Below are 140883 nucleotides of genomic sequence, written 5' to 3'. Positions count from 1 at the left end.
GAGGCCCGGAACAAGTAGCCTCATCAACAGGCCTTCCCTCTGGTAAAAGGACGTGAGGCCTAGCACCTTCAGTCGCCCAGTTCAACCTGGGTCACCTTCCAGGACCTCCCAGAGGAGCTCTGACCGCTGCCTCCCTCATGCATGGCCTGGGGACACAAGGCACACTGGCCTCACTGTCTTCATCCCACCCAAGCTCCGTGCCTGACCTGGAGTCTCTGCTGCAATTGAAACACGCCTACGCCTACTTCCTGGGTTACACATTGACCTTGGCCAGCTTGGCTAATGTGGTCTCCCTCTAAGGAGCTGCCTTCAGCATGCTCACAGATCTGGTACCCCCGGCGTGTGGGGGGGCAGCAGGAGGGTGGGGTGGGGAGGAAAACTTGTGGGAAACCAGAATTCCTGGACAACACACAGGCCGGGCAGCCGTCCGCCACGTGGCCACAGTGACAGGAGGGAGCAGATTCTGCCTTGAGAAGGCAACTGCTGTCCCAGGGATAGATGACACGCAAGGAATGGGTCCTCTGTCCTCCGCACAGGAAATGGTCAAGGATCCACTCCTCTAAGGAACACCTGTCCACCCACACCACACCAGTCTGAATATTCAGGAAGGAAGGGGTTCCCCAAAACTGAGGCTTCTGCCTAGCAAAGCAGGGGGCTTAGCAACCTGGGGTCAGGTCATTCAAGGGCCACACCACAGGCAAGCAGTCTCGCCAGCAGACACAGATCTCATGTAACAGCCACACAGTGGTCTGGCTTTCCCAACAGGGACAGGGCAGGGCAGGGCAGGGCAGGGCTTCCTTTCTTGACGCGATTCAGACACCTTAGCATGTGAGAGTGATGTACAAACGTGAAGTCTGGAGATAAATGGGGCAAATATTACATTTATATTATTATAGTCATATATTCATACAGAATGTTAGATATAGAACTATATATACTATATTTCTATATTTCTATTCTATGTGATCTAACAAAACATAACCTGCGACACCTGTGAAAAGATCCAGCTATAGCACAGGAAACAATTAAACACGTGTGCCTTTTGACCTATTCTGCCCCTAAAAATTTTGAAGACATTTTCAAGGTTCACAAAGAAACAGGTCATCTGAGCATTACTTGTGGTGAAAATCACACCCTGGAAACAGGTGAGCTTGGTGCACCACACAGAAGAATGCTCCACAGCTCCTGACAAAAGGTAGGGCCTGCTCTGTACGGACATGAAAAGCTGCGCAAGCAGGGCTGTGGGGCAACAAATGTGAGCTGCACAGGCCATGCGTGTCACTCACACCTGCATGAGCACACGGTGCTGTGGACCGACCCCTAGTCACAGAGGTTGCTTCTGAGGCCAGGGACCGGGGGTCCCTCTTTCCTGCAGGTGATGGGCACCTTGCCCCGGCACCTGTGTTCCAGGGAGCCCAGCCCTCCTTGCAGGGTACAGCAAGGTGCGCCAACTGGCACGCAACACACAGTAGGCAAGACGTGAGGTCTTGCTGTTTTCAATTATTACTATAAACACTTTCCTACCACCAGCTTGAACAACAAACTAATATAAGAATCAATGACATTTTGCCAAATGTTCTCACAGTATATTCACTTGGACCTGTATCTTAACCACAGGAACTGCGATTGGTATCCTATTGATTGATTGATTTTCCATTTAAGATACACAAACCAGCAAACAGAAAATAAGAAAGTGCTCAACTAGCTCACTCCCAAGATGACCGGAACAAAGCTAGAATCTGGGAACTCGGTGCAGGTCTCCTACACAGACGGCAGGAACCCAACCAATTAGCCCATCACCTCCGCCTCAACCCATCTGCATCAGCTTGAAGCGGGACCGGAACTAAACCTGAGCTCAAACCTGGGCACTGGGATGTGGGACATAGACATCTTACCCACCAGGCCAAACCACCTCCAGCAAGCCCTTTGTGTGAGACACTCCCAGCGTGGACACCCTGGGCAGCCCTCTGGCACTGGACAGGGATGCCCACAGGACAGCTGAGCAGCTCCTCTCTCCCACTGAACTTCATCCCTCTTCCTCTTTATTGCAACCATCTGATTCTCCTGTGACTGAGGGGCTAACCCTGTCTCCAGTCTCCCCTGATTTGACCAAGCCAGGCCACAATGTTCTCTGTCTCTTCATCTCATCTCTGCCACAGCCCAGAGTTGCCACTGGAGGGCTTTCTATGCCACGTAGAATGGGCACACAATAACTGCCCATGCATGTGGGGTAGTGTGCAGTTTCAGCTCATGTGCACATTGAGCAGTGGTCAAGCCAGGGTTCTTAGCACATCCATCACCACCTACCTGCATCACTTCTCGGTGGTGACAACATTCAAGCACCAGAAGGAAGAATATGTTCTGCTTCCATCATATCATTGGGAGACCACAATGAATAGTAAGTTAGCATTTGTTTCATAGGGTTTTTGTGGTCATAATCACTTTGGTGTTTTTAGGCTTTTTTAAGTAGGGATCATCAGGAACAATTTTTTCATTGGAAAAACGAGAATATGAACATTTGTTTTTAAATCAAATTCCAAAAAATGAAAACTGTGTTGACATCCCTGGAGAAACAAGCGTTTTGGAGGTCTCAAAAAGAAATGAAACTTGGCCCTCTCAGTGGCCCCTTCCAGAAATCCACACCTAAGCTGGGTTTCAACCAAAATTCTCCTAACCGAGAAGAATGGGGCTCATGGCCGAAGGAGCATTCAGATGTGGGGATGGCATACCAGCAAGCTGACAGTCGAGCCCTTTTGGCTTCTAAGCTATGTCCCCTAGCTGGACAAGCCTTTCCTGTGGTGTCGAGAGAGACGTGGGAACCGTCCCTTGCTGTGTGGTTTTACACAGATCCTTGGGTCCAGTTTTCTGTTCAGCTGCAGCGAGTGTACAGGGCCCTGCAACCCAGAAGGTTTCACTGAGCTTTTCCACTGGCCCTGGTCTGTTTCACACTGCCTGGCTCTTGTATGTCTCTGGTTCCGTTTTGCATTGTTAAGTGTCCATGCTTTCCAGCAACCGTTCCCAATCATGCACCTTCAGCTTAGTCACTAAACACTATCTGCCTGTCCCACTTTCTTGCACCTGTGCAGGTACACGGGGTGCACCACACTCTGGATGCAGCCAGTCTTGCCAACATTTGGGGGGTTCTTACTACATTTCAGAGGGTCAAGAGTAGGTGGGCCTTCACTTCCTCGTCCCGATGGATGGGGAATGGGGCCATCCAGAAGAACACAGCCAGAACACACCAGGTCCTTGCCACTGGATGGACGAAGGAGGAGGCAGGAGCGAGAGGACATTGAATGAAGGCTGGAAACTCATCCGCTCAATGGCAGGCGCAGACGTCTGGCCTGGTGGCCAGGATTCGGCCTCTTTCTGTGGAGGAGCACCCTGTCTCCTGGGGCCTGAGGCTGCATGCAGCAGCAGCCACCTGTTGATGAGGGATGGAAATCTACCCTGGAAAAGGTCTCTATACTCTAACGGCTCCCTCAATGCTCTGCCTGCCCAACAGACACGCCACACTGAAAGCTTCAACGTGTTACTGAAGGAATATACTATTGTGATAATATAGGGGAAATTGGTACGGGGGGGGGGGGGAAGATCAGAAAAGGGGAGGGAAAATCCCTGAGCCTACTGAACTGTATCATAAAAAATTGTTCAATGAAAAACAAATTAAAAATTTTTTAAAGGAAAGAAAACTTCACCATGGCAGAGACATCATCATCGTAACAGGGAAGGCAACACTAGCACTAACAGCAGGTCCTTGACAGAAGCCACAGTGCTTCCAAATGGCTGCTGCTCCCATGCGCATCCCCGATGGCCCTGGGCATGCCCAGATTATCACCACTGTGGTGCGTCTGAAAGTTCCCGTGCTTGTAAATCAAGGTTCGAGGGTCAGGGGAAAGAAAAGGCACAGAAGATTGGAATAATTTATTTTTTGAGCCATTCTAGGAAAAATGAACACCTGCCTTTGTAGCAAGGACCTGGATGCTGGGGTGGTGGTCAGGCCACCCACTCCCTGTTATCCACAGCTGCAGGAGCTTCTCAGCAAACATCCTGGCAACCGTCAGCATTACAAGATGGTCCAGGCTCAGGAGGGCCTTTCAATTGTCATGCCACTCTCATTCCTTTTCCCTTCTTACTGGCTCTTTAATCAGTCTGAGCATCGGTTAATGATTCTTTCTGATCCATTTGATTAAAACACACAGTCAGTGAGGCAGAAGCAAATTGGATTTTTTCCCCTGGCCTTTAATGCATTGCAGTAATGAAATCCATGCCTCCCAACCTGTGCCAGCAAAGAGTCGGCACGTACGGGGGGAACGCCAGGAAACCTCATCCGTCATGCAGCTGATTTCCCTTGCCAAGGAGGCCCTCCAGGAGCTGTGTGTCCGCACAAAGCACTTGCGCTGCCAGCAGAGGACAGACCTCCACCCAGTATTATTCTCGCAGTGGCAGAGAAATCGTTCATGATACAACTTCATTTCTTTAAGAGCAGCTGCAGCTTTTATTACTTGGGTGAAATCACATCCCACACACTAATTTAATAATCCCTTTTAAGCTTAGACAGAGTCCCTGGCCTGGGGAAGGATGAGTCTGTGTGCCACAGGCCAGAGCACTGAATAATTCTCATCTATAACCCCAGGGAGAGCGAGTCAGGAAGCTTCAAACAAGGCAGAGCCAGCCACCCAGACTGACATTCTGATCACACTTTGTGGAGACCACTGGCCACACAACTTCATTGTAAGAACGACACATCAGTCAATGCAGGAAGCAGCCCTACCCCCTGGGTTAGGCCTCTCTGGCAAAACTCTCTCAGCCCTTGCTTCATTGTCTCAGGTCCCAAGACGGCCAACCCTGGGAAAGGCCTGTCTGCTTGGAGCTGCGCATCAGATCTGCTAGCAGAGGTGCTTTAGAGTAACTGCCCTCAGGGAGGCAGAGCCTGTTGCCCCCCTTCCCACCGAAGCAAGGAGGCAGGCGACCAATGTCTGCAAAGCCACAAACAGGCATAGTCAACTTCTCATGATCAATGAGCTTAGAACACTTACTGCTGACACGCTCAGAGAATGCTGTGAGCTCATACACCTGAATCAGTATTTGTTCATTCAACAAAAATGCACTGCCGTCTGCCATGTATCAGATGCTGGAGCTACACGCACAAACATAAAAGACAAGAGCTTATCTCTCCAAAGGCTTTGTATTGTACAATGAAACTATGCCCCATGCTCTCAAAACCGAGCCAGCAGTAGTTTCATTACGTGTGTGCAACAGACCCCACCATATCCTTGAGGCCCATCCAGCTTCAGCACCACAGTGGCGGACAGTTCCACAAAGCCATAAATGTGCTGCTGCTGCACAGGGCCTGCCTGTGCTCTGCCCCATTCAGTGAGCACAGAACTCACCTCCCCGTTGTTACTAGGTGCCCTTTCCATGCTTGTACAATGATGAAGAGGTCGTCATCTAGGAAGTGGAGGCCGGGAATGTCTATGGTGCTAGACCTTAAAAACCTTGAGCAGAAACAGTATCTCTCTGCCCATTATTAAATGACTCCTGTGTCTTCAACTACAACATGCTTACAGACCAGCCAACCTTCTGTCTGGGACTCTCTGCCTCATGCTCATGCAGAGCTGATGTGTATATGTCTCTGAGCCAGAAGTGTTGTGTCTTTCACCATCATCCATAACATCATAAGGTTGTATTTAGGGGAACACTCCGTCCTTGGGACACAGTCTGTCGGAGTCCACAGCCTAAGATGCTTAGAGGTGCAAAGGCACTGATGGCAGTCACAGGGCACTGGCAGGATCATCACGACTCAGGTTTATGCCGTCTGCCTTCCACTCACTTCACATCTGCGATGACCCGGATGGTATGAGGGCTCTGGGGGCCAGGTCCAGTCCCTGTTGCAGGAAGAGATTCTTGTACTGCTCACCCCAAAGCTACTAAAACAGCAAATAAAGTTGGAGCTGGGGCTGCCATGTGTGATGACACCAGTCTCTGGAATCCATCAACTCAATAACTCAATGTCACATCCCCCAATCACAATCCTTCTTTCCAGCAGGCATCTGTTCCTATTTGCATTGGATGAGGCAAGCTATCCCTGGATCCTGCGTCGACCACAAGCCAGAAAGCTGCAGCCTTGGGGAGGGTGCTGCAGCCTTGGGAAGGGTGCTGCAGAGGGAGGAGGAGAAGGAAAGAAGGCAGGGAGGCATGCGAGAAAGGGAACAAAACGCTGCAGCTGAAGAAGCTGAGAAGTCAAAAGCAGCAACTCCCTCGAGTCAACCGAAGCCCACGTGTCATCTCTAGTGACCCCCAACGGCAGGGTGCTCAGCAGTTCTCCAGTGGGCCACCACTGCCAGATGACCCTAACTGTTGGCATAATGCTGTCAACCCCTGCTCTCTATCTGATAGAATACAAATCAAGCTCTACAAAGTAGAACTGGATGACAGGAAGATGATGGTGTTCAAGTGATCGAAGGGGACCCATGAAACATTTCAGATCAGGGATGGGCAATCTGTGACCTAAGGGGAAAATGCGGAGTTGCTATGTACTTGCCTCTTGCATCTGAGACTGCCCTCCCTGCTGTGGTAGCCAAGCTGAGAGGCTGTGATGGAGATTACATAGCAGAAAAACTGGGAACGTTTTCTGTGTGTGTGGGAGAGGCATGGACAAGCACAGAGATGCTGATAATGCTGGTAGCTTCTTCGTGTTGTCAGGGAGCAACTGTTAGAACAAGCTTTGTCTGCAGAGCACAGGGAAGAAAATGCCTGATGAAGGGGCAGGTGAAAAGACATATCCCTGAGGTTAGGATCTTCCCAGAGAAAGAGAAGCCCTCAGGAGAATGGGATAAGCACTCAAGCTGGAGTGGAAGAGGAGAAAGCAGGCACCCCCAAGAGCAAGTCCAGGAAGCTGCCAGAGCCAGTGCGCCACCCCCTCAGCTGGGTCGTGCAGGCCCATGTGTTTCCATCAGCACAGGCAGTGGCCTGCTTGTCAGAGCCCCATTATGAAGCAACAAAGGCAGAGAAGCAAGCGAATGCATGCCTGTACCTTGTCGTGGGATCTGCCCTTCTGCAGATTTCAAACTGTTTCTCAAAGTAGGCTTTTTCCTTCCACCTCTGGGGAAGTTTTGTTAAAATGGTTTACCTTTATTGAGAACTCGTGAACGCAGAATTTTTTCTGAAAAGAGTAAAACCCTTGGAGGAAGGTGCTTTCTTTCACATTCACAAGCCTGCCTTCCCCTCAACTGGAAGCAATGATTCTCACCAAGTTCTCCCATATTTAGGTCAACTCTGAAGAACAACAATAAATCCAACCGCTTGTCTTTGAGAAGGCTTAGTTGCAGGAGGAACAAGGAGCCAAGGGCCCCATTTCACCAACTGCATGTCTAATTCCATCTTCACAATGGTGAAGTGATGTGATTCCTCTACAGAGCCTGAGGTTGGGGCCTGCATTGTGGCATAGTAGGCTGAGTCACTGTCTGGGATGTCAATATCTCATCTGGCCACAGGTTCAAGTCCAGGCTACTCCAGTTCTGACCGCGTTTCCTGTGTGGGACAGCATGGGAGACGGTCCAGGTGCTTGGTCCCTGCACTCAATGGATGCAATCTTGGGCTCCTGATTTCAACCTGGCTCAGTCCTAGTCGTTGCGGCCACTGGAGGAAAGGAGTGGGCATGTGGCAGATTCTCTCCCCTCTGCCTGAGATCCCAACTCTGAAACGTCTCTGACCTCTTCACTCAGGTGAGCTTCGTTCCAGCAATGAAACACCTGCCAACAACTGTAGGTTCCTCAGTTCTGCCTTGTAACACTTACACATCTGCTCCACCTGTCTAGGGCACAACAAATTTCATCAAAACCTAGTGATTTAAAACAACATGTGTTTCTGGGCTCGGCAGCGTGGCCTAGTGGCTAAGGTCCTCGCCTTGATCCCATATGGCCGGTGGTTCTAATCCCGGCAGCTCCACTTCCTCTCTATCTCTCCTCCTCTCAGTATATCTGACTTTGTAATAAAAATAAAATAAATATTTAAAAAAAAAAAAAAACATGTGTTTCTTTTGTTTTGCATTTGGACTGGAAGCATGTCTTGGCTCTTCAGGGTGACGACTGAGATGGCTAACTCTGTTCTGTCTACTCGTCTCCTCTGTGCAGGCCTCTCCACAAGGCAGCTCAAACTTCTCACACAATGCTGGCTGGGATCCCAGACTAAGCGCCTCAGGAGACAGGAAGTCAAGGCCACCAATGTCTTGAAGGCCAGATCAAGACACTGGACAGCCATTCCCACTGTGTTCTTCTGACAGAGGACTCCAGGGCACAGAGAGCCACAGGTTTATCCCTGCATGAAGTACTGTCACAGAACCTTGTGCAAACAGGCCTGGGCACTGCCACGGCTGTGAACACCACTTATTCACTTGCCACATTTCTTATTTCTTCAATTATTATTTAAAAGCTGCATTGAGTACACTTAAAATCTCACTCTTGGCAGATAAAACACTTGGAACATATTTCAATGTAAGCAAGTGCAGCGCAGAGAGTCCTGCACCACAAGACTGATGCAAACTCTCTCCAGCAGCTCATGGTGGCCACTGAGGAAGCTTTTCAGCCTACTGGCCAACTTGGCAAGCGGATGCTGCATTAGCAGTTGCTCTCCGACAGCTCCAAGTTGTCACACACAGTTGAGCACCTTCATCAAATCTGAAAAGTGTTGGAATTACGTACATGGGGACTGGCCTTGCACCCCCATTCCAGGCTGCATACATCTCACAAACCTTCAATGACTGTGTCTCGCAACCTCAACACCTACCAACAAGCAGGTGTCACTCTCACAGGATCTCAGAATTAGTGTGCACATCTCAGCTGGAGAAGCCCTCAAAGCCTCAGAAGCACCTGACACCATTCCCCTCAGAAGGGCATCTGCTTGCTGTTGCTTTAACGGATTGCCTGAGCAGGGTGGGCACAGCCTCATGGAAAGCCACTAGTCAGGATGTCCACATGCCATGGCGGTGCCCACCTCCTGCACTGGCAACCCGTAAGAGGCAGTAGTGATGGCGAAAGTGGCTGAAACCCTGCTGTCCACACTGCAGATGTGGGTGGCATTCCAGATCTGCACCTCCAGCACAGGCAACCGGGGAGTTGGCTAGAGGCTTGACTTTCAGAGAGGTTTATTTTGGCTCCCAGCTCTGAAGTCAGGGAAACCCAAGAACACAACACTGATGCCTGCTTGGATTCTGGAGACGGTCTTAGCTGGTTTGAACTTAGAGCAGAGAGCAGAGGAGCAGGTGAGCCAGACTCCGACCAGTTGACCCAGTCTCTTAAGAAAAGCATGGGCAGGCCCAGCGCACTAGCTTACTGGCTAAGGTCCTCACCTTGCAAGCACCAGGCTCCCACACGGGTGCCGGTTCTAATCCCAGTGGCCCTGCTTCCCATCCAGTTCCCTGCTTGGGGCCTGGGAAAGCAGTCGAAGACAGCCCAAAGCCTTGGGACCCTGCACCTGCATGGGAGACCTGGAAGAAGTTTCTGGCTCCTGGCTTCGGACTGGCTCAGCTCCGGCCATTGCAGCCACTTGGGGAGTGAATCAGCGGACGGATCTTCCTCTCTGTCTCTTCTCTTCTCTGTATATCTGACTTCCCAATAAAAGTAAAATAAACTTTTTAAAAAGAAAAGCATGGGCACTTTGCTCTGTGAACCAAACAGGCTGCCCCTCCCAGCACCACTGCACTGAAGAGCTTAGCTTCAGAGCAAGTTTCCCTGGGACAAATCACACTGAAACCATATCAAACAGAACCATCCTCTTCCTCCTGCATGGAAATCCCTTGACTGCTCCACCACTCATTTGCTTCATCAGCTAAGGAAAAAGCATGAGTGTTTTCTAAGTCTATACACGTGTATATCCATGCCTGCATGCACACTTGGAGCTGATCTCATTGGAGCCTTGGGACCTAATAGCCATGGGCCCACAAGGTACAATCCTCGCTTCTCCATGGCGGTGGGTCCCTGGAAACCACAGAGGTCCGGAAGCTGTCACATCCCACAGGAAGAAGAGAGGGCACCATGCGAGTGGAGCGGAGAGAACAAGGAAGTGTCTGTGAAGGTGTTCCATGGTGCTCCCCAACCCAGACCTCCCTGCTCAGCACGCGGCAGCCCAGCCTGAGGGCACAGTGCATGTTGCACTCAAAGCCAGACGCACCTGCTCCCTTGGAAGCACCTCAGCAAGCAAGGTCTGACCGGACTATGCGATGGGCTCTGGGGGCCTCAGCGTGACTGCAGCAGGTTGTGGGCTTCCAACGCCTGCCCCAGTGCAGGGTGGGCTGTAAGGAATTCAGTGGCTCGTGATGCATGCATGGTGTGGATCCATCAGCCAGGGCCAGAGCAGAGCTCCACCAGGCAGTTCCGTCCTCTTATCAGTACTTGTAGTTCTACCTGAGACGGCAACTCAGCTGTTGCTTCAGTCGTTCTGCCCTCTTGCCAAGTTGATAGCATCTCAACCACCCCTTCCTACACACCAGCGCCCCAACCTGCCCTGAGTGCTGTGGTCTGGCCCTCCCACGGTCCTTCATCCACCCTCAGACTTGACTGTGCTGCAGGCAGGCACTTGGTAAAATGTAACAGTGTAACTTGATAAAGAAGAACAGGATAGACCCTGTATGGAATCTTGAGTTCACAGACTGTTGGTGTCGGAGATCAAGGTCCAATTCTGCAGGAAACGGTCTGTGAGTGGGCAAAAGCCCAAGACCAAGGTCAAGGCCTGTGGACAAGGGCCCATAGCTGGGCAATGGTCCGAGGCCAGAGAACTGTTTAAGATATCCTTGATACAGTCACGTACTGACCTCCGATCGTCAAGCCTTAGCTGGGTGACATCAATATGGGACGGAGCTATCAACATATGTGCCACATCAGCTCCTGTAATTTGACTCAACAAGCAGTTCGATGAAAGACTGAGACAGTGAGCCTTCTAGGTTGACCTCCTTCCTCAGAAAAGCGGGCTTCCCTCTGGCCACCTGCATCTGCAGTCTTTATCTTGCGTCTGTCTCATTTCTTATTTTCTCAATTGTACATTGCCCCCTCTCCGAGCCTGGTCATGCCGCTGCAGCTCCTCCACCAGCCTTCTGTTTTCATGTCACAGAGACACCAGAGCGCACGTGTGTCCACAGACCACACAGCAGAGCACACATACATGCAGGCGCACACACACTCCTACTTCTGCACGTTGAGCCTCATCTCTGTGCACGTCACAGACATGTCCTTGTCTCACTCCTACAAGAGATCCACCTGTGAACACAGCTATGCCCCAGGACAGTGCTCCTCCCGAGCTGGGCAGACTGCCGAGGCAGCTGTGCTGAGCGCCTTCTCTTGATGCTCTTGATGCTCCCAAACCCTTTCTGTGAGCGCTGGGGGCCGTGGTGGGTGTCCAGCAGAGGACACGTCCAGAGGTGTTGCAACAGGCCTGCCAGGTACTGGAAAGGCAGAGTTCTGGGGCAGCCAAGGCCGACTACAAGCCTTAGAGCTGGCAGCCACGGTCCTGGGGCAGACCATGTCCTTCAGCTCTTCCCTTCCTGATACTCGCAGCCTCTGGGGTCCCAGCAGGACTCCTCGTCCGATGTGCGACGCTGCCTGGAGATGCACACAGTACATACACCACGGAGACTCGGGGGCGCTGGGACCCACATTTCCATGCAGCCCTGGGGGTGCCACTTCCCACACTGCACCCCCAGTGCCATCCCTGTGACACTTAACACCACTCCTCCAGGCTGATCCCCCCCGAAATGGGGGGAATGTAGAGGGAGTGGCAGGGAGTGGTGTGGATGGGACAATAGGGTCGGCAGTGGCCAAGGCCATGGTCACTGCTCTTCACACACACACAGATCTGTCGCGGTGTGTATGGCTTCCAGCTGTAGTAGACATATGCACACACATGCGGGGATGGGGGCGAGAAAGCAGGAGGGAGAAAGGAGAGCACATGGAAAAGAGGGCGTTAGTGAGAGAACCACCAAAGCTCCAGGAGCGGGCAGCACGAAGGCTGGTGAGTAATCGTTCCCCCTGCGGTGATATTGTCAGACTCTGTCGGAGTGTCCGTTGTGCGCCCCTGACGCCACCGGCAAGAAAGCGAGTCGCTGTATACATTAAGCATCAAGGCCGACAGGGATGCGAGTGACGGGATCAGCCATCACACCAGCCCCAAGTTCAGCCAAGAGTTTTTCTTAAGCCAGCGGCCCAGTGAGGACAGCAAGTGGTTTTTATCCAATGAGGTTTCTGTGCTTTTCATACTGTGTCTATTCTCTTCTAATGACCATTATCCTAAGTTGCTCACAAAAAAAAAAAAAAAAAGCTTTGCAATTAGATAGGAAACATCTTGCATGCTTTTTCTGAAATTCAGATCAGATGTGAGCAAGTCAAAAGGCGGCTTGCAAGCCTCAAACCCTCTCTTGGAGCACAGATGGGGCTGACCGCACTGGGAGGCGTCCAGCAGGGCCCCAGTCCAGAAAGGCAGCCCTGTAGTGTCTTCATGCGGGGCAGCTCCGCAGGGGAAGCTGGGATGGAGGCAGGGACAGCCTCCGTCAAACTCAGCACTGAGTCGGCCCCTCAAGTCGCCCAGCAGTGGGCTCCAGGGAGGGGCTGTGGTCTCGGAGCCCAGGGACTTGCAGGGAATCAGGGTTCGAGACAGCTCCTCCTGCAGGGCAAGCCTCGGACATCTCTGCAGGAGGCTCAGGAGGGTGCCCTGCCTGCTGGCCCTGCAGCCTGCCTCAGGGACTCTGCTGGCCTCTCCTGATCTGTTTGGGTGCCACGAGGTCAAGAAATGCTCTCCTGTTTGGGACTAACAGAGAGAGAACATGCGCCCTCCTCAGCAACTCCCTTTCCTCGCCAGCAACTAGGAAGATCAAAGTCTAGAGAACTGCACAGGAGGCCACTGACCTCCCACTGACCTGAACTTGAATGCCAACCAAGCCCTTCGTGCTCAGGGACCCCACAGTCCCCTCAAGTTAATCCAGGCAAAACCAAGGGAAGCGGGGACTGCCTGTGACCTGGTGCCCAGGGACAGGGGACAGGAAGACTGGGGGAGCTGGGGGCAGAGAGATCAGCACTGGGCTGTGTGCAGGGCAATGGCCAACAGAGGCCACACCAAATAGCCCTCTGCGAATACCTCGAACCCAGCCCACAACATAACGCATCTTTTATCCCCAGGGAAGTCTTGGCCCACTTTATCACTGCCCCAACCTTCTTCCCAAGCACAGTCTCCTCAAGGTGCCTCTTCAAGCCCCTCCCAAGTCCAATACAATCCCTCCCAAAGGTACACCTGCCACTCTGCTCACTCTGTTCTGTAAACACCCCCTTCTGCTCCTCCAGGCGCTTCTCTGTCCCCGGTCCCACCAAGAGCCATGGTGTCAGCTCTCTGAGCAATGTACCAATGTGACTCATGCCCACCCTCCCCCCAGAACCAAGAGCCCACATGTAGGGCAGGGCTCAAGAGGCGACAGTGTTACTCCTTCATCCACACTGATCTGAGGGGCAGCCTATCCAAGCTGCAAACTCCACGCACCTTCCAGAACAAATCCTACAGGCCCGGCAGAGCACCATGGTTCCCAGAGCAGGGGCCGGGAAGACTCATGAGGTTTTTTGTGCTCTGTGAGCATGTTTATGGAGCAGAGACCCTCACAAAGCATTGTTACCTGCCAGGCAAAAAGACTTCACAGGCGTCCCCTACCAGGTGACCCCTTTGGCACAAGTGTGACAGATACGCCCATTTCACAGATGGCAGAGCCCAACGGTACATGGAAGGAGGAGCTGGGATCTCAGCCCATCCCACTGGCCCCAGAGCCTGTGCCCAGGAACAGCAGGTGGCAATGGCCACAGCTGAGCCAATCCAAAGCTGGGAGCCAGAAGCTTCTTCCAGGTCTCCCATGTGGGTGCAGGGTCCCAAGGACTTAGGCTACCCTCTGCTGCTCCCTTAAGCAGGGGGGTGGGTCAGCAGTGGAGTAGCTGGGACAAGAATCAGTGCCTATGTGGGATGTTGGCACCACAGGGCTGAAGATTAGCTCACTGTGCTGCCATACCAGTCCTATGAGTTTATTTTTTGTTACTCACTTACATATCATCTAAATTGTTTTTCTAAGTTTTATCTATTTATGTTCATTTTACTTACAGGCAGAGAGACAGAGTTAGAGATCTTTCCAGCCACTGGTTCACTGCCCAAATGCTGGCAGCAGTCAGGGCTGGGCTCAGCCAAACCCAGGAGCCCAGGAACTGAACTCACGTCCCCTATGGTGGCCGGCGGGGACCCAAGTCCCTGAGCCATAACTGCTGCTTCCTGAGGTATGCACGGGAAGGAGGATCAGAGGCTGAGCAGCCACGACTGATGAGACGCTGGCATCCCAAGAATCAGTGTGGTGCCACCTGCTCGCCCCTCTCCAAAACGCTTCACGTCAAGCACACAGCTTTTCTATGTAACAATGGCAAAGATCTCTCATTCCAGAAAAGGAAAGCATCCTGATGCAACTGCATTTCAACAAGCAGGATTGAGGAAAGCATCCTGAATAAGACTCTGGTCCACTGGAGAATGAAGACTCTGGCTTCACCCGTTTTACAGCCCAGCAAAGCTCCTGACGCTTCACAATGCTTACTGCTGCTTATGATACTTCAATACCAATGCAGTATTAATATTTTATGTTTTTCTATGGTTTCTCTGTTCATAGATTTCCATGCCCTGAATAAACAAGGCACAGACAAGAGACATAAAAGCACACAGGTAAATTCTCATTTTCTCTTAATGTCAGCATCTCAGAGGCCTTCAGAAAGAATGGCTCGGGACTGAGGCACGCCCCACCCCAGCCCTGTCTTCACAGTCAAAGGATGTTGTAGATGTTACGCAGAAACACATCATATTGCTGGGGGCGGAAAGCGCTCAGCGGCCACTGACGCTCGCTCTGTGTCTTGGCTGGAAAGCCGCCAGTCTATGTCAGAGGACACACAGACTTAGTCCATCTGGGCTCCCATGGGTGCTAGCGTGAAGATACCACTGGGAGTGGCTGTGGCAAGGTGTCTCCTGAGCTCCATGCAAGCACGGTAAAGGGAAAGGTCTTCTTGCCCTTGATCTCTGCTTGCCTCCATGCCCTACCCCGCACCCCAACTCTCCTTCAGCAAAAAGCTTGAGCAAACAAGACCAGCTCAGTGCTGTGCTGGCTGATCTGGCCTCTGGATCCCAGCTGAACGGTCTTCCCTGGGCACCTCCCAGTACTGCCCACCTCCACGCAGCGTGAAAGAAACTAAAAGGTTACCGAAAGCTTCCAGGGGGAACTGCTGACTTTCACTGTCATTTGAGTCAAAATCTCCAAATTTAGCCCAGCTCCCTCTCCAAACGCTGATTCACCAAGCTCTAACTCTCAGTGCTGCCAACAAGGCTGGCTGGCTGGCAGGCATGGGAGTTGGAGCAGAAGCTCCAACCTTGCCAGTTTCCGCCTCCTTAGGAGCCTTGAAACATCCTGGAGTTTTGCTTATAAAGGACAAGGAAGTGCTACTACTGGACAGAGACCATCTCTGCTTTGTGGCAGCATCTCCAAGATCAGTGTCACAATCACAACACACAGGTGGTGTATGTCCGCCAGTCAGCTGTGACTTCCAGCCCTCTCAGACTGTGGCTGGCTCCTGAACGGCTACTTTTAAAAAGAAACTTCCTTTAAAGCCGATTCCAAGAAACTATCTTGTATTTTGGACCTTCACACTTAAAAGTCAGAACCTTCTAGAGCTCTTCTGTAACTCACTCTCTGTAACATGAACATTCAAAGAGGTTTATGAATAAAAGTTCTGGACATAACCTTCTTCTGCAGCATGGTCATGTCCCCAGGCCACGAGGGAGACATGTCAGCGATCACCAGACGAAGGTCAAGGGAGGTACTAGGTACCCAGAGCTCACGGCAGATGTGCATTTGTAGCCACTATGGCAAGAATCACAGGGAGCTCTTCCAATGAGGCTGAAGCCAAGCCCCAGTGCGTGATAGAAGAAACACTTCGGGAGAATGGAAGCAGGTAGCCATGAGGCCAGCTACTTCAGGACCCTGGTCAGCAGCAACTCCATAGCTCATTGTCTATCCCAATCTGGTAAGCTCCAATTTCAGGATTGCAGAATGGAGCCAAGAGTATGTGAAATGAATCTTGGTTTTGCAGCGTTTCCTCACTGGAGAGACCCAGCTCCTGAGAACTAATAAAAAACATGTATAAGACGAACATTAAAGTTGGCATTAAGAGAGTAAGATGAGAGTAACAAGAGGATGCTTATGCAATAGAAAGCAACTGTGCTAAGAGCTCTGCTGGGCTCAGAAGCAGAGCAAAAGGAGAGCAGACAGAAGCCGCGTGGTTCTCCTGGAAGCCAGCCAGCGTTGGCTTCCAAACCACATGCAGAGCTCAGAGCTAAGGTCCTGGGTTCTCTCTGACCCACTCAAAGCCAACTGCAGCACTCAGGCTATTGTCTGGGTAATTGCCTTTTCTTAAACTTCCACCAGATAAAGCCACATAATTGAGGACCCCAAAAAGTATTATTTTCTTTTTAAATTATCTATGAAATCCCCTTAATTTGCCACTTCATTTTGCATATAAAACCATCTATTCACTCCCTCCCTTTGCAGTCAGCAGGCAGCAAGTTTGCCTTCATAATCCGGATCCAGTGACATATTATCATATACTTAAGGCATGGTGATTGCTACGAGAAGAATCTGTGAACAATGACCAGAAACAAGCATGCACCAGCATCCGGCCTCTGTGAGCTCGAAGCCTGTTCTTACAAGAAGAAAACCCATGGGACTGGCATGGTGGTTCAACTGGCTAATGCTCTGCCTTGCAGTGTCAGCATCCCATTCGGGCACCAGTTCATGTCCCAGCTGCTCCACTTCCCATCCAACTCCACTTGTAGCCTAGGAAGACAGAGAAGGACGGCACACTTAGGACTCTGCACACACATGGGAGACTGGGAGCAGGCTCCTCGTTCCTGGGTTTGGGTTGCCTCAGCTCTAGCTGTTGCAGCCATTTGGAGTGAGAACCAGCGGATGGAAGATCTTTCTGTCTCTCCTCTCTGTAAATCTGTCTTTTAAATAAAAATAAACAAATTAAAGAAAACTCACAAGATAAGGCAGAACAAAGCACGCAGGGCTGAGGGTGGGGAGCAGTGCTAGATGGAGGAAGGAGACAGGAGGAGGGAACACGGTGCAGAGATCAGAGGCGGAAGTGTTGTGCGGCATGGGTCCTGCAAGGCCTTGCTGCTGGCAGAGTAAGTCAGTGGGACACACTGGTGGCCCCACAGCATCAAAGCACCTGGCTTCCACCGGCACTCTCCCACGCAGGCAAGCTGTTCCGCCTGTCTGGGCTCAGCTTCTTGCTCATTACACTAAGATAATAGGAACTGTTCTTGTTGGATGAAATGGGTCACAGCCTGCAAACTGTTTCCCAAGTGCCAGCACACCCTGGAACTGGAAACATTCGTCCTTAGATCACAGAAGCTGGGAAGGCCCAGGGTTTCTCAGCAGGGTGCGGTGTGGCCTTTTGCCACCTACCCACTCCCTGCTGTCGTGCAGAACACAGAGAAGCCAGGAGTGATAGCCAGCCAGGTGGCAACAGGGTAGCACTGCACAGCCCTACCCAGCACCAGAGCCTGTGGAGTCCCAAAGTCACTAGCAGCTACAGTATTTGAGGTAAACCAGACGATACCTGCTTTAAAAGATGTCTTTCTTTATTTGAAATTCAGAGTTATAGATGGGGGAGGTGGGACACAAGGAGAGAAAGGGGACTCTTGCACCTGCTGACTCACTCCCCCAGCAACAGCCCGGACTGGGCCAGGCCAAAGCCAGGAGCTGGGAGCTTGATCTAGGTTTCCCCTGCCTACTGCAGAGGCCGAAGCACTTGAGCCAATTTCCTTTGCTGTTTCTAGGTCATTATCAGGGAGCTGGAGGGGACATAGAACAGCCAGGTTTCAAACCAGTGCCTGTGTGCAGTGTGCCACAGACAATGGCTTTATCCACTACATCACAAGGCGTACATCAGAGAACACTCATCTTAAAGCATAGCACGCATGCAACAGCCTTTCGAACTTCTCTTGATCCACTGCACTTTCCCTGTGGGCAGCAGGGCTGGGGGAGGAGCAGCAACCACATCCGCCCTCGTGCTTGTCCCACCTAACGGCCCCAATCCCATCAGCCGCCATCCTCCTCAGGCTTTACTCCTGCCAACTCCAGAGTCAGTAGTAAATGAGCTATCTTGGGCTCATACACCTTTGAAATAACACAAAGGATGAGGAAGCTTCCTCCTTCTTCCTCTCCATCCCAGGGGGGTTTGTACACCAAGGTGGCCAAAGGTGACCACACAATGCCTCTTCCAGGCTCGCTCTGTGCTCATCCATCACAAGATGGTAGCACATCTTCAGCATGTACTTAATGCCTCCACCAGGTTCCTGTCTTTCTCAATCATCCCGAGATAGAGTGACACATCTTCAGCACAGCCCTGCACAGTGATAGTCCTAGGGCAGATTTCACGCTCAACGTCCTAAGCCTGCCGCCAAAACCAGCATCTAACAAAGTTCCCCACCTAGCCCTAACCTGCATTCCCACCAGTACCACCCTCAAACCCACATCCTCAACACCCAGAGGAGCGGTTTCCCCACGTTGCCTGGGAGTGAAGTCAGCGCACAGGGGCAGTGGCCCAAAAGCACTGTGTGTTTCTAGTGAGGGTCTAAATGTTGCAAAGCCAAGATCCATATTTGGTGTTCTTGGCCCAGTTCCTTGAACCCAGGGCTAGAGCGTAGAGGACCATTATAGGCGTGAGCCACTGTCCAGGGTCCTGAACATGTCTCGTCTTCAACATGCTCTTTCACAGGGCTGGATGGGGAAAGTGCTCAAAGCCAGTGCACAACACATGTGCGGTATCATTATTGCTTATAAAATAAGTGGGTGAAGGAGCCAACCCAAGCTCCACAACCAGAAGGTAGAAACCCAGGGATAACGTCATGCATACTCAGAAAATATGGAAATCAGACCAAAAATAATACCTTCAAAGTGTGGGAAAATGCATTCTGCTCGCTTCACTAATTTCAGCAGATGCCTCCTCCCAGGCTAGAGAAACCACCTCAGAACATATGCTCAAAACACGGGAAATTCCACCCAGAACATGAATTGCAACTCGACCAGCCAAGTCATGAGGAATATCTGCATTAGTACTGAGGTAGGTCCTAACAGCCATCACCAAAGCGTTCAGTTCTAATGGAAGAGCTACCACAACAGGCATATTTCTCGCCATTTCTAAGACTGCTGGCATTACTATGAGCACTGTTGACATGTACTTTCCAGATGGTGGATGGAATGCTTTGGGGTCTTTAAAACATTTTCAGCAACTTTCATGTTGGCATGAGTGTGAGGCGCCAATTTGTCTGTCCATCGCATTACAGCAAGAGTGTCTTCCAGAAACAATGTTAAGCAAAAAGGTTGTCGATTTAGCTTGATGAGACTCAAATTTCTAACACCATGCATGCTATGGGGTAGCCCATGTTCCTGCTGGCTTGAGGCTGCACAGCCAAGCTCATAAATGTTCAGCCGCAGCCAGGCAGGGGGAGATGCTTTCTGAAACATCAAGGGGCAACAGTGGGCAGCAAGGCTCAGCTGTCCGTGTCCAGGGCTGTGCTGAAGGCAGGGACACCTTCAGAGAACAAGACAGGGGTGGTGGGAAAATGACCCATGGTCTAGCAAGCCAGAAAGCAGCAGCTCTGATAGAGACACACAGCAGAGACCTGACCAGCAGGGGACAAGGGGGGACAGTGGAAGCTGAGGGAAGGACGTATGACAGCTCTAGGTCATCCTGAGACTGCAGCAGGAGAGGGAAGAGTGGAAAGGCCACGTGGCAAGGATGATGAACACAGCACACTCAGCACCCAGCCAGGCATCTACTGCAGTCACGGCATAAAGACAGTGCCCGGGTACCCAGGAGCAGTGTCTAAAGGACGTGGCTTTATTCTTCCAGGGTTACAGCAACAAACCATTCAGACCGGGTGGCCTGAAACAGCACACGTTTGTTCCTTCACAGTTCTGAAGGCTCAAGTCCAACAGCAAGGTGTGGGCCAGAGGGACACATTGTTATCTGCAGCCGGAAGGGAAGGTCTGTGCCAGCCTCTGCAGCTTCTAAGGGAAGGGAAGCACTTTGGTGAGGAACTAGCCAATCTCACATCCCTCATCCAGGTACCTACAGACAAGTCAAGGAGTTACAAGTGCTAGGAAAACGTTCACAGCTAATTTCAGCAGCTTTAAAGTACAGACAACGCATTATTAGTGACTGGGATCATGACATGGGACAGGTCACCAAGAGTTCTCGCCAACCTAGAGGAAGCTCAGGGGGTAGACATGCTAATTAACTAGATTGAGGTTTTCTATAAGATACAGGCACGGCTGAAAACCCCACACTGTGGACATACACAACTACCAGCTGTCAATCAAACATGTATAAAGAAAAAGTGCTCAGAAAACGAGTGCTTTCTCTCTGACACATTCAGCGTTTATGGAAGGGATGTGGTTAATCTGGGTAGCTTCAAAACGACTGCACTTGTTAAGACTGGTCAGTGAAATGGCCAGCACCGTGGTATGGTTCATTAAGCGTCCACCTGAGGTGCCAGTTCAGTCCCAGCCGCTCCACTTCTCAATCCCATTCCCTGTTAAGGCCTGGGAAGCGGAAGAGGTCAGGCCCAAGTGCTTGGGCTCCTGCACCCACATGGCAGACCACAGGAGGCTCCTGGCTTCAGACTGGCTCAGCTCTGGCCACTGAGGTCGTCTGGAGAGAGAATCAGGGAAAGGAGGCTCACTTGCTTTGTCTCTCCTTCTCTCTGTAACTCTGCCCTTCATGTAAAGATAAATAAACCCCTTTTTAAACGAAAAAAGTGGATCAACTACTAAAGCGGAATACACTTTCCCAGCTTAAAAGGAGTGTGCAACCTGCGTGACTGTGTGGTCTCACCCAGCTCAGAGCACACAGCTCCTCTCCAACAGGTGACTATCGCACTGCATGAGCGATGTCCTTCAGCCAGGGGCCTGTTGCCCTTTAACTCAACAGCTTCCTTCTGGAGCTGGGATTCCAACACGACCTCAGCAACGGGCCAGCAGACGGCACCGAGGGAGCAGTGCAGAGACTCACAAGGGGCTCGCTCTGAGCTGCTGTGCCATCACCGGCGCTCACATCCGCTGCTGTGGCTGCCGGTGTCGCTGTGGTTGCTACCCCTGCCATGGCGCTTGCTGCCACCGCTGCCATCATCGCTGCTGGTCACACCTGCTCTGCGGCTCTTCCGTCCATGCCTCCTGTGCAAGATGACGCAGGGTGTCCCTCGGCAAAGCCTGCGGGGGGGGAGATTCCTAGCAGGGATGCTCGGGTTTAGCAAACACACTATAGGACAAGTCACGTCGGCCTCTCCGGCCTGCGCCATCTCCTCCCAGGACGACTAGCAGGCATTCCCAGAGCTGCTGGCAGATGGCGGATGGGGCAGCAAGGTCCTCCCCTGCAGCTGTGGGAGTGGGGCAAGCTCTGCCGACAGCTGCACTTGAGCGCCTGGCCCCAGACGGGTCAGAGAGTGAGTGTCCACTGTTCCAAGCCCCTGTGTTTGTGGTAAGTTGTCACAGCAACGACAAGAATCTCCTAAAACTTCAACGAAATGGAATCTGATGAGCAAAATCCAGGGAGCTTGGGAGGGAGACAGCTGGGGGAGGGCCTGCACCTCAGTCTCTGATGCCCGCCGGCTGCAGAAGCTTCACTGAGACCAAGAACCAGGGAGCGAAACTCTGCCTCTAAATCCCCAGCACCAGGCCCTGGGGAGGGACCAGCAGACCTGGACGGGCGGCCCAGCCAGGCTTCCAGAGACAGAGCAACCACGAATTTCTACAGACAAACAGAAGCCTGGGGGTGTGCTTCCCTCTCGCCACATTCACTCAGGGCAGATGGATGGGTTTAATCAGAGCTGGGATGTCGCCAAGCGAATTAGAAAAGAAAGGCACGAACATGAGGGAAATGAGACTGCTTAAAGCAGCGAGCGCGAGAGGAACTGCAGAGAAAAGGAAAGCAGGGAGTGGGACGAGCGGTCAGAGGAGGGACTCAGGCAGGGGGCATCGGGCGCGGGAGATGGCAGCCGACTGCCAGGAGCCATGGGGGCCACTGGAGGAGATGGCCAAGGTGGACTAGGCAGAAGTGGCATCCGCCAAGAGCCTGAGAATGCGAAAGTGGCACCAGCAAGGGAAATAGCACAGAGCACTGTGGTCAGGCGCCCACGTCAGATGGGGCATGGATGCTTCCGGGAGAGGTCAGAGCAAATGTGTCCTTCTCCTGGAGTATCTTCTAGGTCCCTGTGTTCTGAAACCAGGACACCTGAGTATCCATGATACGACACTCATCAAGGAGACAACGGGTGCCCAGCTCCTGTGAAGCCCCCGGCTCGCCCATGGCCAGCCCCTCTGCCAGGACTGGGTGCACAGGCTCAGCCCATTCTGCGGCCCTCTTGGGTCCCCAGTGCTGCAGCAGGCAGTCCTCCAGCCCAGGCACCCACCGGTGGCCTCTTACGCTCCTGACAAAGCCATGAGGATTTGGGCCAGGGCTGCAGCCTTCACCCTCAACTCATCTCCGAACACCTACTCAAGAGCACATTTCTGCCCTCTTCGTGGGGGTGTGCACACACTCCTGCCTCTGTGCAGGGCCCAGATCAACTCCAAAGCCCAGCAGGCTACAGGAGCTGATTCTCGTGCCTGGGGCGGTGTGAGACCCAGGGGAGCCAGCCCGCCTCAGGTACAACGGCCAAGGCTCCATGGCAGATGTCCTCGTGCCCAACAGCTTCCCCCTCCCTCTCTTCTCCTTAAGGCACCTGCAAGGCAGACACAATGCCAGAGCTGCAGCAGCCATCCAGGAATGTGAAGCCAAAGCCCTTGGCGCACAACAAAGGCCACCGAGACAGGTGGGCTTGCGTCCTGACTGATGGACGCAAGCAGCCACAGCCTTGATTTGCTGCCCAGGGACAGAAATTCACCCCCGTCATTTTAAGTCATTGTTAGCTGAGTTGTCCCTAATTTGCAGTCCACAAAACCTACAAACAACACTGAAGGACAAATGGCTGGAACAAATCATGCATGCGCACACGCACAATGGACACGTAACTAAATGTACATGCAAGGTGCTAAGTGAGTTACGTGAAAGTGTGCTTAAATGTTAGGGCATTCATTATATCCTACATAACACTGTTTGTCCCAGAAACTGTTAAAACCTCCAAGAAAGGGGACCGCTGCCCACAGGAGCACAGAGCAGAACAGGGCACGAGGAAGCAAAGGTGGAGGACCCAAGACGCCCTGGGCTCCAGCAGCGCCCTGGCAGCCACGGGAACGCTAGGGCCAAACCCAGCTGTAGCCTGCTGTAGCCTGCTGCCTCATTCCAAGCCAGACGATGATATCTACACAGCCAGCAATGAACATCCCGTCGGTGCAGCCTTGCTCCCTCTGCATGTTCAGCTGCTCTCATCGCCCTGGTGACGGCTCTTCCTGTGCAAGGGGCAGCGTCATCGCCCTTGTCCGCCTGGTTGGTCTGCACCTGTAGCAGGGCCACTGCTAATCTGCCTCCTTCCTGGCCTGGTTTGCATTTGGGTAAGGAAGTTTTACAGGAAATAAGGAAATGGCTGCAGCGTTACCTGCAGTACCCTGCGGCAGGGCAGCTCTCCCCCGTAACATCCAGGGAATCACTGTGTTTTGGGGGCCCGAGGAGGCTCCCTGCGTTACCCTCCTTCTCACATTCCCGGGCTCAGTGAGCACTGACCAGCTGCAGACGTGCGAAAGGCAAGGCGTGCACAAGACTAGCACTGAAGCTCAGTCAACCTCCAAAGCGACCACAGATTGTTTCCTGTGTCCCCATCAGCCCTCGGAGGTACAGCCCTATGCAGCAGAAAATGCCCCAGCTAAGCCCGAGCCCCAGGCCACACTTGGGAGCCACTCTGACAGCCCCTGTACTCCAAGCATGGGGTGTCCCTCAGCAGACAGGTCGGGGAGCTAGCGAAGCCTGACCAGGCCTCGGGACCCCCCAGGTCACAGGGCCCCCAGGGGGGGACATCTATGCACCAAGCATCTTCCTTCGTTTCTTCCAAGTTGATGATTTTCTAAACTTATGTTAGTCTTTTTGTGCCTTTTTCTTTTAAGATTTATTTATTTTTATTGGAAGGACAGGTTAACAGAGAAGAGAAAAAGTCTGCTGTTTCACTCCACAAATGACCACAACAGCCAGAGTTGAGCCAACCCAAACCTAGGAACTTCTCCTGGGTCTCCCATGGGTCCCAAGGCTTTGGGCCGTCCTCCACTGCTTTCCCAGGCCACACGCAGGGAGCTGGATGGGAAGTGGAGCAGCCAGACATGAACCAGCGTCCACATGGGATCCCGGCCCTTGCAAGGGGTGGATCAGCCAATTTAGCCATCGTGTCAGGCCCTTTTGTGCCATTTAAAAAACATTTCTAGAACCATGTGAGCTGCTGTGTCTACTCCTCAGACAGCGGCACTCCCTCCACTCACATGATGGGGCAGACCCACGCAGCTCACTCCTGGCCAACACCTGGGAAAATGGCCCACCCCAACTCAATCTGACTGGTGTTCTTCTCAGAGATTAGAGGACACAAAGAGGAGGCCCGGGGAGGCCACAGCTCCCTGCGCTGTGAGCTCTGGGAAAAGACCCAGCAGGGGAGGCCCTCAGCAAGCCAAGGACACCCGAGGAGAAGCCAGCTCGAAAGCTCCCTGCTGCAGGAACGGACCCGCCTGCGGTCCTCGGCCCACGGCCCTCAGATCTAACAGACCCAGAGCAGTCGGGAGGCAGCACGTCCACAGGACAGCTTCCAGCCCTGTCCCTTCGTCCGTGACTCAGTGCGTCTGAGTGGGCGCCCAGCCCCACGCAAGCTCAAGCAGGGGATCTGCAGGTCAGCCCTGGAACACACTGCCCAGGTAACAGGCCAATGCCTGTCTACGTGTAGGAGAAAGGCGACCCCCCAGGCCCCAGCAGCCCTGCTGAGCCAGCAGCTGCAGCTGTGACGTGTTGGGAAGCCACGTGCTGCAGCGCTTGTCACAGCGACAGAAGAGCTGACAGGAAAAGCCAGGATGTTCCAACCGTGCTTCAGCATCTTCTTCCTGAATGCCGGGAGAACCCATTCCAGAAGTAATAACTGACGGTGTTTGTAAGATACACTGTATGACCATGTAAACATGTCACAAAAACAATTACAGGAAATAAGCCATGAAAACATGTCCGGACTTTATTAAATGCATATATCCCAGTGAAATCCATAAAAACAGAGATGCCATTAACAAATTCTTTATGCACTACTCTTGAAAACACAAAACCAACTAAAGCACTTTCCACATTAAACCCATTTCATTTTGTCTGGCTTCCTGGTATCACAGAATGAGCAGAGTCCACAGAAGTACCCAGGAGAAGTCGCCAAGTTCCTACCTGCCCGTCTAGTACGTCCAGGGACTGCCTCCCTGCGTCCCGTGCACACAGAGCGAGCCAGACTGCCCCGTGACCCGGCAGCACCAGTGTGAAAGTCGCAGGGTGGCTGAGCGCAGCTCCTGCCCTCCTCCGGCCCTGCCATTCCCAAGCCGAGGGACGAGGGCGGGGAGGCCAGGGGACTTGCCGGCATCAGCCCTCACAGTCACCACGATGCCCAGGGGGGACGAGGCACTTAGGAAGGGGGGTGGTCCTCCCCCCGGATGCTGCGATACTTAGCCATGTCTTCAGGAAATACTTTGGAAAGCTCTTGAATCAACAGGCTTTTAAATTTCTACAAAGAAAAACAGGTACTGTCAAAATATCTTCATGTACAACTCAGCATCCAAGTTAAAGACTAGCGCACCCATTCCTCACCAGGGCACCCCACTCACGACCCCCTAAAGCAAGGAGGCCAAGCTCCCTCCCCCAGGCTGAGGCTCTGCGCTTGCTGCTCCCCTCACCTCCCATGAACGCAAGCCTTGGCAAGCCAATCACAGAATCACACGCAATTATATTTAAGGCACAGGAGCACAAGACAGAAAACAACTTGTCTCAAATGAGAAGCAAGCAGCTCCTGCAGGGAGCCAGCCACGATTAACTGAACCACAACAAACTCCCTCTCTGCAAAGCACACCACACACAGCTTCACTGTCCATCCCAATCTGCAAGGCCTCCCCTCCCCTCATCAGCTGGACATTTACTTTTAACCCAGTTCCAAAAGCAGCGGGACAATGGCCAGCACCTCAAACCCTTTCTTCTTGGAAGCTGTCCTGTAGGCGTCACCACCACAGACACAGGAATGCAGGCAGCATTTCAAAGTGCATTTCCAAAGGAGCCCTTCCCCCTAGCACCACACACACCGGCATTTACCTACGGCCGCTGGCAGGTGCAAGCCACAAACTGCAGCGTGGGACCTGAACACCTGAGAGAGTCAACAGGCAAAAGGAAGACAAACGCACAGCCACGGCACTCAGCCCGCCACGGCACTCAGCCCACCACGGCACTCAGCCCGCCACGCTCTCGGCCGGGGCACCTGAGTTCAGCGGGCCTGGAACGAAAAGCCACATCCCCTAGAGACCAGGCACTGTGCTCCTGTAGAGCGGTGACTGCTGGACACAACCCACTGCTCTCCCAGCCACAAGAAGCACCGTACGCACCATCAACACCTCCACACCTCCACAGGCTGCGCTCAAACTCTGGGACGTCCTCAAGGCGACGCTGAGCTCCACAACTACTCAGCCCCAAAGCCAAAAGGGAGAGAAGAGACAGGTGCCACACTGCCACCTCAGACCAAACAACCTAGCCAGAGCCTGCTACCAGGCACCCCCAGAACAGCAAGCCAGGCCCTGGGGGGCTCTGCAACTGGACTTGTAGCAGAGCCCAGTCCTGGGGCCTGCCTGAGGGCCAGCAACCTCTTCACCACAGCCCTGAGCATGCCCACCGGACGTGGAACCACCGAACAGCAGCACCAGAACACTCAGTCCCCAGGGATCCCGAAGGCTAAAGTAGCAGCAGAGAAAACCAAGGGGGATGCCGACCAGCCCTGACCAACAACAAAGCCACAAGAAAGGCTGCTCAGACCAGAGATGGTGGCTGGGTGAGGGCTGCGAGCTGGGCGGGAGAGGCAGGCACAGTGCCCGCTGCAGGCAGAGGTCCGAGTCACAGAATGGCAAGAGGCCACCGTGACCCAAATGAAGGAGGGCGGCAGCAATGTGAGCCACGCTCGCGCCAAGAGCACCAAGTGTCGTCCTCACACGTGGGGTCCCTAGGCCTCCGGGGAGAGTTGACCAGTGCCGGTAGACACAGCACAGAGCAGAGCAGGCAGCAGATGCCAGAGACACAGCGGAGGAAGACAAGAGAACCTTCTCATCAAATGAGCACAGCACAGGAACAGCTTTCAACAGTTTCAACAATACAGAAAAACAGGAACCATCGATACAATCAAAGGGCGGACATGAGACCTTCAACAAATGAAAACAGCCAGCCAGGGACAGCTGCCGATGGCAGGAATTCAGCTGGACCTCCTCACGACAGAGCCGACCACTTGTCGCGCTGTCTACTCTCCCTTCGGCTAGCGGGTACTCTGGCTTTGCTCAGAAGCCCCGACGTGTTGCCGAGCACAGGCACCAGGTGTCCCCAGGCCCTGGCCGTCTTACCTTCATCGTGTCGATCTTGCCTTTCACTTGCTCGTTCTTAGCCAGCGCCCTCTCCAGGCACTCCTTGGTGTAGAGCTGCGGGTTTCGACCCTGATCTATGTATCTAGAAACACAAAACACTCCATCAGCACACTCATGGTGACACTTCCTCTCAGTGTTCCGCACACCCTGGCAGAAGAACACACACTGACATGTTATCCACCGGCAGCCTCACACGATCTCCTCTGGGAACAATGAGTCCAAGGACCAGGACAACAGGAAGCTCTCGCCGAGGGGCCGGTGTGGCTCAAGTCCCAGCTGCCCTGCCCTGGTTCAGCTCCCTGGTAACGCACCAGGGAAGGCAGAGGACGAGGGTCCAACCACGCGGGCCTCTGCCACCCTCCAGTGAGGGAGCTCTAGACTCTGGACTGGAGCCAGCCAGTCTGTCCTGGCCATCTGGGGCGTGACCCAGTGACAGGGATCGCTCTGCCACCCTCCAGTGAGGGAGCTCTAGACTCTGGACTGGAGCCAGCCAGTCTGCCCCGGCCACTTGGGGCGTGACCCAGTGACAGGGATCGCTCTCCCTCTGCTTTGCCAATACATAAATATCCATTTTTTTTCAAAAAAATTTATTTATTTTTCTTGGAAAGGCAGACTTACAAAGGGAAGCAGAGACAGAGAGAAAGATCTTCCACCTCCTGATTCACTCCCCAAGTGGCCACAACAGCCAGAACTGGACTGATCTGAAGCCAGGAGCTTCTTCTGGGTCTCCCACATGGTGCAGGGTCCCAAGGCTTTGGGCCATCCTTAACTGCTTTCCCAGGCCACAGGCAGGGAGCTGGATGGGAAATGGAGCAGCTGGGACACGAACCAGTGCCTGTAGGGGATCCCAGTGCATGTGAGGCAGGGATTTAAACACTACCCTATTGCACGGGGCCCATAAATAACCACATTTAACGCAAGCTGCCACACAGGTGCAGATGACCTGCTCACACACTCCTTGACTGCTCGCTTCAGCCATTTCAGCCCTGAGAGGTCTGCGCCTGTGTGATTCGCAACACCCTCCCAGCACCCTGCAAGTGGGGTGCTCTCAACCAGCAGACCGCGATCTGGGCCTCATGAAGGCGAGAACGGGCGGTCACTGCAGGGCCCACTGCCTCAGAACCCTCAGAGGAGGAGCTTCCTGGCTGCCAGAGGGAAAGGGGGGAACAGGCAGATGCATGAAGCCCAGCAGCAGCAAGCTCAAGATGATTTTACAAAATGTTCCCGATTTCAGAAACAAGTGTGGGGACTCGACGTGCCACGACTCTGCAAAGCTAGGCAACGCCAAGGCCGCACTCTCCAACTGCTCCGGCAGTGAAGGTATGTATGCACAAGTACGTGTGAGATTCCTCCACAGTTGCATAGGCACATCACGCGTGCGCAGCCGCTCCCGTTCCCAAGGGGCCGCTCCTTCCACGCTCACACCAGCGCCTCCCGACAGCCCTCCTGCCACCAGTCCGACCACCGAAGCTGCAAGGTCCCCTGGCGTCTGTCCCCATGCCCAAGAATCACAGCAGGAGTGAACCTACTCAAACACTTCCAAAGGCACAGTGATGTCATGAAGCTGCTGTCTGCACTTATCGATGTCCTGCAGGCCCGTGACGATAAAATTCCTAGAGGAGCAGAATCAGCGCTGGGTCAGTTCCCACGAGGGCACGGGCGACAAAGAACACCCTTACACACCACAGTCCTTAGGCCAGCACGTTTGGCCACCCTGCGCCTCGCATACCGCCACCCCCAGCTCCCCCAGCTTCCCAAGGCCGCACCCTGCAGCTCCCTGGGATGAGGGAGGGACTCGGTACGGGCTGACCCCAAGGGGTTCAGAACAGGGGTCCCCAGAAGCCCAACTATCGCCCAGCTGGAATCCAACCTCCGACAGACGCCCCGCACCGGAGCCAGGGCAAGGGGCACAGGCAGCTCCAAATGCAGCCGGTCCCACCCAAGGCGCCCAAGCACAACCCTAGCCGCCCCTCCCCACACGCCCACCCCACTCTCCAGGCCCTGGGCACCCATCCCCCCCTCCTCCTGCCCTGGACCCCGCCCCCATCTTCTCGCCCGAGCTCCCCACAAAACCCATGGGCCTCCGCCCTCCAGCCAGGGACCCGGCCCCATGCCCCGGACCGCCACCCCACCTCCCCGGGCCCCAGGTCCCCGCCCCCACTCCTCAGGCCCCGGACCTCGCTCCCCTAGTCCCGGACCCCGGTTCCTCAGGCCTCGGACACACACTCCCGGCTCTCCTAGCCCCTAACACCCGTCCCCCGCTGCCCTGGACCCCGTCCCCCGCTGCCCTGGACCCCCGGCCCCCGCTCCCCTAGCCCCGACCCCCGCCCACCGCTCCTCAGGCCCGCCCCGGGACACGCGCTCCAGGCCCCAGGCGCCACTCACAGCTTCTGATTGAGGCCGGCCTGGCTGCTAGGCTGGAAGTCACTGACGATGATGCCGAGCTGCCGAATGTTCTCCACAAACTTCTCCAAGTGTTCCTCCAAGTGGTCAAACTTGTCCCCCATGGCCGCGACCCAAACCCAGTTCCGGGAGCGCCTCTAGCTCGGTCGCTTCCTCCTTCCGCCCGCGTTCTCCTCCACTTCCGTTTCCTCCGGGGCGGGGCCAGATCCGTGGGCGTGGTCTTGGTGTCGATGTGGGGGCGGGGCGGCCTGCCGTCCCTGAACTGCAGGTGCCAGCTTCGCCCCCGGACTCGCCAGTGGGCTGTATTGAGCCAGGAAATGAGAACTCAGCCTGGATATCAAAAAAAGCAATTGGTAAACGCTCACCTGTGGGGGAAAGTAACAAAAAATTTTTTTAAATCCTCTAAAGGAGACATAAGCCCTGACAACTTTTACACTCCTTTTTTCTTTTTTAATACAACGTGTAAGAACGGATTCAAACTTAACCAGATGCTTTCAGAAATTAAAAAGTTATCAATGCAGCCCAGTTAGTGATGAAAGGGGTTGTAACTTTAATGGCAGAAGACAAGACTAGTACAACAGAAGCAAATACAGGTCAATGTTCCTTTTAAGAATAGGTAATGCAAAGGTGAATTCTAAATGAGATGTTGGCAAACGGGGATGAGAGCTGTGGCGCAGTGCGTTTGTGCTCACTGGGGCACCTGCATGTGGCAGGGGTTTGATTTCTGCCTACTGCTTCTGCTCTGGGTCCATGCTGATGCGTCCTGGGAGCAGTACCTGACCGTGATGGCTCCTATGCCTGGGGCCCTGCCTGTGCAAGACCGGGATGGAGTTCAGGGCAGATGCCTGGGGGGTGAGTCCACGGATCTCTGGATCTCCGTCTGCTGCCTCTTGTGCATTTCCTGTTGCCTGGCATAGGCTCCATTTCTCAGAAGAGGTTCCCTGGAGATCTTCTCCACTACTTCTCCAAGGATGCCCTGTTTCTCAACACCAAGTGTTCACTATCGGGGAATCCCTTGTGTTGGTTCCCTGAGCTGCTGCACCAAATTACCCCACACTGGGAGCTTATTCAGCATGCCCACTGTCTCTCAGCTCCTCACCCTGCAAATCTGAGCCCAAGGCATCAGCAGTGCTGGCACCCCCTGCCCCAAGCCCCCCGGGATCCTCAGTGATTCTTGGCTTGTCCACCATCACTCGGTCTCTGCCTTGTTCTACTTATGGCTTCCCCCCGGGTTTGCACCTGGGTCCAAGTTTCCCCTTCTGCTAAAACCCCCGGTCATGTTGGGATGGGTTACCCATATGAAGACGCTGTCTCCAGGTCAGGTGCTGGGAATGGTTGATTCCGCCCGGAACACTGCCACTCAACCTTAGTGCTGCAGCCACGGGACCGAGTGAACGGATCTAGTCCATGATGTAATGCGTTCTTATGATCTGAGACGGATCAGCGCCAATCTTCACCTCCATGAAGGTACCTCTTCTCCTCTTTCTGTCATTGGGCAGAGGTAGGAGGCAGAAACTCAGAGTCCAACTTCATTATTTTTAAGATTTATACATTTATTTGAAAGCCAGAGCTACAGAGGAAACGGGAAAACCGGAGAGACACAGACGGGTTCATCCGTCCTGTGCTTCACTCCCCAGATGGTGTCAGTGGCTGGGATTGGGCCAGGCTGAAGCGAGGAGCCGCGAACCCTTTCCAGGTCTCCCACACAGGTAACCCAGGTCCCAAGCACTTGGGGTGTATTAACAGAGCTGAGTGGGAAGTGGAGCAGCCAGAACTGCAAATACCAGTGTGGAATACTCATGTTGAAGGTGGTGGTTTATCCTGCTATGCTACAGCCAGAACCAGGATGATCCGAAGCCAGGATGGCCTGGGCCATCATCCGGACACAGCAGAGAACTTGAAGTGGGACAGCCCTAGCTGGAGCTTGGGTCAAATCGGTGTACATATGGGATATTGGTGTCACAAGCTGAGGCTTAGCAGCACCAGCCCCTCAAGGCATTTTTTCTAAAGCATTCATCTCCCGGTTCTTCCAAATTATGGTTCCATGGACTGTTATTCTGTCCTGAAACCAAAGCATTTCAGGCCCATTCGAAGCAGCACCGACATCCTCCCTTCGTGCCTCGAACAGCTGTGCCGCTTTGCCGTCAGCCGGCATCCTAGATGGTGTCGGTTAGCTTGCAGAAACACTTTAAAATGTAACCATGCCAGGGTAAGTGACATGAAGCTGGGAAACCTCAGTGAGTCAGAAGCTGTGTCTACAAGGCGGGCTGGACACACAGGGCGTTCTGACCGAGGACTCGGTCACCTCGGCTTCTCCTTCCAGCATTGGGACCTTGGACTCTCCACGTTATTTCCCTTCCTTTTTTTTTTTTTTCATTTTTATTCAGATCATTGTTGCCCTGTCAGCACTCAAAGCCCTTAGCGATGCCACTGGAAACATTTTTTACCATCCGTCCTAATTTATTCTGAGAATCGGTTTCAGCTTAAGTCTCAAAAAATGCAGCCATCCTCCAAAGAGGGTGGAGCAGCTGCTTTCTGCTCTTCACTTTGTGTATTTTCAGCACATTCGCAGATCCAGCCAACAGGAAGATTTGCAGCCCTGTCACAGAAATGATGACGATGGTGGTAAGGATGACAATCTGACATTCTTAGCATATTACTTGGATTATCTCATTGACTCTTCACAACCCAAGAAGCAACTGCTATAATTTGCACCAATCAGATGTAAGCCCAAAAATAATTCCCTAAACAGAGATCTGGGAGACAAAATAATCCCCGCTGCTAGAGAGCGCTGATATTGCTGTTCCTCCGGTGCCACATTGTCTCAGGAATGGCTAAGTCAGTCAGGAGTCCTGGGAGCCAGCAGTCAAGACAGCCCTGCCTCCTGCAGAGTGTTCGGGATTGGTCCTGCACCCTGGACCCTGGAAGGCCACCTTGATGTGTCCAGTGGCTTTCAGGGCCACCCTCATGGCTGACGTGGACTGAGATCTGGTCCCTGGCTTCAGGCATTCGCAACGTGAACCAGCAGATGGAAGATCTTTCTCTCTCTCTCTCTGTTTCTCTCTTTCTCTATATGTAAAAATTTTAAACCATTCAGTCTCCCATCCACTGTGTTACATTGACAGATGAACGCACACGATGTCTGCAATAAAAAAAATAAAGACAGTTGCATTGTCATTACCAGAAAGGATTGAGAAACACTAAGGTTTCTCTTTTACATATATAATGTTTGTAACTGAATATGGTGTCCTGTGTAATATATCTGTATGATCAAAACTCCAACTGCAAACCAGTGAGTTCACTCTACTGCCTGCATACGCCAATGAGCAAGGGAACTATGCAATTGACTTTCACTATCAAGTTCTTGTCTAAAATGTGCCACAAGTACTGAAGACAGAACAGAACAGCCTTATAGGACCCGGCATGATGGCTCACTTGGCTTATCCTTGACATGCAAGTGTCAGGATCCACTATGCACACAATGTGTGTCCTGATTGCTCTACTTCCCATCCAGCTTGCTGCTTGTGACCTGGGAAAGAACAGAGGATGGTCTAAAGCCTTGGGACCCTGCACCCATGTGAGAGACCCAGAGGAGGCTCCTGGCTCCTGGCTTAAGCTCAGCTCAGCTCTGGCTGTGGTGGCCCTTTGGGGAGTGAACCAGTGGACAGAAGAACTCTTTCTTCGTATTTCCTTCTTATGTAAATCTGCCTTTCCAATAAAAACAAATACATCTTTTTTAAAAGGTCTTAGGAGTAGGAGAAGACAGCTAACTTTTTAGGAAGCTGTGTACACAGAGAATTGTAATACATTTTTTTTAGACTTTGTAGTCATTTTTATCTCCCTAATTCTTGCAACTCACTGCCCAAGTCCTAGTGTCTCACAATCTTTTGTCAAATTAATGGTGTTCAGTCAACACCAAAGAGTGCCTTCACAACCCCTGAGGGCGATGAGCTGTGTGCCAGTGTCCTGCCCTCCTTGTGATGAGTCAGAAAGGGCCTGAGCACCTGCTCTGGTAATGATCAAGGAAGACAGTTAGTCAGGAAAGTGTCCAGTAAAGAGTATCTGGAAGAAGCAAAACTAAGAGAGAATGTATTTCAATTGTTCAGTGTGGGTACTGGGCACTCCCAGGGACATGACCAAGGTCTATGCAACCCTTAACAAAGACATGACTATGAATGCCCAGGACCAGAGAACTGGACCACTTCCTTCATGTTCTAGAAAATGGCCATGTTTGTCTTACTCGAAGACTCATGAGTACCAGACTCCAAGATAGGATTAAACATAGACACGCACAAGAGCAAGTGAAGAAGGAACCAGGAGAGGCTGGAAGCCATGGGGCAAGGGCACAGATGTGACATCAGGAACAGGAGAAAGGTAGGGAGGAAAGGTGGGGGCGGAGGGGGGACTTCAGAAGTGTGTTTGATCACATTCTGGTTCTGAGGAGCCCTCCAATCAAAATGCATCATTGATGAAAATCCGAGATGCGCCACACCTCAATGCCCCTGCATCCCTAATTGGCTGAAAGCTGCTCGTGACAGCCAAGCATCCATGCCAAAACGGAGCCCTGGAGCTGTGGCTAATTCTCCTCCTGGTGTCACAGACCTGAGACACACCCCATGGTGTCACACTGAGAGCAGCAGAAGTGGTGGCAGTAACAGTGGTGATAGTGCTGGCGTTCTACTAGCAGCAGTAGTGGCAGCTGCAGTGGTAGTAGCACTACTAATGACACAAAGGCACGAGTGAAGTACTGAGTGTAAAGTATGTGAAGTCCATATTAGATCACATGTCTCTGGTCTTAGCAGCTATTTGAGCGTATCCAGCGTCTCTCATAAGATTTATTATTTGAAAAGCAGAGAGAGATCTTCCATCTGCTGGCTCACTTCCCCAATTGGCTACAATGGCCAGGGCCAAACCAGGGACCTGCAGCTCCATCTGGGTGGCCCTCAGGGTGGCCTCTCAAGTGTCCAGGCCACCTTGGGCTGCTTTCTCAGGAGCCTCAGCAGGGAGCTGAGCTTGAAGCACGCATGGTGAGCAGGGGCAGCAGCCGGGCCCTGAGTGATCATGTCTCTTTTGTTCCTCAGTGACAAGCATGAGAGAGACGGTCAGCGTATGTAGGGGTTGAAGGAATGACTCCTCCAGCATTTGTTCACCTGGAAACCTAGCTGTTCAGCTGCTGAAATGCCACATCTAGCTGACAGACAAGGGACTTCTGCCCCAGCTTCTCAGGCCTTCTCAGGATGACAACTCTTCCCATGCTCTTGACAGAGCTCGTCCACAGGCTCAGCTCTGCACAGAAATGCCAGGATGGCCCATCCCTGGGGGAATCTTCACAGATGATTAAGTACACGTCCCTAGGATAAGTGTTGACAAGCAAGTGAGACGCCAGGGCCTTGGTTGACCCAGCACTTGACTCTGACTCCCAAAAGAGAGCGTGCCTCTGGACAACAGCTTCACAGCCAAGCCTTGAAGAGGGGAGGGGAAGGCTTGCCATCTATCTAGATGCAGGGCTGGGGGAGGGAAGGCTGGCAGTCTTGGTGGCTATGGGTGCAACTGCAGGAAGGAAGCCAGTGGGCAGCAGGCCCTGCTAGTTTGTCTTCACCAGGGTGCCACCTTTGAACAAGCAAGAGGGCTTTGGGGCTGGAAGAAAGTGTCTCTACAAGGTTCTGTGTCCTGGGGGCTTATAGGCCAAAAGCGGAAATGTGGAAATGGTAGTGTCTCTACTTAGAGCTGATGGGACCAGCAGCAGCTAGGCACCATCTATCCTCACACATGGGACACTCTCCGGGAATCCGAGAGATGCACAGGCCAGGGAGGCGCTTGGAGGGGAAGGCATGAGATCCGGGATCAGCACAGGTGCTGCTAAATGGTCACTGAAATTAGCCAACTCACCTGGCCACTGCAGGTGAGGCCCTGAGACAGGTAGGCACTTAGGTTGGCATTCCCAAGCCTAGGAAACACCAGCACATGGTTGGTCTTTGTAGATTGAGCATGCGGTGCTGGCCCTGTCTCTTCAGGGTTGGAATGGAGATGTGCAGGGAGTAGAGGCAGCAAGCACAGCAGAAAAGCAGGTGCTTCCTCAGGTCCAACGCTTCCTATTTCTCCTTCTCTAAAGGACGTCTTGTTCTGCAGATGCTGCGAACACAGCTTCTATCTTGGGCTTCCCTATGCCTGCTGCGGATGGGAGCCCGGGTTCCAGCCTCGACTCCAGCCTCCTAGCCATAGCTTGCCTGTCCCCTTGCTGAGACACTTCTGAGCATGGCAGATCTGTTGGCCCCATGTCTCACTCTGTGCTTTCTGTATAGTCCACCTTAACTCCTTGGAGGTGTTGGTACTAACGGTCCATAATTCTGATGTCTTCTTCATCTCCTCTTCCTTTCTGTCATAGTCTTGACACCCAACACCACACCACATCCCCAACCCCCTGCTGGAAGTTTCCATAAACATCTCACCAGTAACTCAGCCTCCGTGTCACTAAGCGTGCCACGTTTCCCTCAACTCTTCTCTCAGAATCTCCCTTGCTGTTTCTTCCTTTTGCTTCCCTCCAGATGTTCGAGCTGCAACCACATAGTCGCCATGCGCACCTCCTTCCTTGATCTCTCATCCAGCCAATTCCCACCTAAAATATTCTCCCATCTGTTCACATCTATCTCTCTAGCCTCACGCTTCTCACTTCTCGCATAGCTTATGCAGTAGTCAGGGGCCACTCTGCAGATGGTGTTAAAATTAAAAAACAACCAGTGCAACTCCAAGATCAAAGCCATATTAGCTTGCCCAGAGTCTGCCCTGAACTCCTTCTCTGCCAACCCCAAGACCCGAGAGTCCTTATTCCTAGATCCTGGCAGTGAGACCTCCAACAAGCTGTCCACCATGTCACAAGCCATGACAATGCCACCTTGGGAGGATTCTCAAAGCATTTTGTACGCCAACAGCCACTGGGCAAGGTCAGCTTTGCACAGTACACTAAGCAAGTGTAGCAGGCCAGTGACTGAGGGCAGGGTCTGCTCAGGATAACATGTTTATCTGTTTTATTGTGCATTGTACAACTTTCCTCGTCCACCCAACCCATTCTTGTCATCAAATTCTTCTTTATACAGTGGAAGAAACTATTGAAAATGAGGCCCACTTCCTCCAGCCTTTCCTCCGTCCTCTGCCACCCACAAACAGAGAGTGTAAGAAGCCCTGAAACTGGTTGACAGCATCGGCTTCCCTACCTGTGACCTACACGTCCCCTGGCACCATTTCAACACACGGCAGTGGCTAACGCCAGTCCTTGGGAGAGATGGGCATTGATGAATTTCAATACCTTACGCTCTCCAAATCTTAGGGCAAGGTTCAGTGAGGAGTTGGCAATGTTAAACTGCTCAGAAATGATGCTAAAATAGGGCCATGGGTGTATCTGTGGGTGCTGAACCTGTATACCCACATACATCAATTTCTCTCTCTGGATCCAGATCTAGATCTGTCAATATTCCCAGTAAGAATGTCACCCCCATCATCCCAAGGGCTGTGCTTTCTCTGCCTCATCTCCTCCCATGGTAATTCCCAGGCTGTGGATCTGAGTATAACATACCACATAAGTATAATCACTGAAGAAATCATCCAGCCTTTATCCTGATTGGAGGTATAAACAACCCTTCCATGCCTGTGACGACAGACTGAACTGAGAAGTGTCTGGCCACCAAAGTCCCAAAGGACTTCACATTTAACACTTAAATGACCCTGAGCAATGATCTATTCTAAAGGGGTGTTTCGCCCCAGCTTCTGTCATAATTGCTGATTTCCAGATCCCATATTTTCTGAATAGCATTCTCATTCCTTGAGAAGGAGAATTAGCAGTGCTCAAAACTGTGTGCTATTTACTGATGCTAAATTGGGCACCAGAAAAATCTTTTTTCCAGCTAGCAAGCACTAAACAACCACTCACTGGCAGGCATTTTCACATGTATCCCCGTAATTAATTTTAGCAACGCGTCTTCCTTTTGTCACCACTTGGCACGACTCTTCGTGCTCTCTCTCACCTCCTCCTCCTCTGACATCCTCCCCCACACAGGACCACTCCAGGCAGGACAGCAGCCAAATGGAGACCAGTGAGTTCTGCAGGCACCCCCTGCCTGTGAGACCCTCACAGGCTGAGGTTGGGAAACAAGTCCCCATAGAGCTGCTCGGCACCTTTCTGCTCTTCTGTATCGCCCCCACGTGCTGTGCACCAGGGGGCAGGCAGACGAGGAAATGGGTAGGAAGCCTGGCCGGCCACGGCACCATGCCCAGACACAGCGATGTTTTGCAGGCCCCTCAACCGCCCTTCCCCACCTGCCTGGCTCCCAAAACTCAGCAGACCTAGCAGCTGGGGAGGAGGGAGGAGTTAGCACAGCTGGGGAGAGAACCTGCTAGAGATCCAGGGCTACAATGTAGCTCTCACCCACAAGTTCCCCTACTCCTCTCAGGGAGAGCCCCTTCAAGCACTCCCCACAGTCATTTCTCAAATGCATTTGTTCCAAGGTTGCAATTCCAGAGCAGCTGAAATCAAGAGAAAAAATTCATGAGGGCAGCAGCGTTGATGAAGCCGGCTTGGGCCGCTATCACGCCGGGATGATGGACTGCTCATCGCAGTGCCAGTCCTTGGAGCAAGAACACATGAATCCTGCCTCATACTAGCTGAACATCAGGAAACCGCAGCCAAAGAGATGGGAGGAAATGACAGCTTGGGCCGTCTGGTCCCAGACTTACTGCCTTTCGTCCCTTGGGAGATTGTGGGCACAGATACGGCTGTGAGGGTGCACAGTGCTTCTCCTCTTATGTAAAGATTTCACAATCACTCCATTTCGCGATGCTACCCTGAGCCAATCAGTCAGCTTCACACTGCAACCCCTGCATTGAGGGATTTTAATCTGAGAAACAAAGCTACAGCTCCCCCAGCACAGCTCCATCATCCATTTGCAGACTTCAGCCTACTTTGATAACACTGTTGATCTATGTAAAAATTCCAGTGAGAGGAAAGCCTTGACTTTTGATGTGAGTGCTCCCAGCGCAGGCAACTGGATCATCGACAAAGACACAAAGTGGGCTTGTTGTCCTATTGCCCTCACACAGCAGACAGCGCCCCAAAGCACAAGCGAGCCCTCAGACAAGCCCTGAGAGTAAAGCCATAGTAAACCATCTCAGTAAGAGGCGTTGGAACACGACACTGAGAGCTGGGGGAGGTGAGCCGTCTGCATGTGACAGGTGAGTCTGAGTGTGCTTCTCAATGACTTCCTTAATTATAGCCTGCAAGAGGAGCTGTCAGTCTGCCTTCATGCACCTGGCTGGTGATGCTTCTGTTAACGATGGCTAACGCATCACCAGAGAGACTCCCGGCACCCCAGCGTCACGCGGGCCTGCTGGAGGGTCAGCAGCCAGCGCGATTCTCCCAGTGTGTGCTGGAGCTGGTGCACATCTGCTCAGATTCAAGCTGCTTCTCTTCCTGCCTTGGCCCAGGCATCCTGCACACCTAAGGACCACGGCCACCTCACAGCACTGGCCACCTGGGCACCAACCCGCCATCCGTTATGTCACTATTCAACAAGGCCATCTGATCATTGAGGTATTTGTCATCCAAGACTTGCGAAGGACTAAGTTCAGAGACACGTCAGTCAGAAAAGCTAAATGATAAATGCAAATGCATCCCCTCTATCTGCTTGGGCTCAGCTTTACCCCAGTCCCCTCCAGTGTGGGCTCAGCCAAGGACCCTCTTCCAAAGAGCAGGGCATGGACAAGGAAGGTAGTGACGTCATAGTGCAGGAAACAGGCAGCCTCCCACCCTCACCCTGAGCCAAATACTCAGGGACACCAGAGACCCCTGACCTGTGTGGTCATCCTTCCAAAGGAGTCCCCACAACCCCAGTGTGAACCAGACAACACCATCAGAGAAGCCAAATCATGGGACATTCACAAGTCCTTGCCCAACACTCCCCAAAACTGCCCAGAGCAGGAGAAACAAGAGGACAGGGATGGCCATCCCCCCATGAAAGACCGAGGAGCCATGGTGACAGAACACCTGTGGCACGTGGGTGGGCTTCAACAACACCAGTGGCCAGCAGACGAAGTCCACAGGAAGGCTGGTGCTTCACTGTTGACAATGTCTTAGTTCTGACACCTGTAAGATATCAATACAACTTACAACTGCAGAAAGGACAGTGGGAACAGAGTGAGGCACAGTGCATGCACATGCCAATGGCACTCGCTCTCAGGGCCATGTACCAACCCTACAAAAGCTATGCTAGCTTTACAGAGTCTCTGCCAACTACGCTGATTCCCAAGCAAAAATTGCATTAATTTTTAAAAAAAAAATCCTTAGTTGGACTCTTGCAAAAATCCTTTTTGGGTACAAAGAAAATGTATTCTGGACAAGGAAAGGAGAAAATTGAACACAGGATGTGCTGGAGGGCTGAGCCCTCTCTAGGCTTATGAGTGGAAGGGCCATCTTAGAGCACTTGCTGTGCAGGTGTGCACGGACCTGCATCCCAACATGCAGCTTGAATTGCAGTGTGGCTGGGTCCCACACCAGAATTTTAAGAGCAGCAGCTGCTCAACTAAATTACTCACATCTGCATTAGCAACAGGAATTCTATATCTAGGCCTTCATGGGCCCATCCACAGCACCTGTGGAGGAGGGTTGGCCCCTCCAGGCTGTGTGCACTGGACACAGACAGCCCTGGGTGGTGCACTGGGTTCTGATCATGACTGCTAGGCTCTGCTCTGTGGATTGGTGCAAGCCCCACCTCAGAGCCATAGCATCCAGTCAGGCCCTGGCCACTCTGGTTTCACAGGGTTCTGGGCTGGCACCATTGTCCAACAGCCCACAGGGCTTTGCAGGCTTCATGGAGAGACAATAGTGACCTTGAGGCATGGCAGGGCTCCCTCCCTGCCAGCTGCAGTCTGCCCTTTTGTGTTTCTGAGGGTTACATGCTCTCCGCAACCATGTCTTAAACAAATTGCCACCAGGCATAGGGCATGACGGAGTGGCGGTGAGAGGGTGTGGACGAACAATCACCTCCTACTTAAACTGAGAGCTAAAAAGAGCTCTCCCATGTGTGCCACGCCACAAGACTTCCGGTATAATGGCACCACACACCCACACTTGGGAAACACAGCTGCCCGTTCCTCCTCCACCATCCGGCACTGGGAGCAGCATTGTTAATGTCCACATGGACTTAATAGGAACATTCACGTGTTTTAAAATAGGTGAGGTGAAAAAGTAGACTTGGGGGAGTAAATCTTGCCTAGGCACCAGCTGAATGTTCAGTAAGGGTAAAGAACATTGAATAAACCCAAAACACCTTCCGCCTAGCGTTATAGCTCCCTGTGCTAGAACTGCCAATTTCGAGTTTCTCACTATTTTTATTTTCTTGAGAAATGATCATCTTTATAAATAGCCTTTTAAATGTCAGACTAGCTGGTTGAATAATTTTTTCTCTACTTCTCATCCTAAGAAACTTAACCCTTGTTCAATTGTATGGATGCAGCTAAGGAACTGGGGGAAGAGGTCTCGGAGGGAAGCATCCAACTGAAGCATTCTCTTGGACAAAGGCTTTGACCTGCCTGCCCCTGTCTGTGGGGTTGGGCGTCAGTCACATCCCACAGTCCAGGTCAGCCATGATGAACTGGAACCACTGCAGAAGGGCTCACTAGCGCTGCTCTCACAGCCACAGCAGGGCCTCAGCTCCCACTCCACAGAGCAGCAGGAGGCACCTCTGGGTGTATCGGCTCAGAGAGTGGCTAAAGCAAACACCTATCCTCCTGGCAGGATGTGGATCTTTTCGTCAGAGCCAGTCAGGACACAGCAGAGCTAAGCTATGGAGACCAGGAAGGCTAGGCCAAATAACCATGATTCTCTGAGGGCATCCTGGGACCATACCACCAGGAAGACCAGTACCCTGCCAAAACATGAAACGCCAACCCCTCCAAACCTGCTAGCCACTGTGAAGAGAACACACCCTCCAGCTGGCTCCCACACATTCCCAGTGTGAGAGTCCCTGGTCTGGAGCCCTGGTAGTTCATTAAAGTCAATGCTGGCACGGTGCTCATTTGGTCCCAGCTGACAGGAGATGGTGTGGCCTTTTGCAGTGTTTATGCCTCCCCAGTGGCTCTGGGAGAACGTATTGCTGGTCAACGATTAACTTACACCCTCCAGGTGCTACAATAAGGTTCTCTGCTCTAGCTGTACACCCACCAATCCAGGGTGCCATCTGCAGGTCCCCCCTTCTTTGTTTAGGGTTTATTCTTAACCATTATTTCCCAGGTAACCCTAGTGTGCCATCAACGTAGGATTCAGACATTCACATGTGTCCTATTCCCAGATGGGTAGACTCCTTCCTCTCCCCAAATTATCTGAGGTTGGAATGGGGTGGGAGCTCCCTTAGAATGCCCATGGTTTCAAAGTGTCTCTCCTAGGTAGCCTGGGAGAACCTGTGTCTCAGTCACATGGTCCTCTTGGCTAACGTAAACACTGAGCCCTTGGCTCTAACCTCACCCTGTTCTGAGCGAGTAGCAGGTCCCTGGGGGAAACCCATTCCAGGACATTTCGCCTCCCAAGAGATGACCTCCTCTCCGGCAGCCCGGCTTCTCTATGACACACGAGGAAGCTTTCTCTCCCCCTCCCCCAGGCGCCTTACTGCTCCCTGTTTGTAAGCAAGAGAATCCTTGATTAGGGCAATTTTCTGAAAATCTTCAACATGAATAATCTCAAATTGCATTTTAGCATAACCAGTTTCCCTGTAGATCGAAATCACCCAGGGTAAAGTCAGAGCTGATTCCGTTTCTAAAACAATCATGCGCTTTTTTTTTTAAAGTATTTATCTATTTTAAAAGAGAAAGAGTCTTACATCTGCTGATTTATTCCCCAAATGGCTACAATGGCTTGGGTTGAGCCAGGCCAATGGCAGGAGCCAGGAACTCCATCTGGGTCTCCCACACAGGAAGCAGGGACCCAGGCAGCTAGCAATTACCCGCTGCTTGGCCAGGGCACATGCTCTGGGAGCTGGAGCAGAAGCCGAGCCAATGCCCAGCATAAGCTGCCAGCACTCCGATGTGCTCAAGTTGCTGTGCCACAGCGCTGCCTCAGACATCCTTGTCTAGAAGCTTCTCACAGTTCTGCTCTCTGCCCACCAGGAAGCTCTCCTGGACTCCAAGTAGATGAAACTCTGCTCAAAGGGACCAGATTTCATCCCAGCACAGGGTCTGGCCTGTGCTGTCTGTGTAGTGCCCCACACATCTCCTGGAATACCTCTGGGGACAAAGGCAAAGAGAGGCACAGGGTAAGGGCAAAGCCACCAGCAGATCCCAAGGTTTAGCTTCTACCTGTGATGTTTCCAAAGTGCACATTCGTCCTCTTGGGCCCATCGGGAGGGGCAAACGTGTGCAAAGAAGCACATTAGGGGGACCGAAGGAGTCCACTTCAAACAAAGTATACAGGAAAAAGCAGAAACAAAAATCAGTAATCATTAACTCTCCAGGCGGCACTCCACAAAATTGAACAATCCATCTTCTCACAAGGCTGCGTAAATAACCAATGAGGTCCCCCCGTAAGATGGATGCTCTTTTGGATTCTGGCTTGTCACCTTGGCACACTGTGACATGTCCTCCATCAGCAACCACGGCCAGAGCCCAGACATTTGCCCGACAAATACAATGTCAGCCGAAGGAGAGGAGCCTCAATCCCCCAGGCTTCCCAAATCACATGCCTTCCCAGCTTGGCACTTGACAATTTCATATCATCTCCTGTGCTTGCATGCGACCTCTGTGAGCTCTGGCTTTCTCAGAGACCCGGCTGCACCCAACCTCTCCCCTGAGCAGCATCTGGAACCCCCAGAGACTCTCCCAATATCACAGAAGCTGCCTTCCTTGGGTCTGCACTCTTAACTCAGAGGCAGTGCAACCTTCAGGTCTGCTCATAAATCCAGTTAATACAGAACCAGGGATCCTGCATCTGGTGTTTTTTTTTCTGTTCACTGTAGAATTCCTCCCCTTCGCAGCAGGTGATGTGGCACCCACTACTCCAAAGGGAACTCACAGTGAATGTCAATGAGGACAACCGCCCCAGGCAGCAGGCAGCCCCCCAGGACATCAAACAAGCAGACCTCAGGGGCGTCTCAAGTCCCTAGCCCTGACTGAAGCAGGTGGCTGGAGTCAAACCCCCTGTGGAGTCATCGCTTGCTATCCTCATTGCTTCCACTCACCTTGACCCAGTTCCCCTGATCCACTGGGCAGAACTTGACTTGGAGAACAAACTGTGCTTTGCCCCTCAGAGCAAGACAGTTCAACTCTGTCCATTTAAATCCAGCCACTGACATCATAGCATCTCCCCAAATGAAGCACTGTGCAAACGGGAGCTGGGCTGGGGAGAGCTGGCAGGAGTGGACAGCTCACAGAGCCGGGGACCCTGCTGCTCCTCTGGGGCTGAACACAGTCCCTCCTCTGCTGGCCACCGTGCCAGTTGTGCCTCCCAGAAAGATACACTGAAGTCTTAGCCCCAGCACTGTGTGAGCATGGCTTTGTTTAGGAAGGGGGTCTTTGCCAGTGTCACTGTATGAAAGTGGAAACATGAGACTGAGCCCTGCCACGATGGTGAGAAGTCAGACACGCCAGAAAGAGGCTCCTGTGGCAACAGAGCCAACTGCAAGCCTGGGGGCACCAAGACCCGGGGCCACCAACAGCCAAGAGGAGGTGCCAGAGTCCCACTCAGCCCAAGGGAGCAAGGCTTTGCTTGTTCCTTGTTCCTGGACTTGTTCCTAGACTTCCTCCCCACCGGGTGTCTACCTGGTGCCCACCGGCTCTCAAGGCACACAGTGGTGCACCGTTAGGCGGTGTGCAGAGCCTCTCTTGTGCTTCTGAATCACCTTCCACGGCAAGTCCCAGCCCACTCAGATGGTGAGGTACACAGCCACTTCATTACAAACCGACTCGGAGAACTGGTGTCAGTGTTACCGCTGAGTTCCTGTCAGCAGTGGAATGTTTGCCCAGAGAGGGCTGCCCAGGACCGACACCTCTGCCCAGCATCGCAGGCTGTGAATCAGGAATCCCACCTGGACAAGGAGAGTGGTTAACATCCCTGCTGTTTGTTGAGCCGAATCACTAGGTACCCCATTCTTTCTGTGCTTTTACTCTGTACTGAAACATGTAGGCTAACAACTGGCTGTGATCGGAGAAGATTGACAGGTGTGCCCCTGCTACGTGCTGGGCAGGGCTCCGCCTTCTGTCCATGGCCACATCCACATTTGCATTCAGAGTCTACATAAAGCTCTTCCTTTAAGGGAAGAAGTGAAGCCTTTACCCCCTTCAGGGGGACTCCATCAGAGGGGAAAGAAGCCCCCAAATGGAGTCTTTTATCTACTTGGCGTCATGAGGAAAATAATAAAACAAAAGCTGAGCATCAACAATGCTGCCTTCCTCTGTGTCCCAACAGTGGGCAGCAGCCACCTACTGGGGGCAGAGAAGCCACGGACACAGGCCCAGGGAAGTGGGTAAGGGGGCAGCTACACTAACAGGGGGAAGGGTGCTGAGGCCTGTCGGGGGAGGGGCCGGGGCGATTCTTGGAAGGGGGGGTGTCTGCTTTTGCCTTTCTGGTCTCTTCTGCCAGTTGTGGCAATCATTGTGGGGAGTGATTTTCAACATGGAGAGGAGATTGTCATGAGGCTCCAGGACATGTGGAAGCATGGAAGTCCCTCGTGGAAATTATGAACAAATCCGCAGCCCTGGGGAAGAGCTGCCACCCTGTGCTCAAGGGGCGGCAGGGCCGAGGTAGGGATGGAACCAGGCATGCTCTGAGTGACAGGACGAGGCTGAAGCCTGTGCTCAACTAGCTGCCTCTGGGGAGAGGGACCCTCTCAAAACGCCCACCCTGCTCACTGACCTCCTAGTCCACAGGTCCATGAAGGAGGCTCCCACAACTTGCAGCAACAAGCATAGTAGTACCAGAAGCAGACCTCAGGGGCACCACTGAGATACTCTGCCCTCTCCCCGAGGTCCCCAGGGCTGTCCTCTGAGGTCTGTTTGTCACCTAAGAAGTCAGCTCGGTGGGCCTCTGCATCTGGGGTTATCCTCAGGTTACCCACATCCAAACATCACCCTAGACGTTCTGGTTAATGAGCCAGGCATCTCCAAGACAGTCCCACACTGGCGCAGGTGCAGCATCGGGGAGCCCCTGTGATCCCTGGAGTGGGGTTCTAGTCTGCCACATTCAACCGACATGGAGAGGAGGGAAGAGGAATGGGTAAACCTCATGTGGCTTGAAGGAAGGGACAGGACAGAGCAGGGATGAAGCCACCTTGGACTTCCTCAAATGAGAGGGAGCATGAGTGATGGGTGCTGCTTCTGGGAAGTGAAGATGCAGCTCTTTCCCGTTCTCTTTGAGTTAGTAGAATCCATTGCTTGATATGAACAGGGAAAAGCACAGCAAAGCAGAGCAGTCGCCATCCTCACTAACTTCCCTCCAGGACTCGGGAAGAAACGAAGCAGGAAGCGGCAGAGCCCAGCTTGGGAAGGGTAGGAAGCAGGTGAGAGCTGACAAACAGGAGTGGCTTGGAACAGGACTGTCTGTGGTGTGGCGGTGCTGTCACACTCCTGGGAACTCGAGGCAGGACTGGAGCTCCTTGCCTCTTCCTACCCTGTGCGGAAAAGGCCCTGGCTATAGGACTTTGTTTGTTTGTTTGTTGTTAAGAGTTTGTTTCTTTTATTTGAAAGTCAGAGCTCCTGAGAGGGAGAGAGAGGCCTTCCATCTCCTGGTCCACTTCCCAAACAGCCATAGTGGCTGGAGCTAGGCTGGCATGAAGCCAGGAACTCAGAGTTTGTTTTGGGTTTCTCACATGGGTGCAGGTGCCCAAGAAAGTGGGCCATTCTCCACTGCCTTAAGCAGGGAATGAGTCACAGCGGAGCAGCTGGGATTCGAACTGATGCCCATATGGGATGCTGGCACCACAAACAAAGGCTTAGCCTACCACAACACTGCTTCTGGCCCCACATCTATACTCTTCGAAGGTGGACCATATTGTGACTAAGACGCATTTAATCTTAACCTTTTAAAAACAAGTTATCTTAACAGGCCTATGGCAGGTGAAGGTCCAAGGAAAATTGTACTAAGTACACACAGAACGTTCACGTGAGCTAAGGCTACATGTGGTCAAAGCCATTGTCATGGGCAAGCAGGCTCTCTGGGCCAGTGATGACCCTGGACAGCCACCCTCCAGGCTCTCTTACATTCAACAGTCTGTCTTGTGTTCCACAACTGCTGGTTCAATTGATCTGACATTCTGGTGTTTGCTCAAAAACAAAATTAGCTGGAATGAACCATGGACTTTCCCAGATGTGTCTGGAGAGGGAAGGAGAGGTGGGCACCTCCGGGATAAGTCAGCTAGCCTCAGGCAACGTTTCTGGAAACTCCCTAAGACCAGGATGGGTTTTCTGGCATTTTCACAAGACTGTCAGCAGGGATCTATTTCTAGTTTAACACTGTCTTTAGATCTGAATATTTCAATACTTTTTTCAAATTGGCACACTTACAATGCTTACTCTTTTGTAAACGTCAGCAGCTCCTGGGCCTTGAACAGATCAGCCTCCCTTGTATCCTCATAACCTTAGCCTCGGTGACGCCGGACACCGTCACGAGGCACGTCCCTCTGCCTGCTCTCACACCCCCCTTGATGTCACCGCAGAGCTTTTCTGTGTACTCCTTTTAAAAATAGCCCGCTCGGGTTCCGAGCCAGAGCTGGCTCATCACTGCTCCTGCATCGCCTTGGAGAGCTTCCCGGGCTGGAGGCGCAGAGATGCGGAAGGGCCTGTGGGTCCCAGCCCGACACCTCCCACGCGGGGTCGGGACGCTGCCATCAGCCTGAGCTCTGCGGCCTTCCAGGCCTGTCCCTGGCCGGCGGTGTACCAGGCACACACAGGGAACAGACAAGCCTCCTCTTCTTACAGAACACCAGTCAGTGGGTTGGCGTCTTCCCCCTACGACCTTCATCAGTCCCTGCCTCCAAACGCAGCCACAGGCCGAGATATTAGGATTTGGGATTTCAGTGCTTAGACTTCAGGAGGTCTGTGGTCCACCCAGTGCTTGGCTCACAGAACACCTGACTCCAGACACCTGATAAAGAAAAGGGATTCATTGAACTCAGATCTGGGGACTTTGAAGCCCAGGCCCCACCTGCTCAGCCTCTGGTGAGGGCCCCTGGTTGTGTGACCACACCATTCGTGGGGAAGCAGAAATTAAACAGCCCAGGAAGAAGGCACTGTGGGGACACAGCGGGCGGGGGTCAGTTAGCTGAGGTGTGCCCACTCCTGGCTGACCCACGAAACAGCACAGGCTGACGGCTGACAGCTCCTTGCTGACCCTGGAGACAGCACGGGGCTGTGACTGGCAGCTCAGGCCATCTGCATTCTGACAGCCACGGCTGACCTGTCACAGGACAGCTGCAGCCAGCCTGCATGACAGCCTGGCCTGGCTCACACAGCAAGTACCCTCCTGTGTACCATCCAAGCTCCTTCCCCATCTGTGCAGCCCAAGCCTCCCTTTCTGCGCAGGGCAGGCCCGCCTCCCCGGTACCAGCAAGCCCTCTGCTTTTCACAATGTCGTGACCTTGGAACCAGAGCAAGCTGGAAATATCCAACATGGCTGCGGGATATGTCCCCCATGACCTCTAGCTTATTATAATGTCATTATAATAAAACTACCACGAGGCACACATACTCCCCTCATGCACCTGGTCTCAAGACACATCCAATGTTTCGTAAAATGGGCACAGAGCTGGTGCATGAGCTCTGCTGGAAATTCCATTCCCTAATATTCAGTCGGGCTCTGTCGCAGGCTCCATCCCCTAAGCCTCATCCTAACCTGATTGGGGTGGGGGGTTCTCACTGCTGGGTGTTTTACTAGGGGTCGTTTCTCACACTTCTGGCTGTTGGTCCATGCATGCCTTGGTTTAGGAGCTTGCATTTTGGTTTTTCTCTGGATGAATCCCACTCTCCAGCGCAGCTCTGAGCCTCTAGCCCAGCTGGGGGCCCCAGTCCCCAACCCACAGCCCACAGCAAGGAGATCATGGGTGTGGCTCAGCCTGCTTGCTAGCCACCAGCATTCCCTCAGGAAAGCAACAGGAATCTTTGAGTGCGGGCTGGCCCAGCGCCTCCTCACATCCAGGCAGTCTCCACCTCTTAGAGACTCCACCAGCCCAACACCACCTTGAGGTCCCAGCTTCCAGACATACACACAAGCATGCCTGGACCCCAGCAGTGGGGACCCCACTCATTTACCACAGGGGAGATCACACATACGTGTCTAGCACACAGGGGGAGGGGGAGGGGACCACAGCATCCCACCCCCACTGCATGCTCGGTTAATGAAGAACTGGCATTCCTGAGGAACCAATGGGAACCGGGGAAGGTGAGCCAGCGCCCCAGGGACAGGAAGCAATCTCTACTTGCAGAAAGGAGGGTTTTCCAAGGCCGGAGGCAGGCAGAAGGGAACACTGGGACAGGGACTGGTCCCACTGCCGCTCCAGGAGCCCAGGTTGGCCCAGGTGTTGTGGTGGCAGCAGACGGCTCAACAGGTGCACCAGCTGTGAGCACAAAGGGTGACCGGGATGACAAGGAACCCAGCTCCGCCAGCTCTCAAAACTGGTTAGAAACCATAACTCTCTTCCCAATGCTGTGCCCGGCAAGGCGGCATGTGCAGCCCAAATTTCTCCAGCCGAGAAGCAGAGTGCTGTTTACATAATGAGTTGGAAAATAAAAAGAAAATATTGGAAGATGTTCCCCATGAATTCTGATCAGGATATTATTCTGTTCTGAGGCATCCTAATTATAAAAACCACATAATAAACTTCAATTCCTACAGAGTTATTCTCCTCTATCAGGCAGATGGTAATTGCTTTAAAAAAATATATGTGTACAACTCACATCTTATCTGTTTAAGTTATCGATTTGAGAAGGCAATATCTATCTTTTTAAATTGCCTGATTTTTTTATTCTACACAGGCTTACCCTGAATAAAATCTCTTTTCAGAAAATATTGCTGGCCTAGACAAAAAAGTAGCACTAAAAGAAAAAAATATATATTTTTCCAGAAAACATGAGGTGGCAGAGCGCTGAGGCTCGGAGGGACTGGAAGCATTTGCTGCCCAGCCGCTGGTGAAGACAGCAGAGAATGCCACACCAGCTCTGCGGGCAAGGGACAAGGGCAGCTGCCCTGGCCGGCGCCAGGTGAGGCCGCAAACCGAGGGGAGGACAGGAGAGCTCTGGACATGGTAGGCACACGGCGTGTCGCTCTTCCCAAGGCGGGACCGGCACCGGATCCTCCCTCTAGCCGTTGCCTTCACGCCCAGCCTTTGTTAGCCCAGAACGATGCCATCTTACCAACACATTTCCTACAAATGGATATTGTGTGCTACACAGAGGTAAAGGGGAAACAGGAGGCTGTTCTTTACATGGAAGATGACCCAGGAGGACTTTAACGCTGTGGATCGCAACCTGTTAGAAGGCAGTAAAATCATTCATCATTTTCTTAAAACTGAGATGTTAGAATACCTAGACTGGGTTAGGCTAGGACAGATGGAAAAAACTCCTGATGATTTTTAAAAACAATCTGTGTTTTTAAATGTTGAATTAACATTTAAGATTCTTTTTTTTACAGAGCAAGATCTCAACACTGACACACAGCCTAAAACAATCCTACAGGCACATGTCCTTTCTGTTAAGAGAAATAAATTAGACATAGAAAAACAACCACTGTATGTGGAAGTTAAAAATAGTCTATGTGAACATAAATTATGATTACCAAAGGTTGGGCAGTGAGATTGGGGCAAGCTGGATAAAGAGTATCAGAATATAACCAGTGGAGGCAACAGAGCCGTTCAAGAGGGACTGGGCGACTCCAACCCCCAAAGGGTAAGGCAATGGCCCAGAGCTTAGTGTATAAAAAGGCCAAGGGCTAGTGAGACCTTCCCAAGGTCAAATAATTTACTCCTTCCCCCACCCTGCACAGAAGTGGCAAATTCTGCCTAAGGGTCATGCTGCGCAAAGACAGAATCCGGGGAAGACCTGGAGGGTGACTTGGAGGAACCAGCATCCCATCCAAGGGCTGGGAAGCTCTGTGGGAAGTGCACAATCAGGGGGTAGAGCTCAGAGCCCTGCTGGGCAGGGTCCCCCAGGAGCAGCAGGCAGGCCCATTCTGCCTGATTCCAGCAACAGCTGATGCAAATATGAGGCAAAGAAGAAACAACCACAATATGCACAGGCCCTTCTCAGAGGGACTGGGACATTGTCAGCACGTTCAAGACTCTCTGCTTCTAACGGATTGTCATCCGTTTTTTGTTTTCATGCTGCGTCTGTATTACAGTCCCTCCTGCATCTCTAGAGTCCAAACTATGTAGCATTTCTTGCAGGTATTTTTATAGCTAAAAATCATACTTTTCATAAGATCCAGGATGAAATGAAACTCAAATGTGGGTATTGAGGTTATAAAGGCAACTGAGGCTTGACCCAGGTAACTCAAAGTGTCCCTCACTCCCAGCGGAAATGTCTGGGTCTGTAGCCACCAGCACCTTGCACCCGATATTGCCAGCTTTCCTTCCATTGAACAACTGCCCTTGCATTTTGGAGTTCTACTGGATCTTAAAATCCTGGTGGGGCAAGAACAGCCTTCAGCCTGAATCATGACACTGTGTTCCATTGAAGTCACAAGCGTGTCTGACGCACAAAGCTTTTGGCATATTTTTGCTTAGTTAATGTTTAATCTAAATTAAGCTGGAATTTGGTTTATTCTTCCTCCTCTTTGGCCTTCCCACTGTATTTGAAAAAAATCCAGGGCTCTCCTACAGACTGATAGATAGGCCCCTCAATGGGGCTTTTAGCACCCAGCAAGGATCAAGCCCTACTCTCAGCTCCGCCCAGGTGCTCTAGGAAAGCAGACAAGCCCAGCAAAGCTGTGGCCTTGCTGTGATCTTTGCTGCCGACCAGCAGGCCTGAACCCTTCCAGCCTGGGGCAGTCAGGGGCTTCTGTGCCCCATAATGCCTGTTTCTCAAAGGCCAGAGTGCTGCGTGGAGACACACGGAGACTCCCTCACTAGGAAGACAGTTCAGGGGACATGTGGATTGTGCAGCTGCAATGCCAGCCGCCCAAGGCGCTAGCTGCCATGAGGATCACTGCTGCCCACTGTGACACCGGAACCCACACGGCGCAAGCTGCCCAGCTTTCTGGAGAGATGGTATCACCAGTGGGGTTGCCCTGGTCAGGACGTGGCCCTTGTCTGGGATGAATCCATTCCTGCAAGTACTCAATGTTTGACAGGCACGTCTTCAGCAGAGAACCAACTCCATGTCACCTCCCACACCACTGGATACATTAAACCCACACTCACTCCACGAGGACGCTGTCACCGTTGGTTCTTGGGTGAGTAATGCTGCGCATAAGCATCTGCTGGCACTTGGCTTCCTGAGAATACAAGCCTACTTCCAAAAGTATGCAAAAACATTTGAGCCAGTTATTCTCCCATGGAGCATGGTCTGTACGTACAACACAAGCAAACTGCCAACCTGCCCAACAACACACACCAATATCACCAGGTAAAATATGTTGATTTGCAGGAGTTTGCTATTTTTAAAAAATGCTAAGCTTGAAAATGAGCAAAAATGGGGGCCTGGCAGCGTGGCCTAGCGGCTAACGTCCTCACCTTGAATGCGCCAGGAGCCCATATGGGCGCCAGTTGTAATCCTGGCAGCTCCACTTCCCATCCAGCTCCCTGCTTGTGGCCTGGGAAAGCAGTCCAGGATGGTCCAATGCTTTGGGATACTGCATCCATGTGAGAGACCTGGAGGAAGTTCCTAGCTCCTGGCTCCAGATTGGCGCAGCACTGGCCGTTGCGGCTCACTTGGGGAGTGAATCATTGGACGAAAGAATCTTCCTCTCTGTCTCTCCTCCCTCTGTATATCTGACTTTGTAATAAAAATAAATAAATCTTTTTTTAAAAAAAGAAAATGAGCAAAAATGAATGGTGAGAGAAAACAAAACAGCAGGAACCCCTGGTGGAGGAATGAAGTGGATTTGACCGAAAAGAAGCGTGGGAGAGCTTTCTAGAATGGTGACAATATTGCACACTTCCATAAAGGCATAAGCTACACACTCACATAAATGTTTCAAAACCCACTAAGTTGCAGTAATTTTTTAAATTACATTTTCAGTGCTGACATTGGAGCAATAAGACATGTGCTGTCACAGAATTCTGGTAAGACTCATAGCAAAAAAATACTTTCAGAAGATTACATTCTGATACTGAGAAACTTCATGGTGTATATAATAGATGTTCTCAGTTTCAGCTAATGATAATATCTCACTCAGCACCCCCCGAGCTCAGCCCAGGAGCAGAGCTGACTTTCCTTTGTCACTTGGACCTATATTTAGAGCCAATATTTGAGGTAGCAGTGAATAGAGACACTACCTTGACACACAATATCAGCTGTCATTTCACACTTCCACCCAACCAGCAAGTTAACTGTCTTTGCCTCAAGCAAAGATAAAAAGGACAGGAAAAATGAGATTACTATCTCTGGAAATCTCCTTAGGACCAAGCAGTTTCTTCTTGAGAAAGGAATGCATGATTCATCTCATCACTCAAGAACCCCTTCAACTGCCAGAGAAAACACACATGCTGATGTGGTTAGGAAAGCCAAGCATAGCCAGGAGGAGCTGCTGATGTGGTTAGGAAAGCCAAGCATAGCCAGGAGGAGCTGCTGATGTGGTTAGGAAAGCCAAGCATAGCCCAGGAGGAGCTGCTGATGTGGTTAGGAAAGCCAAGCATAGCCAGGAGGAGCCGCTCTGAGCCCGGCACGGTTACAGGTCTCTCAGCTCCCTCCACAGCCCACAATCCCCTCCTGCTTGCATGTGCCCCCTCCAAGTACCTGGAGCCCAGGGATGGCAGGTGCATTATGACAGCCCTGCTGGCTCCTGGCAGTTGACAATACAGCCACCTTGGCTCCAAGCAGCCCTTGTGGCAGCGCCGCGGCAGCTGCTGCCGTCAGAGTTCCTTGTCCGCAAGCTCCCTGCGAGGCCATGGAACTCCTTCTGTTCTTCTATTGGGCATCTTTGGGACTATTTGAGCCTCTTCTGTTGAAACAACCAGTGTATTTCTGTGTTCCTAAATGCACCCTGACTAATTCAGGACTCAGTAGCAGGAGTAGGATTGAAGACTGGGAGGAATATTGACTCTGACCTTCAATACAGTAATGGTGTCGGTGCTAGTGGAAAAGGAGCGAAGCATAGTTCAAGGAGAGTGCAAGACTGAAGCATCCCAATCCCATAATGACCTTGCCCTGTGGTTGTCTGGAAGGAAAGCTCTGGGAAGAGCAAGACCTGCTGCACTTTCATTGGTCTCCCTCTCTCTGTAAGTCTGTCTTTCCAATAAGAATAAGTAAATACATATATTTTAAATTGATGACAGTTTTGTTGTAACTTCTCAGAATGTTTGACAATCACATAAAAGGAGTGACTGTAGCAACAAAAGGCCCCCATAAACTGCCAGACGGGTGCAAATGCATCCTCACATGCTTCTGGTGAAGTGGGACCTTCTAGAATCGTCTAGGTTAGGAGGAAGGGGCAGGCTTACAAACCACTCAAGGTCTTCTATCCACACCTGAACTTACTGTCTCATTGTACAATGAATGTTCAGACTCCTGGGCTGGTGAGGGTTGAGAAAGTTGAGAAAAATCCACCTATGCCAAGGTAATAACCAGCATCAAACGCCAGCCTCCTAGGTTTATCTTTCTTCCCTTTGTATGCTGCATACTTAAGGAGCTGTGTGTACAGAGTGCTTTCGCACTTTAAAGTATTATACAGAACATGAATATTTGCATTTTGCTATGTAATCTTCATAAATACAATGGTATTGCTTCATCCTATACTTTCAGATATATTCGGTATAACTTACCCAACCCTTCCCCTCTTGTTGTCAGTGTAGGTTGTATCTAACTTGTTTTAAATCTAAACCCTTTGTTAAATGTCCTCATGTTAGTTTTATGTACTTATTTGAGATACAGACAGAACGCTCCCGTCTTCTGGTTCTCTCCCCACATGTCCACAACAGCTGGGCTGGGTGAAACTGAGGTTCCAATCCAGGTCTCCCACCGAGTGGCACAAACCCAAGTACCAGAGCCATCACCGCTGCCTCCAGGTCTGCCTTAGCAGGCAGCCAAGTCAGGACTGGAGCCAGGAGTCACCCCAGGTACGCGACGTGGGATGTGGGTGACCCGGGAGGCAGCTTACCTTTGGGCTAAAAGGCAGCCGAGGATGCTGTCACTGACGCTGGGCATGAGCTTTGCGCAGAGTGCTACCCAGATGCTGTACGTGTGACTAATCCATGACAGGAAAGATGCCCCGCATCCCGGTGGCTCAGGCCAGCACCAGTACCGATCAAGGCCCGTTCACGCCCGAAAACTGCATCTACAGTGGGTAACTGAATGCAGTCACCGTGGCAATAACGGGCCTTGGAGGAGCTGCGTGGGATTCTGACTACACCATTCCCAAACCACAACTGATGGTACCTGCCTGGGGAGAGAGTGCCCCCCAACCTCCGTGCCACCACAGAAAGCGTCTCAGAACAGGCACACAAGTCAGGTGAGCCTGAGACCCGGGTAGCTGTCACATAGGGCACGGCTGAGCCTGTCATTGGATCTGAAGGGGCCATGCTGTTGGGCCAGGACACAGAGGCATCCAGTAAGGGTGTGGGTGGCAGCTGGGCCTCCCTTCTGAGCTCCAGAGCCCTCTGCCCAGCCCCAGTGAGTTTATTTTCTTCACCAATGCAATGGGTCAGATAAAACCAGGTGGGGACCCTACAACACTGAAGGCCCACCTGCTTCAAGGTCAGTGTTCTGAGCCCACGGCTCCTGTTAAGACAAAGCAACTTTGGGCTTGGCAGCGTGGCCTAGTGGCTAAGGTCCTCGCCTTGATCCCATATGGCCGCTGGTTCTAATCCCGGCAGCTCCACTTCCTCTCTTTCTCTCCTCCTCTCAGTATATCTGACTTTGTAATAAAAAAAATAAAATAAATCTTTAAAAAAAAAAAAAAAAAAAAAAAAAAGACAAAGCAACTTTACCATCCTCTCGTGACTACCATAAAAAACAAAAACAAGTGGACAGAAGGGAGTTGCAAAGCAAAGCCAACAAACCCGAAAGCAGGACAGACAGTGCTTCCCTGCCGCTGATACTCCACCACCAGGCGGGCTCAGGCCCGGCCTTCGCAGGACTGCGGAGGGGCGGAAAGCTGCTGCCCACTCACCAAAACCCGGTCCTGACCCTGAAGCCAGTCAGTCAGCCGGGAAAGTGGCAGCGGTGAAAGACACGGAAGCAAAGAGGCATCACTGATGGGCTCCGCGGATGAACCTTCAGGCGCTCAGGCTCAAACACACAAGCAAGGCAGTGACGTTTGGGAGCCCAGCCACGCGACCTCGAGGGCAGTTCCCAGGTCCCTCGGCCTCCTCACAGCACTGCCCGCTCGCGGCTGGGGCCACCTGCCTGCCCAGGTGACCTGCAGGCTAGCCTGGCGGTTCTCAGCCTCTGCCAGCTCCTGGGGGTCTGCTCTGAAATTCCACCAGATTAAAAATAAAATAAGGGCAGACAGGTGGGAGGGTGAGGAAGGTGCTTAGGGCGCCGCATTCACCCCGAGACAAGACGCGGCCGGGTGGGGCTTTTCTGCTGGTCTCGCTTCGGCACCCTCCCCTGCCCCGGCGCTGGCTCTCGGCTCTGTTTCGGAGAAACGCGGCCTCGCCTCCCAGTCGCAGCCCCCGCCCCAGAAGCTGCTGTGCGGGGACACGGAGCCCCACCCGATCCGAAGGCACTAAATAAGCAAGCCCCTCGGACTGTGGTGACGGATCGAGTGGGGTTCAGGGTTCGCGGGGAGCCGGGATCCCGCAGAAGGAGTCCGCATCCCCAAGGCACCCCTACGCACCGGCGCCTGCCCGCGCGCCCCCCCGAGCTGCAGCCCCCAGCGGCCCCGCGCCCCGCACGCCCCCCGAGCTGCAGCCCCCAGCGGCCCCGCGCCCCGCACCCCCACGCCCGGCCCGGCGCGCCGCTGTCTCCCCCCAGCGGCCGTGCGCCGGGCGCCGCGGAAGCCGGGCGCGGGGGCGGCGCGGAGCAGGCCAGGCCGCGGCTCCGCCCCGCGCCCCCCCTTCCCGGCCGCCGGGGCCGCCCCTCCGCGCCGCGCTCGCCTCAGACGGAGCACCGCCACTGCGATGTCAGCAGCCGCAGCGGCGGCGGCCCGGGCCCCGCGGTAGCCGCCAGAGGCGCACGGCCCGGCAGACCATCCCCGCCTCCGGGCGCCGCGGGCGGCTCTGCGCTCCCCCGGCACGGCGCTCGGCCTCGGGCCCGGCCCGGCGGCGCACAAAGGACCGCGGCCCCCGGCGCTCGGCGGGGCTGCGCCCAGGGATCGGCCCGGGGCTCGGCCCGCCGCGCCGCGCCTCCTCTCCAAGCCCGTCCTCGGCGGGCCCCCTCCTATGACAGCGGCGCCACGGCAGCCGGCGAGCGCGTGCTGCCTGCTCGGGTGCGCCACGGCCGCCGCTGCCGGGGCTGCCCTCGCCGCGCCCCGCTGAGCGCTCACCGGTCGCCGCCGCTCCGCGCCCCCTGCTCGCAGGGGCCCCGGGGACAGGAGCTGAGGGAAGCCCCCGGCCGGCACCGCGCCTAAAATGGCCACGCTGCTCCGCAAAATCGGGCTGATCCGCCTGCACAACCGGGACACCGAGGACCCCAAACACCACCACCACCACCGTGGCGGCGGCGGCCAGCAGAGCGCGTCGCTGCGCGGCAAGGGCGGCGCCAAGAGCGGTGGGCACAAGCCCCCGCCGCCGCAGCAGCAGCCACAGCCCGGGAGCGCGGGCGACGCGAGCCCCGGGCCCGGCAAGGGCAAGGGCAAGCGCGCGGCGGAGCCGGCCCCGCGCGACAAGGCGCCGCAGCCGGCGGCGGGCGCCGGGGGCTCCCGGGAGCGGGCGGCGGGCGCCAGGGCGGGGCCGGGCCCCGCGGCGGCGGCGGCGAGTGGCAGCCTGGTGCCAGCCGCGCGCCAGCAGCACTGCACGCAGGTGCGCAGCCGGCGGCTCATGAAAGAGCTGCAGGACATCGCGCGGCTCAGCGACCGCTTCATCTCCGTGGAGCTGGTGGACGAGAGCCTGTTCGACTGGAACGTGAAGCTGCACCAGGTGGACAAGGACTCGGTGCTGTGGCAGGACATGAAGGAGACCAACACCGAGTTCATCCTGCTCAACCTCACCTTCCCCGACAACTTCCCCTTCTCGCCGCCCTTCATGCGGGTGCTCAGTCCGCGCCTGGAGAACGGCTACGTGCTGGACGGCGGCGCCATCTGCATGGAGCTGCTCACGCCGCGCGGCTGGTCCAGCGCCTACACCGTGGAGGCCGTCATGCGCCAGTTCGCCGCCAGCCTCGTCAAGGGCCAGGTAAGGCTGGCGGGCCGGGGACGCGGCCCTGGGCGTGCCGCAGTGCCCCTGGGCGGCCTCCGCGCCCCGAGCGCCTACTCCCTCCGCTGCGTCTCAGACCCGGCACCCTCGCGGGCGCGTCCGGCCCAGCGGGTCTCACCCCTCGCGCTTTCCCTTCATTCCGCCTCTCTTTCTTCCTTTCTCTCTTCTCCATCCCCTCTCTTGCCGCTTCTCCTCTTTCTGTCCCTGGGGTCTCCGTGAAGGGGGGGGGGGGACTCTCCACCCGCCGCAGGGGGCCCAAGTGCGCCTGGCAGATTGTCGTTCCCTGCTCAACACACAAAAGCTCCCGCTGCCGGGTTGGGGACGCTCGGGTGGGCGCTGTGCGGAGGGGACGGCCCCTGGGCGGCTCTCTCCTCCTCGGAGCCTTTGCCCTGCCGCGGTGAAAATGGGGCTCTTGAGAAATCTCTAGAGAGTTCGCGCTGTGGTCTCCCTGCTTCCAGGGGCGGCAAAGCCGACGCCCTGAAGGAAATGCTTCCTGGCTCCGGCGAGCCCCCGCCTCTGCCGGGCAGGCACCTGCCTCTGAGGGCAGATAAGACAACCAGGGTCCTGTGTCTTTCACGTATCGTGTTTCTTCTTTATGTCCTCTGGCCAGCAGCCTCCTGCCCCGGGAGGGAAAGCCTTTATTGGAGCTAAAGACATCTTCTGATTAGACACACGAGCTTTCTCACCTTCTGCCTTAAGAACAGAAACCCGGGAGTGTGTGAGGGCGAGGGAGGGAAGGCTGGACTGGGGGGAGGGAGGACGGCCGAGTGCACAGGTGGGTTATGGTTAGCTGGCTGGCTGCGAAGGCGGAGGGACGGTTCCACATGCTGCTGACCCTGACCAAGTTCTGGGGCGTTCTTGTAAGTCCGTGTTGCGTGTTGCTCACTGGCACTGTGTGATGGGCATCTTCTAGAGCCCTGAGGACTCGGTGCTTGCTAAGGCCTTCAAGGACCTGGCCTTGGTCTTCCCTGCCACCTGCCTGTGGCCCCTGCATGGCAGGAGGTGGCCCTCTCGCCGGGCATGCTCTTTCTGCCAGTTGCAACAGAGGTGAGACTCTGGGGACGCCAGACAGCCAGCTTGCTAACCCGGCAGAGAAGCCGTCTGCCCGCCTCTGCCAACCCGCTGTTGGTCCTGCAGCCGAGAGTTGGCACTCATGGAGCACAGCTGAGGATGGGTGAAGCACAACTTATTTTTCTAGCAGGATTTATGCAAATAAGCTGGAACTGTTGTGCAGAATTGCGTTGGTTGCTTCTTAAGTCGTTGCCCATCGGAACTCTGTGTGGCAGCCTGCTGCTGGCTTGTGCCGCGCGGGGAGGTAAGGCTGGGGGTCTGGGCCAGAGGAAGGCCACTCTGTGGGCTCACAGACCCTGGTATCTTAGAGATCCCAGGGCTAACGCCTGCATTCTGAAGGGTACACAAACATCAAGATTCCCAATGAAAAATGAAGAAATTGCTTTTAAAAGGGGGAACTGTCTTAACAAACATAGTGTTTGCAGTATTTGTATTAATTGTAAATAATCCCAATTCTACCAGTGCCTATTGACTTGTACTGGAAGAGGTCCTAGCATTGCATACTGCGTGTCTGGGTTAGCGGGACTAAGTCTTAACCTCTGGTTTACATGTTAGGGGCTTCATTTATTGATTTGATAGAATCATAATTGAACTCCTTGCCCTCTGCCTGGAGAACTGTATTATCTGTTCAACATTTGAAATGAGAGTAAAAACGTTGCACTTTTTCAAACACCACTTCAATTTCTTGGCGTTTTCCATGGCTTCCACAGACAGCTCTGCAGCAGGAAGTCCTGCATAATGCACATGAAATATTCAACATGCAGTGAGGGGTTGAAGAAATGACTCGTCATGAATGTTTTAGGGTTCTGTGCCTGGAAGCGTCCTGGTAGTGTTTCAGGTAACCCAAGGAGAAGCGTGCCTCTCTGCGGCTGCGAAGCCACCCTGCACAGGTGCGTGCGGCACTTAGCACAGTATCTCCCTCCTGAGAGGGAGTCTGCTTTGGGGGAGCGATCCGAATGCCTGACTGGACATTCCGAGAGAACTGCGATTGCTACCAAAGCAATAATAACGTTCAGAGAGGTGATGCTCTGGGCGTGGCCCTCCAGTGGTCGGGAATTCTTTTTGATGATGCCTTTTCTTGCCTTGGAGAAGAGCACCCTGCTAGGCCTGACTTGCGGAAGGGCGGATGTGGCGTGTCTGTGCCAACAGAGCACACACAAAGCAGTTTGTGGAATAAGAAGAAAATATCGCTGTGACAAGTAAAAAATGTAGGTTTGTCCCAAGATGAGGTAGCTTCGGTCCTTTTGTTGGCCCAGCCATCAAAATCGCTTGTGTGTTGCCTTATGAATCGTGGTTGGCTTAAATTCATAACAAATTCCTTGCAGTAGACAGGGAGGCTTAGACGGGGGCAGGGAGTGGAATTCAAGGAGCGCGCTCTGCTGTGGCTTCGGAAGGCCTCTGGCTTCTGGAGTGATACGGATACATCTCTCTGGGCATTTGTGCTTGTTACTGAAGTCTCTTTCGATGAAACAGACATTTGGGGAAATCCTTTGGTTCTCCATAATTAAATGAAAATTTTCTGTGCTTTAAAAATGAACTGACAAAAATATTGAAAGGGTACTGTTAATTTGTTATTTGTATCTCTTTTCATTCGGCCAAATGAATGCAGTTCATAGCTTCAGGGTAGTGTGTGTGTGTATGCACACACGTGGGTCACTCTTCCTCTCTCTTGGCATTCAAAAGCTATAAGGTGTTGGTCTTGCAGCTACAGTGCTCATGCCCACAGCTGGCTGTACCTAGACAAGCACCATTTTCTGGCACTACAAGGACCAGGCCCTGGAGCCTGGAGCAGCAGCTGTTGGCATGGAGGGACCACGTCGTGCGGTGCCTTGCAGTTCGGTGACTTCTGCTTTTGGTTGGGAGTCTGAGATGCTTGCAGCTGGTGGAGACCCGGTTCCTGCAGCCATGTGAGCAGCAGGGTCCCCAGAAACCTTTTGGTGTTACAGCGAGTCAGGGCTCTGCTTTCCCATTGGCTCACCCCTCAGTCCCCCCCTTTGAATTAATTAGACACTGCCAGGGGGCATGGAACCAGATGGCAGTTGAATGAATGACATTCCTCCCTCCTCCCTGTCTCTCAGAGCCCTCCGTACAGCTGGCACAAATGAATGGCGTTGATAATAATGGCAGCGGAAGCAGCAGCAGTTAGCATTGCCTGTTTGCCAGTGACAGGCACTGGGCTGGCTGCACACTCCAGGCGCCGAGCCTCACTGCACTGGCTGTGCCCTGGGAGCCTCACTGCCCTGGCTGCGCGCTCCAGGCGCCGGGCCTCACTGCACTGGCTGTGCCCTGGGAGCCTCACTGCCCTGGCTGCACACTCCAGGCGCCGGGCCTCACTGCCCTGGCTGCGCGCTCCAGGCACCGGGCCTCACTGCACTGGCTGTGCCCTGGGAGCCTCACTGCCCTGGCTGCATGCTCCAGGCGCCGAGCCTCACTGGGTTCTTGGCTTCCATTGATGGTAGCAGGTGAGGTGACCGCAGCCCCTGCCAGCAGGTTTAGCTCACGCTGCACTGCCCCAGGCTTTGGCATGGCGGAAGATGCACGCAGTGACAGCCCATGTCTGAGTGCTTGGTCAGCAGGAGCCGGACAGTCATGATGTTTGCTCAACAGTGCCAGCTTCTGGGTTTTCTTTGATGAAGGAAATTGGCAGGTGGTCCCACCAGTCTGGGTGTGATGCCAAGGTGCAGGATTCTGCGGCTGGGCTTCATCCAGTGAAGACTCACTGTAGGATGGCCTCCACCGTGGTGTCCCTGAGCACTGCACAAGTGTGCAAGTGCATGTTTGCACACACATACACACTCCCTCTCCCACAAGGATGTCAGTACAGCTCAACGTCTGAACTGCGTTTGGAGTGTTGGGCCTAGAACACCATTTGACTTACGACTATGAAATTCCTGGGTTTCATTGAGAACAGCGAGAGATGAACAGTGCTCTTGGTTCCTCAAATGGATGGGTTTCTAACCTCCATAACACAACAGTTCTGGGCCTAGTGTGGTAGCCTGGCAGCTAAAGTCCTCGCCTTGCACATGCTGGGATCCCATATGGTTGCCAGTTCTAATCCCGGTGGCCCCGCTTCCCATCCAGCTCTCTGCTTGTGGCCTGGGAAAGCCACAAGTAGTGGAGGATGGCCCAAAGCCTTGGGACCCTGCATCCACATGGGATACCTGAAAGAGACTCCGGGCTCTTGGCTTCAGATTAGCATAGCTCCAACCATTGCGGCCGCTTGGGGAGTGAACCAGTGGGTGGAAGATCTTCCTATCTGTCTCTCCTTCTTTATATATATATATATATACACATATATATATATATAATAAATATATATATATATAAAATAAATCTTTAAAAAAGAAAAAAGACACAATAGTTCTAAAAGCCAGTGCTAACAGGCTGCTGCAGTGACAATGTTCTGGACTCCCAAGCCCGCAGGAGGGCTCATCGCAAGGTGCCTCCTGCAGCCTCTCCCGTGGTTCTGGACACAGCCATCTCCCCATGTCCTCCAGAGCAGCCCCACTGCCTGGCTGTGTCCTCACCACTCAGAGGAACGTGGGTCCGTGGACATGAGGGCCCTCCCTAGTGTGCTGAGGCTTAGGGGTTCAACACACTGACCAGGAGATGGCGGGGACCCCACTGACTTCGTTACAACCCTGGAGTTGCTGACCAGTTTGAATCCTGCTGTTGAGAGGTGGTCGGCAGCTTTGAAGTGAACACACAAGGACGACAACATTGGGGCTGAGTAGCACCGTGGTGTGCAGAGACGCAGCTGCATGTTGGAGAAATGGGAGCTCACCAGGCCAGCCAGGCAGCAGAGTGGCATCTATTCACCAAAGAGATGGGAACTCAGGGTAGTGTCCCTGCACGTCATTGTGTGGCTGTGTCCTGGGCTGTGTGGAGGACAGAGATGGTCACCACCAACGATAATGCTGCAGCCAAAGGTATCAATGCGCTTGACTGTTCGTGAAGAAAATAGCTCTTGTCCTTCCACCAAGTAGGGCAGGCAGGACGCTGAGGTCTAAATATAGCCCCTCGCCCACGTGGAGCCAGGCAGCTCCCGCTCTGAACAAGGGCTCTTGTCCCGTGGGCTGGCTGTCAGTGCTCACCAAGAGCCCCTTCTGTTACCCTGGGGTGTCCGTAAATGCGTCAGGCTGCCAATGTGTTTCTGCTGATTTTTTCCACTTCAGGCCCAGGGGTAGCTGGTTTCCATCTTCAGGTCTGCTGTTGGTTTGCTGTTTAATGGGACATGCCCAGGAGCACAGGAAGTTCTGAGTTTCTTAGAAAGCTGGACACTTACAGCCCTGATATCCTTTCTCATCCTGGGGAGCTGGTCCTGTGTGGCTCCAGGCTTAGAAGTAAGGTACACCTCGGGGAACCAACCAGATGGCTTTTGTGCTAGGAAATCATCTGTCACTGAGAGAGGGTTTTGGAGCCATACTTCAGATCTGCTTCAGGCAGCAGGTGCCACTTCCAAGGACAAGTGTTAGTTCTGTCCCCTCTGCCAAGGATTGCCACCCTGGACTTTAATTAAGTGCCCCCCACCCCCGGAACCTGTCAGTTATCCCAGCACTGTGGCCCTGTGGCCCTGTGGGCAGAGAGCCAAGCTCCACAGTCTGGGGTTGGCTTCTGCAGAGACTTGTTGGAAAAGCTACTGTGTGTTCCAATGGGCAGCAAGTTAACCCCTTCCCACAGCCTGTCGGGGGCCAGGACCCGCTGAAACACCTGCTGTGGAAAGGTGGGGCCAACACAGACTGTTCACTTTGGTCTCCACATCCCAGGCAGCTTTGCCATGGTGTTCTTGTTAGCATTTGGTGACCTGCTACTTCCTGCTCTGGCCTTGAACCCAGCAGTTGGCAGAGGCCTGGGCATGTGCTGGGGACTTTGATGACATAAGGTACTGGGGCCAGTGAGATCTTCAACCTGCTCGCCTAGAGGAGTCGCTCTGCTCCACGACGGTCCCCATTTGCCTTCATGAGGCATAGTCAGCTGTTTCTGAATGCTGGCTCATTGTTGATCAGTGGGAGGAAGGGGATAGCTCCACACCCACTCAGAAGCTCCTATCGTGGTGGGAAGGTTCCCAGCAGTGACCATGCTTTCCCGCCTGCTGAGTCAGGAACCAGGATTGAATGGAGCCAGTGCAAAGCTTCCTGGCTCAGTGATTTGCTCATGCTTGCGTATGCCCCACGTTTGTTCACAGTCCTGCCTGCTCCGTTGATTTGAACACTGCAGTGCATGCGCTTGGTGTTCCCATGGCCATGCTTTCCCACTCTGGGTCTTGGCCTGGTCTGATCCTTCACCCAGGAGTCAGGTGAGACGTGGAGGAAACAAGGTGAGCAGGAAAAACCAGGATACCGGAGTGGGAGGCGGGGGAGGAAGCTGGTTTGGGACCAGCCAGGTGGCAAAGGGTGGAAGGATGAGGGTGGGTATGGCTGGCCCTGCCCGTTGGCCAAGCAGCAGGTCCAGGTGTGGCCAGGAGCCGGTGAGCAAAGGCTTTTCTGTGGGTCCCTCAAGCCCAGGCCTGCCCCTCTCTGATGCTTGGCATCTGCTTGGCTTCCTGCAGTGCCCCCGAGCTGTCCCTTTCTTGCTGTGACCTGTGCTACTCTCTAAAACGCACCTAAATTTCTCACAATCTCACGAGCCGTGCAGAGCAGCCATGGTGGCCCATCCATAGTGATGCTCCTCCCTCTGCAGCGGCCCCAACACAGGCTCCACTCCCAGCAACCCCCACTGCAGCAGAGCTCTCCCGGCCATCAGAGTCCTGCCACTGGTGTTCCATTCCACGGGAAAGCGAACAGGCTTACTGTGGTAGACTCAAGGGCCACAGGCACACACACGTGCTGAGAAGCAGGGCTGAGCGCCAACCAAGCAATCCAGTGGCCAGGGAGCTGTCTCATGTCAAGCAGAAACCCGCCCTTGCTCCATACCTGAAAGCGAGTGTGTGTGTCCTGGCTGTTCTGGCGGGCACTCCTGGGTGCTGGGTGTGTCTGTGCTCACACGCATTGTGCCTGGTTCTCCAGTCGTCAGAACAGGTGCCTGGGGACAGAGGTGATAACCACCAAGCCCAGCTCATGGTGCTGAATTATCAGCTAAGCTGCACAAACATCACTGCAAGTTCAGCACCAGCTCATGTGCCTGCCGTGGCAAAGGAAGGAGGCCTCAAGTCTTTCAAACCGTAGGGCAAGGGTAATTGTTGCTGTGTTTGTCTTCCATACACAAAAGGGAACAGCATGTTAAAGAGTCTGAAAATAACTTGAGAGAAGTGGTTGTTGAGCATAATTATTACATTGCTAGAATCACTTGGATTGAAGAAATTACTACTTTAAAAATAATTTCTGGAACAGAAACACCAGTTCTCTATCACAATATTTGGCAAGCCTGGTTGAGGGTTTTTCCTTGTTGAGTCCTTTGAGGAAGGAGCTAAAAGATATTGTCACCTTCAGGATCAGCTTATTCTTAAAGTTGAAATCCACACAGCTCACGTGGGAGTCAAAGGGGACATTTCCATCGTGCAGAGGCATCCCAGCTTTTGGTCTGGAAAATCAGACATGTCCAAATGCTAGAATGTGGAGTTACAGAAGGCATCCCGGACCCGCCACACCGAGAAGCGGCTGTTGGTGTCATTCTAATTCGGATGTTTTTGTGCACGTGCTTGTTAGGACAGTGATGCTGGCCTCACCCCAGGATGGACACTCAAGAGTGACATTTGCCAGTCAGCCTGCAGCCCACTTTGCTCTCCGGGGCTGTCAGGACAGGACCATCATAGCACCCAATAAATAGTCACAACAAGGACCTGTGCCCTCCTACTTCTGCTCCCCAGAGAAGAGATACTACACAAGAAACCTAACCAGAGTGGAATATGTTGCCAACTTAAACCAGTTGGAAATAGTTGGACATCACACACCTGTGTGATTTTTTGGGCATCATTAGAGGACTGCATGAGACATTATGCCATTAACCTTGGGTTTTGTTGGGAGGCTCTTCTCCCAGAGAGTGTCCCTGCAGGTGTCCTCCAGCACCCCCAAGATCGCCAGGGAGTCCACCCACGTTGGCGGGTCAGTATCCTCCAGGAAGGGCACTTTCCAGTGGCCCCAGCGATGCCTGGAACCAATCCAAGCCCACTGCCCAGAGCGGCGTCTGCTGGTCCCAGTCCTCTGAGACCTTTGAACACTTCCTTAATGCACCTTACAAGGCCTCAGGATCTCAGAGGATGCCTGAGAGACTGCTCCTCAAGCTGTTGAAGATCAACCAGTGAAATTAGATAAAGCTAGAAAGGCATTATCATGATTCATAAATAAAGCTAACTCAATAAAAAGTGAGTTGGAACTCTACTGAATTGAATTAGGGTGTGGAGTTTGTTAGTAATTTTATTTAAAGGGGAATTCTGGCATCTGCCTTTTCATAAGCAGGAGAGATGGAGATCTCTAGTTACTCTTGGAAAAATCAGAGGAAATGGGAACCCCAGGCAGTGTTGCCTGCTGTGTGAGGCTTCCGTTGGCCACCCTGTAGGCACCCAAGGCATGCACAGACAGTCTGTTCAGGGCAGTGCTTGTAACTGCACAGAATAAAATGCACATGGCTCCAGAGGAAGTCACTAGACCAGTTCAGGTAATATGCTTTTTAAAACAAGCAATGGTCATAAAAAAGCACTTTGTTAGCACATTAGATAGCAAAACACAGAGGCAAGGCTAGCAACTCAACAAACCCGATAGTAATTATATCAATGCCATTGTAGCAAATCTACCACTTGATGCGATTTCTGAAAATCTGGGATTTCCATTGCTGATCATGTCAAGACGCTGCTAATATGCTGTTGGTTGTTAACGTTCAGTTGAGGTTAAAGTGCTGAACTGCAGTTGGAAAGTTGTGACAACCGAGACTCTTCCATTCCTGTCCGGATTTATGGAGCCTGTAGGTGTGTGGATCCCACGTTAGGCACTCAAGGTAGAGCATGGCTCTCAATGTTGGTGGCTGTCTTGGCTTTGGAAAAGACCTCAGAGCTTATTCTGTGGGCTCATGGCCAGAACCACCGGGACTGAGGGCTCACTTCTGCCCTGTTATTGTTGGGTTGGGCAACTGCTTTGCATAGAAGAGCTACCAGAGATGGCCCTTCTTTTAAAGAAGTGAAATGTTTATTGAAATAATGACATGAGGGAAGTGTGACCGAAGCCCCAACACTGTTCTTGTATTCAGCATCCTTTATGCAAAGGAATCTTTAATAGCAGTATTCCATGGCCTTATCAATATCCACTTGACTCAGACTTTTCTGTGGTTTTATAAATACTCACAAGAAGGCTGGGTCTGTTATTCTCCCTGTAGCCCACTTAGCTGCTCTCACTGCGGACCTGCCAGGGTCTGACTGAGCTTCCGGCGTCACATCACTTTGCATCCCTGGGATTGGTCACTGCTACTGGTTGCAATCATGCTAGCGTTCTGTCACAGATTTACAGCTGGATTTTTCACTTCTTCAGCTTTGGTCTCTTAAGAAGTCCATTCCTTCGTGGAGTCTTTAAATAAGTTTGATTTCTTTTGCTGGTTTCACTTAGAACATTACATAGTGCAATATTGTTACTTAAACATCTGTTTCTGGAATCTGTAAACACATGCCAAATACCCTTGCTATCTGTTCTCTCTTATTGTAGAATACTGTGACCATGTGACTGCATTTTGACTGTTTCAAAGTGGAACCTGACACAAATAGGTCAAGCTATTTTTAAAATACTAATGCACTTCTTTAAAAATCAAAGTTAGAGAGAGAGAGTGAGTGAAGGGGAGAGAGATCTTCCATCTGCTGGCTCACTCCCCGCTGAGGCTGGCCCCAGCCAAGGCCAGGAGCTAGTGGCTGCTTCCAGGCCTGCCACATGGCTGCAGGGCCAACCACTTGGACCATCTCCCACTGCTTTCCCAGGACCTAGATGGGATTCCAGTATTGTAAGTGACAGTTTAACCAACTTTACCTTAATGCTAAATAGAAGATTTTGTAAAAAGTTATGAACTTGGGTAATTACCACAGGTCACACAGAAAGAATATGAATTGTCACAGAGCAGTTGAAAGAGAAGCTTGCTGCAGTCAACTCTTTATGATCCCAACACTTTGGAAAGGTGCCTTTCTCGAGTGACATGCAGGAGCACCTTGGTTGCAATGCTGGCACTGCAGGAATTACTGGATCTCCTCAGAGATAACGGACACTTTCCAGCATGTTTGCCACCCCTAGCTGCCTCACATGCCCGGAGCAGCGCTGTGAGCTGGCCCCAAGTTCAGAGTGAGGCACCCGCAATGGCGACATCTGAGGTCTTTCCCGTGGGTTCCTGCCCATCTTGGCACTCAGGCGGGGAGAGCCAGCAGGGTCATCCAGTGCGTTTTTCTTGCTCTCTTGCTGCGTGACAAGGTCGCACTGCCTCTGCGGATATGATGCAGGCATGGGTGCAGCCCTCAGCCTGCCCCGCTCACTCTTCTAAGAGAGGATGTTACCTTCCACATAGAATGAAGCCTAACACGAAGTCTGCGTTGCTGCATGACCGAGAGTGATGTTGCCATGGCTGCTGCTGCTCGTAGCCTCTGTGTTGACCAGTGGACACAGTTCTACCTGGCAGCTCCACTGTTTGTCTTGTGTTTGTGACTGTCCCTCTCCTGTCCTGTCAAGCCTGTTGCTTTGCCGTCATCTGATCTTTAGCTGAGAGCATTCACTGGCCCGAGCCCAAGAACAGTCTGTAAGGTCATCCTTCCCACCTGGACTCCTGGCAGCCACATGCCCGATACAGGACTCAGCACCAAGCAGGGGTCCTCAGCTCCACTCCAGGCCCCAGGAGATGCAAGAACAGAACCCTTACCCAGCTGCTAGCTCAGGGTCCCGGGATCATAGCTGTCTCACCCTGTCTTTGGACAGGCACACAGGGCTTCTCCTTGATGCCTCTTCCCCATCCCTCCTGCCTCCTTTCCTGCATGCCCTGGTGACCAAGCAGTGTAGAGGTGTGCAGGCAGGGAGTACACACAGGTGACTGGGGGAAGGGGCAGCACAGCTCATGACACCCTGGCACTGAGCAGGAGTCTGCCTCTGTCCTAGGGAAGGTGCGATCATGGAGACATTTAGCTTGGCACTCAGTAAATGAGAACTGCTCATAGCCCCCCGGCAGCTGCACAGAGGTGTCCTGTGGGGGCTTGTGTCCCTCCCTCTGTCTCAGCTGAGCAAGCTGCTCCATGCTTAGGGCACCTGTGCTTCTTCGGTGAACTGTCCCTGCAGTCAGAGAAGGGCAGTGTGGCTCCTGGCCAGTGTGAATGTGGGACTGGCCTTGACCTTGCACCTAGCAGGTGCATAGTGAATACTGCCAAGGTTCACTGTGCTTAGCAGGTGTGCCAAGATTGTGAGTCATCAAGAACAGAAGAAGGGTGTCGTGTGCGTTGTAATCACCATGTCATGGAAATGGATGCTTTTAGCAGCCCCGTCAGGAGGCATGGTGGGGTTGACCCCAGCACCACCATGGCCCTGCCCCCGAAGCTGTATGGGTCCCCTGTGAGCTGAAACTCTTTTCCTCCACACGCCACATAGACTGGTCACAGTGTCCTAGGAACAATGTTTGGTTTCAGTCATGTGCCCTTGATATGGCATCACCTGTCTGAGAACAGCAGGCAGGTGCTGAGTGGAGGGCCCGCTTGGAGGCTGGAGCCACGTGGAGGGCCCGCCTGGAGGCTGGAGCCGTGTGGAGGGCCCGCCTGGAGGCTGGAGCCTCTTGGAGGGCCCCCCTGGAGGCTGGAGCCACGAGAGACAGAGCCTGCTCACCATTCGTCCTCAGCGCTGGGTTCTGGATGTTACCCCATTAAGCAAGTTGATGTGAAAGGTGTTGTTGAAGGAACTTCTCTGTAAAATTTTGTCTTGTGTCTTTGCAGCCTTCTGCTGATTGGAGGCACCGAGCTGGGGCTTTATCGCCTCTCTCTTAAAAAAAAAAATTTATTTTATTTTTATTGGAAAGTCAGATGTACAGAGAGGAGGAGAGACAGAGAGGAAGATATTCTGAACACTAGTTCACTCCCCAAGCGGCCACAATTGCCAGAGCTGCACTGATCTGAAGCCAGGAACCTGGAGCCTCTTCCAGGCCTACACAGGTTCAGGGTCCCTCAGGCCACAAGCAGGGAACTGGATGGGAAGCGGGGCCACCAGCATTAGAAAGACGCCCCTATGGGATTCCAGTGCTTGCAAGGCGAGGATTTTAGCTGCTAGGCTACCAGGTCGGGCCCACTCTCCTCTTTTTCTTCCCTGCCTCCCTTGCACTCTCTCCCCTCTTGGCCCCTATTCAGCTCACCTGTGACTCGGTTATTGGAGCCTGTGTTACTACGGAGGGTCTTGCTTCAGTTCTGGAGACTGAAGTTCAAGCTCAGGGCGGGGCAGGTCCCTGTGTGTGTGCAGCACCTTCCCGCTGTGTGTCGGGGTCCTGGTTTCCTTGTCTGTCACAGTGCCTTAGGGCCCCATGCACCCCTTCTTTCACAGGTTACCACTGTGAAAACCCCATCTGCAGGCGCCGTCCCTGTCTGATGTGTCGGGGCTCAGCTCTTCAACTCCCAGCATCGACAGAGGGCGGTGGCCTGTGGGATCACGTGGCTGCACCGGGTCCAGATGCACATGCCCACGGTGGCCGGTGCTGACCCATGCAGCATAGCAGTTTTCCATTCACTTCACAAACATGAAGTTATCTGCAGGCTGGATCCTTCATGTCTGGAATGCCACTGTTTCTGGCCAGTGAAACTGTATGTTCAGGTACGCAGATGAGTTTTTGTTTAGGTTTGTAGATGAATCATCTACACTCATATGATTGTGTTTTCATTGCAAAATAACACCTCTGGCTTCTATAGAAGATCATGGTTGGAATGACCTGTGGGCTTTTGTTGCTTCCTTGACAGGCACTGAATGCGCACGCTCGCGCGCGCACACACACACACACACGAAATGAAAAGAAACGTAAATGGACTTTCAGAGCTTGAGCTGCCCTCATGATGACTGTGGCGGGAAGGGAGGTTGTTCTTACTCAGGCCAGTTTCACGAGTAGTATCGAGTTGGAGTCAGTTGTTGTCCTTCTGCGAAAAGTGTGGGTGAGGGAGACGTTTCAGCATGTGGCAGGATGCTGTCCCGTGCACCCAGAGGCTATAGCAGCCCATTGGGACCTGTAGGGGACATCTGGTACCATGGCAGAGGAAGGAGGGCAGAACAACTACCCCAGCCACGCGGTGACAGCAAATACATGGGTTAATGACGACTCTAAGGTTGACTGTTTCTCAATGGACATTGGAAGGATTTCTTCATTCTTGGATTGGCAACATTGATGGCATTTCCAAACTATTGAAACCACTTAAGCAGAACCCTCAGAAAATGCTGCACAACAGGAAACCTGGATTAATATCAGGTGTCATTCCCCATCCCTGGGTACTGGGCTGGTTGACAGGCTGGATGTGACTTCCCTATCTCCCTGCTTCCTCCAGATACAGGAAGAAGAAAAAGAAAATTTGGAAGCAATAGTTTCACCCACTCTCCCCTAACCCCCGATCCTTCCCACCCTGATCAACTATGTAAACATCATCAAAAATAAAAACAAAAAAATTTTAATAAATAAAAAAGTCCCCTTGAGTGTAAACAAAACCTGGAAGTATAAGCATATGAGGGATCTTCAACAAGTTCAGGGAAAATCTATGTTATAAAAACCTGTGGTGACTGGCACAGTGGCCCAGTGGCTAAATCCTCATCTTTCACGTGCTGGAATTTCATGTGGGTGCTGGTTTGTGTCCCAGCTGCTCTATTTCCCATCCTGCTTGTGGCCTGGGAAAGTAGTAGAAGATGGCTCAAAGCCTTAGAACCCTGTACCTGCATGAGAGGACTGAAGGAAGATCCTGACCCCTGGCTTCAAATAGGCTCAGCTCTGGCCATTGTGGCCACTTGGGGAGTGAACCAGCGGACAGAAGAACTTTGTCTCTCTGTAACATCTCTCTCTGTAGAACTCTCTCTGTAACATCTGCCTTTCCAAGAAAAATAAATAAATCTTTAACACACACACACAATTATTGGTGTGTGTGTGTGTATTGGTCTCAACCATTTTTCTGTCAAAATCTGTATTTCCATTCCATTTTTTCACAGCATTTTAATGTCTTTTTTAATTTGATAAGCAGAGACAAAGAAACAGAAAGAGCTTCCATCCTCTGGTTTACTCCCCAGATGTCCACAACAAGGGAGGCTAGATTGGAGCCAGGCCCTGAGAACCCAATTCTGGGCTCCCACTAAGGTGCAAAAACCACTACACAACCATCACTACTGCCTCCTAGGGTCTGCGTTTTGCAGGAAGTTGAGTTCAGGAGTCGGAGCCAGAGACCAAGCCCGACATTCTGGTGTGGGATGCTAGGTTCGATGTCTAGGTTCAATGTCTACTCCTTGAACTCTTTGTAGGAGATGGAATTACCTATCAGAGAGCCCTAAATGCGAAGATATTTTTGAAGAACTGGGGCTGACAGAGAGCTCCATAAATACTCCACAAATAGCCTTGTTCTAACATGCATTAGTAACTGTGTCAATGTGCATTTCTTTGATTGCTGGCAGCTTTGGATATCACCCCATTCACTGGTCAGCCATTCCAATTTTCTCTTCTTCAACTGCCCTGCATGACATGGACGTTTCTGGTTGCTCGGCTTTTTCCTATTCACTTTCAGGAATATCGCTCTCCAAATAGTAATAACCGGTGTGGATTTTAGAAATTTCAAACATCTCCTGATCTTTTCTCTTTTTCAGGCCTTCTCTTTGTCATCTTTCATTGGAACAAAAACAAAACAAAAACACATCTCCCTAATTTGGAAGGTGTTACTTTGGTCCAGCTTCTCACATGAAAGCTGCGCATGAAGACCCGTTTTCTGATTGTTACTCACCGATGTGCACCTGTCTTTTCTCCCTTTGTCTGTCACCTCATCCCTTACCTTCTCAAGGCCAACTCCTGGGCATCCTCGGTGTGTGCTGCTGCTCTGGGAGGACCCCCCATCTCTGTGTATATGGTGAGCATCTTTCCTTCACCGCGTCTGCTGGGCCACTGGGCTCTTTTCAACTGCCTTCTGGGCATTTCTATTACATGATGGTCCCAAGTAAATCTGTTTCATCCTGTTCATCTGTTCTGCTCCACACACAGTTCTATTGTATGTGGCCATGACTTCCTTGCCGAGTATCCACCAATGCCTTGCTTTTCACAATCCTCTTAGCTTTGGTGGGTCATGCCAATTTGGCAACTGTTTGTCAATCATTTTATTCTAGAGTGGGGAGCTCTAGTTTCCATGGATGAGATTGCCTTGAAATCTCGTTGACTTGGCCCAATAGGCATGTTTCACAATGTGTTAGATACAGGCTGGTGTCTCCTATTTCATAACCATAGGGGGTGAGAAGGAGATTTGGGGTGCGTTATCTCTGACTAGTGCCCGCTAGAACAGATACCCATTACTCTATTCTCTCTGCAGGCAGAACTGGCCTTGGGGCATGGTCTGATTGCAAGGGCTGAAGTGTAAGGAAATCCAAGGCTGTTTATGGAGCACTTATGGTGCTGTCTAGCAGATTAAACTGCCAAACTAGCTGAGCCTTTAGGATCTACCACCTGCAAGTCATCAGGGCAGCTGAGCTGGAGTAAAACCACATGCTTTTCAAACAAAGCTTTCAAACATAAATTTTTCAAACATAGAGCTCAAACCAGCATGGCTCTAGTTACCTTTGGATCTTCACACAAGCCAAAGTACGTATCCCAAAAACACAGTGGAAGGACTTCAGTCATAATTTGCACCATGCAAAATACCACTGAAAAGCACACCTGGGCTTAACTGCCCCCTTGCCAGGTAGAGGGCAGTTCTGATGACGTAACTGTGACGTCTGAGTGAATGCCCTCCCCCGTAGCTCCTGCACTGTGTCATTGTTGCAGACATAAGAGTTGGCACAGTTAGTAACCTTGGAAGATTACACTTTGAAAATTTAGTTTCCTACATACGTGTCTCATAAAGGACACTCACTGGCAAGCTGTGAGCAGAGTACAGGTGTTGGCTGAGGTTTGGGGCCTGTAGTGCTTAAATGGTGCCCACACAAACGCAGGACTTCATATAGACTCTTGATCTAGTGTGGAGCCGCAGCTTGTAGGATGCTAATTACGACCAAGACAGGCATTCACTGTATGTTGGGGGCAGGGTGGGAAGTTGCCACTGCTGAGGAGGAAATAGCAGCAGGCGCTGCTGTTCTGTCCATGAAATGCCAAGCTTGTGTGAATGCCAGGAATGATGGTTGCCCAAGACCCATTATCAGAGGGCATGGGCACCCAAGGAGCACTGGGCAACAGGTGGGCAATGCTTGCAGCGAGAGGGTGAGAACTCCAGGTCAGCGTGGAGGTGCCTGCCCCTGGGGTCTCACTGTCTCTCGTCAGGGGAAGGGACATGAGCAAAGACTCAGGAAGCAGCTTGGCTACTTCAGGTCCTGCCTGGCCACCTTCCAGCTGCCAGACCTCGTGTGATCTGAGTGCGTGCCTCAGTTTACCCCGTATGAGTCAAGCTTGTGACAGGCTGGTGCCAGTGCAGCGTGGCGTTGGTGGAAGATTTCTGGCGATGCATCCCTGCCTCTGCTGCTTCTGATTCTCACTCAGAAAGCAAGGATTGTGTTGCAGTATGCTTCTGTACAAACTGAAGAATCCAAACCAGAACAGCACCCAAAGTAGTGACCTACAAGCAATAATAGCCACTCCGCTTGCTTATAGAAAGTCTCTTTTCTATTTTATTAGGTCAAAGTCAGTCCCTCAGTTTCCTAAGCTCTCCACCCAGAGACTAGAAATTTGACTTTTAGTATCAACTTTCTTCCTGAATCACAAGGGTGGCAGTCTCCCATGATAAGAGGACCCCACCTTTCCACCAGGACCCCAGCTTGCCTCGCCCACCAGGATTAAGCTGCCCTGCCCCATTTCTCTGCCCTATTTTGTTGCAAACAGGAAAGGTGCTTTCTGGGCTTCATTTCCTGTAGAGCAGCGTTGGGGTGACATGGCGTCATGTCAGTGGCTTGGGTCCTTCTCTTTCCTCCAGGACTCACAGCACACTGCCAGCTGGGTCCTGGATTAACCAGAAACCACTGTTAAGCAGGAGATGGGGAAGAATGGTGGGGTGGGAACGAGGGGCGAGCTGGAGGGGGCAGGCGCACCACAAGGGCAGCCTCAGACCATGATCACAGACGCAAAGGTTCAGCTGATGCCTGGGGTTGGAGCGGCAGCATAAACCGGTAAAGAGCAGAGGCTGCCCAGGGAGTGTACACAGACCTCTAGTGCCAGCTCTGCTAATGGGGCCTGGATTTTACCATGAGACTTGGCAGCAAGTGGGCCTGTTGACCGCAATGCCCTTCACTTAAAGATGACTGTCTTACAAAGCCCACCTCTGTCAGGTCTTGGTGAGAAGCTCAGATGGGGACTGATCCAGGCAGCTGCTGCTTGACTTGGAAATGATGATAACGGTGTTGCTGGGAAGCAAAGCGTCCTGTCAGTGTGTAACCTGCAGGTGGTCTCTTGAACTACCAGGCGTCATGTTCAGAGCTGTCAGGGCCACTGCCCACTTGTGCCTTGCTTCTTTGGCTGGAGAAGGTCATTGATGTTTACAAAAACCACCTGCTGCTGTCATCACTCCATGGGAGCAGCTACCCAGAGCCACTGGCTGTTCCCAGAGGCAGAAGCAGGTGAGGAAACCAGCAGTCCCAATCCAGAAATGCCCACCGCGCCCCATCCTCACCTGGGCCCTCGGGCTGCAGTGCACGCCAGCACCTCAGACTCGTGATATGTGAGAGGCCACAGCCCCTGTAGGCAAGACCTTTCTGAGGGTAGGGACATCCTCTGCCACCCTCCCATTTAAGCCACCCAAAAGCCCTCTGGGCGGCAGTGACTGGAGTGCTCCCTGCGCCTACAACAGCGCACCCACAGCTGCTCGCCCTGACCTCTCTGTGCCCACTGTAGCCTCCACAAGCTCACCCAGCCTCCACGAACCCACCAGTCTCCCTGTGCCCACCCCAAGCCTCCACGAGCCCACCCCAGACTCTATGAGCCCACCCAGCCTCCATGAGTCCACCCCAGCCTCCATGAGCCCACCCAGCCTCCATGAGTCCACCCCAGCCACACATCCACCCCAGTCCATGAGCCCACCCAGCCACACATCCACCCCAGTCCATGAGCCCACCCAGCCTTATGGGGCCTCACGACCTTTGGCCCCATGGTGATCTCCATGCAGTTACACCGATGTGTTAGACCCACATGCTGAGGACTCTGGGCAAGTCCACTGGATGCCAGCCTTGGCACTGGAGTCGGCCTGCCAGAAGTGCTGCTGGCCATGCAGAGCAGGTGTGGCTGGAGTCCCTGCCAGTGACTTCCTGGCAGAGGACAAGGGCTCTTGCTGACATCACAGACTTCAGGGGATGCCGTCTGATGCTGGACCTTCCTCATGAGGGAGGGTGGAAGTCAGGGAGCTGGCTCTCAACGCTGACCATTTGGCCTCTTCCCCACAGCCACCCTTAGGTGCAGCTCTTTAACGTTCTCCGGTGCAGCATCGAAAGAGCCAGGGACCCCAGCCCTCGCCCTGTAGCCAAGGCCCCCAGGGCCAGAAGAGGCAGCCATGGGAGCTGTGGGGCTGCAGCAGGTCAGAGAGAAAGGACTAGCATCCCAGTACCTGGGGGGCAGAAGGATCGAGTGCCAAGAATGAGTGGGCACTGTGGTAGAGAGGGGACAACCTTTATTCTCTTCCTTTTCAAAAAGTGTCCCAAGGGACTACGTTTGCGATACAGTAGCTTAAACTGCTGCGCGCAACCCTGGAATCCCCTGTCGGAGCACCAGTTCCAGCCCCAGCCATTTGGCTTCTGATCCAGCTTCCTGCTGAGGCACCCGGGAGGCGGCAGACAGTGACTTAAGTGCTGCGCCCCTGGCCACCCATGTGGGAGACCTGAGTGGAGCTCCTGGCTTCCAACTGGTACAACGTTGGCTGTTATACCCATCTGGGGGCTGAGCCAGCAGATGGAAGATCTCTCCCTTTCTCTCTCTCTTTCTTAGGGAGAAGGTGAACCTGCATCCTAAGCCAATTCAGACAGGATAGGAAGCATCATCGTTTCCTGAGGATAACCTCTGAGTGCTGGAACAAGCAGGGTCATCTCCTGTTTGGGGTCGTGGAGGCTAACTCAGGGAACCTGAGGCTCCCCGGGGCCGGGGCTGTATCTGTAGCGTGTGATGTGTTCACCCATGGAGCTTCTCAGAGCCTGTAGGTGGACAGAGAAGTATGCAGACATGGTTGCATCAAAGCTGTGCTGCCAATGCTGTTGCTTCATTCCCTCAACATCCTTTGACTAAAGTGCCACCACCAGCAGGGACAGCTGCTGTGTGCCGGAGAAGTGCCGGAGCCTTGAACTGGAGCGCAGCGTCCTTGGCTGTGTGCCGCAGAAGTGCCGGAGCCTTGGAGCTGGAGTGCAGCGTCCTTGGCCTGACCCAGGAGTAGCAGCTCCCTTGTTTTCTGCATATCCCAGACATAAGAGGCACAGGCCGACCGCTGTCTGGGAGCAGGAACCATGTGAGGGGAAGTCTCCCGCATTCAGGGGCACCTGCCCATCCCCAGAGGGATCGGTCGAGGATAGTATGTTGTGGACATGGGAAGCTGGGTGCTGAGCACATCCTGGGCCTGTTGGGAGGCAGGCGGGAGCTCCCTGTGATGCAGAGAGGACAGCCGGGGTCCAGTGCTGACCAAGAGGAGCCAGCATTCGGGGTGGGGGTTCTGCCGAGCACTTGTTTGTCCGCCTCTGTGTTTGTAGGATCCAGTCTGGCCTCAGGATGCACAGTGAGGCCACCTGAAATTCCTGAGTTCTTCTTTCATAAAATGGGTTTTCCATAAACTTTTTGAAGACCCCTAGTGTACAAAGATGTCAAATTTTGTCATCCGAAGAAACATCTTTTTGTTCCATTCTCCATGAACTATTCAAAATGCTCCTTGCTATTACTTCATAATTAGGAACGTATTCCAGGAGCATAACAGGGAATCTGCAATCAGTGGGATTGTTCAATGAGAAGGTCTAGAATGTTCCACCATAAGCACATGTTCTTCTGAACACAGTGGACATGATTCTGTATTGTAGAGAAGCATTGTCTGTGACCCTGCTTGGGAAGGGAGCCTAATCTGCCAACTGCATTACTCTCATTCATTGTGCACCTGCCAGCCTGGCCGGGGCAGAGCCCTGCCCGCCTTCCTCAGCTCGCACCTGCCAGCCTGGCCGGGGCAGAGCCCTGCCCGCCTTCCTCAGCTGGCATCTCCAGCAGCCATCCACTTCAGGCCCATGAGGGAGAAGGTCTTCAAAAACCTGGCAATTACAGGCCACTGTCTCTGACTTGCTCATGGCTGAATGGCACCTTTCTCTTACCATGCAGAGGCATTGCTCAACAGTCAGCCATCGGGTCATCTTCCTCCAACAGCCGGTCAGGGATGCTTTCCAGGCCCTGACCAGAGCATCTGCACCACCCAGTGTTCCTCAGTTTCCTAGGCCCCAGGGCCCTAGGCCAGGACACTCACCTTACCGGCCAAGACCACAAGCTGGACCCACCCCACTTGCTACAGGATGATCTGTCTCAGAGGAAAGCTCCAGCACCTCCGTACAGGACCAAGGAGGCTGAAGGCCCCACTGGTCCATCTCGCCTCTGCCGTGTAAAAAGATCTGCTCAGGTCCCGGTGCCAGGTACCTTAGAGTGTCGCCCTGCTTGAAAACAGGCTCTTTGCAGATAGACTGAGAAAAGGGAGGCTTGGGCACAGAACCGGAGAGATGTACAGAGAGACTTGACTGGAGCTGCTGCCCGAGCCCAGACCGCGGCAGCCCCCGAATCCTAGAGCTCAGAGCCTCCTGTGGGAAATAGCCCTGCCCACCTCATGGCTTCTGGCTCTGAAAGAGGAACCCTTCTGGTTGTTTGTTGCCCTGGCAGCCTAGGGAGCTAAGACAGCCCCTGCTGTCCTGGCCGCCTCCTCTCAGCCCTGCTGGATTCCCCGTTGCCTCGCGCTCCTGACCCCTCCCTGCCAGGCAAGTCCATGGGCTTCCCCTGCCCATCCTGGGAAGACCCTTGGCCTGGCAGCCTCCAGAGGCCTTGAGGATCCTGGCATCACCTATCCTGAGTCTCATCCCTCCAGGCTCTCTCAGACATGACCAGTAGCCTTGAGGGTGCTCCAGTCTTCTGTCTCAGGGGCTCTGGGTTGGAGCCCCAGGCCTGCCTGCAGCTGCAGCATTAGATCTTCCATACACGTTCAGCAGGCTGCCTTTGCCAGCCTGTCCACACCCTGTCCCTGCGCCTGCCGCTGCTGCATACCCCTGAGCATCCCCTTGCTTGCATTGCCTGTAGCCTGCTCGAGTCCCTGAGGGACAACAGCCCAGGGCTGCACGTCTCCCTGTACTCCACACTGGTTCCTGCAGCCTGGGTCTCCCTCCCCCAGGCACAGGCTTCCTTCAGGGAGGCCACCAGGATTGCACTGCCAGGAGTCGCACGCTGACTCTACCCCAGCAGCACATGTGTGCTCACATACACATACATACCCTGTTCAAGTGTGATACGGGCACATGCACACGCATGCGCTCAGACCCTTGCTGAGAGCCGCCTCTGAACATCCTGGGTTCTTCCATTCAGTGCTTCGTCGGGCCGGATCCAGCCGAAGTCCTTTGCTTTGGGGAAAATGCTCCTTTGAAGCGGAGCCTTATCTGGGCTTCTGTCTCATCTGTCCTTTCAAAACTAACAAGCTGGGAATGCGCTTTGGACATTAAATGCCGCAGAACGGTGAAGGCCCTGATGCCTTCATCCAGTGGCCCTCTGCTCAGAGATGGGAGCAGTTGTTTTTGCTGTGCTGGGAGTCTTCAGTTCTTCCTCCACATAGAGCCACGGGGATTCTGAAATGAACACAGCCTGCTGGAGCCCGGTCGGGCCATGCAGGTGCCGAGGGCCTAGGAAGCCAGAGTTGCCCAGCTGTGGCTCCAGGAGCAGTCTGGAAACCTTAACTGTTTTAGAAACCCCTAACATCAAGGAAAATGGAGCAAGCAGTACCAAGCAGATGCGTATGCAAACAAGAAGCACAATCCACGAGCCCTGCAGAACAGATGTATTGATTAGCCTGTTCAAATGAATGGGATGCAGAAGGCTGAGAAGTTAGCCACGCAGATGCAAAGGAACTGGATCTGCCTAAAAACACTTTTGTGACCAAATAAGGCGAGAACGGAAATTCGGTGCCTTTTCTCAGGAAACTGCCCCTGCCCCTGCCCCGGCCTGAGACCTTGCAGGACAGCCCGGAAAGCAGGCCCCTTATTGTGGCCACATGGGCTCAGCCCTGGCCAGGCTTCTGACTGCTTTGAACTTGTTAAATCCTTCCAAACATCCACTGTCATGTAATACCATTGTCATGCTCATTTTTCGGTGGAAAATATTGGGATTCCTAAGGGCTAAGCGTTCAGCCGAGGCCACACAGCCGCAGATGTTGGAGCAGGGCTCTGGAGCAGTAAGTTCTGCCTCTCCTCCCCAAACCAGCACACACTCATGCGCACACGCACACATGCACACCCTCAAACCTCCACACCAGGCTCTCGGCCTTTGTTCACGCCGTCTCTCGGGGACCCCTCGTCCTCGCATTCCAAAGCCCAGTTCTAGAGCCATCAAGGGGAAGCCTTTACCACACAGCTGCCTCTGCCTCCCTCCCATCTCCCCTGCCCTCCGCGGTTGCACCTGCAGTTCCAGTGGCCAGGCCAAGGGACCAGTGACGCCGTAAGCTGAACGAACACTTAGGCCATCTTCATCCTGCACACCAGCCCTTCTCAATCAGATGTGTCAACTCCCAGAGGACCTTTTACCACGTCTGGAGACAAACCCTTGTTCAGACCTCAGCAGGTGCTGCTGGCATCTGGGGGTGGAGGAGGCCTGGATACTGCTGGCACCCTGCCATGGACAAAAAAAAGACTTTGTGGCATAAGATGTCCATGGTCCCAGGGCTGCAAACACCTGATCCAAGTCCCTAGTATCAGCAAGCAGCTTTGTCTGCCAGAAGCAGCCTGCATGTGGGTGTGCTCTCCGAGCCGGCTCCTGCCTCAGTGTTAGGCAAAGTTTGGAGCTTGGGGTGGGAAGGTCCTGTGCCTATCACTTCACATGGACGCCATGTAACCCAGGAGAAAACATGTGTCATGGGTGTAGGGCATTCCTCCTTCAATACAAAAAAATACGAATTACTCTAGAGAAATATCCCAGACTAGATCCTTTGATTATTAGATGGAAACAGACACAGGAGAAAGATAAGAACGAAAAAATGCTTAATAAATTGCATGGAGTTCGAAACTCTCCATGCTGTCCCCCTCTGAGGATGGTGTAGTAACCTGAGAACTGGTCACACTGTCCTCAGAAGCCCACGTTGCAAGCGATTGTGCCCTGTGAGGGTTATCAGTGCCCTGTGAGGGTTATCCGTGCCCTGTGAGGGGTAACCGTGGGCTTGTCAGTCCCCTTCTCAAGGCCGCTGTGAAGTCCCTGAGCCGAGCTCCTCACGGGGGAATGGACTGGAAGCCGAGGGCCTCCGTGAAGTCAGTGGCAGCCACGGGACAGCGCCGTGGGAGCAGGAGGGGGTGTCACCCATTCTAGGATGTGTCCGCAGAGGCAGCTCAGTGATGCCGCGGGGCCAGCGTGGCCGTGGTGGCCCTCAAGCCCGGGGTCCCACTGTGTGAGATTTCAACAATCAGCAGAGGACTGGAAACCAGTCCGTGTGGGTGTGAGACACAGGTGTTGGGGCGACAGCTAAGTGTGATGGGAATCGGCCCTCTGGCCGCTGAACTAGCTGAGCCCTAGCTTTGTGCTCATGACCCTGCCAGGAACACAGCAGAGGGAGGCCTGTTCCTTACACCATGAGCCTTCAGTGTTAGAAGGATGAAGGAGGTGGTTAAATATGTTTATATTCTAAAAGCTCTGACCCCTGATACCTGCTTTTTCCTGATTGGTGTAGAGGTTGATTCCAAAGTCCCTGCAAAAAAAATGTGTGTGTGGGCCCGGCACAGTGGCCTAGTGGCTTTGCATGTCTGGGATCCCATATGGGAACTGATTCATGTCTCAGATGCTCCACTTCCCATCCACCTCCTTGCTTGTGGGAAAGCAGTCGAGCACAACCCAAAGGCTTGGGACTCTGCACCCGCGTGATAGACCTGGAGGAAGCTCCTGGCTCCTGGCTTCGGATGGGCACAGCTCTGGCTTTTGTGGCTACTTGGGAAGTATGTTAACGGACGGAAGATCTTCCTCTCTGTCTATCCTTCTCTTTGTAAATCTGACTTTCCAATAAAAATAAATAAATCTTTTTTGAAAATGTATCTGTGTGTAATTAATGAAGTAACTTTGGCCTTTGATCTCAGCCTCTGGTTATAACTGTATTAGGACTTAATTGTCCCTTTGTGTCAAATGTAGTGACATGACAGTACAGAACCACAGATCAGTCATAGGAGTCATGACCTGGGGAGACTTGGGGAAGTTTCTAGCAGTCAGTAAATGGTGTTTCCACTCTCCTTCTCTTCAAGCCTTTGACCTACTTGGCGTCCCATCTGACGTGAGCCCAGGAGGTGTCACTGCCCTCGATGGCAGATGGATAAGCTATTCCAGGCGGGTGTCTGAAGGGGGTACTGTGAAATGGTTAAATTTGTTCTGTTCAACTCTGAATTCAAAGGTGCAAAATGGTCTCCAGCCCCAGGTTCAGGGTTCGGACTCCACCTGCCCAGTGGAGATGCAGACCAGTGCAGCTGGCTTCCCGCTGGAGTGACTCAGGAGTTCTCAGAGCGAGCTGATACTGGGGACCTCGCCTGGCCATGGCCACAGAGACCCGGGCAGCTTCAGCCCTCACTGCCGGGCCAAGGGAGCGGCTGCCGTGTGGTGTAGACCAGTGTGGGGAGGGCTACTGGCAACTCAGCTCACGGTTGTGCTGTAGCAGACAGCACGCATTGGGAGTGCAGCGAGCCTGTGCTAGAGGGAATAGCTGCTGGGAAAAGTCCATGGCCAGCAGAGATGGGGGCACAGTATATGCACCTGCTGGTTGATGACCCTTGGCCCCCTCCCCACCGCACAGGTGACAGCTGCTCAGGAAAGGCAGGTGTTGCTGGAGGGCCTGTGGGCAGTCATGCATAGCTGCTGTCCAGGGGATGATCCCCAGCCTAGAGGCCTGTAAAACACCTGCTGAAGAGAAGTTTCCAGAAGAGCTATGGAGGCAGAAATGGTGTGGCTGAAAGCTGGGCCAGCCAAGACCCAGCAGTACCCTGTCACTGCCCTCGGATGTCAAATACAGCACAGTTCCCAGGACCTTGAGGTCACTCATGCCAGTGCCGGCAGCTCTCCCCTGCTTCTCAGCCTCGAGGAGGGCGGGGAACCTTTTTTCGGCCAGGCACCTGGCACATACTGTACCATCATTTGCCAGTCATTCAAAATTACCCACTCGAAAATTAGCCTGTAAATTTATTGAATTTCAAGTCCTGCCTGAAGTTCCCCTGGCAGGGTCAGACCAAAGGCTTCTGTGTCTTTACACAGCCACGGGCCGGACACTTCCCAGCCCTGAGTCTCTGAAAACGGGCCCCGCCCTTCCTGTCCTCTGAAGAACCAATCCTCCGTCCCTTGGGTCCCAGCACAGGTGGGCACTGGCAGCGGGTGGTCAGCTCCTCCCTGGACTTGCACAACCATGCACCAGCACTGAGCTCCGCCCTCTCGGTCTGCTTCATGCTCACGAGCGGCGCAGAGCAACACAGGCCATGGGACTCATCATCGCTCTCAAGTTTGAATAGTAAGAGTAAGAGCTTTAAAATGTGTGTGCAGGGGCTGGCACTGTGGCAAGCAGAGTAAGCCTCCACCCATGGCACCAGCATTCCATAAGGATGCCGGTTCGTGCCTTGTCTGCTCCACTCTGAACCAGCTCCCGGCTGATGTGCCTGGGAAAACAACAGAGGATGGCCCGAGTGCGTGTACCCCTGGGGACCCCGCGTGCACGTGGAGGCCTGGAGGAAGCTCCTGGCTCTTGGCTTTGGATCAGCTCAAGCTCTTGACACTGCAGCCATTTGGAGAGCGAACCAGCGGATGAAAGACTTCTCTCTCTAACTCTGCCTTCCAAATAAAAATAAACCTTAATTTAAAAAAAGTGTGTGTTGTTCTTGTTGTTGCTGTTGCAGGAGGGGAAGAAGCTGAATCCAAATGCAGCAGGGAGAGTACGCTGGCCGAGTCCTGCTCCTTGGACAAGCTGGTCCTGCCACAGGTCTAGGGGCTAGCTTTCCACATCTGTGTTAACCTGCTGCTTGGGAAACTGTGAGGAGAGCCCACCCTCCCCAGTGTGGTGCCTGAGTCTCCAAAGATGTGTGGGCCCCTGGCTCGTGCTTCACTTTGGCTCTGCACCTGCTGGCACCCCCTTCTCCCTCGCGCCACATTCCAAGACCCTGCAGCAGCCTGGGCTGCTGACCACCTGGAGAGCCACAGAGCACTCACCTCATGCTAATCTGGCTTTGCTTTTGCTCTCTTGCAGGGACGAATCTGCAGGAAAGCTGGCAAATCCAAAAAGTCCTTCAGTCGCAAGGAAGCTGAGGCCACCTTTAAGAGCCTGGTGAAGACACATGAGAAGTACGGCTGGGTGACCCCCCCTGTGTCCGACGGCTGATGCTGGCGCGGGGCAAGCGCGCCGGAGCCCGCTGCCCTCCGGTTCCCTGGCATCTCCTCCTCCATGCTGCGCATCCTCCATCCTTTTTGACTCCAGCCAGAACTGCACCCGGAATGTGAAGGCGACATTTCAGTTACTTAGGGACAGATGTGTTGACCAAGAGAGAGGAAGAGAGAGAGAAGAGTGGGGACGGCCCACGCTGTCAGGGTTCTGTGCCTGTTGTGAACGTGTGAGCATCTCCAAGTCGCTTCAAAACCGGTGTGGCCGCGGTGCCATTTCCCAGCGCCCCCAGCCCTCCGCCAGCCCCATCCCATCACCCTTGGCTTCTCTCTCCCAGGAGCCAGCCACAGCGTCCGCGCCAGTGGCGCCCACTCGTTGTATTCTCTCTTTTCCCTCCCTGGCAGGTCAGCGTACCTTGAAGGTGGGTCTTGCTGTGACGCCGTGGAGACCTCACTTGTGCTATATGGCTTTTGGCTCATGAAAACACAGTTCTAACATGGCCGGGTTCCATGACTGCCCGCTCAGCTTGGCCGTGACATCCGTGCTGATCGTGTGGTGTGTGCTGCTGTCCACAGATGAGCTGGTACCACCGGACAAAAGACGGTTGATGCTGTGGCCAGCAGGGCAAGCAGTGGTACAGATGCCAGGTGCGTACCCTCCCCACGCGGGGCTCACAGCCACCCATGGAGGAGGGGCGAGAGCAGGCTCTTCCCACGTGTCGACAGCGTGTTTGCGTTCCTGTCTGCTCCCTGGCACCAGAAGTCAAAATGAGCCCCATTCTCCAGCCACCTGTCCTGAGTGCTAGCGACAGGGAATGCTTGAGCTGCCAGGGGACACCACGTGATTCTCCCAGGAAGATCTGCATGACCAGGGCTGTCGCTCCACCCACTCATCCTTGCGTGTCCCAGGCCGGGATGTGCGAGGCCTGCCCCGCGCGTCGTGATGTCAACTTCCCGCTATTTAATCTCCCCCACCGTTTCCTGTCCCTCTTCTATTCAGTTGCTTGGAACTTTCTGAAAGCCTCCATGACATGAGGACATACTGTTTATATTATGATGCGGAAAGAGGTCAACTCTTCATTGCAAGTGAAAACCCTCCTTGGACACATTTTAAATAAAATCATGCATTACTTGAACACTGCCTCAAGCTGCAGTCACTGTAGGCTGTCTTCCGATCTCATGGACCCTGAGCATTGCAGCTGGGACAGGAGTGGCAGCCAACAGTCGGGTGTAGGCGAGGGCCTCAGGATCCCATGATCCTGCAGTAGTGTGGTCGATGAGGACGATCCCTGGGAGTGAATTGTAACCGGCAGTGCTAAGCAGTGGCGGCGTCCAACCCAAATGCCAGGAGCCTGCTCCCTTGTCCTGGGGTTTGCACAGACACCGCAAGGCCAGGGCTCAGCTCTTGTCTTCAGTGGTTGCCTTGTTTTTCCGGGTTTTTAAAAAATATTTATTTTATTTTTATTGGAAAGTCAGATATACAGAGAGGAGAGACAGAGAGGAAGATCTTCTGGGTCACTCCCCAAGTGGCCGCGATGGCTGGAGCTAAGCCTATCCAAAACCAGAAGCCAGGAGCTTCTTCCGAGTCTCCCATAAGGGTGCAGGGTCCCAAGGCTTTGGGCTGTCCTCAACTGCTTTCCCAGGCCACAAGTAGGGAGCAGGATGGAAGGTGGCGTCACTGGGATTAGAACCGGCGCCCATATGGGATTCCAGTGCTTGCAAGGCGAGGACTTCAGCCCCTAGGCTACTGCACAGGGCCCATGACTTGGTTTATTGTTGTTGTTGTTTGTTGCCACTTCTTGTTCTCTAATGCATGATGCCACCTGCTCCAGGTCCCTCCACATAGTGATGATGGCCACAAGACTGGATGAGAAGGAGCTCCCACTGTCCCCCCCTCCCTGGTCATCTCCACCTGGCAGACCCAGCGTGTGGCTCCTGGGCATTGGCTGCGGTGAAATCTCACTGTGGCTATGGGATGGCTCTGGCAGAAACAGCTCCCCAAGGGAGCGAACCCAATACTGCCTGCCCGATCTTCCTCTTCTAATGTAAAATTTGCAGCAGCATTTTCTAGCGTCATGAGTGGCTGGCTGTGGCTGTGTGGGAAGTGTATCCACAGTTGCTGCTCAATGGCCATGCTGGAGAAGACTGCAGGGCTGTAGCGACCCCACAGGGCAAGTCTCTCAGCTCAGCTGCAACCTTCGTGTAGGCCCACAATTGAGTGGGGTTTTTTTTTAACATTGTATTTCTGTTTGTTGGAAACTTGTAGAAGAAATTGACTCAATAGTCAAAGAAACAGCAGTCTTCACTTGGATGGCTGAGGATCTGGAGATGTAGAAGCAGGGACCCTGAAAGCGTGACTGTGACTGCCTCTGTCAGAAGCAAGAACTTTTTGTCTGTGGCTCCAAGGCCATTACAGACGCAATGTCTGTCCACTGGACATCAGGCCTGACCGTCCACACGTGGGCAGCCAGCTTCATTCCAGCACTCTGAGGCAGACCCTGCCAGTGGAGCCCAGTGTGAGCAGCAAGCACACAAGCCAAGAAATCGGTTCGTCTTCAGACTGCAAAGGAATACGTGATTGAACGTGCAGTCCTCCAGGCCTCAGCCCCATTTGGCACTGGGAACCAGAATCAAACCAGTGGCTACAGAGCCAAAGCGATAAAAAATAGAAACTCCCTTGTATTTTCCATGCAAAGCCCTTACCCTCATCAGCTCTCCTGGCCCAAGCACCATGTTCATGGCTTGCTCTGCCCCTGGGGACTGCAGGCTTCCCACACCCCTGGGTGAGAACTGAACACAATTTACCAGCTGTCTTGCTAGAAGATTGGAGATTACTTATGTTTAGGGAGTTCCACATGAGCAATAAAATTATCAGCCACAGTTTCATGTGCATGTTTGCACACACATACTCCTGCTAATACTTCTGCCACAATCTTTAAGATTCTTTACCCAGAAAAACTAAGATTTAGGACTAAAATTTTTAGCCCCCAAGTTTGTTCCATTAATCAAAATTTGACCCTTGGTCTTACATTTTGATGCCAAAATCCATGTGTGACTGAAAAGAAACCCAGGATTAAAACATAACACTGTGTCTGTCTGACTCTGGCACATTGTCTCCCCGCCTGGACCCTGGCTTTCCTTCACAAGGTTGCTGTGCAAATTGACCCAAATGATGGAGGGAAAGGGCTCTGGAAACCAAGGAACGGTTGTACGAGTTTACATACCGGGAAAGGTGCATGGCAACAGCAGCCTTTAGTTAGAACCCACACAGAGGCTGGCTTCGAATTACAGCGGTTGAAGCACAGTCACCTTGCTTTCAGCCAGACATGTGTTTCCTGTTCCCAGTTCTGCACGTCAGGCCACCAGCCGCTCCTGGGCCGCCCTCCACCCACTCAGCATCCTCTTCTGTGACAGGGAATGGAGACGTTCCCTTCCCAAGGCAGGAGCTCAAAGGTGAGTTAGCGGAACCAGCAACAAGGGAAACACATGCCAATGCGCACTGCAGACATTGTGGACATCAGGCAAGTCCAGACTGAATAAGTCAAGTTTGAGCCAAGGCTGGGCAAAGCGTGAAGAAGGGCAGGTGCAGAATGGAAGAGGTGGAGTTCACGCCCATAGAGGACGTGGTTTGAATTGTCCCTGGCCCAGAAACTGGTGGCTCCTTGGCACCTGTCAACTGCAACAAGTGTCAGGTTGTCCGAAGGTTGATGTCAGAAGGCAGGACCCCACACCTAGCACCGTGTGTGGACATCACACATAGCAAGTGTGCGTCAGCATGATGACTTAGCCTGTTTACAACATGCACAGTTTCAATGGGATTTACTTTCTTGGGAAGCAGAACTCCCCTCCTACCTTTCACGAGGGGGGAGCGCTCGAGTATAGAAGCTACTTAGCCAACTTACCTTAGAACTGAGGGAGCCCAGAGAGACTGGATATCTTACCCAAGGCCAACTGGGGTAGGCCACTTTCTGACCTGGTTCTACCTGATGCTTCCCATGAGGACATCTGTCACCTCCCCCATGGGGCAAGACAGCCTGCGGTCTTCTGAGATATCTGGGAAGCCCTGGCCGAGATCAAGCAGGTGCAAAGGGTAGAGGTCATGTTCTCATTGCTGAGGAAACTTCCATCAGCCTCTGTGATCACAGTTCATATTTCTACATTCTTCTCCAAAGACATCAAAATAACACGCAGCTTTGTTCCTCAGTCTCCTGCCATGCTCATCTTCACCTTTCGCACACAGCATTGAGTATCATTCAACCCCAGGGTTCCTCCGACTTACAGAGCGTGGCCAAGGAAGTGGAAAGGCCAAAGACATTCAGGAAAGCAAACGATGATGTCAGCATGGTTCCAGAGGAAGCACAGTCGAGGTGTGCTGTCGAAACCAGCAGAACACAGTGCAGGTCCAAAGGGGACAGAGTTCATGTCAGGATTAGAGCAGAGCAGAGTGGGAGTGTCAAACAGGCACAGCATTGCGTCAGGAAGGCAGAGTGCAGTAAGGGGTAGATCCAGGCACTCTGCCCTCGTGGTCTCTGGCTTCCTACCTCACATACGCGCATTATCCTGCCCCTCTGGATCTCGGGCAGTCGCTGGTGATGCCTTCCACTGGGCTGAGCTAGAATTGCTGTAACCAATGCGCCTGGTCTCATTGCCACTTGCCTCTCTGCCCATGGGATTTTACTCCATGGCAGGGCGTGCTCTGCGGGGTGACTATCAACTTCCAGACACTCCCCATCATTCACGTGGAGACATTTGGTGTGTATTCTGTGCTGGGATCCTTGACAGGAAAGGTGCACGTGCCATGACGGCAGCAGGTGGGAACTGCTTGCCGTTGGCACGTGGTGGATGCGTGAGTCAGATCTTGTCGAGTCACTGCCCTTCCCAGACAGCAAGGAGTCTGGAAAGCAAGACTTGACAACAATAAAGGTCTTGACGTGGATGGCTTGTGTGTCTGCGCATGGTCTGGGCTTGGTAGCCATCAGGACGGCTGGCTCTGCTTGGCTGTGACCTCTGCTCCACAGTGGGGGGCTGGCTGCCGGGTGACGCCCTCTGACCACAAAGTGCTTTGACGTAATTGTGGTTTTCCATATGGCAACGCCGAGGTAGTCTGCACAGATTCTTCATAAAAGTCAATGAAATGGAGCAACCAGATCAGGTTGAGCATCGACGTGAGGTACATTTGTCCTCCGGCTGCCATTTGCACGTGAACATGAGCAGGCACTCTTGCCAAAGGTTTCTGCAATGTTCTTAACTCCGCTGAACTAATGGGCCAGCGCAACACCTATCCTAACCGTGACACAATTATAGGTTTACTTCTTGGGAAAACTTACAGAATAGCAAATCTGAAAAATGAGTTTTCACATGCAATGTATTGAAGAAGTCTATCAGCTCATTTTCCACACCACATGTAAGTTAAGCTTTGAGTTTGCAATTCAAACTCTTTATCAGAGGAATGTCTCAGGCCTCGTCAACATTCAAGCTCATTTTCCGATCGAGATCATATCTTTTTTTAAAACCCCAGATATGTTGCTCCTGCAGCGCTGACTCGGCACTGGCTTAGGATCAGAGGGCACTGCCCTCCCTCTGCCTCCTGCGACACACGGGCAAAGAACACAGGTCACAGACCAGGGCAGCAGCTGGCTTTGCAGCCCGGGGAGGGTGGGGCTGGGATGTGGGTGTGCATGCAAATGGCTTTGTCAACAGTGATGCTAGGGATGGGGTGGGTGGTCCTTCCCATGCTACATCCTAAATGCTGGAGCCTGTGGCAGAAGAGCCTTCCTGCAGGAGGGAGACCGTGCTGGGGCGTGCAGGTGAGGGAGCCACAGCACAAACAAGGGGCTCTGAGGCGGGGCTGTGGGGAGGTGCTCGCTGGAATAGGAGAGATGCTGCCGCCAGCTCAGGCATGCCTGGAGGCCCCAAGAGCTAGCAGAGGCAGGCAGAGCCTTCTCTGGGGCCTTGAGAGAGAGCCTGGCTCAGCTAACACCAGGGTCTCCCTGGGCCTTTGCCAGAGTACATTTCTGCTGTTGGCATCCACCAGCTTGAGTTTGCAAACCAGCACTGATCTGGGATGCCATGGTTGCAGGCAGAGGATTAACCTGCTATGGTACAGCACTGCTCCCACCCTGAGATTCAAAGACTGAAGCTTGGAGAGCTGGGTTTCGGATAATCCAATCACCCCACCCATAATGGAGATGTTCCGTGGAGTTTGTTGTTGGGACAGAAGCCAGCCCCGTGTTGTCATTGGAGTCCCTTTGCAGGCAGACCCATCACTCGCACATCCGCCACTGTTCCACGTCCTCTCTCTTCTATGTCTCTGGTTCTCAGAGCTGCCTATCCTTCATCTTGCAAGGATGTTCGCACTGGATTCAGGTCCCAGCCCGGCCTGGAGTGGCCTCATCTTGAGCTCCTTAACTGACTTACATCTGCAGAATCTGGCTTTGTTTTTCAAACAGGGCCATCCTCACCTTTTCTGGGTTGAGACTCAGGACAGGTCCTTTCAGAGGTCACCACTTAACATAGCAATTCATGTAAACATAAAATTAGAAATGCTATTTGCATCTGCCATCCACAGCTGTGCTGCCTGAGCACCACACTTCCACACAGGAGGCTGGCTCAACTCCACGTCCCTGGGCCAGACGGGGCATGGCGCACAGGGGGTGATGCCCAGCTACACCCCAGCACGTCCACTTTGGCAGGTTGGTTCACAACAGCCTCCCCTCCCCAGCCCTCCCACCCACACCCTGCTTCTCCGTCAGGAGGGGGCAGGGAGGCTTGATGAGCAGCTGTGCACCTAAGGAACCTCCACAGGGAGCTGGAGGAGTGAAGGCCCCAGTCCGGGCGCTCTGCTCTGAGGCCTGCAGCTCCAAGTGGGTGACCCTGTGGATACGGCCACAGAGCCCAAGTCGACCCCACTCCTCTCTTCCGCCAACTCTCCCGCCCCTGTAGGCGCCAACAGAGCTCTGGGGGAAGAGGGTGGGAAAAAAGATTAATTTCAGTCCAGAAAGATCATTATTTTCTGGGGAGGTCAACAGACAAGCCCTGCAAGTTCCTCTCCAGAGGTCTCCCGGAGGGCCTCTCGCCACCCACCAGGCCAGACTCTGGCTTCCACTCAGAGGACAGTGCAGCCTGAGGCCCACCCTCCCCGGGGGTCAGCTGGACCCAGAACCAACCACTTCCACAGACCACACAGAGAGATGTGTGGGGAACCAGTGGGGCCTCCCACCTGCTGGAGTGCAGCTGCTCACAGTCTTGGACGCAGCAGGTTCTACAAGACTCGGCGCAAGGCAAACCAGAAACTGAGAGCCTTGGCCTCTGAGTAGGAGCGGGCATTGGACCAAGAGACCTGGCATGGGTGAGAGCCAGGCAGCCGCTTTGCACGTGCTGAGCCTCAGCCTGGCGCCCGCCATGCTCAGCAGAGCTCCTGGGCCTTTCCTCCATGAGCTCGTCCAGGCGCGGAGCAAAGGAACCCTCGAGGGGCTGAGGAGTGTTGGTCCTGCTGCTATGCACGGAGGCTCCGGCGCTGGGCAGCTCTGCCGCGGCCTCAGCCCCAGCTGCACATGGAAGCCTGGCACTTCCCAGCTGGCCACACCAGTAAGACAATTGCAAAGGCTTCCACCTCCAGTTCACTATGTGACCAACTTGCTCGGGCTTAGATGAGCGTCCTGCCTGGGGTCGCCTGGCCTGGGGCTGCCCTGCCACCGGACCTAGCAGAGTGAATAAAGGCAGCCCAGCAGGGAGCAGCTGTGTGGGTCAGGAAATGAGAGAATTCACATAGAATGCCCCAAATTACCCATTTGAACTTCCTGATGTTTGTTCTATTTGTGAGTGTTCTTTTTCTTTCATTTTCACCCATCTATTTCCTGCAATTTTTCACTTAAAGGGAAAAAGGTGAAATGAAGACAGATTGCAGGGCTGAAGGCTCCGGGTGTCTGGGGTGGGGAAGGCATCCGACACGTCTGATTGCGTAACACAGGACTTGGGCAGCCGCCTGGACCCACCCCTGCTGGCACAGGGCAACAGGGGAGAGGGGTGGGGAGGGTCCTGCCACCTGCTGGAACTGTGAGCAGGGCAGCAGCCCCAGGGAGGTTCATCTGGTTACAGTCCCATGCCATGGCTCAGGAGCCTCAAGAGTTAGGTCCCCGGCCCCAGAGCCTGCAGTGCTGTCACAGAGGGGATGCTGCAGGGGTGATGGGGGCCGTCCTGGCTGCTGAGATGGGTCCACAGTTGTCCCAGAGTCCTGGTAAAACAGCTCAGGACAGTCAGGTCAGCTTCATCCCATGGTCAAGGTCATGGTCATGAGGACATGAGGACAGATCGGGGTGGGAGTGACATCAAGATGAACCTGAAGCCTGGCCTGCAGGTGGCCTGTACAAACTGGGAAAGATGAGGCGTGGCTTCCCCGAGCCCGCCTCATCTGTGCAGTGAGCAAGACTGCAGAGAGGAGGAAGGCGCTAAGGGAGGGAACAGAACTCCAGGAGACCCTCACCTGGCTGGTGGCAGAAGCCGCTCTGGCCTCTCTCAGCAGCCACGCTGGGCCGGGGTTCCTGCAGGAGCCAACCTGGAGGAGCCAGCACACAGCCCGCCCTGCTGTGGGGCTGCCGGGCACAGTGGCCAAGGGAGCAGGTGAACAGGGACAAGTGTGTGTTGGTCTCCAGGGGAAGCAAGACAGAGCTGTTGCTTTATTTCCTTTAAGTCTGTTTCAGTGGGGCAGGCGTTAGGCCTGACGAGGAAGATGGCTCCCCACATTCCAGTCCCTGGGTTCGGTTCCCAGCCCCGGCCCTGTCCTTGTGCCCTGCACGGACCAGAAAGAGATACAGTAATGAGGTCCCTGCACCTTGCGGGAGTCCTGGACTGGGGTCCCCATTCGCTGGTGGGCATCTTCCTTTTAAAGATTTATTCCTTTTTTATTTAAAACACACATTTTCAAAGGGAGAAGGAGAGACAGAAAAAGAGATCTTGCACCTCCGCTTCACTCCCCGAATGGCCGCAACGCCGAGGACCGGGCCGAGCTGAAATCACGAGCCGGGAGCTTTTCCAGTCTCCCACATGGATCAGGAGCCCAAGTGCGCTCCCAGGGGAATCGGCAGGAAGCTAGCCTGGAAGTGGGGCAGCCAGGACTTGAACCAGAGCCCATGGGCTGCAGGTGCACGTGGCCTTCACCTCGCTATGGCAAGGCGCTGCCCCTCCCATCCCCGACATGGGCATGTGGGAGGTGAACCAGCACACGAGAGCTCTCTCTTTCTCTCTAGGTCTCTAGCAAGTCAATTTTTAAAAGTTAAAAACAAATAACAAATGAGTGTAATTCTTCCTTGCTATCACGAGCGGAGGAGAGCTAGATCTTCCATCCTCTGCTTCACTCCCAGACGGCCGCAACCTTCAGGTCTGGGCCAGGCTAATGCAAGAGCCAGGGGTTTCTGCCAGGTCTCTTACACGACTCAGGGACCCAAGGACTTGAGTCACCCTCTGTCACTTTCCTAGGTGCACTGGCAAGGAGGCAGACTGGAAGCGGGGCAGCCAGGACTCAAACTAGCAGCACCCAGATGGGATGTTCGTGTCACAGATTCATGTATTTTTACTGGAAAGGCAGATTTTACAGAGTAAGGAGAAACAGAAAGAACTTCCATCTGCTGATTCACTCCCCACACAGCTTAACAGCCAGAGCTGAACCGATCCAAAGCCACGACCTAGGAGTTTCTTCTGGGTCTCCCACGCAGGGTCCCAAGGCTTTGGGCCGTCCTCTACTGCTTTTCCAGGCCACAAGCAGGGAGCTGGATGGGAAGTGGAGCAGCCAGGACATGAACCTGCGCCCATTTGGGATCCCTGTGCTTGCAAGGACTTTAGCCACTAGGCCACCACGAAAGGCCCTATGGTGTGTGTTTCAAAACAACAAAACCTAAACAAATCCAAACCAAAGGTCCCCACAAACTTCTTAACTCACAGCCTGTGTAACGTGGCACCTCTTCTGATCTCCGGGCTGCCAGCAGGATCAAGTAGGACTCAGGCTTGTGTCAGCAGGGATCACTTGGCTGCCAGACACCTCAATTCCAAGCCATGCGGGCCCCCCACATGTCCAATCTGTCACTGGGCCTGTCTGATGAGGGCAGTCTCAATAGGCCAATCGCTCCTTTGCAGGCGCCTGCCCCGGGGGAGGTACAATACCGCACATGGCCGCCAGGGGGCGCGGTCCTGGGAGGAAAGGGGCAGCCTCCGCAGAAGCCCTGCTCCCAGAGGGAACTGGCCACAGGGAAGGCAGCGGCTCCTGGGCAGCCACCTCCCCGGGCACTTCAGCTGATTATCCAAGGCTGACCTCTCCTCCCTGCAAACACGCACACACCCAGACTAGGCCACTTCTCGGGGGAGCCTGGCACTCCACCCCCCCACCCAGAGAAGCATGGGTGCTGCTTGGCTGCAGGGTGGGGAGGCAGCCCCAGGTGGGGCTCTGGTTCTGAAGTGGGAAGGCTCTGCTGGGAGCCGGTTCTGGCTCGACGCAAGAATGTTCCCCCAAGGAATCACCCACAACACACCCACCTGCGGGGATGGATGGAGAACCAGCCAGCAGGGCAGCAGGCAAAGCTGAATCAGGTTACTCAGGCAGATGAACTGCTACTGCTTCGGGCTGCTGCCGTGTAAAGGGAGAGGGTCTTTACAGCAGTGTTCACAGATGGAACGCCAGCAGATTGGGATTCACTTCAAAATAACACCAGGCAGGGTGGTTCCTCAAAGAGCTCCAAGACAGGAGGCCACTGCGGCCAGCTGAGAGCAATTGCGCACTGTCCCAAGTGCTGCTGCCGTGGGCCAGGCTGGACCTCGGCAGGGCCTCGGGAGCCAGGCAAGCCCAGAGGCCGCTGCTCTCACGGCCAACAGCAGCCAGCAGGTGCACGCTTGAACCACCAAGAGGCCAGGGGGTTAGTTCTAACGCTCCCATTTTGCCCAAACTAAACCCGTTCCTTTTCCTACTACGATCAAAATCAAGAGACACACATACACGTATGTAGAACCAGTAATAATGTTTATTCAAACATCCCTAGGTCCCCAGACCCCAGTTACAAACAGAGCCCAGAGTCCCGTCTCCGCGTCTCCATTTGCAGCCCAGCCCTGGCAGAGAAGGCGGACCCCTGCTCTGTTGGCACTCACACGGCAAGTACGCTAGAGCTCACACAGTGCCTGCCCAAAGACCCGTCAGGAGTTACAGATTCTCTCTATAAATAATAAGTTAAAAGACACTGGGCCAGAAGGCCGGTGCAGGTGTAGCAGGGGGACCGCCAGTGCGCCAGGCATGTTCTTCCTGCAGAAGGACCGCACACGAGTGCCGCAGACACAGGGGAAGCCCTGCTGGGCCGGCCATCGCCACAGCAGGTGCAGTTTGTGAGACTGTCCTCCTAGGTCAGGAGCAGGCCTGGCTGTGGGACGCCCAAGGCCAAGGGGGAAGCAGGTCGTGGGCGTCTGCCCACAGCCCCCTCACCGAAGCAGCTCGGGGCCCCCTGGGCCATCAGCCTCTTCTGTCCTCGGCTCCCCACCGGCCTCCTCCTCCTCCTCCTCCGGCTGCTGGGGCTCCCCGCTGCCCTCCTCCTCCGGCTGCCCAGTGCCAGCTGCACCCTCGTTAGTTCCAGAGACCCCTTCCTTCTTCTTTTCTGCCAACACCTCCAGCCCCATCATCCTGAGGTAATGAAGCCTCTCGTTCTTGGGCACAAAAGTTCGAATGGAAGTCTTTCCCCGCCAGCCGCAAAGCACAATGGGGCACTGCAGGGTGTCTGGCTTCCTAGAAACGCAACAGCCTCGGGTGAGCACTCAGTGCCCTCGCGAGCCCACACAATTCCCAGGCCAGCAGGAGGATGCTGCGGGCTGACCCACCCTGCCACAGGGCTCTCTGCAGTGCCCCCCAGGCAGCCCCACGTGTGGCCCCCCACCTCCTGACCAGCAGCGGAGCCACCAAGGCCGAGTGACTGCACACGGGGTAGTCTCCATGGACTCGGCCCCGCCTCTGCCGGGCCCAGAAGGCTCCCCAGGCTCAGGACACTCGTGGGCCCCCTCCCTGCCACAGGCCCCCAGGGCATGTCCACTGCAACTCAGGACACCCAGGAGTCGCACCCCAACTGCCTCTCCCCAGCGCCCAGCTCTCCCAGAGGCCACCCGCCTGCCTCATTGCTGCTCCCTGTGCCCATTGCAGCTGACAACTGCTCAGTTCAAAATCCCAGAGGCGCCCACCGAGTGCTCCCGCAGCTTCCTCACCCACCTGACCCTGCCACGCCCCGGTGGATCCCCCAGAATGCTCTGCTGCACCCACCCCGGGTTACGTGCCCCTCCTCAGGTGTGTCGTTCTGGTAATTCTCTTATCCCAGCACCCGCAATGCCACGCTCCACTGAGCAGCCCATCAAACCCTCTCAGGACCCACTAAGCCCCGTGCCCTGCTCTGGCCTTTTTGGAAATGGGACTGATTGTATTTTAACTGCCATGGGTGAGGTTCTGCCCGTGTCACCCCAGGTGAGCTCTGGGCAAACCACCAACTGCATGCTAGGCGGTGCCAACGGCAGGACCTGCTAGGTCCTCCTCTGCCCTAGGGCAGAGCACCATGTCCAGCAGCGCAGCACACAGTGCAAGACAGCACCAGGACACAGCCTCGCCTACCTGTGCCATTTCCCTTACAAACGTGGGGACCCACTACGTTCCTGCACATGAACGCAGGCACTGCACACCCAGGCTCGGACAGATGCTGCGCCGGGCCACGTGGCTGCCGGCCCACCCTCAGCTCTCGGGCTCGGGGCCCCCCTGCAGCTGCCCAGGGCGGCTCCGTGACGGGAAGGCAGTACTCACGCGGGGTCTGGCTCGTACTTGAGCACGATGCTTCCCTTCGCTGCAAGACAAACACCACACGGGTCAAGCTCACCAGGCGTGGCCCGTCTGTCCAACAAGTTCACGCGCCTAGTGCTGCGTCATTTTGGGCCAATGAAACAAATAACCTATGCTGGTGTTCAAGGCCCTGGAAGGAGGCAGAGGCCTTGGAACACAGGCAGGCACACCCCGCGACAGACGAGGCTCCGTGGAGGGACAGGCAAGCCACTCCAACTCACTCAGAGAGGATTCACTGCTGGCTAACACTCAAAATTCAAGATTAGGGACTGGCGCGGTAGCCTACCAGCTAGAGTCCTCGCCTTGCACACACCAGGATCCCATAAGGGCGCTGGTTCTAATCCCGGCAGCCCCGCTTCCCATCCAGCTCCCTGCCTGTGGCCTGGGAAAGCAGTTGAGGATGGCCCAAAGCCTTGGGACCCTGCACCCATGTGGGAGACACAGAAGAAACTCCTGGCTCCTAATAGGCCCAGCTCCAGCTGTCACAGCCACCTGGGGAGTGAACCAGAGGACGGAAGATCTTCCTCTCTGTCTCCCCTCCTCTCTGTATATTTGACCTTCCAATAAAAATAAAAAATAAATTAAAAAAAAAATCCAAGATTGACTATGGCCCCAACATCTCAAAACAGCATGACACAGAAAAACTGGCAAAAGTTATGCTGCAATTACCCCTAAAATAAGATGAAAAGGAAAGGGAAAACAAGTCCAAACAGTCCCTGATCCTTTCAAACAAGCCCCTCTGTGGTCACGGCGGCCGCCCGCGGTGCACAGGTGCACCGGCCACGCGGGCCACTGCCGCTCTGCACAAGTCTGGGCTGACAAGGACGGGCTGTGTGCGCAACAGAGGCCGAGCCAGCCAACAAGGTTAGGAAAACACAACAAGAAAAAAATGAGAAAGGCCACACCACACTTGCTTATGCCCAAGGGACAATGTCATTAGACAGGGACTGGAGGCAGGGTCTATCTGCTGCGCTGGCAAGGCTGGCTGAGATGCCAGAAGGCTGGTGGTGGTACCACCAGAGCGGCTTTCCCCAGCGTGCACCAGACACCACAGCAGTGGGCTGCTGGGCTCACCACGGATGCCAGGTCTCCCCTGCTCAGGAAGTCACCTCCAAGGGGCACCTCAAAACAGCGCAGGCACCTCATGATGGCCTGGAGCCAACAGCACCCTCTGGATCCCATCTCGATAGCCTTCTAGAATCTGACAGTCAGTAACCAGGAAGGGCCCATCCCCTCGCACAAAGCAGAACCCTCAGATGCTCAGGTTCCTTCCAAGGCAGCGGGAGGGGGACCAGGGGCACAGGAGCTCAGCACACTTACACACCTGCCCACGTGAGCTCAGCACACTTACACACCTGCCCACGTGAGCTCAGCACACTTACACACCTGCCCACGTGAGCTCAGCACACCTGTACACCTGCCCACGTGAGCTCAGCACACTTACACACCTGCCCACGTGAGCTCAGCACACTTACACACCTGCCCACGTGAGCTCAGCACACCTGTACACCTGCCCACGTGAGCTCAGCACACCTGTACACCTGCCCACGTGAGCTCAGCACACTTACACACCTGCCCACGTGAGCTCAGCACACCTGTACACCTGCCCACGTGAGCTCAGCACACCTGTACACCTGCCCACGTGAGCTCAGCACACTTACACACCTGCCCACGTGAGCTCAGCACACTTACACACCTGCCCACGTGAGCTCAGCACACTTACACACCTGCCCACGTGAGCTCAGCACACCTGTACACCTGCCCACGTGAGCTCAGCACACCTGTACACCTGCCCACGTGAGCTCAGCACACTTACACACCTGCCCATGTGAGCTCAGCACACCTGTACACCTGCCCACGTGAGCTCAGCACACCTGTACACCTGCCCACGTGAGCTCAGCACACCTGTACACCTGCCCACGTGAGCTCAGCACACCTGTACACCTGCCCACGTGAGCTCAGCACACTTACACACCTGCCCACGTGAGCTCAGCACACTTACACACCTGCCCACGTGAGCTCAGCACACTTACACACCTGCCCACGTGAGCTCAGCACACTTACACACCTGCCCACGTGAGCTCAGCACACTTACACACCTGCCCACGTGAGCTCAGCACACTTACACACCTGCCCACGTGAGCTCAGCACACACACCTGCCCACGTGAGCTCAGCACACCTGTACACCTGCCACACGTGAGCTCAGCACACTTACACACCTGCCCACGTGAGCTCAGCACACTTACACACCTGCCCACGTGAGCTCAGCACACCTGTACACCTGCCCACGTGAGCTCAGCACTTACACACCTGCCCACGTGAGCTCAGCACACTTACACACCTGCCCACGTGAGCTCAGCACACCTGTACACCTGCCCACGTGAGCTCAGCACACCTGTACACCTGCCCACGTGAGCTCAGCACACTTACACACCTGCCCACGTGAGCTCAGCACACCTGTACACCTGCCCACGTGAGCTCAGCACACCTGTACACCTGCCCACGTGAGCTCAGCACACCTGTACACCTGCCCACGTGAGCTCAGCACACTTACACACCTGCCCACGTGAGCTCAGCACACTTACACACCTGCCCACGTGAGCTCAGCACACTTACACACCTGCCCACGTGAGCTCAGCACACTTACACACCTGCCCACGTGAGCTCAGCACACTTACACACCTGCCCACGTGAGCTCAGCACACACACCTGCCCACGTGAGCTCAGCACACCTGTACACCTGCCACACGTGAGCTCAGCACACTTACACACCTGCCCACGTGAGCTCAGCACACTTACACACCTGCCCACGTGAGCTCAGCACACCTGTACACCTGCCCACGTGAGCTCAGCACACTTACACACCTGCCCACGTGAGCTCAGCACACTTACACACCTGCCCACGTGAGCTCAGCACACCTGTACACCTGCCCACGTGAGCTCAGCACACCTGTACACCTGCCCACGTGAGCTCAGCACACTTACACACCTGCCCACGTGAGCTCAGCACACCTGTACACCTGCCCACGTGAGCTCAGCACACCTGTACACCTGCCCACGTGAGCTCAGCACACTTACACACCTGCCCATGTGAGCTCAGCACACCTGTACACCTGCCCACGTGAGCTCAGCACACCTGTACACCTGCCCACGTGAGCTCAGCACACCTGTACACCTGCCCACGTGAGCTCAGCACACCTGTACACCTGCCCACGTGAGCTCAGCACACTTACACACCTGCCCACGTGAGCTCAGCACACTTACACACCTGCCCACGTGAGCTCAGCACACTTACACACCTGCCCACGTGAGCTCAGCACACTTACACACCTGCCCACGTGAGCTCAGCACACTTACACACCTGCCCACGTGAGCTCAGCACACTTACCTGCCCACGTGAGCTCAGCACACTTACACACCTGCCCACGTGAGCTCAGCACACCTGTACACCTGCCCACGTGAGCTCAGCACACCTGTACACCTGCCCACGTGAGCTCAGCACACTTACACACCTGCCCACGTGAGCTCAGCACACCTGTACACCTGCCCACGTGAGCTCAGCACACCTGTACACCTGCCCACGTGAGCTCAGCACACTTACACACCTGCCCACGTGAGCTCAGCACTTACACACCTGCCCACGTGAGCTCAGCACACTTACACACCTGCCCACGTGAGCTCAGCACACTTACACACCTGCCCACGTGAGCTCAGCACACTTACACACCTGCCCACGTGAGCTCAGCACACACACCTGCCCACGTGAGCTCAGCACACCTGTACACCTGCCACACGTGAGCTCAGCACACTTACACACCTGCCCACGTGAGCTCAGCACACTTACACACCTGCCACACGTGAGCTCAGCACACTTACACACCTGCCCACGTGAGCTCAGCACACCTGTACACCTGCCCACGTGAGCTCAGCACACCTGTACACCTGCCCACGTGAGCTCAGCACACCTGTACACCTGCCCACGTGAGCTCAGCACACTTACACACCTGCCCACGTGAGCTCAGCACACCTGTACACCTGCCCACGTGAGCTCAGCACACTTACACACCTGCCCACGTGAGCTCAGCACACCTGTACACCTGCCCACGTGAGCTCAGCACACCTGTACACCTGCCCACGTGAGCTCAGCACACCTGTACACCTGCCCACGTGAGCTCAGCACACTTACACACCTGCCCACGTGAGCTCAGCACACTTACACACCTGCCCACGTGAGCTCAGCACACCTGTACACCTGCCCACGTGAGCTCAGCACACCTGTACACCTGCCCACGTGAGCTCAGCACACCTGTACACCTGCCCACGTGAGCTCAGCACACCTGTACACCTGCCCACGTGAGCTCAGCACACTTACACACCTGCCCACGTGAGCTCAGCACTTACACACCTGCCCACGTGAGCTCAGCACACTTACACACCTGCCCACGTGAGCTCAGCACACTTACACACCTGCCCACGTGAGCTCAGCACACTTACACACCTGCCCACGTGAGCTCAGCACACACACCTGCCCACGTGAGCTCAGCACACCTGTACACCTGCCACACGTGAGCTCAGCACACTTACACACCTGCCCACGTGAGCTCAGCACACTTACACACCTGCCCACGTGAGCTCAGCACACTTACACACCTGCCCACGTGAGCTCAGCACACCTGTACACCTGCCCACGTGAGCTCAGCACACTTACACACCTGCCCACATGAGCTCAGCACACTTACACACCTGCCCACGTGAGCTCAGCACACTTACACACCTGCCCACGTGAGCTCAGCACACTTACACACCTGCCCACGTGAGCTCAGCACACACACCTGCCCACGTGAGCTCAGCACACCTGCCACCTGCCACCTTATTTCTGTGCGCTTCGTGAGCAGTTGCTGCACACACCCCAAGCACCCACAACCCCGCGTGGCCTCCATGTGAGGAAGGGGCACCTGCAGACACAGGGCCGGCCACCACATGCACCAGCAAGAATCTGCCTGAGAAGGGCCCGAGGCAGCACTCCTCACCGGCCGCACGGCTCACCGAGGTCCTTGGCTTGGCTGTAGGTCTCACTACTGAGTTTCCTCAGAAAGGGATTTTCCTGAGTCAGTAGAATCTTCACATCTTCAATTGTTACAGTGATAATCCTTGAATTAATAAACGGATACAGTGTATATATTCCCTGTGGGAATAAGGACGGGTCACGGCCATGTCATTCCCGAGTCCCCGGGCTGTGGCTGTGCAGCTGCTGGGCCCTCACCACAGCTCACCCATGCCCTCGGAGAACGGACAACTTGAGAGTGGCTGGCCCTCGCTGAGCTCTGCTGACGGCAGAAAGTGCCACCTTGATCCCTGGCCAGGACTTCTCAGGCCCCTTCCCAAAATTACCTCCTGTGCCAACCGGAAGGCACAATCGAAGTCTTCGCCACTGTTGTTTCGGCACCAGACCTTGATTCCTGTGTTAATGACCTGCAGATAAAAACCATGGATGCAGCACGCACAAGCAGGTTCCGAGGCAGCCCTCCTGCGGCAGGAGGCCGGGCACAGAGCTGCCACGTGGAGGGAAGGAGAGGCGCAGCGGCCTCAGCAGCCACCTGGCTGATCCTGTTAGCGGTTTAGGAGGCTATGACCAGAAGATGCAACCACCACAGCAGGAACTGACGACAGGGCAAGTGCCCTGGCCACCAAGGTCAAGGCCCCACGTCCTGCGGTCCCTGGCCCGGCAGACACCCACAGAAGTGACAACAGCAGCATTGTACCAACCACCACCTCTGGCCAGGCAGCCCTCAGAGCAGCCGCACTGACCAAACAGGCAATGGGCAGTGCGCTGGGAAAGCTGACCACCCTAGGACGGTCACCAGGCCCTGCAGGCTCAGAGCAGGCACCGCTCAGCCTGAGCCGGCCAACTGCTGCGACATCTGGGGCAGGGCCAGGGAGCTCAGCCAACGCTCAAGCGAGGGCACCCGGCAGCAGGAGCCACGCCGCCCAGGCGCCCGCCAGCAGGAGCCACGCCGCCCAGGCGCCCGCCAGCAGGAGCCACGCCACCCAGGCGCCCACCTTCATCCTCTCACTGTTGTTGAGCAGCACGTTACGCAGCTCCTTGGAGACCATGTACAGCTGCCGCTTCTTCCCTCCCATAGTCCGAGTCAACAAATTCTTTTTTGGGAACGAAGGATCCAGAGCATAGAATTTTCTGTAAGCAAACAGTGCCATGTGCACGGGTTCAGGTAGATTTAGAAACTGAACACCCTACCCTCCTCCCCTCCCCGACTCACTCCTGCCCCGCAGCATGCTTGGAGGGCACGTCGGCTCGTCTGCCCCACCTCCAACTCCAGACCCAAAACTGCAGCCACAGGGCAGCCTCGTTCCCTAACTGCGCTCAGGTGCCAGCCTCCCAGGTGAGCGGTACTGCTGAGGCCTCCGAGCGCAGGGCGAGGAGCAGGTTTCAAAAGACGACGCACCTGACTGCCCCGTGAACGGTCAATGAGTCAGAACCACACTGAGACAGCCAGCCGGGCCCAAGCCCTTTCCCTGTTCTGCCAATGTTCTTCCTCATCAGGGGCCCCGCTCCCCCAAGAACGACCATTCGTCATTTCCCAGGAAGCCTTGGCCATGGACCACAAAGCTCAGGTAAGTAACCCCCCCGGGGTCACCAAGGTTCACTGACAGTCCTTTTACCTCCGCTGTCCATCTCTGGCTTTCTCTCCCCGTGAACTGAGAAGTAACGAGAGGCTCCGCAGAGCCGAGTGGGAAGCATGGTCCCACACATGCAGCCAGCTGCCCGTCAACCCATCCCAACCAAGAACCGAAACCACCACGCCACTCCTTACTCAATAGGGGGGAATAAAGGGTCGTCTTCTGGAATAAACACAAAGGGGTCTTCTTTAAATCCAAACTTCATTCTCTTGGATGGAGGAGGCCTGGGGGGAAACACGAGCGAGCGGGCTGCAGGGCACAGCAGTGCTCGCTGTCCAAGCACCTCTCCCTCCCTAGCCTGCAACCACCTCTTCACAGCAGCGGTGGGGCACCCCGAAACGCAGCCCGTGCCCGGGACCCCCAGTTCCCCTCCCCCTGCGTGCACACAGGCCGACGTTTGAGCAGGAGAGGAAGGGCTTGGGGCGCCGGCAGCCTAAGGGGGCTGCGATGACGCAGGATTGTCAGGCTCAGCCTTTTCCTACCCACACACGCCATCTTTCTTATTTCCGTTTCTCTCCAAATTCTCAGCCGCCTGGACAGTTTCCACATCTTCGGCTGCAGAGGCGAGCTGGCTTTCCGGTCCACAGGGGTCTCCAGGCCCCTCTGCCGTGGGCTCTGCAGCACTGGGCTGCGTGGCGTCTTTGGTCTCTGCAGACCTACCCTGCACCTGCCAGGGAGACCAGGTACTTCAGACACAAAGATTGAAAATACCGAGTCCACAGGGTCCTCAGGGCTGCTTTTCTGAAGGGTCATGAGGGAAAGGTGCGAGTTCAGAAACACATCAGCTTAACCCTAGCGTGCTCAAAACTCACGGGTAGGTTCTTCAAGCTCCCTTACTCCCATGAGTCCCTGGGGCCAGCACATCCTGCAGGGCACACAACCCAATCACCAATCATCTGAAGAAGGCGTGGAAGGGGAACCACAAAGGGAGGCCAGCGCCAGCTCCCCAGTGAGCAAGGACACAGCGGGACAGCACGGCGGACCGGCCGCGGGACAACACGGCGGACTGGCAGCGGGCCCAGTGCTGGTCCCACACAGCGCAGCCAGCAGCCGCAGCCCGAGGGCTCTGACCCCTTAGCCTGCTGCAGGAGTCACGGCAAACCAGAGCCTGCTGCCACCAGCAAGAGCACGAGCCACTTCCTCCCCGGCCACAAGGACACAACACTGCAAACATCCTCAAAGAAAAGGCACGTTTTCAAACACGGCTGCCAGAAAACTTCCATTCCCACGCTCGCTGCGAGACGCCCCCCCCCCCACTGAACAGGGGAGCCGGACCACAGACAAGTTAACACACGGGGACGCGCAGGGAACCCTCAGCTTGTTTTGTTCTTTGCTTTTTAAAATTTATTTGAGGGCCCGGCGACGTGGCCTAGCGGCTAAACTCCTCGTCTTGAACGCGCCAGGATCCCATATGGGCGCCAGTTCTAATCCCGGCAGCTCCACTTCCCATCCAGCTCCCTACTTGTGGCCTGGGAAAGCAGTTGAGGACGGCCCAATGCATTGGGACCCTGCACCTGCATGGGAGACCTGGAGGAAGTTCCTGGCTTTGGATCGGCACAGCACCGGCTGTTGCGGCTCACTTGGGGAGTGAATCATCAGACAGAAAATCTTCCTCTCTGTCTCTCCTTCTCTCTGTATATCTGACTTTCCAATAAAAATTAATAAATCTTTAAAAAATAATAATAAAGAAATAGAATTTATTTGAAAGGCAGTTACACAAACAGAGAGAGAGAGGGAAAGAAAGGAAGGGGGGAGAGAAAGAGGTGTGTGCCAGCACTTCCGCTTGCTGGTTTACGTCCCAAATGGCCGAGATGGATGGAGCCATGCCAGGCCACAGCCACGGGTCAGGAATTCCATCTGGGTGCCCCGTAAGGTGGCAGGGGCCCAAGTCCTTGCACCATCTTCTGTTGCTTTCCTGGCGCATTAGCCAGGAGCTCGCCTCAGTGGAGCCGCCAGGCTCACACAGCACCATGTGGGATGCCAGCCGCAGCGATCGGCAAACCAAGCCACAACACCGGCCATGGGAACCGTGACCACAGTGCAGGGCGTGGCCCTCGGCAGCCCAGGCCAGCCACGCCCACAGCCACGCTCAGCGCCCAAGGCCTCCAAAGGCTTCAGTGTCCCAGTACTTGAGTGTGAACTTTAAAGAAACAAGCGCCTCCAGGCCACATTCTCCCGTGGACGTGGGTCAGCGATACCAGCACAACCCCAGCGAAGGACGCCAGGTGAGACGCAGCCTCCGGCATGGCCAGCGCTGCAGCAGAGCCTGGGGCCCGAGAGTGGCTGAACTGTCGTGCCCGCAGGCTGCGGCACCTGCTCTCATCCGGGCCCCCCAAGTGACTGCAGGGAGCCTGCCCTCCGACCGTGACAAATGAGCACTACTGCTTTGGGAAAACTTACTCGGGCTCGGGCTCAGTTCTCTCCAGCCCAAGTGCTCCCTGAAAAGAGCCCCATTTTCCACTGAACTCCAGGCCATTTCTGTTTCAAAGTACAAAACATCAGTCCTTACCTTTGGTTGCCGTTTATTCCACGGCATTGGGGATTTTTTCACTAACACTGCGACGAAGAACCCTCCAGTATTCTGATGATGTGGTAGTATTCTAAGGCTAAAAGATACATAATCTCACTTTTTAACCAATCCAAAACATGTTCTTTTCGCATTAAGACAAGTACCAGAGATACCGTGAAGGAAACCTTGCCTTATTGGGAACCTGCAGCCGTCCTTCTGACGGAACGGCCGTGGGCCACCCCAAAAGGGTCGCCAGGTCTCCCAGCTAGAAAGCCTTCAGAGTCTCACCAGTTTCCTAGTGACACTCAACGCTGACAACTGTACACACAGCAAACAACCTGCTTGCCCAGAACTTCACACAGCCGAGGCTGTGGCACCGGCACCCACGGCGAGAACTGACTGGAGGGTCCCACCCGACGAGCCCCCACACAGCCCACAGGCTTACCACCGCTCCAAGTGCATGGCCTCCAGCTTCTCCGGGTCCTCGGGTGGGAACATGGTAGGTCGGATCTGGGTATGTCTGCTGTGGGGAACTTGACCCCAATCTGCAAACCACTGGCCATCTCTCGTCATGACCTGTGGACGGGATGCACCCTCCTGGCCACCTGCTCGGCCACCTAGCCACCACGCCCTCACGCAGCTACGTGACTCCTGACATCTCCAAAGACAGGAAGACTATCTTGTTTGCAAACATAAAAATGAACCTAACTCTATGCATCATCTTCAAACTAGTCTGCTAGAAACAAGGGCGAAGAACTGCCTTCTAACTACCAAGACAGCCTTCACAGGCTTCCGTCTGCATTATGGAACGCAAGTTTGAGAGGATCGTTTCCTACGGGAAATAAAGCTGGAATCTCAGCCCATTAAAAAAAAAAAAAAAGCCACCTGTATGCATATGAGAATAAACAAGCAATTACGTGGAATAAATTCAAACCAGAGTTTGCCACTGTCAAGAAAAAACATGCTTAAATCATATCATTTATGACTAAACATGAATTTGAAACTGAGTGTAAACTGTATAACTAGAAGTCACATTACTCAAACAGGAAGCAAACCTTTCCGGCTCTAGACTCAGTGCCCCGCCCTGCTCCTCCCGCACAAGCTCACCTTCCACTGTGTGACTCCAGGCATCCACTTGAGCCCCGGCAACTCCTCAGACACATCAGCCAGCTCCAGAGCGCCTGCGCGACGGAAACGAAAGGGGGCAGCAAGAATCGACGCTCACTCTGTGCAACACCACACACCCACTGGCAGGAAGTGGTTAGTGCCCACGTGGCTCCTTAGGGACAGGGACCACCCTGGGGTGATGGAAATGCCCTACGCCTGGACTGTGGGGAGGGACTTGAACCTGAGCAGACCTACAAAGAGTCACTGGCTTGCACACCTTAAAAGGCTGAGGGCCACGCCGCATAAACGACGGATCAGTAAGGCTGCCAGCTGGCCACCAAGGTCACACGGTGATGAGGCTAGCACTCCCGGCCACTGGGAGGCCTGGAATGAGTTCCAGGCTCTGCTGGCTTTGGCCAGGCCCAGCTGTGGTCAGTGCAGGCACTTGGGGAGTGAACTACAGGCAGAGATTCCTATACCTTTCAAATGAAACAAATTTAAAAGGATGTGGAAACTGGAAATTTTAAGCATTTTAAGCTCCAGTAGGTTTGTTTTACTGCTATTATTTTTTATTTGAAAGAGAAAAAAGAGGTGGAGATCTTTCCCCTGTTGATTCATTCTCGAAACACCTGCAACAGCCTGGGCTGAGTCAAGCCAAGCTGGGAACCCAAAATGCAACCTCAGCCTCCCTTGGCTGTGGCAGGGGTCCAGGCACGTGTGCCACCCCCGCTGCTATGAGCTACAGGCTGGGACTGGGTGCACAGCCAGTCGTGAACCCAGGTCCTCCCTGTGGGATGATCCAAGTTGGCGACTTCCCCACTGCAAAGCTGCCTCTCCAATCCACTTCCTAGACCGCCCAGGAGGCCGCAGCCTCAATTCAGAAATGGGACAACGGTCATGCAAACGCGTCCCCGCCTGCATGTCTGCACCAAGCGACACTGCAAGAAGCTGTAAGGCAGAATCATGACAGGAAACCTTGCAAATCGACCACCATTCCAGTTAATGAGTAAAATGTAACAGCCTCATAGCAGAAAATCCAACAAAACTCTGTGAAAAAGTCACAAAAAATTAACAACAAAAACCAAAAGCCAAAGAATTCCCATGGTGGACACGAGACAGGAGAGCACACACAGCACCTCACTGGCTTCTGCGACTGCTTCTTTACAACTCAACGCTGAGGAACTGAGCAACAAGACACAGACCGGTCTCCTCATTCCACACCGCGCAGAGGCCTCGGGGACCAACACAGCAGGCCTTGGCAGTGACCTCCTGCCAGCTCAGATTTCCTGGACGTCCCTGCTCCAGGACTCTCTTGGGCACAACCCTCCCCCACAACACGGCAAGACCAGGGCAGGCGTCCTCACTGCAGACTGGGGTGTACCCGTGGGCCTTGGACAGGAGCAAGGAGGCACCTTAACACGCTCTCACACCCACAGGCAGAGACAGTGCACTGGGAAGCCACCTGCTGCTCGGGTTAACACAGGCAGCTGACATCGCCAACAGCAGCAGAGCAAGCATGAAAACAGTGCACACCAACTCTCCAGTGCAGAGAGAATGGAGAGAACGTGCCAAAATCACCACAGCTGGCCTGCCTAAAGAATCCAGACCTTCTTCCTAGTTAACCAGGTTCTCAAACACAAAACCCACTGGTACTGCAGCCCCCTACCAGAACCTTCCACTCCAATCCTTGGGCAACTCCTTGGAATCGGAGTAGTCTCCCTTCTCTGCTTTGTTTCAGCAGCTGTGACGTACAACGGCAGGTGAGCCCAGCAGAACCCCTCTACAGGATCCAGGTGAGCCCAGCAGTACCCCTCTGCAGGATCCAGGTGAGCCCAGCAGTACCCCTCTACAGGATGCAGGTGAGCTTAGCAGTACCCCTCTACAGGATCCAGGTGAGCCCAGCAGTACCCCTCTGCAGGATCCAGGTGAGCCCAGCAGTACCCCTCTGCAGGATGCAGGTGAGCCCAGCAGCACCCCTCTACAGGATGCAGGTGAGCTTAGCAGCACCCCTCTACAGGATGCAGGTGAGCTTAGCAGTACCCTCTACAGGATGCAGGTGAGCCCAGCAGTACCCCTCTACAGGATGCAGGTGAGCCCAGCAGTACCCCTCTGCAGGATGCAGGTGAGCCCAGCAGTACCCCTCTGCAGGATGCAGGTGAGCCCAGCAGTACCCCTCTGCAGGATGCAGGTGAGCCCAGCAGCACCCCTCTACAGGATGCAGGTGAGCTTAGCAGCACCCCTCTACAGGATGCAGGTGAGCTTAGCAGTACCCTCTACAGGATGCAGGTGAGCCCAGCAGTACCCCTCTGCAGGATGCAGGTGAGCCCAGCAGTACCCCTCTGCAGGATGCAGGTGAGCCCAGCAGTACCCCTCTGCAGGATGCAGGTGAGCCCAGCAGTACCCCTCTGCAGGATGCAGGTGAGCCCAGCAGTACCCCTCTACAGGCAGGATCCAGGTGAACCCAGCAGTACCCCTCTACAGGCAGGATCCAGGTGAACCCAGCAGTACCCCTCTGCAGGATCCAAGTGCCATCCTGGGCATTCACCTTGCTCCACTGCTGCAGCCCACGATGCAGAAGTCAGATAAGGAGTGGGGACAGAGGGCAGAGGACACTGGGCTCTCAAAAGGCACTGCCCACTACACAAACACACTCCTAAAGAGACAGAGCCAGCCGCACCCTACAGACCCGCCAGAAGTCTAAGCATTCGTCATTCACACAACCAGTAGTTAAGACCTCAACACATGAAGAAGGAACAGACCAACCGAAATCCAGCTGGAGGCTCAGACGGGAGCCGGGTCTGTCCATCACACATCAGTATCTCCTCTTCCTGATCCTGCAGCTCTTCCCACTGCGCCGGCACACTGCGCCTGCTTGCTCTGCTGTACAACGGGGCAAACCAAGGGAGATACTGTGCCTGCTTAGTCACCCAGGTCTATCTTGAGTAGGGACAACCTTTGGATAGTAAGACACATGAGAGGCACCAACTCAACTAGAAGGCGGTGGGACAGCAAGCACCACATGCAGAAACCGCTCTCAGCCACAATGAGCTCCGGCAGAGCGGACGACGACAAGGGCCTGTGCACCAGCCCAGAGCACCAAAGGACAGAGATGACACTGGCTGCCAGGGGCAGAGGAGAGCAGCGATGCTTAACAGTCCAGTCTGCAAAGCGAGGAAGTGCACTGCCGGCCGATCTGCACTGCGCACAGCCAACACACTGTGACCCGGTGCAAGCCGCAGCAGACTCTACTCCGCACATCCTGGCATGTGGAGACTCCTGAACCCACCGTGATGGAGATCTCCCAGCTTTCACACCTAGGGCAACACAGCTGAGCCAAGCTCCCTGTGCTTTCAAACCACAAACTTTAAAGTAACTGACAAAAAGATAGGCATGGTTTTAACTAGACTGTCCGGTTAGGGGTGATGTTACCGGTCACGCAGCAGCACAGAACACAGCACAGCGCAAAGCAGCCCTCTGGGCGGCCCGCTCCATCCGCTCACCTTCACTCTTGTCCAGTAAAGATGCTATCACGGCTTCATCCTCGATGGGGTTCAGCGAGCACGTGGAATACACCATCCTCCCACCTTCGGCCAGCTGCTCGGCACCTCGTGTCACGATCCGCAGCTGTAAACTAGGGCACACCCCCAATCACACCAGCTCACACACACAGGCCCCGGTGATGACAAGCTTTTACCACACTTAGAAATTAAAAACCCTTTCAAAAGGTTCCACAGCAAACTTTTACATATTTGTATTAACTATTCCCAACATGTCACAAAGCTGACGACTGAATTCAACAGGACACGTTAGATGAATTTTACTATTAGACATCCTTCCATTTTGGAAAAGCGATTTTTCCTACTACATTATCATCCTAAACCAGGCATCTATTTCACAACACAGTAACAACAGACACTTAACAGAGGAACAAGCTCCCTGCAGCTCAGTAGTAACTGTGATCATCCTGAGAATGCCCGGCTGACAGTAAAGGAAAATCAAGCTTTGTAGAGAGCACGCCCGGAACAACTACGCAAGAGGCCTTTCACGGAGCCCGACGGGACAAACACCGACGCATGTCAACATCACAGTAAGAGGTCTTCCCGCCACTGTCCTGAGCAATTTCCCAATCAAACAAAAAAGCCAACCGAATGATATTTCTGAGAGATCAAAGTAACACAAAAGAACTAAAACTGGAGAAGAAAGACTACCAATACACTGAGCTGAAGTTTCATTTCATGGAATAATACACGTTTGAAACGTTACAGGAAATTTTCATGGAGACATTTCTTATAAAACGACCAGAAAGGCTTATAATTTGCAGCTACTACTATTGAAAGGTTTTTTTGCTTTGTTTTTTCTATTTATTTGTTTTTATTGGAAAGGCAGATTTAAGAGAAAAAGATCTTCCATCCACTGGTTCACTCCGCAAGTAGCCACAATGACCAGAGCTGAGCCAATCTGAAACCAGGAGCCAGAAACTTCTTCCAGGTCTCCCACGCGGGTGCAGGGTCCCAAGGCTTTGGGCCATCCTCAACTGCTTTCCCAGGCCACAAGCAGGGAGCTGGACGGGAAGTGGAGTAGCTGGGACATGAACTGGCACCCAAATGGGATCTTGGCACATGCAAGATGAGGATTTAACCACTGAGCCTTTGCACTGGGTCCTATCAGAAGGTTTTAAACACAGGATCTGGCATTGTGACACAGTGGCTTAAGCAGCTGCCTGCAATGTTCACCTCGGCTTCACTTCTGAGCCGGCTCCCTGCTAACGCACCCCAAGGCCTAGGCCCCCGCATCACATCTGGGAGTTTCAAAGCCCTGGCCTCGGCACTGCCCAGCCTCGGCCCCTGCACCCTGTGGAGAGTGTACTGGTGGATGGAAGACTCTGCCTTTCGAGTGCTTAAATAAAGAGGCCAGGCACCGTCTACAGTAACAGCCTGGACCGGATGCTCAGTTACACAATTTCACATCTATCTGCCAGTGTACAGTTACAGTTCACTTACCCATGCAGCTGCAAGCTATTTAGTGTGGTCCACTTCTTCCAAACATCAATGTTTTTTCTCATAGTACCATCTCCACTGGAAAGAAAGTGAAAGAACTTAAAATCCTATGGAAATACATTAAAGTTTAACAGATATATCATTCAGACTAAACTTCAAGACATTATAAACACCAACTAGAAAATATTCTGAGGGCCAGCAATGTGCAGTCGTGGGTAAAGGCACTGCTGGTGGCACCCGCACCCCACACAGGCACAGGTTCAAGCACCACTGGCTGCTCCACTTCCAGACCAGCTCCCTGACAACGTGCCTAGGAAAGCAGTGGATGAGCTAACCCCCTGGGCCCCGCACCTATTCGGGAGACGCAGAACAAGCTGCTGGCTTCAGGGCGGCCCAGCTCCAGCGCTGCCACCCTCTGGGGACTGCACAGCCCCTTCTCCTTTCAAACAAACCAAAATAACCAGTTACCTATTTCTTTCCTTAAGATTTTATAATACATTATACTTAATCATATTTGCATCTTTACCTCAAAAAGGAAAAGTAGATTTGCAAAGCCAATTCCATGAACACCTAGAGTGGCACTCGCCGGCCACCATCAGAGCAGCTCTGGAGCTCACAGACAAGGCACACGGGACCTCAGTGGGAACTCAGCGCGTCCACAGTGCCATGTACATCAGATTCACACAGTGATAAACCCACTCTTCAGAGCTTTTCACTGCATCTTCAACTAAGCCCACTTCCCTTCTCCGAGAACCAGTTAAATGCTTCTGATCTACTTGTAATAGAGATGAATTTCACTAATGCAAACTGTTCCCATGCACATTTTAGAATGAAGACTTGCTGTGTTATTCTCCTGTTATGCCCAGTGTCATCCACCTGCTTCTTCGGGGTCATCCCTGCCTTTGGTGGTCCCCACCAGTCAGGCTCCCCCTTGACCGTCTCGGCACACGTGACTGAGGTGAAGGCACCAGCCCGAGAACATTCTGAAAGCGGCCCCACTAAACGCCCCCCGGCTACACGCTGGGGTCTGTCTGGTGGAAAGCAGGGCTACGGTGTCAGGAGTCTGCTCTGACTACCCACAGGGCCACTGTCTTTGCAGAATGTAATAAGGAAATCATATTTCTGATCAAAAGAACAGAGATCAGAAACGATGAGACTCCAGAGAAAGTAAGAAAATTGCAGCCTAGAAAGAAAAAACTTTAGTTCCTGATCTGTTTTACTTGAAAAGGGTTTCCAGGCCACTGAACATTCACCCCCTCAGTGCTACCTGCTGTACTGAAAAAAACAAAACAGAAAATAATACAAAATGTATACGAATACCTAAAAAGCCTTGCACATTTTAAACAGATCTGCCAAGAGCAGTAAATCTACTGCTTAGCTTGCACAGGGTGTCTGGTGCAACTCCAGAGCCCCGAGCTCCCTGAGCGCAAGAGCAGCAGCAAGCAGCGCCCTGCCTGGCTCTGGACACTGAACGGACACAGCTTTCGGGGGGAATTCTGTCCTCATCATGTCATTGAGCATTGGCCACAAAAACTCTAGATAACTGAAGCTTACCATGTAAAACCAGCTCTCCAAAGCCCGAACTCCTAAATTCCTTTTACTGCACTAAATAACATAAAACTTATAAAAGTCCGATCATGCATTATTTGACAGTTTTTTATGGACTCATTGAGACAACAGAAAATACTACAGGTACAAAATCTCTCCCAGGGATGAGATTCTGAAGTCATGCCGGGGAGTCTCCCATCTCCTGAAGCTGTGTCTTTCACCAGCTGCCCAGGACTCCCCACGGGTCTGCCTCACAGCGCCTCTGCCTCCATACTCGTGGGGACTGTCCCGCATGTCACTACAGTGATCCGCCTTCCTCTGTGGATCTGGGGCTTCCTGGACTCACCTGCAGGGGACATCACATAAAATCCGATCGTAGAAGAGGACCTCCTTCCTCCCGTCCACGTCCATCTGCAGCCTGGGTATGCTGGCCGCGTCATGGTTCACCACCATGATGCACGGACTGCTCAGCCTTTTGGCTTGATGGACGAGCAGGTAGCAGCGCTTGTTGTCCACGTCGTTCGCAATAACAAATCCCTCTGGGAACACAAAACCGCAGGCTCAGAGCAAACACCGCGCAGGCAGTCACCTTCTCAAACACCTAACATGAAAACAGCAGCAACCACCCGACCCAAGACCCCAAACCAGGATGCTCCGAAACACCACGTGGGCAGACAGCAGATCCACAGCTCAGCTTCATTTTACAAGACACTGAAACTTCAAAACTTCAATATTCATTAATCAATGATCACTTTGTACCAATCATAGTGCCTCAAGTTTACTTTTCAAGATTAGTACTATCTAATGATAGAGCAGGAGGAGCAGAGAGGGACAGGAAATCAATGTTTTCAGCCCTGCCCAGCGCAGGGCCTTCTGCACGGAGCCAGGCTGCCGTGTGAGGTCTGAGGCCCCGCACTCAGGGCTAGTGCTGGCAGACTGCTGGGCCCGCTGGGCTGCAAACCAGGGCCAGAGGTTCACCCTTCCTCCCTCAGACCCGACAACTTTGATCATCAAGATCAGTCTTCAAAACAATAACATCAATAAAAACGGGGAACTTTGCTCCAGCATGCCCAGTCTTATTGCCAATTTTTTGCAAGAAGTAATTAAAAACAGGAGCATCAAGGAAGGCCTGTGAGCAAAGACACTACGTTTGCCTAGTGTTTAGCCCTAAGAAAACACACAGCTAACAAGCCTGCCCACTGTGAAACAGCACAGCAGCTGCTCAAAGGCAGAAGGCAGGATAAGGCCGACCTGAGCTCCATGGGTGGCGTCAGGCTTCCACCAGGCCTCCAAGGTGCCTGCAGGAGGCACACAGCCCAGCCCTGCCTGTCACTGAGGTTGCCTAACCTCAGCTATTCCCAGTAAAGCAGCAACGACAGCAAAAGAATGCAGGAACCGTGAGATACAGCTGCTGGAAATCGGCCTGACAGAAAACACACGTAATGTAAGCCAGCGTGCCCCTCCCCAAAGCACGCCTATGCAGCCCAAGAGCTACTGAAGCTGGCCCCATGACCCCCAGTTCCCTCTACACGTAGACACCGGCTCCATTTCCCAGTGTCCCACGGCAGGGGATATGAGGACCTCCCCCGGTGCACACCCCATCCAAGGAGCACCCTCCCCCGGTGCACACCTATCCAAAAAGCACCCTCCCCGGTGCACACCCCATCCAAGGAGCACCCTCCCCCGGTGCACACCCCATCCAAGGAGCACCCTCCCCACTGCACACCCATCCAAGGAGCACCCTCCCCCGGTGCACACCCATCCAAGGAGCACCCTCCCCCAGTACACACCCATCCAAGAAGCACCCTCCCCGGTGCACACCCATCCAAGGAGCACCCTCCCCCGGTGCACACCTATTCAAGGAGCACCCTGCCCCGGTGCACACCCCATCCAAGGAGCACCCTCCTCTTCCATAAACAAGTCAACGGCTACCTGGGAATGGGACGTTCATGTCGGCATGAAGCATCTCAATTAACTGTGTGGTCTTTGATCCAGGGGCTGCGCACATATCTAGGATCTGTTAAAGCAAGACAGTACTCGATGTTTTCTCCAAAAAAAAGAAAAGAAATATTCTACATTTAATTTAAAACAAGTCTGTAAGTCATTTTAGCATTTTAATTTCTATTTCAACATCCAACACATCTTCCTAACTTACTGGGATCCCGCCTCCGATGCCCTCTAAACCTGCAGCAGCAGAGGCGGGCGGCCTCAAAAGGGCTGGCCAAAGAGCGCCACATTCAGGACAGTAGGACTCCTCGCAGGGTGAAAGGTGCGCAGAGGGACACGGCCACCTGCAGGCACCTACCAACACTCCACCTGCCTGCTGCATAACTGCAGTGACAGCACCCACCCTCCCAAGGCCACCAGGTGAGGTGTGGCTACACCTGCCCGCACCTGCCCACTGACAGCACCCACCCTGCTGGGTGTGGGGAGAGGAGGGGCTGGCGCCTGAAAGGCACACTTGTTATGGCCTCCAGCCTCAGCTGGCCAGTCAAGGTCACAGACAGACACACTCTGCAGTTCATAAAGGAGTCACTTTAACAGGGAAGACAATGTGAACCTGAACCGTAAGGAGCAAAGAACCCTAAAATAATCTTCTCCATTCAAGGTGGGAAAGGGGACCACACACTAATAATTACATTAAGGCAAAAGCTTTGAGCAAAGCCTCCGGGCTGCAGGCCTGTGTCACACACGCTACCTTGTGATGTGGCTGGACATTGAGTAGCAGCGGAGGGATCATGCTAACAGCTTCCTGGCGACTGATATTTCCCTGCGGAGAAAGCAGCAGGAATCAGAGGGCAGGGAAGGTCAGTACTGTGAAACAACCAGAGAAGGGCTGGGACTCCTGCACAGCGCAGCGGGTCCTTCTGGCCACCACGCACACCAGTCCTCACGCGGCTGACGGTTACCTGGGAGGACCAGCCCCCACACCTACCACTGGCACACGGGCAACAGTGCAGAGCTGGGCGCCACTACAGCCCGATGCGCTTCTGAAGTGGGCATGCTGAGTGGGCACCATAGACTGTCAGGTACTTTTTCCCTTTTAATTACAATTCTAACTTCTAGTCCTGCAGTTTTTGAACACCCGTGTCCATAACTAAATCAGCACCCCTCAGCTCCCAGTGGCCAGGGCGGAGTTCTGAGGTAGTCAAGACCACCCCACAAACCCAAGGCGACTCCCCACCGACCCAGACAGCCCCCACACATCTCGAACTTGCGCACCTCAGGGCTTTCCCAGTGGAGCTACGGTGTTTCCGCTCACACTGCCTCTGATGCCTGAATCGCGGTGCACCCACCAGGTGGTGCAGTCTAGGTCTGAGGCTACAGGACTCACTAAGTCCCCATTTCCTCCTGGGTACCACCTAAAGCACTGTCCAGGAGAGGTGGGAGGCCCTTGGCTGCGGAAAGCCAGTCCTTAGCAGTCTGCTCAGCGGATGCCGTCTGCATCACCTAGTACCTGTTAACCATCACAGCAGCGCTCACCACACACACTCCTGAACTGCCTCCCACAGCACCCTTTCCCCACTCCACTCCAAACTCCCATCTCCTCCCCACTCCCAGGTGCTCAAATCTGGCCTCGGAAACTGAGCTTGCCATGAACCACACTGCTCCCCACAGACTCGCCAGTGTGCCACAAGCTGTGCTGAGTACTGGGCCGTATTCGGGTTTCTGCGCAGACTAAAGCCTGAGCGAGACCCCTTCTCCACAGCCCCGCCCCGGGCACGCAGGGTAGCACCTGGCTGCTCCTTCAGGCTACTGCTCAAGGAAGCAGCAGGCAGGCCCAGGCCCAGGGACAGAGGCGACCAATGGGGACGGAGAGCCACACTGCAAAGAGGCGACTGAGTCAGGTGGAGAACAGAATGGAGCAAGGCGAAGGCTGCCACACGGGTAGGCCTTTAGGAAGAAACAGGGCGGCCTGCTGCTTCTCTAAGCACAGAAGGAGCCAAGGCAGCAGCCCCTGGAGACGTAGAGCCACCGGGACACTCAGTTAGGAGAGAGCAGAGAACAGGAGGAGGCAGCCCGACCGGCAAGGAGCCGGGAACTACACGCAAGCAGACTGCGCAGCTCATGACGAAGTGAAGTCAACTCTCACTTCCAATAAAACGCATTTCACTTAAAAAAAAAAATAAAACATGTACTTTAAGCCCCAGGAGGAAGTGGGAACCAGCCAACAGACTCCTGAGGGCCACACTGTGAAGCAAGTGCCACCCTGGTCTCGTCTACACAGACACCCAAACCCAACACAGAGGAAACAGCCCACCGGGCTGGCACTGAGTGCCTGGCGAAGGCAGAAAGCTGCTGGACGCACCCACTCGCAGGCATCTGCACTGTGCCCTCTGCCCGTCACTCCAGGGGACAACCAGGAGCAGCACCACCACACAGCACCACAGTCAACGCTGAAAAGAAACAAGGAAGTCTAAAACAGCTACTTACAGATTCAGTCTCGCTAACGAGAAACTGATGGAACCTTTCCAACTGTGGGGACTTTCTCAAGATTTTTCGACTTAAATTTGTGTGCCAGGCCAGTTCTTCAGGATACCTGACCGAAAAGAAAGCAAACCATTTATGGATTACAGATATTAAAGCGCTCTGTTGACAAATCAAATACCAAATGAGACACTAACGTGGCTCTAACTGCGTGTTATCACAGCCCTCTCGAATGCAGCTGCCACCACTGAGTGATGTCCTGAGCAGAGTGCCAACCCCAACAGCGCCTCGAGGTCTCCCAAGAGACACACGGTGTCCCACCAAACCACGATGCCCAGCAAGAAGCAAGGTCCTCTCTGGCCCCCTGCGGCCAGCCAGCGAAGGCGTGCAGATCCCACAGAGCCTGCCGGTGGTCGGAGCGCTGACAAGTGCTCAATCAGAACCCTTAGAAAAAGCACTGTTCACTTTGTCTGAAGCAACCATTGAACAGACCACCAGACACATTCACATGAAATGTTCGCTTCGCTCTTACTTGCAGTCTGAAGCAGGAAGTGTCCCCTACCTTTTCCGGGACTCTGCACCACATACAGATGACGTCACCGACAGGGATCCCACCCACCTGCTCACCTGCAGATGCCCGCCACCACGCTCCGTGTACCCAATGCCAGGCAGAGCTCAGGAGGCACTTAATGCAACAATGCAGTGGTCACAGCATTTTTAGAGCATGCACTGCTGGAAACCAGAAAGTCTATACAACATATCTGAAAACTGTGAACTTGGAGTATTTGGAGAATTCACCTCAGACCTCAACAGTTTAAGATACTGTTCAGGGTCAGATCATGACAACACACTCGAACATATTTTTCTGCCACCTAATGGTGCCCTGACCACTTGAACCTGACCTCTTGAACTTCCTCCCCATCTTCCAACGTCTATCTTATTTCTAACACACAAAGGCAATAAGGCATCATGGTTTGGGAAGAAAAAGCAGAAGCCACTCCTCACACTGGGCTCTGCCTGCAACATTCACCAGTGCCCGCTGTGCCACCACGACCCCTGCCACGCGGAGCAACCCCAGGGCTCCCTGCATGCACCTGCCCCCAGGACATCTTAGCAGTGAGCCCGTGCCCTGGGCACAGCGGCCACCCTTCCCTGAACCAGTCCAGGGACAGAGGAAGTGTCACTGGCCAGGAGCAAACTTATTTTCACACTTCAACTTCAGACAACCCGCAGGGCCCGCCATGGAAGCTCTGGGGACAGTGGCAAGATGGGACAGCCCGCACGACCTGTGCTGTCCAACACACACATGAACTGGCCGTCCTCGCCCAAAGGACAGGAAAGCCACTCTGGAACAGGACACTGTTTTTCAGGAAGACAAGAGAGAGCACTATCACTCCTGGCTTACTGCCCTACTACCCACGAGGGTCGTGGCTGGGCCACAGCCAAGAGCTGCATGCACACAAGTGGCAGGACTCTAACCCGGTGAGCCATTGCTGCTGCTCCCGCTGGCAGGAAGCCAGTGCCAAGGGCTGGAGTCGGGCACCGAGACTCCACCGAGAGGCGGGGGGCTGGACGAGGCTGTGTGCACCAGCATCATGACTGCCAGACTGTACATACGCACACGTGTGCGAGAGAACAAGGGCCAGAAGGGGAAGACATGGTGAACTTCAAAAAGGAGGTGAGATGTGCTAAAAAAAATAAGGAACCGAAGCCAGTGACTCCATTACAGGAGCTGCCGCAAGCCTGCACCCCAACGTGTGAATGGAAGCATGAGGCAGGGAAAAAGTCACACACACTACCCGGAATGAAACGCACACCAGCCCCGACGCACGCCACGCGGCAGCCGCACCCACCAGCTCAGCGGCTGAGGCACCTCCACTCTCTGGCCGTCCACCTCCAGCTCCTCCAACTCCTTGAAATACTTGTTCTTCAGGCAGTGGAGAATCTCTTTGGCGTGGCTGGGCAAAGAGCACGAGGAGGCATTGAAATCCAACTTTCAGGCCCCGCATCCCCCCATCCCGTGTTCTCCAGGCACTCCTTCCCAGTCAAACGAGGCCCTCCTCGGCCAGCAGCACCACGTGACGCGCTCCTAGGGTCGGAGCCAAACCTTTCTCAGACGGCATCCTCATCCCAACTCCAGGCGAGCGCCGGCTCCACCGGCTGCAGCTCGCGGGGGTACCCCGGGAGGACACCACCCCCCGCCCCAGCACCTCTTGTAACCGGTGATCCTCAGCGTGGCGGGCAGCGGCTCCCGGAGCGCGCCCATGAACTCGTCCCACTCGCCCTCGGGCACGATCTTGAGCTCCTGGTAGTAGTGCTCGAACAGCTTGTTCTCTTTGACGATCTCGGGGTAGCCGCCTTCCCAGCCCTGGGGGTTGGGGAGCAAAGGCGGCGTCCGACCGGGGTTCGCGGGCCGCCCCGGCCGCCCCACAGCCCGCCCGGCTCCTACCGCATCGCGGCGCTTCCCGCCGTCCTCGCCGCCCTCAGCCCTCTGCCGCTGCTGCTGCTGGAGCCGCCGGCCCCGCGCCCGCCGCCCCATGGCCCACGCCGCACGCACGCACCGGCCCGCCACGGCTGACTTCCGCTCGCGGCCGAGGCCCCCGCCGGGGACGGCCCGGCCCTTTCCGGGCCCGGCCGGGGCTGTCGGCGCCGAGGCCGGAGCGCCACTCGCGTCCTCCGGGCCTGTCCCGAGCCAGGCGCACCGGCCGGCCGCCCGCGGGGCCAGGACGCGCGCGCCGCCACGCTCCGCGCCCGGCTCCGGCACGCGCGGGATCAGGCGGCGCCGCGGACCGCCCGGGGAAGGCGCGTGCGCACCCGGCTGCGCGCGGAGGCAGGGCGGCGGGCGCGCCCCAGCAGGCGCGGGGAGGGGCGCTCAGACTGCCCGGACCGGCCCCTTGCAGGAGGCGGCCCAGGAGGCGGCCCAGGAGGCCCGGAGCTCCCCGGCCGCCCGCCCACTCGCCGCCCTATATGTGGCCCGCCGCGGCCGGCCCGGCATGGCACGTGCCGTCCGCCCACGACGATGGAGCTGACCGAGGCGCTGCTGCTGGATGCGCTCGCGTACCTGGAGTGTTTCCTAGGCTTGCTGTTCTGCGTGCTGCTCAGACTGCTGGGCTTCCCCTACGGCCGCTACGCGCAGCAGTGGCCGGGCCTGCGGGTGCCGGCGCGAGCCGCCTGGGCCGTGCAGGAGCTGCCCTCCCTGGCCTGGCCACTGTACGAGTGCAGCCGAGCAGCCTCCGAGCGTCTGCGCTGCTGGCCCAGTCGCGTGCTGCTGGCCTTGTTCCTGGTGCACTACCTGCAAAGGTATGGCCGCGCCCCGGGGCCCCTCATCGGGATAACTTAGACGCAAGGAGCAGCCAGCCTTGGACCCCTCTTGCGTGACTCAGAAATAGGGAGGGGTCAGCCTGGTAGGGGCAGGAGTTGGGCAGACAGTCCGGGAGGACAGCGAGAGTGGCGGCAGGGGGCTGCAGGGTTCCTAGCCCCCAGATCCTCAGTGTCAGAACAGCAAATGCTACCCAGCATGTAGGTCCGGCCCCGGACGTGTGTAATTGCTACTTTTCCGCTGTTGTCTCCTGGAGGTTAACTTGCGGGGTGGCACTGCCAAGTAGCGGGCTGCATCCTTGCTGGCTGCCTGGCAGAGCTTCAGCCCTCACCGCTTGCGACTGCCCTGTGTACGGCTAAAGCAAGTGACCAGTCGTGTTTACCATCAGCCCTAAGGTGGTTGGACAGAACTTTGAAAACCCGTGACACCACGGGTGACCCAGAGAGCAGGAGAATTCGGTGTGTGCCTGCAGGCTGCCGTCTCCTCTGGGTGCCTTCCCTGTGGCTGAGGAGGCTGTAGGCCCTTGGCGCGCAGAGCCAGCGCTGGGGTCCGGGACTGCTCCGTGCTGGGACAGTAAGCCAGAACAGAAGAGGGGGGTGTCCTCAGGCTTTTCTCTTTAATTTCTTTTTAAAGATTCATTTATGTGAAAGGCAGAGTTAAGGAAAGAGGGCAAGCTTCTATCCACTGGTGCCACTCTCCTAACTGGCCGTAATGACTGTGCCACACTAAAGACAGGAGCCAGGAGCTTCAAGCCAGGAGCCCAAGTCTCCCACATGGGTGTAGGGGCCCAGGTACTCAGGTCGCCCTAAGCTCTCCCAGTCCCTTTAGGGGGGACTAACACTAGTGCCCACATGGGATGCCAGAGCCTCAGGCAGAAAGCTAACATACTGCGCCACAGGAAGTGCCCCATCCCCAGATGGCTAAGCAGAGATAACCTTGAACAAAGGAGGAATGGTATGTGCCCGCCACTGCTTGCCACCAGGCTGCCGCGTGTTTTGTAATGGGGTCGTGACTGCGGCCGTTGGAGTGGTGCTTTTCTGAGCTCTGCTTCTCGTGAGCTCTCCGGACCATCTCAGGTGGCTGGCAGCAGGCTTTGGGGCCAGGCTCCTGCATAGGCAGCCTGCCTCAGTGGAATCCTCCAGAGACCACCTGGCGTGGGAGAGGGTGGCGGTGGGAAGCCTGTGCCATTGCAGGGCCAGTGCTTCGTCAAGGAGCTGGGCATGGAGATTCTGAAGGCGGACAATTACACGAAGCAGTCAGCACGGACTCTTAAGGATTGCTGACAGAGCTGATGTGGGCCCGAGATTCAGTAGAAGTGGCCGGAAGATATCCTTGGCCATGTTTTCTGGGTGAAGTCATAGCAGCTGTGGGGCAAAGTTGAGGTGCTGATGGTCTTCTAGATTAGTTCTTTTTGGGTCTGGTGCAATGGCCCAATGACTAAATTCCTACCTTGCCAGTGCCAGGATTCTATATTGGCTGCGGTTCATGTCCTGCCTGCTCCACTTCCCATCCAGCTCCCTGCTTGTGGCCTGGAAAAGCAGCAGAGGACAGCCCAAAGCTTTGTGTCCCTGCACCCCAAGTGGGAGACCTGGAGGAAGCCCCTGGCTCCTAGCTTCAGATTGGCTCAGCTCAGCTCTGGCTGTTGTGGCCATTTGGGGAGCGAACCAGTGGATGAATGATCTTTCTCTCTGTCTCTCCTTCTCTCCATAAATTTGATCTGCCTTTCCAATAAAAATACATTTTAAAAAAGTCTAGTTCTTGCTGTGGCCACTCTAGTGCGCTTCTCTCTTCCACAGCCTCCTGACTTAACAATTTATTGCTTATATTTTTGTTTATTTTGGTTAGGGCTTGCCAAAAAGATTGCCTTCTGATTCTGTCAGCTCCAACATTGCCCGCTGTTGCTCAGGAATTCTGACAGCAGCCCTGATTCTTCATCTGGTGGTTGGGTTGTGCTCGCCCCGTCTGTACTGGCTGCTTGCGTGGTTTGGCAGGATGGGGGACATGACTCAGCCGGGAGCCAACATCCATGCTGTGAGTGAGGAAGGCCGGTTGGTTAGGCTGGATCTACCTGTTTCCCCAGAATCCCCTGTTGGGTTCTGTTTTGTAAGCTTTGGCCTTATCTGAAGGCCTTGGGCCTGCATCACCCTTTAGCTGCTGCGTGTGTGCAGAACTAGTGGCAACGTCAAAGAAGCTTAAAGAGGCAATCATGCCAAACAGAACTGGCAGAGGCCACTCAGAGCCCATTGGTTTAGCAGCTCTGGCCGTGAACTCGGCTTCACGGTGACCAGAAGTCCAGGGGCCTGGTTTGTGCAGTGGAGTTGTTTCCCCCAGCCGTTTCCCAAGCTGCAGCATGCAGTCTTGGTTCAGACATAACCAGTGGGTGATCTAAAACTGTTCAACTGTCTAGTGTCCCATGGCTGTGCTGGAGTAAGAGTGTCTTTTTTGAGCGAAAAGTTACATTGAGGATGTTGCCTGGTCCTGTTAAGGGCAGAGACTACCAAGTGGAGTTTTAGCCGCACCCTTATCCTGCCCAGTGAGACAGGCAGGCACGTCCTGGGAACCAGCAAGCGCAGTAAGAGGCGTGTGCTGTGGGGTCTTGGGTAAGAGTTCAGGAAAGCCCTGTGAGACTCCAAGACGAGTGAAGTGATTTTAATGTCCAGTTGGACAGCCACCTCTTGCCACGTTGCACAAAGTAAGGTTTTTATAGCAAGTATCTAAGGGAGAGTCAAAAGCTGTGTGACAGTGAGCAAATACGGAAGTAGAGGCCTTTTGTGATGCCAAGCAGAAAGCAGGCGGGAGAAATTTACAGCGTATGGCTCGGGGCCTGATCCTGTGGCTTCCATGCGACAGCACTAACACCTCAGAGGTAGCTGTCTTCCCCGTAAATCTTTTTTTTTCAATATTTATTTTAATTTTATTGGAAAGTCAAATATACGAAGAGGAGGCGAGACAGAGAAAGATCTTCGATCTGATGATTCACTCCCCAAGCAGCAGCAATGGCCGGAACTGCACCAATCCAAAGGCAGGAGCCAGGAAGTTGTTCTGGGTCTCCCACATGGGTGCGGGGTCCCAAGGTTTTGGGCCATCCTCCACTGCTTTCCCAGGCCACAAGTAGGGAGCTGGATGGGAAGCAATACCACTGGGATAAGAACCAGCACCCATTTGGGATCCCGGCACGTGCAAAGCAAGGACTTTAACCACTAAGCTACTGTGCTGGGCCCCTTTCTCATAAACAAAACTCCAAGATTTTCCCTATCTCCTGTCTGCCTCCTGGTGTCTCAGGAAGCAGGAGCTTTTATCCTAACAGGATGCAGGTGTCTCTTTGGAGATTCTAGACTTCCAGGAGTGCAGTCACCTTTACCCTTTTAGTCTTGAGCTATTGCCTTGAGGGAAGCTGTTCACAGCAGGAAAAGGCCAGACCCCCACCCCATGCCCAGCAGATGGGAAGTCCCTGTGGAGATCGGACCCCTCACTGTGCAGAGCAGATGGGACATTCCCATAGAGACTGCACCCCACCCCGTGCCCAGCAGATGGGACATCCCTATGATGGCGCAGTGTGGTCTGGCAGCCTTCACCTGCGGACAGGGGGTGGCAGTTTCTGTTCGTGGGGATTTTAGGAGTTCCTGCACTGAGTGGGGAACTGCGACCAAACTGGACAGCACGAGCAGAACTTGGGAGCCGGGCAGGAACACAAGAGCTCAGCAGCGTTACGGCCGTGAGCAGGGCTGCAGCCTCACAGCATGAGTGCTGCGGCGTGCTTCTGAAGCACAGCTTGGCCACAGAGCCACGGTTATCGGGAAACACATCCTCCTCATGAATGGCTTGTCCATGTGGAACCTGAGTACGTGCTTCCGCTCATGGTTCACTGCTCTGCACCTGCAGTGGCCCGGGGCCCAAGCCAGGAGTGCACGCCAGATCTCCCAGGTGGGAGGGTGGAGCCCCCAGCACTTAGGCCCTCGCTGCTGGTCCTCTCAACACCCTCTGAGAGTTCCTGTGTACACAGGCAATATGGCTTGGGAACATGTACATTTTCTAAATGGTGAACATTTTCTTTTCTACCCAAGCAACTACCTTACCAAAGCTGCCTGACCTGCTGTGGCCAGCACTCCAAAGAGCTGTGGTGGGACAAGCAGCTAGGTATGCAGCACTGGTGAGGAGCTCTGCCAGCAGGTGGGTGCAGGGCACTGGTGAGGAGCTCTGCCAGCAGGTGGATGGATGGCACTGGTGAGGAGCTCTGCCAGCAGGTGGGTGCAGGGCACTGGTGAGGAGCTCTGCCAGCAGGTGGATGCAGGGCACTGGTGAGGAGCTCTGCCAGCAGGTGGGTGCAGGGCACTGGTGAGGAGCTCTGCCAGCAGGTGGGTGCAGGGCACTGGTGAGGAGCTCTGCCAGCAGGTGGATGGATGGCACTGGTGATCGGGCCTGATTCCGGAAGCAAGGAGCCAAGATAGAGCTCACAGCTCCGTGACCTCAGAAGCTGTGCCCAGAGCCCTGGACTGAGCCAAGAGGTGGGATAGGAGGAAGACAGGGCTTAACCTGGGAGGTGTGAACCTCCTGTCCAGAGGCTCTCCGCAGCCCTGGGTGGGATGGAGGCGGTGGCTGACCATGCAGGGGCAAAACCTAAGCGTTAGCCGGCTCCGAGAAGGAGGGTGGGTTTGCAAAAGGACGGAGAGCATATGGTGCTTTTTGTGTGGTCCAGGCAGCCTGGTGAGGCTGGGGGTGAGGCTGGGGGCCAGCCTGGCCCGCACTAGGCGTGTCCAGACAGGGTTCTGCCTCGGGCAGTGAGAGGGAGAGGCAGAGGACCAATGGCCTTGCAGGCGTGAGGCTGTAGCTGCAAGGGAGGATGGACAAGGCAGGCCAGAGGACATTTCCAGGAGTGTCTTCAGTCCCTGGCCAGCAGCATGGTTGTCCTCGGCTTGTGCCATTCTGGGCTGCCTGTACCCCTTCTTCCCTCTGATCTCAGAGTGCCCAAGTCCTCGGGGGCAGCGAGTGTCCTGTTACTCCGTCCTTGTCTTGCTGTGCAAGCAGAGATCCTGCATGTCCCCGGCTCCCCGGCCACCGGCCAGGCCTCATGCATCTCTGGGCGCCGCAGCCCCCAGTGCCAGGCTGTTTCTGCCCCCCTGTGTTCATGCTGTACACACAGCCTCTACCACGTCTCCACTCCTCTCTGCTCCCGGGCCGGTGCCCTGGTCCCTTCGCCCACTCTCTCCCTGGCCCGTACTTGCCTTCCCCTCATCCCTGCTCTGCCAGCTGGGGTCTCCTGTCAGCAGGGGCAGCTCGGGACGGCCATGCAGTGTGGCGCATGGCTCTCCACACTGCCGTCTGACATCAGGCAGAGCCTGCTCTCCGGTGAGCAGGTGTGTTCACTATCTCTGGATTCCAGGCTCCCTACCCACTCTGGGCAGCAAAACCCATCGTCAGGGAAAGTGTTTTTGTTTCCTTGGCTGCTTAGCCAAGGGCCCCAGCGCTCCCTGGCATGAGGCACTGCTTGCCTCAGGTCACCGCCCTCACTGGGATGAACTGGGCTGCTGCAATACAGCTGAGCAAACACCCACGGGCAGTTCCTCGCAGCTGCCCTAGGGCTGTCCTTGTGGGTTGTTGATTCTGGCCTGCTCGGCTTGAATGCCTCAAAGAACCCTCACCTGCTCCCAACACAAAAGAGGTTACGCAGCCCCAGCTACAGGCTGTTACCCAGGTTGCCTTATACCAAGGCAAGTGTTACGCTGCTGGGAGGAAGGCAGCCACCTGTTTGCATCATCTATTCTGGGCCTGGTTGATGCCCAGCAATCCATACCAGTGTAATAGCGAACTTACTTATTTATTTTTTAAGATCTACGGGAAAGGCGGAGAACACCAGGCCGGGACATGCCTCTCCAGCCCTTCCCACCACGGCAGATGACATCCGGCAGGCAAGCAGGGATAGCTTCCTTGTCCCTCAGCCACGTACAGCACAGGCTCAAGCTACGGGGCCCAGCAGCCCCGGAGCACAGTGGGCTTCCTGGCAGGGGCCCAGGAAGCTCTGTGCTCCGCCGTCCATCCCAGCTGCACCCACAGCCGCTGCAGTGGGTGGCCCAAGATACACAGGCGGGCCATGGTGCGCATTGCTTGTCCTTGGACACGCTCAGGGTTCCTAGAATCCTCTTGGCAGCTGCCCCACTGGGGGTCTGTGTTTGGCTGGTTGGTGGCTAGTTTGCCTCATTCTCCCTGAGCCCTGGCGATCTTTGGCTCACCCAGGCTGCGACCAGGATCTGAGATGGGTGGCAGTTCCACCTGGCCCAATCACCTGCTAGCCTGGTCATTGCCAGACCCGCTGTGTCTGGTAACAGCGCCCTTTAAAAATGGACTGTCCTTATCTGTAAAATGGGGATAATAGAAACAGTTTTTTATTTTATTTTATTTTTATTACAAAATCAGATACACAGAGAGGAGGAGAGATAGAGAGGAAGTGGAGCTGCCGGGATTAGAACCAGCAACCATATGGGATCCCGGCACATTCAAGGCGAGGACCTTAGCCACTAGGCCACGCCGCCGGGCCCAAAACAGTTTGTATAAAAAAGAAAAAGAACAGCCCTCGGCATGGGTCAGGACTCCCTGGGAGCACATGTATCAAGAGACAGAAGACGCTCTTCTGGGTGCCAGTGCTGGTTCTAGTCCCGGCTGCTCCACTTGCAATGCAGAGGTCTGAGCAGGGTGTGGGAACGCTGTGCAGTATCGCCCAGATGCTTGGACGCTTACATGTAGGAGACCCAGAATGAAGCTCCTGGCTCCTGCTTTCAGGCAGGCCCAGCTGCAGTCAGTGTGGCCATGTGGGGAGTGAACCAGGGGATGAAAGACCTCTCTCTGAAACTCTGCATTTCATGTAAATAAAAGAGGCTTAAAAAAAACCAAAACTGGTGCACTTCAGCGCTGTGCCTCAGCTTGCGACCCTCAGCCAGAAAGGAGAGCACACGTGAGCCACGGAGCTGGGTCACATCTCACATCCCTGATCAACTGCCCACGGCCAGTCTGCCCAGTGCCCAGTCTGCCAAGAGTCTGGAGGAAGTTCAGGGAAAAGCCAGGGCAGAACTTCACATCTGGGACCCCCATTGCAGGCCCACAGGGGTCCAATCAAAGGGAAACTTGCTGGCCGCGGTGACGTGGACGTCAGGAATGGCAAAGAGGTGGCACTTGAGAGAACTGATCTAAAGGACAAAGCCTGGAAATGCCAGTGCTGGAAGGCACCTGGTCCTGGGAGGCCTTAGTGACACTGTCCCCAGAGCTCAGCAGCTGGCCCGGGACCGGCTGGTCCACGCTGGAGCCTTCGGGGAAGAGGTGCAGGAGGCACAGGCCGCACCCGCTCACCTAGCTCTTCCGGAGATGCCCGTGGGGTTCCGAGTTTCTGTATGTTTAGGTTTGCTTATGGATTGGAAAGGCAGAGCTCTCACTGGCTGAGTCACCCTCCCCAGTGCCCGCAACAGCTGGCCCAGGCCCAGGCCACGAGCCCCGGGCTCCATCTAGGTCTCCCCCACGAGGGGCAGGGACCAAGCCCTTGAGCCCGTCTCCTCTTCCCTTCCCGAGTTCTTTAGCAGGCAGCTGGGCCGCCAGCACTCCAAATGGCACTCCAATTTGGGATATTGTGTTAGAAACAAAAATGACTCAAGTATGGTTCACCACAGAAAACAGATTTCCACAGAACCATTGGTGACTGACTTCCAACTGCATTTTCATACTGTCTTTGGCAATGCAGACCTTATGAGCAAAGCAGGGTACTGGTTTTTTTTGCCTCTTGTGGCTTGAAAGGCATGCTCCTATCATGCAGATCTGTGTAGCTGGTCATACCTGACATGTAGTGGGGCCTCATGCTGGGGGCAAGTGCAGCAGCTTAGCACACTAATCCTCCACCTGCTGGCACAGCATCCCCGCGGGCACTGGTTCTAGTCCCAGCTACTCCACTTCCAATCCAGCTCCCTCTTATGGCCAGGAAGGACAGCAGAGGATGATTCAAGTCCTTGGATCCCTGTACCCACAGCTGTTGCAGCCATCTGGACAGTGAACCAGAGGATGGAAGAGCGCTCTCTCTCTCTCTCTCTCCCTCTCCCTCTCTGTGTGTCTCCTTCTCTTTGTAAATCTTTCAAATAAAAATTAAATCTTTTTTTAAAAACTGCAGATTCACATCGTCTGCTTCCTCCCGGGCCCCCTTGGCCATCTGTGTCATCTGCTTCATCCCATTATCAGAGTACTGGTCTGAAGTCGTACACCACAGTTCCTTGTTGTTCTTTACTATTTGGAGCCTACGTAGTGATGTCTCCTCTTTAGATGTTTTGCACGTTGCTGTTTAAAGAAGAAGAAAACAAATCCATAATAACATGTTTGCATCCTCTTTCCTTGACATTCCTAAGTGAGCATAACTGAGCTGGAGCGTGCTGGTGGAGGTGGTAATGTGACCGTGCGCCCCAGCCCTGCCCTCGCTCTGCGGCGGGTTAATGGTTTCAGGAGAGCGGGCTGGGAGCTGCAGCTCGCTACGACTCACCGTATCCGGTTCACGGTCTGCACGATTAGAGTCAAGAGTTCGCTCACTGTGGTGTGCATTATTGAAACACACTCAATATTTTATCCAAAGATGCTGCTTAGCATACACAGAGCAAGTTAGTGCAGGTATCACCGAGGGTGACCTCTGAAGGAGGAAGGAAGGGTTTTTAAAAAGATATGTCAAGTAGACTTCCAGAAGTTCGAGTCCCTTTTTCTTAATTAGCTTCTTTCCGTTTGTCTCCTAGGTCCTTGATCTTCCCGTTTCTGATCCGAGGAGGGAAGCCCATACCCCTGTACTCGTGTGCGATGGCGTTCCTGTTTTGTGCCTATAACGGCTACTTGCAGTGCAGGTACCTGAGCCAGTATGCGGAGTACCCCGACGGCTGGCTCACCGATCCCCGCTTTCTGGCAGGTGAGTGCTCTCAGCCACCAAGGCCGCCTTTTTGCTACTCGCTGCACTTACTATTATGCCCCACTGATTTCTGACTAGCAATCCTAGAATTATTTCTTGTTTAAGATTTATTTATTTGAAAGGTAGACTTACAGAGAGAGACAGAGGGAGAAAGAAAGACAGAGAATATCTTCCATTCACTGGCTCACTTTTTAAATGGCCACAAAGCCCAGACTGAGCCAGGCTAAGGCCAGGTGCGGAGGCCACCTGCTGCTGTGTTCCCAGGCGTGTGTGCAGGGAGGTGGTCAGAAGTGGATCAGCCAAGACTCGAACCGAAGCCCATATGGGATACTGGTGTTGACAGGGTGTGACTTAAAACACTGTGCTACAATGCCAACTCTAAGATAATTTTTGAGCATCTCACAATTTTCTCAGTTATGTAAGAAAAAGTCATTCTTGGGTCTGGTGCCCTGGCACACCGTACCAACTCTCCGCCTGCAGTGCCAGTATCCTGCCGGTTCATGTCCTAGCTCTCCACTTCCCACCCAGCCCTCTGCATATGATCCGGAAACCAGCAGAGGAGGGTCTTGAGCCCACGTGGAAAATCCAGATGAAGCTCCCGACCCCTGGCTGTGGACCTGCTGCGGACCTGCCCGGCTTTGGCTGCTGAGGCCCTCTGGGGAGTGAGCCAGCAGAGGCAGGATCCCTCTCTCTCCCTCTCCCCCTGCCTCCCTCTTTCTCTCTTTGTGTGTGTGTGAATAAATAAACCTTTTAAAAAGAAAACAAGTCACTCTGGCTGTTGGCTTACAATGCAGGCGGACTTTGTATGTTTATACTACCTTGAATAAACTTAAAAATTTGGTGAAGTTTTTGATTTTTTAAAATTTGTAGCAATGAGTGTGGATTAATGTTTGCCTTTTCAAGTTGTGATGCTAATGTTACAAGCTCATCCATGGGAACTAAATGTGAGCGAGACTGCGTGCTGTTGGGAATCCTATAAAGAGATCTCATGGTTTCAGACTGCCCTGCGGGGCTCACTGTGAGCTCCATAAAGTGATCATCCCTGTCGCTCTGTGCTTTCCACTGCAAGAATTTATAATAATGGAAATAATGTCAAAATCTACTTGAAATGCAAATTGTGAGTCACATGCAATAATAGGAAGGCTAATCCTTGAAGAGTGAGAAGTTGTTGCTTTCTAAATCTGATTTTCCCCATCCATTACAGCGCCTGCACCCCACCCTTGCGGTGCCTAGGCCTCTCCGTCACGAGATCCCAAGGAGATCCCCGAAAGTGGGCAGCAGAGAAGTTGGGAGATTTCTGTTTTGTTTTTGAGCTAAGAGATGCAGGCTTTTAAAGATAAAGTGTATATTTATTTGATCTGAATGGCAGAACAGACAGGGAGCTCTTCCATCTGCTAGCTTACTGCTCAAATGACAGTAACAACCAGGGCTGGGCCAGGCTAGAGCCAGAAGCCTAAAACTGTGTTCGAGTCTCCCAGGGCCTTCTGCTCCTTTGCCAGGTGTGGAAATAGAAGCAGAGCAGCTGCCACTCAAACCACTGCCCCTGTGGAATGCCACTGTCAAGAGCAGCAACTTGAGTCCGTGCCCAGTGCTGGCCCCAGATCCAGGCTTAAATTCCATGAGATTCTCAGAGGAGGCATTCCTGCAGAGTTGTCTTGCTAATTTCAAGGTCATTTTAAGCAGCTGTGCTGAGATGTGTTGCCTGGACCTGCTGCTAGGCAGGTCTGAACCTTAAACCACCAGTAATTGCATGTCAACCCCTGGGCTTTCTCTGCACTCTGCAGAAGCACTCTAGAAGGAAACAGTATGCCACTTAGGAAACAGACCAACTTGTCTGTCTCTGTAGTGTGTTTTTATCCTGGAGTTTGTTTCTGCAAGGAAACAGGCAGGGAATGGTGGATCACACCTGTGACCGTTTTCACGCTGCACTGAGCAGCAAACAATCAGAAAATTACAACAAAACATCTTCCCTGAGAGTGGATGCTCTGAGGGATTTGTTCGCCTAAATAGCCAAGAGCGGGAGAGGGGCTGTCCAGGGAGCAGCGGGCAGCCGGGGCGTGGCGCGGTCCCAGAGACGGTGCGGCAGGAGCTTTGTAACGGTGGGGTGAGGAGGACCACACAGACAGTCCAGCAGTCAGAAATGCTTGGCTCCCAGGACCCCCAGCAAGGTGACATGCTGCATGACACGTGGGCTGGCTGTCCTTGGCCAGGTGTGTCAGGAGTCTGTGATAGTTCTGGTTGCTAGGCAACCTGTGCATCATAGCCTGCCTCCAGACTGTCGCGGTGCCCTCCTCTTCTCACCCCCCCATCTGTCCATTTCACTCTCTCTCGCTCTCTCGCTCTCTCGCTCTCTCGCTCTCGTTCTGTGGCAGGGTTTGATTTCATTTGGATCCCTAGAATTTGCACAGATCTATATAAGCATTGCACACATGGAATTGAACGTTTAGCTTAGCACAAATTCTAGCTTTCTTCCGATACAAGCGACACAGGAGCTTGTGTTTCTGAAAGAGAAGCACAGAATTTAGACAGCACAATTCTTTCTAGAACCTTGTGTTGGAAGCCGAATTACCCAAGAGCAACACTGAAATCCCAAAGAAGAGAAAAGATTCATCATAAACTCATGGATCTGATAAGTGGCTTACAAAACCTGTTAGAAACTGTTCCAGACTGCTTAGAAAAGAAATGGCTCGAAGCAGACTCCCTGACCACATGCTGAGACCAGGAGGCTGCCCATGGCCATGGCTTCTTCCGTGTAAGTGACTCAGTGTCACCTCCAGCGGAGTCCAGTTGAAGCCCCGTCTGAGAACAGCATGCAGGTCCCGTGTGGCTATCCATCAGGCTGCCGGGCTTCTGTGTAGCTGTCTCATCACCATGGTAACCCCGGGCTGTCCCTTGGCAGGCTTCAGCTTGTGGTTCCTGGGCATGCTGATCAACATCCACTCAGACCACATCCTGCGGGAGCTCCGAAAACCAGGGGAGACAGGATACAAGATACCCAGAGGTACGTACTGAGTGGAGGTTCTGTGGGAACTGCATGGCAGGTGCCTCGCTCCTTGTCTGCACAGCTCTAACAAGCGCCAAAGGCGTATTTCAAGGCAGGGTCTTGTTAAAATAACAGCAGGGCCTGTCCTGGCTCTCACAGAGGAGGCGGGAGAAGGCTCCATCCTCCACGCACTCTGAAGCCACGAGCTCTGAACTCTAGCCAGGTGTCTTGTGTGGGCAATGGCCCTAAGGACTTGGGCCATCCTCCGCTGCTTTACCAGGCACATTAACAGGGAGCTGGCTCAGAAGTGGAGCAGCCAGGATTCAAGCCAGCACCCATATGGGATGCTGGTCTTGAAATGGTGTCTTAGCCCACGGCACCACAGTGTAAGACAGACAGTCGGACGTGGGCACTTAAAAGTGTCCTTTATTTTTGTTTATTTTTGAATTTTTTCATGTTTGTTTATTTAATATGTATTTATTTTTATTGGAAAGTCAGATTTACAGAGAGAGGCGGAGACAAAGAAAGATATACCATCCAATGATTCATTCCCCAAATGGACGCAACGGCTGGAGCCAAGCTGATCCCAAGCCAGGAGCCAGGATCCCACGCGGGTGCAGGGTCCCAAGGCTTTGGGCCGTCCTCTACTACTTGCCCAGGCCACAAGCAGGGAGCTGGATGGAAAGTGGAGCAGCCTGGATACGAACTATTGCCCAAATGGGATCCCGGCATATGCAGGGCAAGGACTTCAGCCACTAGGTTATTGCGCTGGTCCCATAAGTATTCTTTAAAGTGTTGCAGAGAAGTAGAATGCAAGAGGACTAAGCAGGTGGAAAGCAGCAGTGCTTGTGAAAATAGAAATGAGCATCAGAGGTAGAGCGGACGCTTTCCTGAAGTGGCTTGATTGGCTTCGTGGCACTGCTGTTCCTGAAAGCCAGACAGAGTAACAGCAAAGAGCAAACAAATGAACAACAAAGAAAACGCAGTGACCTCCAGCTACCTGAAGACTGCAGCCCTGCAATGGGAGGGGAGGTTCTGCGGGGTCCTGCGTGGACTGGAGGAGAAGCCCACTTAGTGGTGGGCTTGTGAGCAGTCTGCCCCCTCGGGTGGTCTCAAAGGAGCCCCTGGAGGGAGCGGAAGGAGCTGGCTGGTGTCCGCCCCACTCCCTACCCCACATCCTAAGGTCCTGAACCCCGATTGCGGCTCACCCACTGTGCTCACCGCTCCTGCCCAGAGGAGGAGTCTGCCTGTGGTTTGGCCTGTGGCTCAGGGTGTGTGACAGCTGAGAGCTCCCCTGTGGGGTGGCACCTGCACAGCCCGTGCCCCCTGCAGTCCCCTTGTGATAACATTCGGAAACCCTTCTGGCCCTTGGTGTGGTGGCAGGACTGGTCAGGGCTGAGAGGAGAGGCTGCGAGTGAATGCAGATGTACAGCTGGGTGAGCGCCACGGCCGCACGCTCCCCGCTGTCTGCCCCAAGCCGCTCTCTGCCCCAAGCCGCTCTCTGCCCCAAGCCGCTCTCTGCCCCAAGCCGCTCTCTGCTCCAAGCCGCCATCTCTGCACCATGAGCAGTTCTAGTTAACATTGGCTTCTCCATTTTAGGCGTGATCCCTTCTGTTCTAAGAGTTCCAGCCCTGTATGCCATAGAGTCCCATTCTGAGCCCTTGGGTGACCCCTGTCACCACCCACAATGCCATGTCAAGTTGAGGGTGAGCCCTGGGGTCTCCTGTCCCCTGCCCCGACCCCTGTGCTTGGGATGTGCCAGCCATTGGCCTCAAGCCTCAGCCTTTGCTGTGGCTCCTCTTCCTGCCCCCAGGAACTACTAGCCCTGGAGGGACCCTCCCCTTGCCAGCAGACCCAGGTCCTCTCGCCCTGTGCACCCACCCTGTGTACACCCTGTGTGCCATGGTCCTGGGTGGTAGGAAGGCCCTGCCCACAGGGGCATCCAAGGGCCTGGTGCCATGCTGTGCCATGCTGTGCCTGGCCCTTACACAATGCAGGTATTTGAAGATGTAATGGGTGAGTGAGCATAGCCGTGCCCACAGACGAGCGTTGTTCAGGCTTGTCAGCAGGGCCCAACGAGCGTCCGTGTCAGGCAGCTACCTGTGTGGGGAGTACTGTTCTCGAAGCTTGCTTCAGTGCTGTGAGCACAGCGCCTGCCCAGTGATGCAGACGGTGACGTTTTGCACCGTGACTAGAGCTGAGTGTATTCAGGTCAACAGGCGCGTGGAGACCACCGAGGAGACCACCGGCCTCGTGCTGTCAGCTGCATCCCATCGCCCGGCGTCTCGCAGCAGAGCTCCTGCTAGGAGAACTAAAACAATTCATGGGAAAGGCAAATTATCAAAACGTACACACACTCACAGATTTCAAAATCTTGCATCAAAACAAATTTACCATCTAGTGCCCTTTCCCGCGCATTCTCCAAGCAGGAACAGCTGGCGTCTGAGGTGCTCATGCTTTGCCCGTGTTTTGTCCAGGCGGCCTGTTTGAGTTCGTGTCGGGCGCCAACTTCTTTGGGGAAGTCACTGAGTGGTGCGGCTTCGCCCTCGCCAGTTGGTCCCTGCAGGGCACCGCCTTCGCCATGTTTTCCTTCTGCATTCTGCTAGCCCGAGCAGAGCAGCATCACCGGTAAGTCCCAAGCCACCTGCCCCTGCTTTGCAATTGCTTATCCTAGACTTCAGGTCAGCTTACTGAATCTCTCTGTAGGGGGGCTCAGCCCTTCTCTGAAACTGGGGTGCCAGGGGAGGTGACATCATCCCCAGAGTGGCTCCTGCACCTCCCTTGGATCCCCACGCGTGCCTGTGTCTGCTCACCCAGCTCCTAACAAAGGATGTCAAGGTTGAGCTGAATTCAGACAGCGCTGCCTAGATCAGCCGGGGAACAGGCTGAGGCCTGAGGACCGGGGCAGCGGAGCCATGTCAGAGCTGAGGGACAGAGTCAGGACGAGATGGGATCCTTCTCCTGCCTGATGCCCACACGTTCCGAGGAGCTTGGCACAGCGAGCAGTGAGATCTACCTCAGGCCTGCTGTGCCGCTCCCCACGTACAATCCACCCGGAACATCCATCCTCACGCCCGGTACTGAGGCTGGGAGCCATCATGATGCGTCACAGAGCTGAGCACCTGTCTGGGACAGATGTCATGGTGGAGGGGGCCCAGAGCAGCCTTTGTGGAGCCAGGGTACTGTAAAGATGCTAACAAGGGGGTAACAAGGTGGGGGAGGTCCCCCAGCGGGCGGGTCTGGCTACCTAGTGATTGAAGGAAAGACAGCGGAAGCCTGGGGGTGCCTGCAGTCCCTAATCAGATGCACATCCGAAGCACCAGCCAGCAGGCTGTCTTTTAACTTGTGCACATTGGCTGGGGGCAGCTGGGAAAGCCAGCACCTGAATGGGTCCCGGAGCTGCTGGGCAAGGCCCAGGAGTGCGAGCCAAGTTGGTAAGTGGCCAGAGGCCAGGGACGCAGGGCATGTGGGGAACAGGCTCGCTGACGTGGGCCACCCTGTGCCCACCCAAGGAAGGCGTTGAGGGCCCAAGCCCACCCAGTCCTGTGCCTGCAGCTCCTTCGTTAACATGAGGACAGACTGGAGCAAGGTGCGGGTGGTGTCACCCGGCATGGCCAGGGTTGTTCCTACGAGGGAGAAAGGTGGAGACTAGACAGTCAAGAGCCAGAAGCTGGAGGAGCCAGGAAGATGTCTCCCTTCCCCCCAGGGTCTCCTCCCCAAAAGGCGGAGGCCGTGAGGCCGTGGAAGGACCCGGGCACATGCGTGGGGCCGATGTAGGCTGTTGCCGCTTTAAATGACCTGCACAGTCAGTCACAGGTAACGGAGGGAGCAGAGCTCAGCTTCCAGACAGCAGCGATGGGGCTGGATGGTAGCTGGACAGGGGATGTCCCCCCCAACATCTGACCATACAGCAGGTAAATGTGGCAACTCCCGCGACTCCACCTCCCAAGGGCAAGTCTGGCAGTGACAGCCTAAAGCAGGTTTTTTATTTCAGTGATGAAATGAGAGACATTTCCTCTCATCCTTTAACGTAGATTAGCTCCACCCAGTGGCCCTTGTAGTATAAACTGCACCTGTTGGCATCAGAGGAGTCCATTGTGACCCAAAAGATGTTCTAAAACAAGGAGCCCCGCCCTGCCCACCACACAGCGCCTGAATTCCCACGGTAGCCTCAAGCCGTGGAAGGGCAGACCCTGTCTGCAGGACAGCCCGTTGTCGGCTGACAGGAGGTGGCTGCTGTCCCTGGGCCCAGTACCAGGGGAGGCCCCTTGCCGCCGGGAAGACTCGGTGCACCTGTCAGCGTGGAAAGGCGTGCCCAGCTGGTGTGTCCACGTCCAGGGGTCCTGGGGCCAAGGCTGTCCCGCTGTTTGTGGTCTCGCTGCGTTGCTGCCATGCCAACAGATAGCTCACTGCCTTCCGCTGTGTCTGGTCTGTTGAGCGCTCCTGTGTACTCATAGAAACTCCCTTTCCCTGCTGTTCATCTTGCCAGACTGTACTTTAAGTTTTGTTCTGTCCATTAGCTGCCGCTGCTCCCAGCTGGCAATCACCCAGAATGCTTGAGTGTGCCTTTGTGGACAGTATCTGTCCCAATTTGAAAAAGTCTGTTTGCCACGTGCAGGGCTGAGCTGTGGCCAAGATCATACTGCATTCCCCGGACTGTGCCGGAGCCTTCACCAGGGCTGTCCCAGAGCCCCTGCACTGAGACTGCACAGCGGCCTGAGGAAGCCGGCAGGGTCGGAAGACCCCCGCCCCATCACTGCACCCTCTCCCGCGGTGGGCGGGGCTCTGTGCCCCAGCAGGCCTGGCGGAGTTCGGTCACATCTCAGTATTTTTACTTTGCAGTAGAAGGAGAACTTATCTGAGAGTCATCTCTTCAGAATCACACTTTATGATTGAGATATTTTATTATGCGTGATGAAACCAAATTAAACTCTGCATTTAGAATTCCACAGCTTTTACCACTACAGTATCTCCTGAGGGCAGCAGCCCAAGTCCTGGTCTCCCCACTCCTGATCCAGTTCCCTGGGCGCACCTGGGAAAGCAGCAGCAGGTGGCCCACGTCCTTGGCTCCCTACAAGATGCACGTGGGAGACCAGGCTGGCGCTCCAGGAGCCTGGCTTCAACCAGGGCGTGTGGATGGAAGCTGTCTCTTCCTGCCCTGCCTCTCTGTCTTTCAAATAAATAAATACTCACTTTGAAAAATATATTGTTTAAATCTTTTATTTATTTGAAAGGCAGAATTACAGAGAGGGGGAGGAAGAGCAAGAGAGAGATCTTCCATCTGCTGGTTCATTTCCCTGCTGGCTAAAACTGCACGAGCCGGGCTGGTCCGAGCAGCCAGGATCTTCTTGCAGGTCTCCTGCTTGGGGAAGGAACCCGAAGCCCTTGGTCTGCTTCCCCAGGGGCATTAGCAGGGAGCTAGAGCGAAAGTTCTCAGAGGGGAGGCCCAGATCAGAGTCCTTACCCGTGGCCTCGGTGCGGCCCCTAGCTAAATAAAGGTGTTTTGTTTGTTTGTTTGTTTGTTTGTTTGTTTTTACAATTATCTGTTTTATTAGCATCACTTAAATGACAAAATCTGTTCCTTTTTAAAGTTTTTTTTTATTTTGTAGGTGGTATCTTGAGAAGTTTGAAGATTATCCAAAGTTCAGGAAAATTATAATTCCCTTTTTGTTGTGAAGCATTGTCAATGAAATTACCTTCAACTGGAAGCTTTTCTGTGACCGCTCTGCAGTCTAAAATCGCTGTAACTTCCCTGCGGCTTCATTGTCCTCAAGATAAATTCTAGGAAAGTTTTTTTTTTTTGGCTTTTTTCTTTTCTTCTTCTTCTTTTTTTTTTTTTTTTTCTTTTTTTGCTGTTTTAGTTCATCTACAAGCTGCCTGCTCATGAACTCATCAAGCTAAAGACAGTCCGAAGCGTCCCGCCGCGTGCCAGGTCTGGAATCGGGAGTTTTGGAATCAGTGTTGATGGTCTCTCTGCGAGTTTACCTGTCTGGGTTACACTTAACTACAAGGGTGAAGGGTCGGAATGCAAGCTGACTGTGTTGTGGCTTCTGGGAGACACGCTGTCCCTTTCTCAGCCCCCTTGAGGCTGCATGCAGAGTCCACGGCAGGGTGGCCCCTTGCCCCAAGAGGCGAACTGGCCTGGATGTCTCTCTCTCATGAGGTCCTCAGCCAGAGAGCCCTGGAGTAGCAGGGTACAGCCCTGGGGTCTCAGGGTGCAGCCCTGGGGTCTTAGGGTATAGCCCTGGGTATCAGGGTGCAGCCCTGG

At 54.0% G+C, this 140883-nt stretch overlaps 4 protein-coding genes across 4 annotated transcripts; 2 read left to right on the top strand and 2 right to left on the bottom strand.

The window, feature by feature from the left end:
* Positions 1–25246: 25246 nt before the first annotated feature.
* MED10 (mediator complex subunit 10) lies at positions 25247–30246 on the bottom strand. Its single transcript, XM_004597896.3, has 4 exons — positions 30050–30246; positions 29194–29277; positions 27644–27746; positions 25247–25779 (listed from the first exon to the last, which is right to left on the bottom strand). The coding sequence occupies exons 1-4, from the start codon at positions 30169–30171 to the stop codon at positions 25681–25683; spliced, it is 408 nt and encodes a 135-aa protein (XP_004597953.1). The 5' UTR covers positions 30172–30246; the 3' UTR covers positions 25247–25680.
* A 27451-nt stretch (positions 30247–57697) lies between these two features.
* On the top strand, positions 57698–85594 carry UBE2QL1 (ubiquitin conjugating enzyme E2 Q family like 1). Its single transcript, XM_004597895.2, has 2 exons — positions 57698–58518; positions 85133–85594. The coding sequence occupies exons 1-2, from the start codon at positions 57757–57759 to the stop codon at positions 85262–85264; spliced, it is 894 nt and encodes a 297-aa protein (XP_004597952.2). The 5' UTR covers positions 57698–57756; the 3' UTR covers positions 85265–85594.
* An 11105-nt stretch (positions 85595–96699) lies between these two features.
* On the bottom strand, positions 96700–122194 carry NSUN2 (NOP2/Sun RNA methyltransferase 2). Its single transcript, XM_004597914.2, has 19 exons — positions 121846–122194; positions 121607–121764; positions 121250–121354; positions 119403–119508; positions 117667–117738; positions 116901–116985; positions 115315–115507; positions 113424–113498; positions 111924–112054; positions 108424–108497; positions 107762–107892; positions 107317–107413; positions 105290–105474; positions 104942–105031; positions 104169–104304; positions 103500–103580; positions 103155–103293; positions 98072–98111; positions 96700–97018 (listed from the first exon to the last, which is right to left on the bottom strand). The coding sequence occupies exons 1-19, from the start codon at positions 121933–121935 to the stop codon at positions 96718–96720; spliced, it is 2289 nt and encodes a 762-aa protein (XP_004597971.2). The 5' UTR covers positions 121936–122194; the 3' UTR covers positions 96700–96717.
* Positions 122195–122394: 200 nt separating this feature from the next.
* On the top strand, positions 122395–140334 carry SRD5A1 (steroid 5 alpha-reductase 1). Its single transcript, XM_004597894.3, has 5 exons — positions 122395–122696; positions 131466–131632; positions 134532–134633; positions 137093–137243; positions 140225–140334. Exons 1-5 carry the CDS (start codon positions 122416–122418, stop codon positions 140289–140291), a joined length of 768 nt encoding a protein of 255 aa, XP_004597951.2. The 5' UTR covers positions 122395–122415; the 3' UTR covers positions 140292–140334.
* The last annotated feature ends 549 nt before the right edge of the window (positions 140335–140883 follow it).

Source organism: Ochotona princeps, chromosome 23, assembly GCF_030435755.1.
Source record: "Ochotona princeps isolate mOchPri1 chromosome 23, mOchPri1.hap1, whole genome shotgun sequence".
NCBI classification, from domain to species: Eukaryota; Metazoa; Chordata; class Mammalia; order Lagomorpha; family Ochotonidae; genus Ochotona; species Ochotona princeps.
The sequence above is the reverse complement of the archived record's forward strand: the minus strand, read 5'-3'. Positions and strand labels throughout refer to the sequence as shown.

Excerpts from the sequence above, each read along its gene's own strand:
- NSUN2 (XM_004597914.2), bottom strand. The coding sequence starts at position 121,935 with ATGGGGCGGCGGGCGCGGGGCCGGCGGCTCCAGCAGCAGCAGCGGCAG. Across the intron at positions 121,765-121,845 it reads GCGGGAAGCGCCGCGATGCG|GGCTGGGAAGGCGGCTACCC; the intron begins GTAGGAGCCGGG and ends CCCAACCCCCAG. Across the intron at positions 103,581-104,168 it reads ACAACAGTGAGAGGATGAAG|GTCATTAACACAGGAATCAA; the intron begins GTGGGCGCCTGG and ends TTTTATCTGCAG.
- SRD5A1 (XM_004597894.3), top strand. The coding sequence starts at position 122,416 with ATGGAGCTGACCGAGGCGCTGCTGCTGGATGCGCTCGCGTACCTGGAG. Across the intron at positions 134,634-137,092 it reads AGGATACAAGATACCCAGAG|GCGGCCTGTTTGAGTTCGTG; the intron begins GTACGTACTGAG and ends TGTTTTGTCCAG. Across the intron at positions 137,244-140,224 it reads CGAGCAGAGCAGCATCACCG|GTGGTATCTTGAGAAGTTTG; the intron begins GTAAGTCCCAAG and ends TTTATTTTGTAG.
- MED10 (XM_004597896.3), bottom strand. The coding sequence starts at position 30,171 with ATGGGGGACAAGTTTGACCACTTGGAGGAACACTTGGAGAAGTTTGTG. Across the intron at positions 29,278-30,049 it reads GCCGGCCTCAATCAGAAGCT|GAATTTTATCGTCACGGGCC; the intron begins GTGAGTGGCGCC and ends CTGCTCCTCTAG. Across the intron at positions 27,747-29,193 it reads GTGCCTTTGGAAGTGTTTGA|ATACATAGATCAGGGTCGAA; the intron begins GTAGGTTCACTC and ends TTGTGTTTCTAG.
- UBE2QL1 (XM_004597895.2), top strand. The coding sequence starts at position 57,757 with ATGGCCACGCTGCTCCGCAAAATCGGGCTGATCCGCCTGCACAACCGG. Across the intron at positions 58,519-85,132 it reads CCAGCCTCGTCAAGGGCCAG|GGACGAATCTGCAGGAAAGC; the intron begins GTAAGGCTGGCG and ends GCTCTCTTGCAG.